The 144,179-nt window shown below is 36.9% G+C and overlaps 2 protein-coding genes across 2 annotated transcripts; both read right to left on the bottom strand.

Annotated features, from left to right (window-relative positions):
- Window positions 1-19,227: 19,227 nt before the first annotated feature.
- Window positions 19,228-21,463, bottom strand: LOC131078571 (uncharacterized). Its single transcript, XM_058016306.2, has 9 exons — window positions 21,444-21,463; window positions 21,238-21,307; window positions 20,817-21,089; window positions 20,637-20,733; window positions 20,397-20,527; window positions 20,198-20,292; window positions 20,017-20,090; window positions 19,852-19,927; window positions 19,228-19,755 (listed from the first exon to the last, which is right to left on the bottom strand). Exons 3-7 carry the CDS (start codon window positions 21,041-21,043, stop codon window positions 20,017-20,019), a joined length of 624 nt encoding a protein of 207 aa, XP_057872289.2. The 5' UTR covers window positions 21,044-21,089; window positions 21,238-21,307; window positions 21,444-21,463; the 3' UTR covers window positions 19,228-19,755; window positions 19,852-19,927.
- Window positions 21,464-52,648: 31,185 nt separating this feature from the next.
- LOC131078563 (ADP-ribosylation factor) lies at window positions 52,649-133,842 on the bottom strand. The gene is made up of 7 exons (XM_058016296.2): window positions 133,604-133,842; window positions 114,031-114,121; window positions 74,536-74,651; window positions 53,796-53,855; window positions 53,626-53,691; window positions 53,311-53,513; window positions 52,649-53,233 (listed from the first exon to the last, which is right to left on the bottom strand). The coding sequence occupies exons 1-6, from the start codon at window positions 133,658-133,660 to the stop codon at window positions 53,316-53,318; spliced, it is 588 nt and encodes a 195-aa protein (XP_057872279.2). The 5' UTR covers window positions 133,661-133,842; the 3' UTR covers window positions 52,649-53,233; window positions 53,311-53,315.
- Window positions 133,843-144,179: the final 10,337 nt, after the last annotated feature.

Here is a 144,179-nt window from a genome sequence, read left to right as displayed (position 1 = left end):
AGGAGTGGATGTACAAATAAGAATATTCTATAGTGTCATAATTATAGGGTATGCACTATTTTAACCTTACACCAAGTATTTTTCCCTATTGTGCTACTAATTCCAAACATTATTTCCTTTACTAGACCCAACCAATTGATGCAAGAAAATCTGGGCAAACAAGCAATCAACATCACCCAAAAAAATATTTATTGTTAGTTTTTTTGGTTTGTCTAGGTTTCACTTGTCATCTCTCGGCTTTGGAAAGGTCTGGCTCTTGCAAGATTTCAATCTTGATGAACGATAGGCTCCCATCATAAAAATGTTTTTTTTGAGAAATCTGTGAGGTTTGGTGACAAATCTTGTGACAAGAAGAATATTGAAGACATTTAGGAATTAATGGAAAAAACTTTGTGATCAAATTCATCACTATTTCGAAGAATTTAAAACTCTCTGATCATAGCTGGTGATTCATGAGAAATTTAAAATTAGAGTTTCACGAAAGTAATCGTCTGATAGGGGCGATCAAGACAACATTCCAAGCATGCTCACATTTTTTGTATAAATCATAGCACTTCGATTTTTCTCACCTGTCGGCACCCATTCCCCACGTTTGGCATTTTTTATGCCAGAATTTTCTTCTTCAATTTTTATTTGAACTTTGGCATAAGGCAATTTCGAGACCTATATTAAATCATTTGTTTCAAGTGATGTAAATTCTATCTTCCTCAAGTAGAAATTAACTATGTGGGGAAAGCTTCATATATTACAATGCCTCATAAAAGTTTTTTAATACAAAAAAACACCAAAGTAGGAGGGGGAAGGCGTAAAGGAAGAGTGACCTCAAAACAAAATGATTATTGTTGCATAGGAGAAGTTGAATAGGTGCATAGAAGGCATAATGAAGGTGGGTTGATATGTTGGAAGGGAGAGAGATGTGATGCATGAGTGGAAAGAGGAGGTGTGGAATGCATGAGTTGGGAGATAGACAAAAGAATGAAGAGAAAAGAAGATCAATCAAGAAATAAAATGTAGATTTCAAAGCACTTGAAACTTTTGGTGAATGAATTTATTAAGAAAATTACATCACAAAATTCAAAATATCATTTTGAATTAGCATGGAAGATGAATAGTCTAAGGGGTAGCATTAATAGAAGAGGGACCTCCAACAATGAATGGGGAGTAGAGGAGGTTGATAAAGTGTGGGAAGATATTGACCAACAGAGTGGGGGTTTTAGCCAAGAAAGAAAATAGAGTGTGGGTTGCGAGAGGGAAATGAGGTACTCAAGCCACACAAGAGGAAAGAAATTAAAATATTGCAAAATAAGAAAGATAAGAAAGGATAGCGGTGTGATAAAGAGCACAACAGGGAAGCCTAGACTTGCGTGGTGAAAGAGGGAAAGTAGGTGCATGAGGAAGAAAATAGTCTGCATAACGTACATATATTAGGGTGAGAAAGGGTATGCAAAGAGAGAAGAAGAAATGTGAAGAGAGGTAGAGGTCAATGAAATACATTAATTGTAAATTTGTTTGTAGAATTGGTGGGAATGAAATTTTATTTCTTTGTTGCGATCTAATTGTTCAATTGAAAATATAGATTCTCTATTATTTTATTTACATTATATTAGTTTTGAAATTGCAGGAAAGAGGGAGTCCCTCTTGCATCAATTGATATTAGAGCCAAAGGTCTTGAGCATGTGGAGTTTACACCAAAACCTATGGGTAAAGTTTGAAGTGATAGAGTTGTATGAGAGACTTGAGAGAATTGTTGTAGGTGTATGAGGAGTCTTGGGCAATTGAGAGTTGAGAGGGACAAGATGTGGAAAAGTGTTGAAGAGGAGGGACAAGATGTGGAAAAAGTGTTGAAGAGGATGTGTTCAAAGAGGAGGATGAAGTGGGTCATGAAAAGACCCATGAAAAGGATATTAGGAAGACGTAGAAAATAAGAAGCTTCGTGAGTTGGAAAGTGAGATTGAAGCAAGATTGGAAGGGAGTTATGGGACGAGGCAAATCTCATTGAAAAAGGGAAGTTGTAGACATAAGGAGAAAGATGTGAAAGAAGCCCACACAAATGAAAATAAGAAAATAAATGAGGTGAGAAAGAAGAGAGAGGAGAGGAGAAAATGGTCATGGTGAACCATCATTTGGTGAGGAAAAATAGAGAATGTGATGGGCGTGAAAGTACCTCACAGATTGAGGTAGTACTAGAGGAAGAAGTTTGGTTCAAGTAGAGGTTGTAGAAGAGGTTTATCAAGGACCTAATGAAGATGGTGCATTTCTTGGAGACAAGATAAAAAAGATTGAGAAGTTTACTTTGAATTAAAAAAAGATGTAGAAAGCTACCTGAAGAAGTTGTAGTTGCAACGAGTACTGATGAAGAAGATGTTGTATTAGTAGAGGTTGAAGAAGATGTTGCAGTTCAATTGAAATTACAGGGGTGATTATTAAAAATTTTGAGTTTTGTGAAGTAGAAATGAATAGAAATGAGTTAGTGCGAGTATATGCAAGGAATAAATTTTCAGTTGCAGATGGATGTCAAAAGATTGCATGTTTGCATGTGGAAGCAGTAGAGGATGGCATAAAAGGATTTTGGTGCAGGTGGTCCATTTCTGGTGGACTAAAATCCACAAAAGAGGAGAAGAGTAGAGGAGAAATATTTTGGTGGAGAGGGATGACAAATGGTGGATGCAAATCCTTGAGAGGAGAGAAGAGTAGTGAGAAGAATTGTGGGAGGAGGATAATAGTTGTTTTGGTAAGATGTTAGAATCATAGGAAAAACGATTAATTTTGTGTACCTAACACAGGGATGGAGATCACTTCAAGATGTTTACAACCTAAAAGAGTAATTCTATTACCTAACTCCATTTTGTGAGTTCTGCTCACAAAAGTTTTCTTGCTCAGTGTGTGTGATGCAGGAACATCCAAGCTAATAAGCAATCAACATCACCCAAAAAAAACTTTTCTTGTTGGTTTTCCTCAATTTTGAAGACAATCCATAATGGTGAAAGTTTCATGATCAAATTCATCACTATTCTAAAGAATTTTAAACTCTATGACCATGGCTGGCAATTCACGGGAAATTTAAAGTTGGGGATTTCATGAAATTTTGGCTCAAATCGTCTAGTAGGGATGATTAGGACAACACTCTAAGCGTTCTCGCAAATTTTTTTCACAAATTGAAACATTTTGATTTTTCTCACCAATTGGCACCCATTCCATACGTTTGACAGTTTTTTTATGTCAAAATTTTCTTCTTTGAATTTATTTGAAGCATGGGAGAAGGCAATTTCCAAACCTATATTATATCATTTGTTTCAAGTAGCGTAAATTCCTTCATTTGAAACATGGGAGAAGGCAATTTCCAAACCTATATTACATCATTTGTTTCAAGTAGCGTAAATTCCTTTATTTGAAACATGGGAGAAGGCAATTTCCAAACCTATATTATATCATTTGTTTCAAGTGGCGTAAATTCCTTTCTTCTTTAAATAGAAATTAATATGTGGTTAAGACGTGACAGATTAAATCGCCCCATAAGAGGCGTTTAACATTAGAATAAATAGCAAAATAAGAGGGGCGAAGGCGTAAAGGAAGAGTGGCACCGAAACAAAATAATTATCATTGCGTGAGAGAAGGTAAATAGATGTGTAGAAGGGACAGTGAAGGTGGAGATGAATGCGTGGTGGAAAGAGGAGGGATGGTGAGGAATGCATGAGCTGGGAGATAGAGAAAAGTGTGAAGAGGAAAGAAGATTGATCAACAAACAAAATGCAGATTTTAGAGCACTTGAAACTACATAAGGTACAAAGATTAGAGCGAGCATTAAACTACATAAGGTACAAAGATTAGAGCGAGCATGAATGCACATAGATTAAGAAATGCGAAGAGGAGGAGAGGTTGATGAGAGACCTTGATTCTAAATTGTTTGCAGAACTGGTGGGAATGAAATTTTGTTGCAATCTAATTGTTCAATTCAAAATAGAGTCTATTAATTTCTTTAGAGTATTAGTTTTGAAATCGCAAGAAAGAGGAAGTCCCTCTTGCCTCACCTATCAACCGCCATCTTTAGCTAGCAATGCGTCTTCTCATTATATTAGTAATCTATATCTAACAAATAATCCTGTAATCTTTATCTTGTTAGCACTATGCATCGAATTACTTCACACAATTTATCTTCTCTTTCCACTTCATTATCACAATGTTAAAAACACTTCCCACTTAACACTTCCCACTTTCTTGATGAGCCACCTCCCTAATGAATAACATATATTGTGACTAATACACAAAAATCTATGAATCGTCCCTATGAATGGATCACTTACAATGTGGCATGCATAAATTTTTTATCATGGGGTTATCGCTCACTCCAACAACCTTCCTTTTTAACAAAAATGAAGGGTCTAATAAAAGATTGTCAACATTGCATCCTAAATCCAAACCAAAATGACCAATACTAAGTAAGATCTAATGGAATAGTAGAAATTTTCATCCTAAATCTAAACCAAAATGACTAATACTAAGTAAGATCTAATGAAATAGTAGAAAATTTTATGAAGTATACAAAAATATGAATAGATAAAATTAATTATTTTATCCATCATAACTAAACCAAATCTTTAATAGATATAATAGAGTCAAGAATCTTTACAATAAATATAATTGAGCAAGTCCTACAAACAAATATAGCAAACTTTACTAGAAACTCTTCCAAATTTACAGTTGTAGATAATTTGACCTTAGAATTTCCATTCTACAATTATTTTTGAGTCTATTACATTTTTTATTTTCTTATTCAGTGTTGATGAGGAATTTTGTACTTTCTAACAACGCAAAATAAAATATACCAACTGTATCCTATCCTTTCTTGAATAAGAGAATCGTGTATGCCTTCAAACTATCCAAATAAGATAACTTGAAGGTTTCGAATGTAAGGTCTTAGTTGTGCTTGGATAACTCAATTAATGATGTGATTTTGTTGGTAAACACAAAAGGACTTAACGCATCTAACAAGTTGGCTAACATCTGATATGTCAATCTGAATGATGCTTTGCTTCATAAACTGATTAAAATAAAGTCAAAAGGATAGAGTTCAGAAAGACAAATCTAAGACCTATTGACAACGATAGTAATGGCTGATGCTACAAATAGACAGATTTGTCACAAACTAATTTATGTTTAACTAGAGGCAACTCACATCATTGCAAAAATAGTGCAATCTTCTAACGAATTAAATATTTTTAGATTGTAAACATGCATTCAAATACCCAATACTAGTGCAACTCAAATAAACATTCACAATTGAACTAAGATCATAATCAGGTTCAAACTAACCATACACCAAAATGTAAAATTAGTAAATTCCCAATTGTATGAAGCAAAAATCCATAGATATTATCACACTTCACCATTAAAATCACTAAACTTAACTAATATTGAAAAAAGGAACCATGAAAACAAGAGAAGACAACTGGTAAAACACCAAACTTCAATGCTTTATTCATTGCTTCAAATGTTGATACAACAATTCCTATCAACAACCTATTCTACTCCTATTAATTACTAACTTTACTAATTGAGAGAAGACTTGCTTTTATACATATTACATTTTGGATCAATGACCAAGATTCAATCCATTCAATGACCCAAATCCGCATTCTAGATACCCTAATAACTTTTATTATATGATTTTAACTAATTTCAAACCACTTTCTAACTACTCCCACTATGAGACATCCAAGCTAATAAGCAATCAACATCACCCAAAAAAAACTTTTCTTGTTGGTTTTCCTCAATTTTGGTTTGTCTAAGTTTTTCTTGGCATCTATCGTCTTTGGAAAGGTCTAGCTCAGTTAAATTTGCAACATTTTAGTCTTGGTGCACAATAGGCTCCTATCACAAAAATAATTGTTTGGATAACTCTGTGAGGTTTGATGACAAATCCTCTAACACGAAGAATTTTGAAGACATTCCATAATGGTGAAAGTTTCATGATCAAATTCATCACTATTTCGAAGAATTTAAAACTCTATGATCATGGCGGGCAATTCACGGGAAATTTAAAGTTGGGGATTTCATGAAATTTCGGCTCAAATCGTCTAGAAGAGATGATCAAGACAACACTCTAAGCGTTCTCGCAAATTTTTTTACAAATTGGAACACTTCGATTTTTCTCTGTCAAAATTTTCTTCTTTGAATTTATTTGTTTGAATTTATTTGAAGCATGGGAGAAGGCAATTTCCAAACCTATATTATATCATTTGTTTCAAGTGGCGTAAATTCCTTTCTTCTTTAAATAGAAATTAACCATGTGGGTAAGACGTGAGTGATTAAATCGCCTCATAAGAGGCGTTTAACATTAGAATAAATAGCAAAATAAGAGGGGCGATGGCGTAAAGGAAGAGTGGCACCAAAACAAAATAATTATCATTGCGTGAGAGAAGGTGAATAGATGTGTAGAAGGGACAGTGAAGGTGGAGATGAATGCGTGGTGGAAAGAGGAGGGATGGTGTGGAATGCATGAGCTGGGAGATAGAGAAAAGTGTGAAGAGGAAAACAAGATTGATCAAGAAACAAAATGCAGATTTTAGAGCACTTGAAACTACATAAGGTACAAAGATTAGAGCGAGTATGAATGCACATAGATTAAGAAATGCGAAGAGGAGGAGAGGTGGATGAGAGACCTTGATTCTAAATTTGTTTGCAGAACTGGTGGGATTGAAATTTTGTTGCAATCTAATTGTTCAATTGAAAATAGAGAGTCTATTATTTTCATTAGAGTATTAGTTTTGAAATTGCAGGAAAGAGGAAGTCCCTCTTGCCTCACCTATCAACCGCCATCTTTAGCTAGCTAAGCGTCTTCTCATGATATTATTATTTTATATCTAACAAATAATCCTGTAATCTTTATCTTGTTAGCACTATGCATCGAATTACTTCACAATTTATCTTCTCTTTCCACAAAGTCCACTTCATTATCACAATGTTAAAAACACTTCCCACTTGCTTGATGAGCCACCTCCCTAGTGAATAACATATATTGTGACTAATGCACAAAAATCTATGAATCGCTTCTTTGAATGGATCACTTACAATGTGGCATGCATAATTTTTTTATCATGAGGTTATCGCTCACTCCAACAACCTTCATTTTTTATACCACATGATGTGGTCATAAATGGAAGGTCTAATAAAAGATTGTCAACATTTCAGCCTAAATCGAAACCAAAGTGACCAATACTAAGTAAGATCTAATGAAATAGTAGAAAAATTTTGAATTATGCAAAAATATGAATAGATAAAATTTTCATAATTAAATCAAAACTTTAATAGATATAATAAAGTCAAGAATCCTTACACTAAATATAATCGAGCAAGTCATACAAACAAATATAGCTTTCCTTGTTGGTTGCGCTCATGCGGCAGTTATGGCCCTACACTATCGCTCATCCTCTGAGATTAGCGAACTCTTTGGCAATCCCGTGTGAAATTTGTGAGTGGGCGGTGAGGACCATCCTTGGGGAAGAATGGATTGCAGCTAACCCGATGGCTTCTCCAAACCTGGTGGCTTCCAAATTTGCGTCTATGGTGATGGACCTCACACAGTCTCAAGACTATACAAAGATGGTGGTGGGGGCTTTTGTACATCCAATGTTGTTTACTTGGGAGGAATTGGACCTACAGCTGGAGAAATATGATTTGTTTACACGAGAGGTGTGGTGGGGAGGTTTTTTAAATAGAGATCTCTTCGTATTTGACTCAGTGCCAAGATCAGTTTTCCTCTCCTTCATCTTTGGCTTGGGTTATGCATCTCCTTACACTTTTCTCCACTAGGTTCAACAATTTGCATCTCGAATAGGAGAGCCATTGGCTTCAATTGTAATGGCTAAATTCAAGGTTGTGTGGGAAATTTGTGAACATGCTCAGGTTGATCCTCACGAGTATCTTTCATCCTTTCCAACTCCAATGGAGGTTGCTTCATCTCAAGAATCAGGAATTGTAATATGAAAGTTTCTTTAGCTGGGGTGGTGGATTTATGTTGGTAGAATTAGGGTAGATACAAACATGGCATTTTCAACCTTGTAGTCTCTTTGTTTTTGATAATATTGCTTCATCATTTGTACGGGTTTAGTTTTGTTGTTGTCCATATTGGGAAAGGTTTTGTCTCATTCAGTCTCTATTCAGGACTTTTTTCAAAGACCCCATGATCCAATATATGGGGGTTGCTCTTTCAGAAATGTATCTGGCAGGGGGAAGGAGGTAGTGTCATTTTCTTTTAATTAAGTATATGTAAATCTTCAATTATTATTAATATATTATAGGCCATGGCCTTTTGCTCAAAAAAAATAAAAAAAATATAGCAAACTTTACTAGAAACTCTTTCCAAATTTACAGTTGTAGATAATTTGACCTTAGAATTTCCATTCTACAATTATTTTCAAATCTATTATATTTTTACTTTTCTTATTTAGTGTTGATGAGGAATTTTTTACTTTCTAACAACACAAAATAAAATATACCAAGCGTATCCTATCCTTTCTTAAATAAGGGAATCTTGTATGTCTTCAAACTATCCAAATAAGATAACCTCAAGGTTTCGAATGTAAGGTCTTAGTTGTACTTGGATAACTCAATTAATGATGTGATTTTGTTGGTAAACACAAAAAGACTTAATGCATCTAACAAGTTGGCTAACATCTGATATGGCAATCTGAATGATGCTTTGCTTTATAAACTGATTAAAATAAAATCAAAAGGATAGAGTTCAGAAAGACAAATCTAAGACCTATGGACAATGATAGTAATGGTTGATGCTACAAATAGGCAGATTTGTCACAAACTAAGTTATGTTTAACTAGAGGCAACTCACATCATTGCAAAAATAGTGCAACCTTCCAACGAATTAAATATTTGTAGATAGTAAATATGCATTCAAATACCCAATACTAGCGCAACTCAAATAAACATTTACAATTGAACTAAGATCATAATCAGGTTCAAACTAACCATACACAAAAATGTAAATTCAGTAAATTCCCAATTGTATGAAGCAAAAATCCATAGATATTATCACACTTCACCATTAAAATCACTGAACTTAACTAAAATTGAAAAAAGGAACCATAAAAAACAAGAGAAGACAATTGTTAAAACACCAAACTTCAATGCTTTATTCATTGCTTCAAATGTTGATACATCAATTCCTATCAACAACCTATTCTACTCCTATTAATTACTAACTTTACAAATTGAGAGAAGACCTCCTTTTATACATATTAAATTTTGGATCAATGACCAAGATTCAATCCATTCAATGGCCAAGATCCGCATTCTAGATACCCTAATAACTTTTATTATATGATTTTAACCACTTTCTAATTGCTCCCACTATGAGACAAAAGTTTACATGTCGAGTGACAGAAAAGGACGAAATAGCAGATTTGTTGAAGAACAAGTGTCACTAGTGGCCAATACTTGTCGTAATTTAGAAATAGAAATAGTCAAATATCATTTGAATTATAATTGAAATTTAAAAATATATGCATTGTAAATTAAAATTATATGTTTTGCAATTTGATTTTAATTTTAATTTTGAGAAATGAAATTGTATTAGAAATAGTAAGATATATTATAATATTATAAGAGCTTTGAAAAATTTAGATAAAATTTTTAATTTATTTAAAGAATTATTGTAATTAAATTTACAATTCATTTAGAGATAAGATTAGGGTTAAGTTAAGATTATGTTAGGTAAGTCTTAGGTTAAATTTTTAGTTATTTATATTATATCATTTAAATATTACTCAAATGAAAAATTATAAGACATAATATTGAACTGAAGAAAATAATCATTTTCATTTCACATACATATATTTTTCTAACATTATACCGGTAACTGGTTACGGGCAGAAGTAACTTGTTTCACTATTTAGATAGAACCTTGAACTGAAGAAAGTTCATTTATCTTTTCAGCATCATAGAAGTTTGACTCTCTGGTTACATGTTCCATCTCCTTTCTAGTTACCATTTCTGTTTTCTATCTGAAGCCTCAATGCATTTGCCGATGTAGGAGGAATTTGCAGTGAGGATTTCACCAAATGCATTATGTTCATATCCATTCTGACTTTTCTCGCTTCTTTAGATACTCTAAAATTGTGTCACCAATTGAAGTCGGTTCTTCCTGATCTTGTGTTCATCTATTGTTTATGCAGTCCTGAAGGTGTTGGAAGTCTTGACCTCTCTGAACGCCCCCTCGCCTTTAACTTTACTTAGAAAATTCGGTGCGTGGAAGAGGATTGGGATTTTCTGCCTTAATATTCAGATTTTGGAAGAAACTCAAGCTAAGGAAGAAAACGTAGAAACTCAGACCCAAGATAGCAAAATAGTATTTTGCTTCTAGGAAACTGATGGGAATTTTGTGTGAAATTCGGTTCTAGGAAACTCAAGTGGATTTTCCTAGAAACCTTCCTATTGTCGAGTTTGGCTTCAACCCTTTGGACTTGATTTTATTTTGCATGATGAAACTCAATCCTTGGAGCAAGTTTAGGATAAAGTCCTAATATCTATTTCTTAGAATCAACAAAATAAAGGAAGTTGGTATGAAAAGAGCAATTTGATGTAAATCGATGCAAGGTCCAAAAATAATAAGTGAGGTCCAACCACTAGCCAAACTGCATTGTGGAGCATTAATATGGATCAATGCCATGTAATAAAGACATAAATGAAAGGATTCATCGCCTTTGAATAAAGGAAGGTAAGTCCACGAGTTCATTGATTAAATATTAATCAAAACATTGGAAGGCACAGATAATGAAAAGTGTCTGATATAAATGAGTTGGTCGAGCTTTGTGTGATGTATTCAAGATTTATGTTCTACAAAATCAGAGACAATAGCACTCGATAAGATCCCTGAGGAAACAATGGAGTTCAACAAATAAGCAAAACATGACCTTTGGGGCTCAAACACAAACCTTGGAGCAAGTTTTGTATTCATGATCATCAACCTAGGTTCTTCAATTTTATGAGTTGATTCCCAACTCGTCAATCACTTCTCAAAATCTTGGCTTAATGATTTGGGATGAACTCCACGTTAAGAAGGGTTTTTGGAAACTTGACTTCTGGTGCAATTTTTGGAAAACTCTATTTAGAAAGAATTTGGAAAACTCCATGTCAAGAATTCGTCAAATATATTTATTGGGAAAATAATATGTAATATTTAATTTTCATCATTATTTGTAATACATTAATAAGGGGTGATGAGTTCCATATTGTTTTTCCCATCATGGATGTCTAGAGTAAGATATTTAATGTTTTAAGGAAGTGCAAAAAAAAGTGATCTATGGGCTTCTCCAAGTGGGAGCATGGAAGAGACTCTCTTGGTATTCAATCATTTATTATATTTAATGCATTGTTTATCTTGCAAGTATGAGCACCTAATTTGGAGGGAAAGTATTAGAAGCTAGACTGGTGTCTTTTTGAGTTCCATGGAGGTATTCCAAGGGTTGTGGTCATGAGGAATGAAGAAGCTCCTTTGGGAACCTTTATTGGTTGTTCTGGAGCTCTTGTCATTCTATAAATTCAACCTTTAGGTGTAGACTTTGTATGTAATAGTTGAATGTAGATTTCTCTACAGGAATAAAGGACGAACAGGAAGCATAAGGAGGTTGTTCACGTGTACATAGTTATTGATATGGTGGAGGCAAAGAGGAGAATTAAAATGATTGTATTGTAAGCACATTTATTGTTGATAATGAAAGGTCCTCTCTTCTCGGTGGAGTTTTTTCCCACAAAGGTTTTTCCACGTAAATTCTATGTTATGTGTTGATATTATGTTGCCAATTTATGTTTTATTGCTCGTATCTTATGTTGACATAAGATAGGTTTATTAAACACGGTTTACAGGTTATTTTTTGGCATCATTAAGAAAAAAGGATCTAACCTTTGTTTTCCACAATTAAGGCAACTTAATTTTCAAATTTGCATATGTTTTAAATTTTCATGTTGTAGATATCCAAGATTTGAATGTCATCATTTAATTAGTTTGTTGGATATATATTGAGGCAACTTAATTTTTGAATTTGCATATAAGTTTTAAATTTTCATGTTGTAGATATCCAAGATTAGAATATCATCCTTTAATTAGTTTGTTGGATATATATTGATCTTCACAATCTTTGGTATCGAACTTGTTTATTTCTTAGCATTTGGTATTAAAGTTGAAGGTTACTAATTCTAGGTATTCCTCTATTTTTTGGTTTCTTAGCATGGAAAGCTTGTGGGAATCTATTAAAAGGAATTAAAGGTTGTTGATAGGATTTTAGGGCTGCAATGAAGATTTTGTGAGTTAACTTTGTTTTGCAGATTTGTGAGATTCAAAACCATTGGTATTATCAATGCGATCTATGTTAGGCATTTGAACTTCATGTTTATGGATCTTCATGGAGTTGGTTATGGTCTAGTAACTTGAAGCTCTTATTTGATAATATGTGTATCTTCTCATTTGGTGGTTTTGTTCTTTTACCTTGTGGTCGTATGTTGCGAGAAGGTGTTCATGTTGAATAGGTATTGACATCCTTGTCACATGGAGATACATTAGTTGTTTGGACTACAAAATGAAGTGCTTATGTTGGGTTCATGGTTTTAGCCCATGAGTACATGAAAGTATTGGAAGATAAGCCACTAACCTCATTCTGAGTTGTGGAGCTAATATGTTTCATATAGTTTAAGCTCCTGTAAATTTTTTATTTCATGTTAAATAGTGGTGATCTTTTTTTTTTAGTTGTTGGGTTTTGTAGATCTATGATATTTCCATTTTTCAGATGATATGCATAATGTGTTTGTCTAGATGTTTAAATGAATTTTAGATTTACAAAGATGGTTTTGTAGGTTTTACATGTTAACTAAAATTTGTAGTATGCAAATTTGTGGTAAGACTTAATTTAGAGTGTTCTGGATTGACACAGTTACATGTTTTCATGGTTGTTTGGAATGTTCTTATTGATGTATGGTTACTCATTTGTGGGTTTGTTTGGAAAATCAGATTGTAGTGTTTGAGTCTTGGAAATCCACATTTTATGCCTAATTATCTCTATTATGCATGATACTGATGTGGGGTTGAATCTTTAAATTATTTGAGATTGGAGCTTTGATTATGTATTTCTTCCTTGAGATGTTCCATATGTGTTAATCTTGTAAATTGTTTGATGAGGATTTGGTTTGGTAGGCCTTGTTGTTGGTCACCATTATAGCATTAGTATGATTATTGCAGTGAAATGGGGAATTTTGGGAGTACCTGATAAAGTTGTTCATTCAAATCTTCACAAAAAATTATGGTGCATGAGAAACATTGTTCACTTTTAGTGGAGTTTTGGTAATGATATTTTCATGACGTCATGTATGTTAAAGTGGATCAGATTTATATATAGGTAATTTTCAAATTATAATATAATAATAATGAGCAAATATGTCAACTGCTATATGTGCAATGATAAAGACTATTGAATGTTATCGCGACAATATTAATTGCTCTTGCTTATTACATCAACTGCAGATTACAATGTAGAGAGTGAAGTAATTCATACACAAGTATTTTTCACTCCCACGACAGCCTCTCTTTTCCACCTGTGACTGAATATCAATCTTCTATCTATTGTTATCATTATATTTACATCCATCGACAACATTAAATTTATAACTGATGGTGGTCCACAAAGGAGTCACGACTCCTTGTGAAACTGGCATGATTCCTCAAGGAGTCATGACTCCTATGTGGAGTCATGTCGGCAATATAAACCAATGCATAATCCACGAACATATCATCGGTTTCTTAGCAATCTAATTGGTCAACCAGACTGATAAATACATGCTATCACTTACAACGAATCAATAAAGTAATTAATGAAATAATATAGTATAATCAATAATATGAATTATTAGTAACACAAGGTTGTTACTAATTAGTCATAATATTGATTATAATATTAACCATAAGATTACCGATAAATAATTGATTACATAGATAACTGTATATCTATATGTGATCAGAATAATAAGGATAGATTTACAAACAAGACAAATGTCTAAGGCCGTAAGGCTAATTAGTCATTTGGTTCATCCGACCAATGCTATCTATTTTAACACTCCCTCCTAGCAAGGGAGGATAATTTTCTATCCTTCAATAAGTAATAACACCTTACATTAGTTCCATTTATTGTGTGAGAGAAGGATATCACCTCATTGTGATATAAGAAGTTATGGCATATCCACGGATATCATGTCACATGATGTCCACCATAAATCTTGTAATATCCACCATTATGACTTGTCCACAGATATCACGTCTCATGATATCCACCATCATGGTATATCTAAAGATATTACTTCATGGCATGTCCACGAATTTCACGTCACATGAAATCCACCATGAGTATCCCTTTATGTAATATCCACCATTATGGCTTATCCATAGATATCACGTCTCATGATATCCACTTATGACATATCCATAGATATTACTACACAGATATAAACCATTATGACATGTCCATAGATATCATGTCCCATGATATCCATCATAATGGTATGATAAACCAATATCGTAATATCGTCACCTTACGATAATGATCAGATGTACAAGTGTTCACTCACTAGTACATTTGGGGCTCAATTTTGATGGCAGTTTGTCAGAATTCCGACTATAATTCATCGGACTGCCAACGAGCAACACCATCAAAAACTTGTAGTCGAACATTCCGACGATGCTCAAGACTATCAAAATTCTGAAGTCATCGAAGACTCTTCTGATGATGACCATGACTGTGCTTAGCCGTCGGTAAAACTCGATAAGTCGTCGAAATCCGACGGTTTCCAGGTAATGTTCCAATGATGAACATGACCGCCCATCTGGCGAGAATGTCATCAGATATACAGCATCCTCGTCGGATTTTTTGTGGGGGTCCATCGAACTTTCAACGACGTCCAATGACAACCAGGGCATCCGCACCGACCAAGATGTTGTATGGGGCGTCGGAATAAATTGGGTGGGCGTCAGAATTCTGACGACCCCCACACTGCTTATCCGATGAGGATGTTGTCAAATATACAACATCCTCGTCGGATGATCGGTGGATGGAAATATTTGCACTTGTTGACCAATACGATAATACTAAAGATTTATTATTTTGTATCAACCAACCAAACGACAATAAAAACAATTTGACAATCTAAGCATGTGACGGTTCAGGCGTCGGATGCTTGGTGGATGGAAAGATTTGAACTGATTGACCAATACTATAATACTAAAGATTCATAATTCTGTATCAACCAACCAAATGACAATAAAAACAATTTGACAATATAATCTTTCCACTCGAAGACCAACCTCAAAAAACCATGTATGATTGAAGAATTGTGTCCCACATTAAGTTCTTCAATCCCATCAATAGCCACCCATAGGTGGCATACCATACGCTGGCATGGGAGGCATTCCCATTCCACTCATACCTGGCTGAAAGCAACCTCCCATGCCCAATCCCATGCCAAGCATTGGAGGTGCTAGCAAAGCAAGGGGAAGAAGCAGAGCATACATATTATGTAAACAAAATAGGCACATATTTATTTCTGTAGAAAATTTAAAATGTTTATTAAAGAGAAACTTAAAATATTCACAGAATCATCATAGTATATCAAGAACTTGAAGTAGGTATGGAAACACAAAGTCAGTCATATTATTCATCCAGACAAGTTCCAAAGCCACATCTGGTCTGATCAATTCATAGCATATGAACAAGAATGAAGCAAAGCATTCTTTCTTGCCCTGCAGTTCCAAATGTAAAAGTAAGCCCCATTTCAATGCCCCAATCCAAAATGAAATTTCAAAATATACTTTAGCCTGTGAGAGAGAACAACCAACTATATGTTTTACCAATTGTATACCTGTTCCACAAAATACACCAACAATTCCTCTGCAAGTTCACGATCACTCGATTGAGAACTAGTTTACATTGCATCCTTGTAAAGATTATCCTTTTTAGACGGTGCAATATGTTAGCACATAATTTTTCTATAAATTCCTTAAAAATGCTATTTTTCTATAATTTCCTTAATTATGCTCTTAAAAATGCTATTTTTTTATTATTTCCTTAATTATGCTCGTAAAATGCTATTGGAGGTGCTGGCAAAGCAAGGGGAAGAAGCTGGGCATACATATTCTGTAAACAAAATAGGCACATATTTATTTAAATTTTTAAAAACCGTCAGTAGAGTAGAACAAGTGCTCCTTGAGGCTCAATTAAGCAAAATGCATACCTGTTGAGCAACAAGATCTTTCTCTTCTTTCTCCTTGGATTTATCTTCTTGGACAGCCTCTAACTTGTCCTTAACAAGCTCATCAACTTTTGTTGTGTATTCTCGAATGAACTTTGAAAAAGATTTTTTTTGAATATTAGTTATTTAATTCTGCAGAAGATTTAAAATGTTTATCAAAGAGAAACTTAAAATATTCACAAAATCATCAGAGTATATCAAGAGCCTGAAGTAGGTATGGAAACACAAAGTCAATCATAATATTCATCCAGACAAGTTCCAAAGCCACATCTGGTCTGATCAAGTCATAGCATATGAACAAGCATGAAGCAAAGCATTCTTTCTTGCCCTGTAGTTCCAAATGCAAAAGTAAGCCCCATTTCAATACCCCAATCCAAAATGAAAATTCAAAATATACTTTAGCTTGTGAGAGAGAACAACCAACTATATGTTTTACCAATTGTATACTTGTTCCACAAAATACACCAGCAATTCCTCTGCAAGTTCACAATCACTCGATTGAGAACTAGTTTCCATTGCATCCTTGTAAAGATTATCCTTTTTAGACAGTGCAATATGTTAGCACATAATTTTTCTATAATTTCTTTAGAAATGTTATTTTTCTATAATTTCCTTAATTATGCTCTTAAAAATGCTATTTTTCTATAATCTCCTTAATTATGCTCTTAAAATGCTATTGGAGGTGTTGGCAAAGCAAGAGGAAGAAGTTGAGCATACATATTCTGTAAACAAAATAGGCACATATTTATTGGAATTTTTACTAACTGTCAGTAGAGTAGAACAAGTGCTCCTTGAGGCTCAATTAAGCAAAATGCATACCTATTGAGCAACAAGTTATTTCTCTTCTTTCTCCTTGGATTTCTCTTCTTGGATAGCCTCTAACTTGTCCTTAACAAGCTCATCAACTTTTGTCTTGTATTCTTGAATGAAATTTGAAAAAGATTTTTTTGAATATTAGCTATTTAATTTTGCAGAAGATATAAAATGTTTATTAAAGAGAAACTTAAAGTATTCATTGAATCATCAGAGTATATCAAGAACCTGAAGTAGGTATGGAAACACAAAGTCAATCATATTATTCATCTAGGCAAGTTCCAAAGCCACATCTAGTCTGATCAAGTCATAGCATATGAACAAACATGAAGCAAAGCATTTTTTTTTGCCTTGCAGTTCCAAATGCAAAAGTAAGCCCTATTTCAATGCCCCAATCCAAAATGAAAATTCAAAATATACTTTATCCTGTGAGACAGAACAACCAACTATATGTTTTACCAATTGTATACTTGTTCCACAAAATACACCAGCAATTCCTCTACAAGTTCACGATCACCCAATTGAGAACTAGTTTCCATTGCATCCTTATAATGATTGTCCTTTTTAGACAGTGCAACATGTTAGCACACAATTTTTAAAATTAATTATGCTCTTAAAAGTGTTATTTTTCTGTAGTTTCCTTTTATATATTGAGCACTTTTTCCATAAAAATAGTTATTGTTGGGTTTTATGTGTAGGTGCAATCTTGTAGTGACAATCTCCATCCATTTGTGACTTCTCTCTAGAGATTCAACCATCAGGTGGACAAGATGAAGCACTTTGGGTTTCCTTTTGAGGTAAGGAGGCCTAGCAAACAAGTTCTTGGGATTGATCAAAGTGCACAAGTAATTATCAGAAAGGGTAAATCTCCCATGCAAAAAAGAGTTTTTGTTCAGATTGTATTAAATTCAATATCATTTTTTGTATCTTAAAGGAGTTGAAAATAATTAAAATTTCACATTATCGATATAAGTTATACCGATGAGGGCACTTAAACTAACAAAGACCAATTTTGCATCGGGATACCATATACCGATGAGAGAGTGTAGCAAGCCGGAGTTGTACTCATCGGCAGAAGTTATACCAATCAAGGAGAAAAGTTGACGAGAATTGATGCATCGACAAAAACTATACCGATATGACCCATCAACATAGTAAACACTAGTGGCAACAGTGGAGAATTGTCTTGCTGATAGCCGATGAGGGTATTGGTAAGACTTATACCGATAAGAGTGGGGAAAAGAAGAGTCCATCGGTATAACCAAAGCGATTGGTATGTGTTACTTTGAGCCACCCTAACACCCGAAGAAATCATCGATGAAACATATACCGATGAAACATACTCTATCGGGAAGACTTTGCTTATCGGTATATTTCATTTCGGATTACCCTGATACCTGATGGAGCGGACTAATTGAGCGGAGCGAAGACATTATCAGGAAGACTCATGGTGATGAAGCCCATTGCATCAGTATAACCAAAGCGATGGATATGTGTTACTTTGAGCCACCCCGACGCCCGAAGAAATCATCGGTGAAACATATACTGATGGAACATACTCTATCCAGAAGACTTTTCTTATCGGTATGTTTCATTTCAAATTACCCCGATACCCGATGAAGGAGCGGACTGATTGAGCGGAGCGAAGATACTGTCGGGAAGACTCGTGGTGATGAAGTTGGTTGCATTGGTATAACCAAAGCGATCGGTATGTGTTACTTTGAGCCACCCTGATGCCCGAAGAAATCATCGGTGAAACCTATACCGATGGAACATGCTCTATCGAGAAGACTTTAACTTAAATGAAAGAACCAATAGAGAATTTCCTCTCACCCTCTGAGCAAGCCCTATCTGATCAAAGTTATCGTGCATATCTATAGATTCTCTAAGCCTATCATAATCTTCCTCTTCTACATAAATTTTATTCAAATCCTCATTAATAGCAGCTACATTGTTGCTCTCTACTGCAACCATGTACGGCTTCACAAGACGGAGATGTCCAGTGTGGATAACAAATACAACAGAACAAAAGATACTCATGAAATTTTTCCAAACCAAATAGCTGCTAAAGAGAACATCTAGAAAAACTTAATACCCAAGTGAAAGACATCTCAGTAATCCTAAAAAACAATAACAGAATAACAGAGTTGAGAGCCATACCTTACTTATGATGTCAACCACTCATGTGTGGTCTACCCTAAGGGCAAGGACATTCAAGAGGTCATTAATAAGATCTGGGTGTTCTTGCAAATAAAAGTTTACAGCTTTGTAGTACAATTCAACATTGACCACTTTAACTACAACATCTTTGAATTGCATATGATCCCATGCCTCTGGAGAATGGTTCATGATAGTAGTGGCAGCATTATCATATTCATCATCTCGAATATATAAATATGTAAGTTCCTTCCAGTGTTGTTGCTCATCACAAACACAGATATGAGTTCATCAAAGCAACCCTTGTTTTGATAGATTACAATTATTTGTTTTTTTGTTTTTTATTTGAAGCTATGTAAAGAATAAGTGTATCATCGTTTTCTTCATCATTTCCCACCTCTTCAGTTGTTTTGCCCTCTGCTCGTGATCTCGATGTATGCCTAGTCCTATATTGAGGACGGGGACACTGAAGCGAAGGGTGGTCCTCTGCAATAACAAATAAATGGGTTAAATTTAAAATATTTTTTATTATTGTGACAAGTATTTCATTAATTTAAATAACATAACCGTGGCGCTCTTTACCTGATGGGGCCACGTCATCTTCGAAATCAACATGGTGGACAACCTCTACCTCAACATGTTGAACAACCTCTAGATCCTTTGGAGTTGAAATACTAAAGGTTACATTAATGTTGAACGCCAATTGCAATTAAATTTGTTTAAAGGAATAACAATGGTTGCCTTTACCTAATTGGGAACATCACATTCCTGATGTTGTGTATTCGGATCATGCTCCACTTGGTCACCACCGACTACATGCTCTAAAATATTAAAAAAAAATGTTACATTAATTACTACACTAATTACAATTTAAGATGTTTAATTGTATTAATAATAATATAGATAAATTTGAATAGCAAATGAATACCTCCACTATTGGGATGCACATCCGGACCTTCATGTGTAGGTTGTGTTTCATGATTAGCAGGTTGCATTCCAATTTCATGTGCATTGTTATCATTGCTTTCTTATTTAAAACAAATATAGTCACTTTATGTTGGAACTCAACATCAATTAGATTATTGGTAAAGATTCAATTTGAAACAATTTTCATTTAGCTTATTTACCTGCGTGACGGATGCACCAGAATCTTATGTTGCCCACTCAATTCTTGTAGTCGTTCATCCACGACTATATAGCCTTGCTGGTAGGCAATTCTCTTGTCATCTTCTGTGGACGCTGTATTAAATTCAGAGCCCTGCATTTTTGCTTGGTATCATGAATTTCGCTTGCATTGTTTGAACAAAAAAAAAATTGTTTGCAATTTATAAATATTTTGATGCGATATTTCATTTACTGATACTTACAATTTGTGTGGCAAGTTTCATATAACCACCAAAGTCGAGTTTGTGTTGCCCATGCTTTTCTTGTCTTGCCTTGGTTGCCTTTGACGTGTCACTCAGTCTATGAAAAGTCTGAAATATGTTAGATTATATAAATATAAAGAGTAATTAGTACATAATTACATTCTTAATAGTAACCCATACCTTCTTTTGGCATCTACTAGTGTATTTCCTTTTTTCCTTTCAATTCTCTCCTTGGCATCCAAAATCAGGTCCTTCCACTCCCTCTCTGGAATCATGGGGGGACGCTCATACTTTACATTCTTCTCTAAATGTGTTCTGTATTGGTCCTTCACATACTTTAAATATGTGTCAGCTTTTTCAAGGAGCTTGGTTTTGTCGAATGTGTCATTTCCGAACAACTCAACCATATGGTTTGTGAGTTCATCTTTTAATCTGTTTTCTCGGCCATTCCACCTTTTAAGCAAAAACAAACCTATTAGATTCAGAAATGAATTGAAGCTACCTTTAATATAGTTCAAGAAACGGATCAAAGGAAAACTATTCTAGAAATGATGTGAAATAAAAATAGTGGCTTAGGGTTAGTTCACATATGATGTTCCACCTTTTACGTATGGTGGACCCAAATGTCTGCAATGCAATGTCATTAAGATTTTTATAAAAATTATCATTTCCTGCAAAAAAATCATGGGATAATTAGTCCAAAACGAGTGATCAGTAAGTAAATTACAATTACACTATATATAATAATAATTTTAAAGTACTTGGAACTTTTTGTATTTTCAAGGGAATCAATTCTTCATTGCTCACCACCAATGTGATCTGCAACGTTCTCGTACTAGCATTATGGGAAGATCCAGGAAATGATGGTATGTTATCACTAGTATTCGCCTTTGGTGCATCCTCATGTGCATCTCTTGCTGCAAAAAATGAATCCACTATGAAATGCCCCCAAGAAAGAACACTTCAAGCGAAATAAACACATAACAAAAGAGAGAGAAAAAGAGGGATCTACCAACAGTGGGTGGATCAACATGATGAGCAATAGAGGACGTCTACATGTTGCCTGTTACCGACATTGCAGTCAGCAATACAGATGGGGATAACCTCGAATGAGGCGGCCTTTCCATGGGAACATTGGCAACACCTGAAGAATAATACATTAAATATATGAAAACTGCAAGAATTGTAAACAAGGATGAACCTTTATTAAGAGTTGTAAAGAAATATGAATCTTTATTAAGTGTTTGATGCTAATCTTAATGATACAACAGTATGAAGGAGAATAAGGAAGGTAGGTTTTGATGCAGGACAAAGGTATGGAAATTTGTGACAAGAGGGCAGTGTAAGTGATAAACTAGTATAGTCCTTACAAAAGATAGTTCATGGAATCTATTTATTTAGATTGCTTCAATGTGCTATCTCATGTTGTCAAACTTCGCGCTATCTTATTGGTCTTTGTAATGTCCCTACTTTGAAATATAATTTAATAATAGTAAATTAAAATACAAGTGATCATATCAGATCAAATGAGAACTTCTAATTGTGCAACTAAATACTTTATTAACAGTTTAATAAACTATTATTGCAATCATATATACACACAAAACTTATTATTATTCATTCTAAAGAGAGATCAATAGTATAGACAGGGAAAGGCCTGTGTAAATAACACTAGCATTAAAAAAGCAAGTTCACAACTCCAAAGAAGTGGTTTCAATTTATAGAACATGGTCATCACTTGCACTACCTACAATACCCTGATCATGTCCACCAGGTTGATGATGACACATGAAATTTTGTAAAAACAGCATGTACATATTTTAGTTAGTGACATAAAAGAGTATAAAATATAAACCATTATTGAACTTTTGTTATAATTAAAGATTTCATTACTGCTTACTCGCATGTTTTATGTTGCTTGCATCAATTGATTCAGCCTATCTTTTATCTCATCATTCTGAGGGGTCGTGTATACCAAAACAACAATCTCTTTATTAATTTTTGTCATAGACATTTTTATCACTTCTACAGGGTTTGTGGAAATTGTGTAGTCCTCATCGCTTAATATTGTGTTGAGGTGCTGATGTAAGGGAGGTTCCTTTCCCTTTCCCTGAACATCTGTCTATGACAAGAATATAATTAACACTATCAAAATTACTCCAAAACACTTAAGAAAATAACATAATAATGTAACAATTTGCTTCTATCTAATTTGTACAATTACAATGAGGTTTACCTGCTCGGTAGAAGTGTCGGGACCTACATCCCTATCTGTGCTATGTGATGGATCCAAGTCGCCCTGTGACAAAGAAAAAATATAAACATGTTAGAGAAATGAAACCAATAGACTTAGCAAAAAAATTAATAATAAGATGGTATATTGGATTCATTTATTGGAGGTTGGTTTAAATGGTATATAGTACGTACCACCCCCATGTTAGTAACTTTGTTTGTATCTATATGATTCAAATTGTAATCGATTAGAAGCTCTTCCTCTGCACTTATTGATTTTATCACACATACGAATACACAATTTCACTCACGCACCTCAAATATGCAATTGAGTTGCTTATTAGTTGACCTAGGTCGCGTACTATTTATAAAACCTGCAATATTCCCTGTTGCTTTTGGCCTTCCATCAATGTATACATCCACTCGTTTACTTTGATCATTATCTTTCTGTTGTATATAATTTGCTGACAGTGTATACCTATGCATACCTTTATATCGAACAATCTGCATCCAATTTTTGTAATTGTAACAAGGTCCGACATACTCCATCAATTCAGCAACTTTTTTGTAACAAACCTTTATGTCGTCCACGGAAAATAGGCCCAAACTATGTAATGACAAAGATGTTATGCGATATATCATCTCGTTAACACAAAAATCGGTGTTTATTGGAGGAAGTTCCTTGGGTACCCATTGTTTTTGTAGATGTTTGTACCTCAAGGGCACCTCGATGTCACCTTTGGTCTCATCATCATAAGAACATGACCCCCCTTGAGCAAGGAAAAATTTCATGTGTTTATTGACTTTTCTTCTAATCTTTTGACCTCTAGTTATTCTCCCTATTTTAGACCTACTACATGTCTCACTTTCGTCAACTATTCCTACATTTCCCTCACTCGAGGAAGACAAATCTGACAAATACCTATTTGGTGGTACCTACACTCCATCAAATGAGAGAGTTAGTTGGTAATGAGAGAGATATTTTGCAAATGACGGTAATGTTGATGAAGAAATCAGCCCTGAAGTTGACGTTGAGATTAAAAATTGAATAAGTCCAACTGAAGCATAGGGTGTATTGACTTATACCTGTCGATCCATGAGATTGTGCAGGATTCTTGTCAAAGGGATTCGGGTTCCTGCATATGTAATTCAATTATCTTATGTTAGCTAAAAATTACAATATATGTATACTAAAAATTACATAGTACACAACATGAACAATATGCAATCATCATAATCATTGTATATTTTTTTATTCTTTACCTTTACTTTATGTAGACTGTGTAGGATCCTCAACTAAAGCGTTGACGATGTTTGTAGTCAATTGCCTGTTTACACCGAGGGTGGCAGCATTACACAAAATATATACATGAAATCAACACCAACAATTGAGCATCATAAGAATTACATTTGTAATTCGATAAACAATAAGTACATATGTATCATGAGCATCATAAGCATCACATATGTATCATCATATATGTAATTGAGCATCATAGGCATCACATATGTATCATCGTAAACATGTAATCTATCACATATGTATCATAAATCACCATCAATCACATAGCTAATAGATTGTCGCCATTCCATAGATAACCACAAAGTTCAAAAAATGTCAAATGTATCATCATAAACATGTAATCCATCACATAGCTAATAAACAGTCCAAATTCCATAAATATACACAAAGTTCAAAGCATGTCATACATTTCATTCATGTCATTGATCTTCTTATTCAACCAACTCATCATCATGACAATCATCATCATCATCATCATCATCATCATCATCATCGTCGTCATCGTAATCGTCCTCGTCGTCCTCGTCGTCATCATCATCGTTGTCGTCGTCATCGTCATCATCGTCATCATCATCGTCGTCGTCATCACCATCATCACCATCATCACCATCACCATCATCATCATCATCATCATTATCATCATCATCAACATAATCTTCTACTTCTTCGGTATCTTCTTCTTTCATCTCATTATACTTTATCGACCTTCCTCTTGGATCATGTCTAACAACAAATGACCAACCCGGTTTATGTGGAACCTTTGATTAAAATACCTTCTCACATTGGCTTGGAAGAACATAGGGCTCATCCCCAACTAGATCAAAAGACCTTGTATTAACCATTGTAAATCCGTTATCATGTTCAATAACAGTTCTATCAGCATCATTTTTATTCAGTCATAGCCTATACCATTTGACGACGAACAAAACTAATTTGAAGGAATTAAAGTCACACTCAAGTATATCATCCAAAATGTCATAGTATCGATTCTGAGACTCTTGAGGATGTATGTCGTTTCTAGATGAAATATTGGTCACCTCAAAGACTGTAGTTATCCCTGAATCGCAAGTTTTCTTCATGTCATCTAGCTTTTTGATGCAAAATTTATAACCATTGCAACACATAGCCTTGTGGTGTTTGACCTACATTATGTCTAACATGTTAAAATTATTGCATCGTGAGTTGATAAACATACGGGTGATTAATAAAACTATACATGCATGTTTATCTCTTAAACCATATGCTAAATCAATTTCCCTTTACGTAACATTGGAATCTCTATTACGATGAGCTCCTTTAACCAATGAAGCCACACCTCATGTTAATGTGCGACCAAAATGTTGACATCGTTCAATCCACACTGTCATCCAATCAAGATTGTTTGCAATATACAAATGTAGTGCATCCCACTCCCAACCAACTGTACAAATAATTAATAGATGGCTTACAACCGATTTATTTAGAAGATTAAAAATTAATTAACTACAATAACATCTTATAATTATCTCTCACTTTCCTCAATCTACCTTTCCCCATCAAATACTCCCCTTCGAATTTGTTAATGGGGTTGGGATCCCAAATGCGATCTACGTGGATCTCTGCTGCAAACTTAGGAAGATATTCAACAATGTACACCATAGTTTGGTATACCGTATATCTCTCCACCATAGAATCCTCAGGATGTGCTCTTCGTCGAACCAAAGCCTTCAAAAATTTCAAGTGCCTCTCAACCATCCACATTGACCTAGTGTGTAAAGGTCCACACAATTCAATCTCCTCAACTTAGTGTATGAGGTAGTGTTCTTGTGCATTGAAAAATGTTTAAGGTAGACACTTTTGCATTTCACACATTAAATAAGGAATTTTTCTCTTCCAATATTTTATATCTTCTTTATGGATTTATGTAGATGACAACCACCTAGAAGAGATTCAAGACGCTAAAATATATAAACGAGACTTTACAAAATAATATACAATATATTACATAACAAGTAAAACAAATTGCAAATATGTTATCTATACAACAAATTGAACAAAGATCACTACTTACCTCATGTATTTTCCAAGATCATATATGACTTGCTTGACATTATTGTCAAAGTTGTCTGGGAGAGATAGAGGTAAAATGTACTACAACAATTATCAAATGATCTTTTCATTGTTTTCTAACATAATACAATGAAAACTACATGTATAGTATACAAATATTTAGTAAATACACAAGAACACGAATTACCTTAATGAAGGTATGCCAATCATGTGTTTTCATCCTTGGCCCAAATTTACTTTTTTTTGATATGAGATTGTTTATGTTCGCAGCAAATCCTGTGGGAAATCGAATTTTTGGTATGACTTATTTTATAGCATTTCTTTGTTGGTCCATTAATAACCAAGAAAGGGCACTTATATTAATTTGGTCTCCATTGCTATTTGATTGAATGACATTTTTCATTGCATGATTGGAGTCTTAAATGTCACTACAAATTTTGCCATTTTTTTCTTTGTCACGCCTTCCCTCCAATATTTTCAATAATGTCTCTGTTATATTCTTTCCAATATGCATAGTATCAAACAAATGCACAATTTTTAGCTACTCGTAGTAGGGCAACCTACTAAATTGTCTCGGATAACTTTTTAGTCCATTTGGAAGATGGTCATTAATGCCTTGATGACCTTCACGATCATCAATTACATCATCAATAAACAAAACACAATAGAAAAATACAAATTCCAAACATAAACCATTAGATGGAATGACATTACCTTGACGATTAATTCTATTATATTCCAACTTCCATAGGCAAGGTGTCATTCTTTGTGGCTTTGATGTAGTCTTTTCTTTCCCATTGAAAAGATGTTTTTTAGTATTTCAATATTTATGATTTTTGTGGAGGAAGTGCCTATACTCATCAAACACCTACTTTCCTAAACTTTTTGAATGACGGGTGTAGACACCTAAAAATGGTCAACGCTTGCGGGATCATACTTTAACATTTGCGCATTGCCTTATTTTAGGTTTTTGCGTCGCATTAACATTTCTCCTATGTCACACACTTGGTCTTTATCATTTGTGAACATTGAGTCCTTCTGCATTCTTCATTCGTCTCGCTTTCAAATTTGATCTTGTCGACAACACTCTCCAGTCATGATTTTAATCGATCTTATCTTATTGCATCAATGTGCATGCTCATTTGTCATTATTTTGGACATCGTCAATCCTAATTAGGGTTTTGTCCTCCTGTCAATCTTGCGATCGATTTGTTATCGATCGTTGTCCTCTTATCAATCTTGTCATCTGGCGATCGATTTATCATCAATCCTTATCATTTTCAATCTTGTCGTTTTAACGATCGATTTGTCATCGATCGTTGTCATGTTCGATCTTGTCATTTTGCGATTGATTTGTCATCGATCATGGTCATTTTCAATATTGTCGTTTGGCAATCTATTTTGTCATCAATCCTTGTCTTTTTGTCAATCTTGTCATTTCCCGATCGATTTGTCATCAATCGTCGTCCTTTTCAATCATGTCAATTTGGATCAATTAGTCATTGTTCCTCGTCAATTGGTGCATTTTATCAATTAAATCATTTATCACATTGGTCTTTTGTTAATCGGAATCATGATCGAGTCAATTATCTTTCATCAAGGCCTAATTCATCTTCTAAGGTTTCGTGATTTAATCATTTAACCTTGTTTGTCATTTCTTTCCTTAGGATTAATAAATTATTTATTTATCCTAAGTTTTCTTGTCACAATTAAATGTTTAATTGGCTAATTATTCCTCTTTGTGAATTAATTAATAAATGACAAATTATTAATTAATTTACCTAATTTCTAATTTTCATTAATTTCTTAATTCCTAAATTCTTAATTCTCTAATTTCCTAATTTCAATTTCCTCCTATTTCTCTCCTAAATTCATGGAAATGACATGTCGATTTGTCATAATTTGTCATAATTGACAATCAATCAATTTTTGACATAGAAGTTGTCATAAATCATCAATCAACAAATTTTGCATAGAAAGTGCATAATTTGTCATAATTTGTCATATTTGACATAATTGATTTGCAATTTCCATTTGAATTGAATCATGCTAATTTGATCCATCTCTCCAATTTGTCTATAAATTGGATGAATTTCTTCAATCAAATCCCTTGATTCTTGATCCCTAATCAGATTATCGAATTTCTAATCAATCACGCCTCGAGTACTTTTGAGCAGTTTTCTTATCTACTTGCTTTCAATCATGTATGTGCACTTGTAGGTGAGATCCACAACTAAACTATTTGAAGAGGAAAGAAGAACAATGGAGCCGCATGAAGGAAACATTTGGATTTACATCTAGTTTGCATAATCTTTTTGAATGTTTTATCTTTGTGTCTCTATTGAATGTGTTTAGGATAGATCGTTGCAATTGTGCTTTTGTGATTGAGCTAATGATTAGTATGTTTATATTTTTTGTGGAGGAAGCGCCTATACTCATCAAACACCAACTTTCCTAAACTTTTTGAATGACGGGATTTCATCTTTGGACCACAAACTGGACATCCAAATTTTCCATTTGTTTGAAGACCTACAAGACAATGTATAATTGAATTAAATATGTAAATTTTTATAATTATATTAATAATGCACAACTTGAAAACTGTAACATACCACAAAAATGTGTTAGCCCTGGGGCATCATGTATTGTCCATACAAGCATTGCATATAATTGAAATTGTCTTTGTCTTATTGGTCTAGAGACATCATACATAGTGACACCATTCCATAACTCCAACAACTCGTCGATAAGAGGCTCAATATATATATTCATATCTTTAACTTGGTACTTACCTAGTTGAATGAACAAAAACATTACATAATTATTATGACCATTTTATTGCAATATTTATAATTAAATGTAGATGACTATTAAATGATAAAATACTAGGAACAATCATCACCAACATTATGTGCTCCCTCTTTATTGACATCCATGAAGGAATGTTATTGTTGATAACAAAAATTGGCCACACCGAGTAAACAGATCTCATCTCTCCAAATGGATTGACACCGTCCGCTGCCAATGAAAGCTTGAGATTATGAGGTTTATTTTCTAAAGTGTGGCCATTTTTCCTCTATGTCCATAAATGTTGAACCATCCGCAGGCATTCGAATAATGTCATCTCAACTTTTATTGTGTGCATGGTAATCCATAAATTGTGCCAAGCTAGTGCACCTGAATAATCGCTACATACGTGAAATAATGGGAATATAACGAAGAACCTTGCGAGGCACCCTTTTTGTTATTTGATCTGTTTGATATCTACTGATATGACATTCAGGACATTCTGTTGCAAATTCATGTTGTTTATGATATATAATATGATCATTGGGAAAAGCATCTATTGCTTGATACTCCATTCCAATATCTTTCAGAATGGAAGATAATTCTCGGTATGAGCGAGGTAAAATATTTGATAGTGGTAACAAAAACTCACCTATCAATCTATAAAATATTAATTTGTTAATATAAAGAATATTAATGGTACATGATTCATCCTTTATTAACTATAATGACATATACGACATGCCTTAACATACATGAGATTGTTATGTTGGATAAACCATTCATAACCTTGAAGTGTTACTACTTATCAAGTTGCCATTAGTTTTATGTTCAAAGTTGTTCTATATACTCTAGTCGGTTATCTCTACCGAAATATTAAGTCGGTATGCACAGTCCAGTCGGTAATAGAAGAAAGTAGTCACAAGAGCCCAGTATGCACCGAGTTGTCTACCGAGTATCATTCCATGTCTACCGAGCAGCAAAGATGACACACCGAGTTGATATACACCGAGTGAAACGTATTACCAGATTCATTGAACCTGGACATACATATGAAAACGTGTTACAAGATCAAGGAACATAGAACCGTTATCACATTGAAAATTGCACTTAAAGATTGTGTATGATTTTGAGGTCATCTAACCAATGAAATATTTTGCATGGTTATTCATTCGATAAAACATGTTTGTAAGATCGAAGCAATGAATGGATCACCGACATAAGAGATCTATTTATACAACATGGATTAAGATTAGATATATACATGTAGCATGACAGAAAGGAAGATATAGAAATATATGAAGCAAGACATGTGAAAGCACTAAGTGTTATGACTGTTACAGAGACACAGAGGTCACCAAGAAGGATTTCAGAAAACAGTCAAAGAACAGAGTAAACAGAAGGGTTTACCGAGTTACTATATGGGTTACTGAGGTATGCTATAAGCAAGGTAATCTTATTCTGAGCACATAGAATCTGCTATAACATTCCAGATGTAAAGTTGCAGATATTTGTAATGATTTTATTGTAATATTTTGAAGTTGTAAGAGAAACCTTCAATAGGGTAAAAGACTCTAATCAAGTCTATAAATTGTAAAGCCTCTAACCAGGTCCAACATTTAGATAAAGAGTTGTAAAATCCTTTAGCAAGGTAGATCTAACAGATCTTGATACTCCTAACAGGGTAAGCTATCAGAAATAGCTAAACATGTAGCTCTAACCGAGCAACCTTTATTATTGTAGTAGTGAAGTTGTGGGTGCTATCCCCACCGTAGGTTTTCTCTCTAACCAAGAGTTTCTGCGTAACCAAAATATATGTGTTATGGAATGAATCATGTATGATTGTTATTTATTTGTTTTAGCATTATATTATGTTACTGCACTATTCAGTTTATGCTTAACAGTAAAAAATATTGTTAAGAAAAAGATTTGAAGTACTGATTCACCCCTCCCCTCTCAGTACATTAGCTTTCCATATTGGGCCTAACAATTGGTATCAGAGCTTCAATCTTGGAAAAGGGTTTAACTGCCTAAAGAGAAAGATCTTATCAATGGAAGGCTATAAACAATCTCGGAGGATTGTGTATCTGCAAAAAGAGTTGGATCATGCTAATCAAGTGATTGCAGACATGCAAAGGCAAATGCAAAAATCTCTGAAAGTGAGAAGAAGATTATCTGATGATTTGCAGGACTCTCAAGAGTTAGTGGAACAAATTGAGACATCATCTGAGAACAGTATATCTGAAGAGACTGAAGAAATGATTGGAGTATTGAAAGAAAAGAACAAAGCACTGGCTAATCAACTAAAAGCAATGAAAAGAGAACATGAACATTTCAGCACACAGATGACTGAAAATCTTGATGCATTGAGGACAACCGAGGATAAAGTAAGAGATCTAGAAAGAGAGAAACAACAACTTGAAGTCTTAGTATCTAATAAGAATGATGAAATCACAAGGTTGAGTGGAATTCAACAAAACCTGTCAGATCAACTAGGTTATGCACATCATGAAGCAAATTTGAAAGATGGTGAGAATCAAGCATTGAAACTTGAGGTATCAAGGTTGACCAATGAACTTGAAACAGAGAAGAAATCCAAAGAAACACTGAAGAAGAGTTATGAAGCATCAAAGATGTTGGATGAGCAACTGAATACAAGAAGACCCAACAAAGATGCAAGACTCGGTTACAAAGGAAAAGACTACCGAGAAGGGAATTTATACTACCGAGAGAGGAGAATTGTCAAAGCAAGTTGGAATCAAGAAGAACATCAAAAGAAAGAAGCCTATTTCCAACTACTGTGGAAATCAAGGTCATACTGCCAACATGTGCCAAATCAGAAAAGGTAAGCAACTGAATGTTACTAATTCCAATGGTTATTGTTACAATTGCAATAAATATGGTCACACATCTAATCAATGTAGGGCAAAGTCTGTTAACAATTATCAGAATGCAAAATTCAAAGGGTTTTGTAAAAACTGCAATAGATATGGATATAGTACTGAGAAGTGTTGGTTTAAGCAAAAAAACTATATATGGCATGCACACTGAGCAAATACTAGAAGCTACCGAACCCACAGAGATCTTAACCGACAATATGTTGCAGTACCATGGGATTACAATACAAGGATATGGCGTGAATGTTGTGGAAGATATGGACATATAAGTGCCAACTGCTTTATAAGGTTTGGGATGAACAACCGAAGATCATGGAGAAATCCTGGTATGGCATGTTTTCATTGTCACAAAGTGCGACACTTGGCTGGAAATTACAGAGATCAACGTGGAAAAGACACTGAAGAAATAAAAGAAAAATTAAAGATGATTTGGAAAAAGAAGGAAATTGTGTCAAATGAAGAAAGCACCTTACCTACCGAGTCAGGTGCTCCTATTCCAAATTAATCCGTAAAGGTATGAAGGGACTGCATTCTCTCAAGGTTAAATATTAACAGTTCCTATTTTATTATGTACTTAATTCAAAATCTATATAGTTAAGATGTAGTAGTAAGTTTGAAATTCTATCAAGTCTTTTGGAGCACTATACAGGAAACCTGTCAAGTTGGTGAATACAGGAAACCTGTCGAGTCAGTAAATGAAGGAAGTTTGGTTACTCGGTTAAAGCGCAAAAAAAAGGAAAGAAAGTTTAGTGGAACCGAGTGCATTTAATGTTTTTGACCTAACCTGCACGGAGCCCGATAAGGTATATTGTGTACTTAAAACATTTACGCAGTCATTTTTACTTACCAAGTTTTCGAGAGAGCAGAGCAAAGCGAATCCAAGGTGATCAAAAAGCAAAATTCAAGGTATTTACATTAATCTCAATGCATTGTTAAGTTGGTTTACTGATCTCATCAAGTTATTATTATCTGCTAAGTGTGAAGCGTCTGTCGTTTGAAAATCCTCAAACCCTAAGGATCTTTTGTTAGTTTTTATCTGAAATCTACAAATGGCACCTAAGATCCAAGATCCCATTGTTGTTAAGAATGTTGAAAAGACCTCACTAAAATACTCTTTAACTCCCAAAGTTGCATCTGAACTGGATGACAAAACCGCATTTTTACTCATCCCGGATAGAGTGTTATTAGTCGAGGATGTGAGACTTTTCACCAAATGTCATGTTGAAGAACTCGGTCACATTGAAATCAAAGACACATATGATGAATTGTGCACCGATGGTAAATTGGATAGCAAGTATGAGCACATTAAGATCAAGGGATTAACTGAAGCCCTAACCTATCCCCGCGTGTTGAAACCCCAGTGGGTCAAGTTTGTTCTGAGAAGAGTTCATGATGACTTCATGTGGCTAGAAGAGCAACTGTTTAAGATTACCAAGGAAATCATTCATCTGATTACCGGTTACCCTATATACGATCATGCTTGAGCTCAAAAGATGATATCACAGAAGGAATTGATTAGTTTAACCGGAGTGGAATCAGATTGCAGAGGACTGAAATTGAACAATGTCACTGATGCAGAACTAAAATTTGCCAATAGAGTAATAGGTTATTGTTTCTTCCAATCGGCAAGGGAAAACAGTGTACCCTGTGCAGTAGTAGACTTAGCATACAAAATTGTGAAGAAAGGCATGAAAATTGATCTATGTGAGGTGTTCCTGAAAAACCTATTTGAGAATATGAACACCATCAGGAAGCCGAAGAAAAACAACTCGGCTAATACACTAAAGTTTGGATCACTACTTGTATGCATGTTTTTCTATTTTGAAAAATTCTTTCCATCAGTCGGTAAAGTTGTTTGGGAACTACACCGACCAATCACCCATCAAATCAATGACTTCATTAAGAAGCTAGGTGATAATTTTAATGATATTATGGATGATTACTTCAGTAAATTTCAAGAGAAAATGCATAATAGGTACCGGATTCCACCCAAGCTAGTGGAGAAATACAAAGATGAAATATGTTTTGAAGTAGACACTGATTACTGTTATGTGAATGTTGTGGAACCAAGAACTCAATCTTTGTCACCTATGGGTTACAAGATTGATTTTGACATCACACAACAACAAATTGATGCATTTCTCACATTACCAAGGCATGCTACCGAGCTGAGGTATGGAACCTATGAAGAAGTGAAGGAAAAAGTAAAAATGAGCATTATAGTACCCAAAGCTACAAGAAAGGCAACAAAGATGATAAAGGCATTATCGGAGAAATTCGAAGAAGATTCTTCCTCCACACCTGTCAAAGGCACTATAGCCATTACTGAAGAGGAATCTGAAGCCCAAAAGGCAGCTATAACACTGAGCACCGAATTGCCTAAGGGAAAAGTGTTGAAAAGAAAGAAACAGGACACATCAAAGGCCTCACCGACTCCTCTAGCAAAGCGACCTAACACAAGAGCATCTGTAGCTTCACCGAGTAAGAAAACAAAGAGTGTTACTGTTCCCAAGGTAACAAAAACTTACAAGAAATCTACTAGGAGACTCATTTTGGCAAAAGAGTCTAGTGACACCGAATCTGAGGATGCAAGCAAAGTTCAGATTGTCAAGAGCAAGAAGGTAAATGTACATAGTGTTGAAATTTTTTGTACTAATCTGAAGGAATATGGTGGATTTGGAGGATTCAAATATGTTAAGTATGAATCCAGAAATGAAGATGAAAAGAGACAAATTGAAGAAGTTGTCATCTGCACACTTCTAAAATTTTGATTGGTCCCATTGGAAGTCTCTAATTCTCTTCCAAAAGAATTATATGCACATATTGATAACAGGTGGCAATATGCCCTGGACTCTGAGAAATAGATTAGAGAAAGAAGTCTGGTACATCTCTTTCCAGACATGTCAGTAGTTGAAATAAAAGAACATCTGACAACCTACCACACAAAGTTCCTCGTCAAACAAAAAGCCTTGAAACTGACAAATGGGTTGTATATTGAAGTGGAAAATGAGACAAGAAAAGTGGCAGGAAATCTTTAGAAACAAGGATGTCGGTAAGTAAGCTGAAGTTGAAATAGTTGATGTCACCGAGCAAGATCCTGATGTTACCGAGCAAGACCCTGCTGACACCATTCAAATAGATGAAGATATCATGGATACAGAGGCACCAAAACAGGAAATGATAGAAGGCAATGCATATGCAAAACTTGTATCCAGTGAATCAGTCTTGGAACAAGTTCAGCCTTATCCACCGGTCAATCAACTTGTCTCAACCGAAGCCCCTCAGGATACGGATCAAGGCACCGAAGGTCACAAGTCTACAACAGGAGAAGGTACTACTCAAGAACAGACTTCTCAAGCACCTTTTAGCACTGAAAATGTTGCAACTGAGACACCGAGTACCGAGACACCAAAGGACACTACAGAAGCTAAAGAAACCAACCAAAGTGTTGCCTCTACCGAGCAACCTACCGAGGGTCATCAAGCCTCACAAGCCATTGTCTTAGTTCAATCGGTGAAAGGTAAAGAAAAGAAGATGAAAAAGCATAGTTTCAAAGTAGATTTGTCAAAACCAATAGTGTTGCCCAATGTTGATATATCCAAATTAAAGGGGCAAGCACTCATTGATTTCAGTGAACTATGCAAAGCAAAGGCCGAACAAGAGAAGCAAATGGCTATTCAAAAGAAAAATAAAGTACTTCAGAAGGTGAAAGAACTCTTAACAGATATGCTACCTGAAGCTACAATAACCAAAGATGCAGCCATCCACATTCAGCTGGATGAACTTCTTTGAGCAAGCTCAAAGGCAAGGAGCTCACTGTAAAAATGATAGAAGAGGTATAGAAAGCTATAGCTATTGGCAAAGTTAAACTTGCCAAATTTCTTGCTGAGTTGTCCCCTCAACTCAAGCACATTCATTATTTATTTCAGAAACTCTGTACATTTTCTTTATTCATTAAAGACATCAAAAATAAAACAGAAGCAATTGAGAAAGAGATCACCGATCTCTAAAATAAGTTGACCATAGAGCCCAATTCAGTTCAGAATTTCTATACAAAGTTACAACAACTCATGGCTCAACAATTGGACCTAAGAAATGAAGAACACAAGATCAGGATGGACATCATGACAATTCAGACGTTATTCCTTCCTCATCTTTCATCCGTCGAAGAACAGATCAACCGAGCCACATACTTATCTACTACACAAGAGGGAAGCACTCTCGATGGCTTAATATCATTATTAGCTGATATTCAAGCACAAAATTCTTTAATGGACAGTGTAAAGGATGCCCTCTCTGTCATTCTCACCGAAGCACGGACAAAGTACAAATCCATTTTTGACCAGTTGCTACCACCGAATGGTAACTAAATTTTGATGTTTGTCAAAAAGGGGGAGTGATATAGTATTCAAAGCATCAAAGTATAGTATCAAACAAAAGGAGTGTAGTATACAGGGGGAGTATACCGAGCAGAGTAAGCAGAGTATCCAAGAGCAGTGAACAGAACAGTAAGCAAAGAACAAGAGCAGATCACCGAGAATAAAAAAATCAGAGTTTTGTACAGTATATTGATAAGGGGAGTATATCTAGATTTACTATTTCATTGACTATTGTATATACTGTCAGTATAGTCAAATTTTACAAAGTATATAGATTATTGAGTTATAACTTTGAAAGTAGTTTTTGTCAAACATCTCAACTAATGTCAAAAGGCGAGATTGTTACTACTTATCAAGTTGCCATTAATTTTATGTTCAAAGTTGTTCTATATACTCTAGTCGGTTATCTCTACCGAAATATTCAGTCGGTATGCACAGTCCAGTCGATAATAGAAGAAAGTAGTCACAAGAGCCCAGTATGTACCGAGCTGTCTACCGAGTATCATTCCATGTCTACCAAGCAGCAAAGATGACACACCGAGTTGATATACACCGAGTGAAACGTGTTACTAGACTCATTGAACTGGACATACATATGAAAACGTGTTACAAGATCAAGGAACATAGAACCGTTATCACATTGGAAATTGCACTTAAAGATTGTGTGTGATTTTGAGGTCATCTAACCAATGAAATATTTTGCATGGTTATTCATTCGATAAAACATGTTTGTAAGATCGAAGCAATGAATGGATCACCGACATAAGAGATCTATTTATACAACATGGATTAAGATCAGATATATACATGTAGCATGATAGAAAGGAAGATATAGAAATATATGAAGCAAGACATGTGAAAGCACTAAGTGTTATGACTGTTACAGAGACACAGAGGTCACCAAGAAGGATTTCAGAGAACAGTCAAAAAACAGAGTAAACATAAGGGTTTACCGAGTTACTATATGGGTTACCGAGGTATGCTATAAGCAAGGTAATCTTATTTTGAGCACATAGAATCTGCTATAACATTCCAGATGTAAAGTTGCAGATATTTGTAATGAATTTATTGTAATATTTTGAAGTTGTAAGAGAAACCTTTAACAGGGTAAAAGACTCTAATCAAGTCTATAAATTGTAAAGCCTCTAACCAGGTGCAACATTTAGATGAAGTGTTGTAAAATCCTTTAGCAAGGTAGATCTAACAGATCTTGATACTCCTAACAGGGTAAGCTATCAGAAATAGCTAAACATGTAGCTCTAACCAAGCAACCTTTATTATTGTAGTAGTGAAGTTGTGGGTGCCATCCCCACCGCAGTTTTTCTCTCTAACCACAAGTTTCTGTGTAACCAAAATAAGTTTTATGGAGTGAATCATGTATGATTGTTATTTATTTGTTTTAGCATTATATTATGTTATTGCACTATTCAGTTTACGCTTAACAGTAAAAATATTGTTAAGAAAAGGATTTAAAGTACTGGTTCACCCCTCCCCTCTCAGTACATTAGCTTTCCATATTGGGCCTAACATGAAGTTCACCAACAACAATACAGTGGAGAGAAGGGTTGTTTGGGAGCCTTCATAAAGGCTCTCATATGCCTTCTCAAGTACAGGTAAATCATGAACAACATCAAAGTCATCTTGATCATCATGATCGGTTGTGCCAGTATTAAATGTGTCATGGATCAATGTATTTGTACCATCATCTTCAATTGTGTTTTTTGGCGCATGATCGTCACCTCCCATGGGATCATTATCTTCAACTTCGATATTCACACCTCCATGTTCCTCCACTTCGAAAAACATATTCTTCGAGTTGTGTTGGTCCATATCAGGTGCCCTAGGGAGCTTGGGCTATATAAAAATGATCAACATAAATAAATCATGATCACGATCTCATCATGAAGTAATTTCTTATGTATATAAATTGTTAAAACGATATAATGATCAACTTACCAATGGATGATAACCATATCCCCCTTCAATGTGACCATGTTGCCTACAATGTTTCATAGTTGTTTTGATTAATTCTTCTAGTCTTTAAGCCCTTACAAATATAAATTTTGCAGGGACGGTAACATTTTCCATCACCTTTTCTTTTCAAGTTAGACCACAATCTAGCAATTGTCTCCTTATTTTGTTCTTCACTGATATTTTCTGACATGGTCTTTCTTCACACGCAAAAAAATCGGGCTATCGAAACTTCAGTGAGTAACCTTCACAAACTACGCAAAAGGATATCGCAAGTACGGAAGTCTTCTTAGAAATAGTTATATAGAAGTTGAAATGTTACTTAAACTTAGACTCTCTTCGATTATGAAGACTATTTTATTTAGATAGTTTTCTTGGCTAAAAAAGATGCTTGATTTTGGCAAGTTGATGAAAAATATTTGAGTTTTAAAAAAAGAGAAACCTTTTTATTGTGTCATCTAATAGAATCAACTTAGGAATGATGAATTTACGAAGAAGTAGACATGAAACAGACTTCATATGAAATAGAATTAAATTGACTATTATAATCCAAAATATGAAGAAACTTGAGCAGTTACATTAAGAGTTATAATCAATTCTTTTGTTGCAACCCTGTCAACAAGGGTTTTATGACAGTTTTGACAAAAACCATTAGAACTTTCTTTATAATCCATGGATGACCTTCAAACATGTCTTGAATTAAAGATAACTCTTCATTCTACAACCTCAAATAGGTTATTAGGGGTCGGATTCAATCCAAGTATTATTAGGAAAAACAGCTAAAGCAGCAAATAATCATGACTGTCAAAAACAACAATTAAAAGTATTGAACAAAATATCAATTTTCTCATTGAATCTTCATCAAAAACATTTTCAAATACATACTTTATAGCAATACACTTCCTTCCTATTTATCCAACAAACAATTACATAGAATTTTTACTTTCAAACTAATATACAACCTTGTAACTGTCACAACCTTGCAAAATTAAGTGATAGTCAGAGGCTTTATTTGATCTAGCCTTACAAGACTTTCCTCCAACTCTATCACACACACTTAATCCAAATAAATGATGGATTTTATAGCCTCTCATGGTTCTATAACTGTTCCAAATGCCCCTAAAACCGAAATGTACAATTTGACAATATTTTATGCATTGTTGCAATACAACTTTTTAGTGATACCTTGACAACTTTTGCCTTTTGACATGAATGACCACTAAACATTACTTAGATACTTTCAACAACTTAGAATGGACTCAAAACAACATATTAAACCTTTATTACCCTTACATGGGTACATTTACATCATTTGAACAATTAGGACCGGAATAGGACTATTTGACAACTTTTGACAAAATGGTTCTTAGCCTTACACATTGATTTCAAGCTTGACAAGCTTGTTTATTTCTCATTACTCATGATGAGTATGTAGCTTCTTAATCTTAGTACCATTTAGCTCTCCATTTTCTTTAAGCAACAAGAGAGTATGGATGTCTAGAAGTGGAAGAGAAATGGAAGAAGCCCATTAGAACTCCACAAGTCTACAAAGTAGAAGTTATCGAAGATTGTAGGACTGCAGAGAAGGATGGGAGGTCGCAAGATAAACAAGGATGGGAAGAAGTTTGGATGACCTCCGAAAGTCCACAAAAGGAAAATGGAAGAGGAGCAAAGGCTTGCAAAAATTGGGAGCAAAGAAAGACCAAAGGTTGGGATGAGAAAGGGAAGGATGAACCCCGAAAGTCTGGAACTATGCAAAATGGATGAAATGGTAACAGAAGCAAGTAAAGTTAGAGAATGCAAGAAAAGTTTGGAGTACATGACAATGAAATGATGCAGAAGAGAATGGAATATTGGGACAAAGAGACTAAAGTCCAGTTGTTCGTTAAAAACCCACAAAAGGAGGAAATACAAGCAGATGAAGAGAAGAAAAACCCAATATACTTAGCATAGCTTCTGTTAGCACATAATTTTTCAGTTTATTTATGCTATTGAGATACTATTTGCTTGTTGTTTTAAACAAGTATTTTTATCATGAGAATAGTTACTGCTAAAATTTTGTGTGAAGGAGTAATCCTACAACATCAATTCCCATCCATATGTGATATGTCTCTAGTGAGTCAACCATCAGCCGGGCAATTGGGGGGTGGCACTGAGTAAAGATAAGGATTTCACTTTGACAAATTTAGCCAAAGAGGCAAGATCTATGTGATATCTCAAAGGTTGAGCTTGTGTGAGGTTTTATTCAGTTTATATGTAAAAAATCATAAACATGTGTATTTCATTAAGGGGAGCATATTTTATAAGCAAATCAAACCATTGGTCTAGCCCGCCCTGAAGAAAGCACCCTAGCAAAGCCAAAGGTCATCAGGAAGTGATTAACTATCACTAAAAGGGGATAGGAGTTATCTCGATACTTGATAGACACATCGGGAGGATATACACCGACCGAGTCATTACTAAAGTATCATCGGCGTGACTTTCACTATCAGAACATGTGAATTGTTGTCTTGTCGATAGCCAACAAGGCTATCGGTAAGACTTACACCGATAAGAAGAGAAGCCTTAGTCATCGGTACAACTTAAAGAGATCAAGGTGTAACATTTCAAGCTATCCTGACGTCCGATGGAAACAATAGAGCAGGAGATTCATCGGGGGAAAAGTAACTATCGGTAGAGGTTGTTCAAGGTTATGTCGATACCCGATGGAGGGCTCAGGAAGACACACACCAATAAAAAACAAAGCGACTTAAGGAATGAAATATTGTCGATGGCGCCAAGGGAGTAATTCATCGGGAAAGCATATACCAATGAGCCATTACATATACAATTCAAAACTAAAACCAAAGCAGCCTGCATTTAATGCATGCAATTGAGTAGATTGATAGCTCACACGAGGCAAATTAAGAACAAAATGCAGGTTGTGTCTTAATAAAAAACACACAAGGTGAGAATTATTTCTCACAATTCATCACACATCATGGAGGCTGCAAGTTCATCAAGAAGAAAGAGGAGTGCTAAGGGCTCTGAATCCACGTCTTAAAAATCCAAAATAACGCACGGAAACTGAATCAAGATATCATTGATCAATTGCAGTCCCCAGGCCCAAAATCAAGGAGCTCGAAACAGCATTTGCCCAGAAAAGACTAGCTTGAGGACACGTTTAAAGGGGTTGGAGATGTGTGGACAAAGGTGAGAGGTTATGAACTCTTCCTGTTTCATTTTTTGAGAAAGGACAGAGAAGTGCCAATTTGTAACCTGTGGATAACCAACTTAGGTAAACTAGTTGTTCCAAATATTTTCGTTAATATTAGATTGATGGAAGTCTTGGTCAAAAATTACAATTATGTGAAGAGATGCATTGAGTTTCCAAATGGCGAAGTGTTTATCAGATTTAGCCGTGACACCATAGATGAAGTTTTTGGCTTAGACCCTAACCCTGATGTACCCTTGTCATTTGAAGAACTAGAAGAGGAATTTGTTAAAATAGATACTACTTATAAAGGGTGGAACTTATCTTTCCACAAGGTTGAGAAGGGCATTCTAACCGAAGAGGATGGTCCCCCATTCAACATAGACATTTTCAGACACTACTTACAGTACACCTATATGTCATGCGGACAGGTTGGAGGTATGGAGGTTCGTAATGTAGCTAATATTGGGTTGCTGGTTTTAGCAACAAATGTATAGATGTATGAGCCAAGACCCATTGATTATGCTACTTGTAGAAAAATTACATGAAGGTTTCTTGAACCTCAGAGATAATGGGGAGCCCACTTTCAAGTGTTACTCGTTGTTAATGCATTTGATTTTATTTTATGGAAGATTTAGGGGTATGTGGCCAATGAATTTAAAATTGAACATAGTGGACAGAGCAGGTAAAGAACAACCAGTACAGATGTGGACATCAGTTTGGGATTCACGATATGTGAAATCAAACTACATCAAGTTTGAAGAGCTAATATTAAAGCCATTATATCATATGTATGGTGTCCCGTGTGAAGGATCTATTTCCACTGAAGTTAAAAGATTTCTTAGACCTGTTGTTTTTTATGAAAGATGTATTGCCAATCACAAGTGGGGCGATTGGTTTGTTCACAAGGATTTTACTCGCTTCAGGATTTATGGTTTTGAAGGAACCCCATATCTGTTGCCAAAACTTGTACCAAACAGAATTGCTTATCTGGAGATTGTGAGATAGTTAAGTGTTTCGAATGCCAAACATTTTGGAGGTATGCATAAGCAGACTTTCCTGCCTAGGACTCTTAGTTTTGCAGATTTTACCATTGTATCAACAAAGGCTTATGAAGCCATTGATAGGAAACTGATTGAAGAATACAATTTGTTCAAATATGTTGCTAGGGTCAATTATGACCCTAAGGGATATATTCACAATTGCAAGAAAAGTCAAAATCTAGGAGATTATATTCATGTTTAGTTGGAAGCAAAGGACATGTTTAGAAACATGGAGGAAGAAGAGGCCCAGACGGCCATTGATGAATTAAACAATAAATTGGAAGAAAAGAAAAAGAGATTGCAAGAAATGGAAACTAAAGAAGAAGAGAGTGAAGGCAAGTCCGAAGAAGTTGAGGTGGTATCTAGGCATCAGGCACCAGACACAGCAGAAGAGCCAAACTTGCAAGAGCAAATTGTTGCCAAGCTGAACATCCATAGTGATGCAAGATACGATGAGTATTTTCCCTTTGCGTCTGATGATGTTTTTATTAAATCAAAAGAATTTTAACCCTTTTTATATAATTTCAAAGGGAAAAAAATGAGAGACTCTATCCCAAATGTAACCTCTGAAAAAGAATTAGAATTGTTGGGGAAACTAAAGGAAGAAATTGGTTTAGAATTGACCACTATAACCCCTCAAAGGGGAAGACAACTTCTTAGTGAACCGAGCATCATCATCTTTCCAAGATGGGACATGAGTGCATCATTTTTTTTTGATAGCATGTTACATTATGAGAATAAGGATTTTAAATTGGATATTCAGGGGGTAAATGATGTGTATGTTGGCTCTATATTTGACCAAAATGAAGAGGCTTTTCTTTTATGGGTTCTTTACCCTCCAAATGAGAGGCCAAAAATCATTGATGTGGATAAAGCCTTTGGTCACATGATGAAATTGAAAGTTGGTGAAGTAGATCCCATTGTTACTGCTGATATGGGTATTGATATTTCAAAATTTAATAAAGTACAATTGGTCAAAGTGATCAAAGAAAGAGATTAGTACAAGGGATTATATGAAGAATTGCTAAAAAGAGGAGGACAGTCTGTGCCACAAATCCATGATGGGTCTCAGTGGAAAAAGAAATGTGAGCAACTTCAACTAGAAAATAAAAAGTTGAAAAGGAAAATGCAGAGTGTGAGGGCTGACACGGCCTTTGTTTTATTGACTAAGAGATTTGAAAAATTCCAAGGTTTCCTTGAACATTTTTGGGTTGTTTATCAAAAGAATATGGATAATGCAATATCTCACAACCGGATTTATAACAGACTAGGAACTTTGTGCATGATAAGACAATGGCCAATACAGATGCTGAAGTCATTAAAGGAATACAAAAGTTGTTGAAAAAGTATGAAGACTTTGACACAGAATTGCAAAATGAATTTAATGAATGTAAGGAAATGGTACAACATGGTTTTCCAGAAATTGAAGATCAGAATGGACAAATTAAGGATAAGGATAAATGGATTGTGGAGTGACAAAGTCTTCTCGGTGCTTCCCTTAACATTGCCTGGTCTGATGTACTTGGCATGACAGAGACAATCGAGAAGATGGAAAACTTCATCACTTTGGAGATTGTGGTCAGAGATATTATCTACGATGCAGATACCTACAAATCAGAGGGATATTTGAAGCATATTTAGAAGTGCGATTATATTCTTGGAGACCAGCCATAGATATCGAAAGATGTTTAAAGATGTGACTTTGTATTTTATAGTTTTAGTTTGTTAGGGCAGTTTTTAGGTAGTTAGTTTCTAGTTAGTTTTTTGTTAATTTTAGTTTAATGAAAGGGTATGCCCTTTCATTTTTTAAACCGAATCCTCATATATATGAGGAGGATCTTTTAGGAGAGACAGATATCACAAGTTTATAGTTTTTTTAATCAAGACAATCTCTATGCATTTTCTTATGAACTCGTTGTCTGGAAGTACCAAGTTGATGGAGGATATGCACTGAAATCAACTGGTTTAAGTATTTTATTTTCAATATAAAGATTCAAGTGTTTCTCATTCATGATGGTATCTATATTTTCAATGAATTGATCAGTTCCTTGGATATATTTGCATAGGTTGTTTCATTGTGCAATCTTATGTTGTTGTAATCAAGATTGATTTTTAGTTTGAACGATTGGTTGGCAAACTTCAAATTGTCTTATTGGTCTTTCAAAGTAAAGTTAAATTCAGTAAGACTAATTGAATGTCACGTTTTAATTGCAATTCATATAGAAGCCTTTGAGATGATGGTCATGTTTCATTAACAAGTTATTAAAACTGTCTCTAAGGTTAAACGTAGGATTTTTCATTTGAAATGATATGAAACCAGTAAGAAATCAAGGCACTGGTCTTTTATTGATTTTATATATTTGAATCAAGTATTTCCAAAGCAAGTTTCATTAAGGAATCATATTTATAATTCATACAATCACTACTTTATAAACATTCATTTGCAAGCAAGCAGTTACAGTTTTCAAATAATAAGATTGGGTTCAGGAACAATTGTCATCTTGAAGTCACCTAATTTCTTAAATTCGCTATAGAAAAGTCTTTAACCTACAGTTTTAGGTTTTAGATATAGGTTCACCCGCCTTGGTTTAGAGAAGCCTGAAGTGCAGGGGAATTTGATCTATTGATCATTCTCGTTTGTTGGCCAAGACTGATTCGGAATTCATCAAGAGAAGTGGCAAAACACTTTGATTTCCAATCTGTGGTTTTGGGAACCAACAACTTCCATGTGGGACTGACAGTTGGAACTGGATATTAGACAATTAGAATAAGTCCAGTTGTCAACAAAAAATCTGCAACTCCACAAAAAGTGAGAAAAATGACCAAAACCTTCCTAGACAGAGAAATTTTTTGGGCTTTTGCAACTTTCAACATATATTAATAGCAGATAGAATGAAGAGCAACGACACCAAGACAAATTTGACCGAGGGAGATCCATTTAAAGATTTCTCAAATCTGTTATATATGATGGGAAAAATAAGGCTATATGCACAAGGGGGCATTCAAGCAAAATTTCCAACTGTTAGATTGAATCCCAACACACTCTACAACTGGTGCCAAATTGAACTATGGAAGATTCAAATGCTTATCACCTTATTTGATTTTAAAATATTTTTCTGTGGATTTGACAAAACTTGGAAGTTGAAATCTATTTTGTAACACCACTTAGATAAATATGTGGACATCACTGATGCTTATGTCCTAATTCTGGTATAGTAAATAGGGTTTAATTATTTTTTAATTTTTATACAATACTTTTAGCCTTTATCTAACATAATCAATAATGGGAAGACATTTCAATAACTAGGAACTGCAGCATTAGGAAAGTAAAGAAAAATAGATAAATGAGAACATACCGATAAGATGACAAGCTCAAATTTATGAGACACACACTCCGAAATGAACTTGTTTGCAACCAACTTTACATGATTCAAACACACAACCTGCAAGTCCACAGGAATTTACAGGCATGCAAAAATCTACAGGAATTTCGTCATCTCCAATAGTTCAATACCCTCCAAAATAGCTACTCAATCCTTTGATATCACCTGCTAGACAACCCAATTTTAAACCAGGAAAAGATAACCAGACCAAGAAAATATAATTCATATAGATGCCCTTGAAGTGATAGTCTTGTTCAAGAGCAAGTTAAAACCGAATCCTTCGATATCCCTGCCAGGCTTTAAAGATAACAAAACACTTAGAGATAAATTTGTTGTTGTTAATTAGGAAGTCGAGAGTTAAAGGGAGAAGGACATGCCAAACCCGATTTGCAGAGGCAGAGGCAGAGGAAGTCGAGAGTTAATTCAATCTGTGGCGCATGGTTTTCCAATGACCCCGCTTTTTTATTTTTAATAATTCTTGTGGTCGTTGGAAGTCCGACTAACACGGGCTTCGTCGAAAAATGTCATCGGCATTTCAACGTTATCAAGCATTTTTTTAAAAAATCAAATTTGATCATGCAATGCCTTGTCTGTCGGAAACCTCCGTCGAAATTTGAGGCCAAATGTATTAGTGACTATTGAGAGATCGTCACCTCACAATAATGTTCATAGGGGCTCATCAAGTATTGAACCAAAATTGTCATGGAGTCACACACATGACATCCACAATGAAGCATATCAGAGGGTGTAGATAAGGGCTTTCTCCTTAAGTCTCACTCAAAGAGAAATGCAATCACAAGAGTTTACACTTTAAAACATTTTTTGAAAAGAAGAATACATTGGTGAATAGCATACCTTTCCACCATGTCTCTAACATAGTGATCCTTGATCTCCACATGCTTTGACCTTTCATGAAATACAAGGTTCTGCATCACTCTTGGTATATTCTAAGCTCATCAAGTATTCATCCATCTAGGAATAGCATGACCTAGAAGTCAACATAAAGGCCTTCCAGCATACATAAATGGGACTCCATCTCATGAATCATAGTCCTTTGACTGATCACTAGAGAAACCATCTTGACATGATCCACTCCCTCTGAACCAATATAACCAAGATCCTTAGATATCAATAGAAGCACATCCTCTTAGCTACTTTGTCTATCACGGAAGCATCCCCTGCTCACATGGTCCCAATCGTGGAAGATCTTTCTTTAGGAGACTCTGATCATCTGGTATGATCCTCATACAGTTGGAAGTGCTAGATCCAAAACCACCATGAATCTATTGTCATAAGATCAAGCCCTAGGCAGGGATATGATCATCTTGAGATTTAGAACAAAATCCCCCTTCAGTATGCTCCCTCTCACTGAGAGAGCCCTCTTGTCTCAATCTTGGCTTTGAACCCTAGATGCTATCATTACCAACACAAGTGCCTCTATGACTTTCACAAGTGAATTGTTGCACCTCTGCAGGTAGATATTTGTTTTATAAAAAATGGAAATGCAAAATCTCGGAATCTTCACTAAAGTCCTCTGCATATTCCTCCTAGATTTTAATCTCATCATCACAAATAGAACTTCAAAACTCTATAGCCTGAAAAACAACAGACTGTGATTCTAAAGATGTCCTAAAAGTAAGGGACAATTTTCTCATAGTAAATTCAATAAATTTAAAACACAAAATATCCAAATGCAGGTGTCGTAAGCGAACATCTACTAATAGAGTTGTTTCACAAATAACATGCATAATGTAATTACATGAATTAACAAAAACTACATATTAAATTCATGAACATTATTCAACCAAAAAGGAAAACTTATCTCTTTCAAATCAGAATATGAATCCATCTGAATCCTTTTGTGGAGGAGGTTCACCAGCATCTGCAATGGAAGCTTGAGGCATAGTCCTAGTTGGACATTGCATTGCATAGTGACGACATTTGTCACATCCAAAGCATTGGATTTCTGAAATATCCTTCCTTCTTTTGAATGTAGGAGCACCATTAGATTCCTTATCTTTCTTCGTTTTCAAATGTCCTTTCTTACTTTTCATCTTTGTGGAGTGGGAGGCAAGAACATGAATATCTTCATTTAAGGAACTTTGGCCAATGCCTCTGATAGCCAATATAGAATCTTCTTGAATGCAATATTGCTTTAATCAATCAAACTTAGGAAGTTTTGATCTTGCACTTATCCCTTGAATAAATGCCTCCCATGAGGAGGGGAGACAATTTAGTGCCAGCATGGTTAACTCTTTGCTCTCTGTTGTGTGACCTATAGTAGAGAGTTGATCTTTTAATTCAATAATCCTCATGCAGTATGAGGTGATGAATTCGACTTTTGTCATTTTGACATGATGGAATTGTTGCTTTAGAGCAAGAGCTCGGCTTGTGTTGTTTATCTCATACATGTTTTCTAATGATTTGAACATGCCATAGGCAGTCTCCATCTTGGAGATAATTGGCACAATATGATATTTCACTGAGTCAACTAACATCTTCATGGTTTTATTGTTCTTTCTCATCCATTGAGGCTTTTCATCTTCTTCTTCTAGTTCCGATGTAGCTTTCTTTAAGAACTCATCTAATTCGTTTTCTCTTAATGCAAGCATGATCTTGAACTTCCAAGATACAAAGTTGGAAGCTCCTTCAAGTCGATCCTCAAATCTAACATCATTCACCATTTTGACGGATAGAAGGAAGTTGAAGAATATAGAGAATAGTTTTGACTATATAAATCTGATCTTGATCTATCTTATGTTGGCTTTGATACCATGTTAAAGTGGATCAGATTTATATATAGGTAATTTTTAAATAATAATGAACAAATATGTCCACTGTTGTATGTGCAATGATAAAGACTGTTGAATGATATCGCCACAATATTAATTGCTCGTGCTTATTACATCAACTGCAGATTACAATGTATAGAGTGAAGTAATTCATACACAAATATTTGTCACTCCCACAGCACCCTCTCTTTTCCACTTGTGACTGAATATCAATCTTCTATCTATAATCGTTATATTTACATCCATTGACAACATTGAATTTATAACTGATGGTGGTCCACAAAGGAGTCACGACTCCTTGTGGAACCGACATGATTCCTCAAGGAGTCACGTCGGCAATATAAACCAACGCATAACCCACAAACATATCGTCGATTTCTTAGCAATCTAATCGTTCAACCAAACCGATAAATACATACTATCACTAACAACGAATCGATAAAGTAATTAATGAAATAATATGATATAATTAATATTATGAATGATTAGTAACACAAGGTTGATACTAATTATTCATAATATTGATTATAATATTAACCAATAAATAATTGATTACATAGATAAATGTATATCTATATGTGATCAGAATAATAAGGATAGATTTACAGACAAGACAAATGTCTAAGGCCGTAAGGTCAATTAGTCATTTGGTTCATCTGATTGATGTTATCTATTTTAACAATGTATGCAATCACATAATGCGTTCTATTTTCTTTGTTTCAATATTTTGGTTCTAAGTTGTGGTTGTAGTGTATTGTGAGTCATGAACAACCTTTGATCAGAAGATGGATGATCTTTTGCAATAGATGTTGGTGTCATGTAGAGCTTTTGGATTCTATCTTTAGATTGCAATGAGATTTTGACATCATTGGTTCTAATGACAATGGATGTGTGTTTGTATCTTCTTTTGGGAGCTCTTGATTGAGATTTTTTTATTGTGTTGAGGCCATGAAGGATATTTGGTTAAGAAATGGTTGGCATGATGTGTAGAGAGCTTAGTTACATAGTTCACTGGGAGCTTTGGCAATAATGTGGATTCATCATTTGATGATGGATAGTAATCTTCATGTGGTTTAGAGATGGTGACATATTGGTGTCATGGAGGACTCTTGAGTCTTTGGTGAGGTGTTGTTTCTCTTTGGTTTTGAGTATCAATCATTTTCTTGGAGCTTCATGGTTTTGTAGGGTTGCATTTTAAGTTAGCATGGATTGATTGGTGGATGCTCATAGAGACTGGACAGGCTTGGGTGAGGCTATGAGATCTCTTATTCTTTGAGATCATGTGTTGAGATGGTTACTCTTTGATGAAGATTTCAACAGAAATACTGAGGAGCCTAAACCTTTTTATGAATGTGAATCCATTATGGATTTGAAGAAAAGATTGTCATTTATTGTAAGCTTTCATTGCTTGGTTTTGTGAGCACATTACAATCTTGTTTCCCACTCTTGGTCTATTTGGCAAGTGAATGATTTGAGAGGTATTGCTTGCCTAGTTATCAGATGCATTCTTTATTTTGTATCATGTTTTCTCATTAAAGTCTTGAATATAAAAGTCAGAAAATGATGCATGATTTTATGGATTTGCATTTTTCTCCTTGTTGTTTGTCTTAAGCTATGGATATATTTTTGAGGAGTTACTTGGAGAGGTACGGGAAATTGTTTGTGGCTTTAGGCTTATTCCCTTTGTTGTGGGAATGGATTGGTTCGTTTGATCTACCTTTGGTATGAGAGATTTATATCTATTGCTTTCATGTTTCAATTGATTTGAATGTTAAATGTTGATATCTTTTCAATTTGAGAGTGATGAAGGAGATCTTACATTGCACAACTTGGTACATGTTAGTGTGGAACAAGGATATAATTTGATTTGCAAGTTGTCTTTTTGGTCTTGTTCTTCATGGATGTTGTATTCACATGATTGAGTGTGAAGAACTTGGAAGAGCTATGAAGATTGATGGTGAGAGAGGTATTGCAGCGTATTTAGTTGTGGGATTTGCATATCAATGTATGTTTCCTTGACACTGTGTAATAGAGGAGTTAGCTACATCCTCTATGTGAAGTACTATAGATAGAATTGATATTCTTTGATCTTTTCTAGATTTGACATTACTCGTCCTGTGGGAGTTTATGGATATATGTCTAATTATCCTCAGTGATATCTTGGTTTGTTAATTACTTATGTGATGATGAGTTTGCATGTTTCATTTGATTTAAATTATGAGATATGCAATTGTGTGGGTTGATCACCTATCCAATTGATGGGATGACTTGGATGTGGATTGTCTTTATCCATGAAATTGTTACAGTAGTGATGTAGACTTTGTTAGTTGGCCTTGTCTATGGTCATTTGTGAATTGGTATGTTGCTTTGAGATAAGTGGTTGGATATACACAAACTTGATTGCAGATTTAGAGTTAATATGTTGATGGCATGAAGTTTTTCTATATTGGTATACCTTGGTTTGAAGTATGGTTAGTAGCTTGGATGAGTTCCAATTTACTGGGATTGTTATTCTAGGTGGTATGAGTACAGCAATTACTCAGAGCCTCTACTATCATTTGAATTTGATGCTTATGTTCATGTAGAGATTGGTGCAAATGTCAATGACTAGTAGGATCCATGGGGCCTGAGGAGGCCACACCAGTAGCAAATTGCTCAACATCATCCTAAGAGGAGTCATCATTAGTCTATGAAAAGTCATCAAAAGAAGAACTAGAACCCTGGCCAGTCAAATGATCACCATTGACATCCTTCCACCAAGTAATTGTGCCTTTACAACAAGAGAGAACAATCAGTAGCTAAGTGACTAGTTGAGAAGCATCTATGACATTGAAAGAAGAGGCCCTCATAATCCAACAATTTAGTCCATGGCTTATCCCTAACCATAAGAACCGCATCGCCGAGGAGAGGCATTGAAAGGTCAGTGCTGATCAAAATGCAAGCAAACGTAAAATGACCCATGAAGAAAGTGATATCATCAACCTTCAAAAATCAGCCAATAAAGTCAATTGCCTTGTAATAAGAATTCTCCCAAAAATGATGGGGAAGATTAAGAAAACAAACCCACACCAAGCACACATTGAGTGGTTCGATAAAAGGGTTAAAAGTTGTCCAAAGTTTGACCGAGGGAGAGTTAACTCATCAAGCCCACAACTTGATCAACACCAAGTCATGATCATTAGAAGAAACAAAGGAAGCAATAAAAAACCCCTTAATATTATATTTTAATTAACAATTATTTTCATCAAAAATGGGTCGAGAAAGTGGAATAAATGTTGGCAAAAAGGCAAGGGAATGTTATTTAATTGATTTTTTTTCTACTAAGCTAATGTGAAGTTTGAATTCCTTTGTCAGATATGATAAACTAAAAGTCACGCCCCTTAATAGGCAACAATTAGTGGGAAACATTATACACAAATAATGTCCTAATATATTTGTGAGAATGTGAATGAACGGCTTTAGTTTTTGGGGATGATAAGTTGATCTGTATCCGAAGTGATAGTGTTCAATATTTATTTCCAGTAGGTTAAGGTTCACAGGGGCTACATTTCAAGATATTGCACCTACAGTGATGATTATGATGTCAAATACTAGACCTTCAGAATTCTTGCATATAATTTGGATTCCGTACCTAGAAAAAGTCTCAAAAGTACGATGCAGATGCAATCGGATTAAATTTTGGTTGTAATCTTTGTATCCTTCCATTTCTACCCAGCTAAATGAATGGAAAAACCATTATGTGTGAGATAAATCTAATATTTGCCATATTGCTAATTTTTCAGAGAAGATTCCAAATTGATCGATCAAATAACACGTCTGGAGCAACATTTGTGAAGTTTTCATATAAATGCAAATGAAGTTATTTTATTGGAATCTCCATGATATACATTAGTAGTAAATCCTCTACTTTTCCTCAAATGTAGCCTACAATGCATATGTTTCTTATTTTCTTTAGTGTTCGTGGGAATTAGATGCAACAAATATCTTAAAATTACACATCCTCTTTAAAAACTGTCATTCAAATGTCAAGGATTACAACATCATGATGTCACATGTATTTGAAATTAATGAAATGTCGTATATCTATATACGGCTATTTATTCATAGATTTTGCACGCTGAATAAAATTTTAGTAGATATTGCAGGTTTCAAATCATTCAGATAGTCAGCATAATTAATTCTATGCTCACAAACTTTCAGACTTAGATCTTAAGACTAGATAACATGGCAGAAATCAGTCGCAGTCCTAAGGATTTTGAACCTCTCCGAGAAATCCACATGATGAGGCTTAAAAATTGTCAACTGGATGTCCTTGTGCAATTGCACATTGACTTGAATAATTAGCTTATAAGTAATAACTAAAATACACACCGACGAACTTGGACCTGGGATTTGAACATACAAAGGCTTGAGCAGAGCCCAAAAAAGACTTTTATATCACCAAAGGATAGGGGAAGCAAATGGACTTTCACAGTTGGTATGCAAAAGTTTGGCCATGGCTCGTCCTCATAAATATTTATCTTGAAAGAGATCCAGTACAGATGCATGAGAAACAAATAGAAATAGACCTGATAATTGAAAAAGGTATCCCATGTCAGTGACTATAGAAAAGGGAGATCCATATGGGGGATTAAAAAATTCTTACCTGTTCTATCCAATGGTCGAACCAGCAAATGATGTAGACATTCCACTAGCTTGCATTTCTTTCAGAGTCGTAGCCAACCAGTCCAGTCCTTCATATAAACCCTCTCCTTTTGTGGCGCAAGTACCTTGAATTTGCCACCTTCTGTTGCGTAAGTTGAAAAGTCCAAAACCTTCACATATTTCCATTGGAGTCATGGCCCCCTTCTGTTCAAGTCCACCAGAAGTTTGCTCCCATGGTTACAACCAAAGCCTTTTTAAATGGAAACATTGTCAAAATTTCCAATGGAAAGTAAAGAGAGCAACAATAAGCACCAACCATATCTTGTTTGTTTGCAAACACTAAGATAGCACTATTCCTCATGAAAGGATCATTAACGATGGCCTGAGCAAAACAATGAAAAAATTAGGTCCATCGTAGTAAAGGGGGCCCACAATGATTGTTGAAAGGAAATAATATCTAGATGAAAATTTTACTGCCAACCAAACCTCAAATTCGGCCTTTGCTCTCCCAATCCTTTCCCTGTCTACAGAATCCACAACATAAATCTGCAAACATACACCAAATCAATATAAGCTTTACAAAATCTGTTTTTTCTCCTGCTATGTTTTAGGCGAAGGAGTCAATTGGGCTCAGAGTCAAAGATTGTTGATCAGAACCCACAGAAAGCGCTTTCCTTGAAAATTCATTGAATGTATTTTGATGACTTTATACAGTATTTGGTACAAGCTTTTATCCCATGCACAGAAATAAATATTCCCAGAGCTATCACAAATATTTTAGTTCTCTAGCTTTATAAATTTATTGTGAATGTGAATAACAAACATGCCAACCAACCTTGACAATCTTTGAAATTAATATCATTTACATAACACAAATTGTTAGGAAAGGTGTCTCAAGTTCAACCTTGCACCCTGATGTTAAGAACATAAAAAGGCAATCTTCAAGGCTCTGGAGATATAATTTACCCCAGAAAATGTCAAAAGAGGTCTTAACCGAAGCAAGCTGGTTTAAGTAACATGGACCTTTTCAAGATCTTTAATTTAAAAAAATTCGAAGGGCTCAATCAGCTTCCTGGATCAAAAGTTATGTGCTCCAAAAGTTGGACCTCCCATATCCAAAATACAAGAACATCTTTGATTGGAGATAATGGAGCAACCATTTCAGTGAGTAAATTATGATGAGGTTAAGATGGGGAAGGAATATGTTATTTTACCGTGGACTCATCTTGGGATATGGGTGATGGATTGAGTGGTTTTAGCTCATGGTTTCCTAATTACCATTTGATGGTTTTATGTATTGCTTCTCCTATTAATTAGATGCTCAAGATGAAAGTTTTATAGTGAGTTTTGAGGGTATTGTTATGCTTCCAAAATTGCCCAGATCTTATATTGGTGATATTCTTGTAAAGGCTTAGACTCTGCAGGTGTATTGTAACAACAATTATTGAATAATACATTAAGTTGGTTTAGAGTTCAGGGCTTTTATTCCAAAAGGGTTTTCCCCATGTAAATCATTGTGTTATGGTAATATTGCATTTATGTTTATTTCCTTGTAACCATATGATTTATTTAACTTTTTTCGCATACCTCCTCCCATAGATCAATGTAGAAAGAGTATTCCACCCCTTTGTTTTCTTTCATTTGGTATTAGAGCTTTATCACCTCAAGTCCTAGGTGTCATGGAGAAGGTTTTCAATTGTAGTCTTGGTTTGAGTAGAAGCTTGCACAAAAGGAAATTTTGGTTTAGGAAAATGGCATGCACATCAAGAATAGAGATGGAGAGATTCACCAGCACTAACTCTGAGCTATGAAAGCTCAAAATTGAGGACATGCTTGTAGAAAGATATCTATGAGCTTCCGTATTCAAATCCAAACAAACCTTACATCAACAATTCAATTGGAATCTATTGAACAAAACGGTGAAGGGATTCATTAAGCTCTGCTTGGCAGGCTCTATTTTGTCAAATGTATACAAAGAAGCCACATTATAAGCTCTTTGGAAGAAGTCGGGAGATATGTACCAAACTAAATCCCTAGTTAACAAACTTTTCGTGACAAAGAAGCTACACACCTTGAGAATTGACAAAGGTAGTTTTGTGGTTGAGCACTTTAATATGTTTAAACTTTAATATGATTGACCTAGTTTCACTCTATTGGAGTGAAAATGGAGGATCGTTGCATGACACTTCTTTGTTCTTTGCCAAACTTGTGAGATCGCTATGCAATTGCAATTGAGACACCTAACTCGAAACTCAAAGCAAATGAGATAGCAGTTCCTTTACTCTCAAAGGAGATGTAGGAGAAAGCTCCTAAATATACTAAGGAGGCCCTAGTTGTTCATGGAAAACCAAAGGAGAAAGGCAAAAAGATCCAAATCCTATGGGAGATCCAAAAATAAGTGTTGGAAGTACAACAACACCAAACAGTTCCGGACTACAAAGAGGAGAAAAAGAAAAAGAAAAAGAAAAATGGTTCAAATGATGAGTCTAAAAAGTCTTCTCAAGATGATGCAAATACCTTTGTTGCAACTTTGACAACTCATCTATCAAAAGGTGTGTAGTTGACAAACTGGGTAGATCTTTCTTCAATACAACCTCCCATTCAAGGTGGCTTTCCAAGTATGAAGAATATGATGGTGGGAAAGTGTACCTCAATGATGATTCTTATTTGAGCATAGATAGCGAAGTCCGGATTCAATTCCCTAATGGACAAGTGAAGGGAATCAATGGTGTCTTGCACATCTTTGGTTTGGCACAAAACTTGTTATCAATTAGCAACCTCAATGATGTGAATGTGCAAATTGTTTCCTCTAGTATAAAGTATTAAATGGTGTAAGCAGCTATGGTACTCGCTAAAGATGTTCATGTGGACACTTTATTTCAGCTAGATGCATGCACTGCATGGTTCAATATATCTTCTACTCCTATAGTCAAAGGAAAACCTACACCTTCACCATCAAAACCGACAACGAAGAGGAGTGTCGTGTTTACTTCTGATTGTCATGTTTTTTTAGATACCTCAACAAGCTCTTTCTTTAGAGAGAAAGATATTTGTGAAGAAAACAATGTTGTGGTATTGAAGAATGGGCCATATAGGTGACATGTCTAAGGACCCTAAATAATAAGAGTCTTATTGAGGCAATGAATGATTGTACTCTTGAATTTGATTTTCTTAACATTTTGTTTATAGAAAACAAATTTAGTTTTATAGTTCTCACAAGATTTTTGCACGTTGGATTTAATCCATTCAAAGATGTATTTAGTCCTATTAATGCTCTTTCAATTTCTAACCCTTGTATTATGTATCTTTTATAGATGATTATTCTAGGACATGGATGTATTTCTTCAAGAGTAAATCTTAAGTCTTTAGTCAATTTAAGAAATTCAAATATTGGTAGGAAGATGAAGATTTTGCAAATTAACATTGGTGGTGAATTCCTGTTCTACGGGATTTAATAGATTCCATAAATAGCACTAGATTGGTAAAAATAAGAAAATTCCATATACTCCTTAGCAGAATAGAGTTGCAGAAAAAATGAATAAGATGTTAATAGACAAAGCTAGGAATATACTTTGTAGAGTTCGTTTGGAGCAAAAGATCTAAGCAAAAGCAATTGCAACAATTTGTTACTTAATAAATAATTCTCTACATTAACTCTTGTTTTTTTTATTGGTAAGCGGCCGAAGCCGAATCGCTTTTGACTAGAGCTATGAACTAGTGAGACCACATTGTCAAGGGGTCTCATCCTCGGATATGTTCGGCATTAACACCCTTATATCTCCTTGTGCCATCCTATCTATTCTTCTCCTCATCCCTCTGAAGATGTTTGACCGTCTATTCGAAATACTTATCTCTCCATACTCCTTATGTCTCCTTGCTCTCCTTATCTCTCCATACTCCTTATATCTCCCGCCTCTCCTTATTTCTCCAAACTCCTTATCACTCCACCTCTCCATGTCAACACATCCTCCTTACGCTCCGTTGTGCTAGGCATGTTTCGCTCAAATGATCTTCGGGTAACCCTGATGCTAGGCATGGTCTCTCTGTGCAATGGGCTCTTTGTACTCCTTCGTGTCACTACAGACTACAGTGTTATGTCACTGCCCGTCCAACTCTTGTCGTTGCATCCTATGTGCAACAATGACATCGTGACCTGGGCCAAGCAAAGCATGTCCGAGACAGCATATCTTATGCTGCAATTCGAATTGTTGCCCTCCCCTCAGGCAGGCACACAACTTTACCGTTGACCTTTATGGAGGCATGGATGGGCAAAAAACCCTCATTACATCATCTTTGTATTTTTGGTTGCAAATCACATGCATATGTGCCTAGGAGGAAGCAATCAAAGTTGGTGAACAAAGTTGGTGAACAAGGCAATGAGATGCATCTTCATCAGCTATGGTGTCAACGTAAAAGTGTACAAGCTTTGGAACCCTATGGCCACGATATTTTTATACAACAAAAGTCTTATTTTCATAGATTAAACCTTCTTTCGTGATGTTGCAGCCAAACTAGGACAGGAAGAAAGATGTGGTTCAACTAACCCTAACCATCGAGAAGGTTGAACCAAAAGCTCATCAAGGCCCTAAAAAGGAGGAGAGCTTAGATAGTTCCAATAGTTCAAATAAGGAGGTAGAACCTCCATCTCAACTCTTGAGGAGGTCCACTCAAAGACAATAACTAAACAATTGTCAAAATATTCAATGTTGTATTAAATAATGGAGACGAAGTCTCCTTAAATAGAAAAGTACAAGACGATGTTTCTAAATAAAACAATCGTGAACTAAAGCTGAAAATAGAAACTAACCAAAGACGACTAAGATGACAAAGATGACCATTAAAGAAACATTACAATATTCTAATACCCTCCCTTAACAGTCATCATTCTAACTACCCACAGAAAAACAAAGATGGCTGCCCCCTTCTTTTCAAAACGTTTTGCGACATGAGCCTGCCATTGACCCTCCCAAAATCTAAAGAACTTCTAGAGAACACAAATAGTCCACAAACTTTTGCAAATGAGCATGACACCCCAAAACAGACTGCAAGAAGCCAAGGGTTTTTAAGAAAAAATCGCCAAACTCAGAAACTGAAACTTACAAAGCATCATTTTTTCAAAAAAACGGTAAAAACCCTAAGATAGGAACATCTGTACCCATGATTTTTGAGGAAAAAAACAGGCAAAACCCAAAATCCCACGCAAACATCGCGAATTACAAATGACCAGACACAATTTTTTAGGAGAAAAATCGATTAAAACCTGACACAATTTTTGAGGTGAAAAATCGATCAAAACCCAACAAAATTATTATTTTTGGATAAAATTATAAAAAACCCTCCTATAATTTTTTAAGGGAAAAAAATTATTAAAACCCATTAGAAATTCTTAAGTGAAAAATTTATTAAAACCCATCAGAATTTTTTTAAGGGAAAAAAATTTATGAAAACCCATCCGAACATCTCCAAATGACCAAACAAAGAGGCAGATTGCATGCCCTAGTTGCATTGTTGCAAGGAGATGAAGACATCGAACAAGGCCCGACTCCATGGGGCCCTAAACCATAGGTACAGAGGATCTAAAACACTAGGTCGCAGGATGCATAATACAAATGCGGGTTGCAAATCTGAAACACCACAGTCATGAACAGAAACTGATGGATGAACTCTTCGCAGCCATTGCATGCTTCTAAGACTCTTTGGTATCAACCAGCCAAAACAATCCATGCTCTTTGAGGCCAATACCAATTGTCTTCTTGGACTCCTTGTCAACAATGTGGCACTTATGTGCACTTAAGAAAACGTCCAACTTTGGACAATGTCACATAATCTGACACAGAGAATAGATTGAGCTCCATGCCTAAAACATAGTATACATTGAGAAATATGAGATTTCTCCCACTAGATGTAATCTGAACGTTGCCCTTGCCGACATCTGTATACTCTTCACCACCGCCAAAGATCACTGAATCAAAGCAAGACTTGAACTCCATGAACCAATCTCTCGTGTGTGAAATGGCAAAAAGCTCCAAAATCAATGTACCATGTAAAAAATTTGGCATGATTTTGTTGGTCTTTTGGCCATAAATGCATAAAAGGCAAACTCCTTCTCGGTGTGCTTTGCAACATGGGCCTTCTACTAAGACCCTCCCTGGTTGGATTTCTGATCAGCCAACCTCTTCATGCATTGTTTCTTCATGTGACCAAGCTTAACACAATAATGACATGTGATATTCTTCTTGGAACTCTCCTCAAATTTGCCTTGCCCTTTCTACTGAGTGGACTTGCCTTTGCCTTTGTCTTTGGTAGTAAAAGCCTATCCTACAGTGGTTGTCTCACTATTGCCCCCATAATACTTCTTCCACCTGTCCTACTACAAGAGCTTGTTGCACAGCTCATCAAACTTTAAGTCAACATTGGTGGATGTAATGTTAAGAGTTTTGATGAAGTGCTCATAGGATCGTGGTAAACTTTTTAGTGTGATAACCACCATATCCTCTTCTTCCATGTTGAGACCAATGGCCTCCAATTGATCGCAAATGTCTTTAATCTTCGTGAGATGATCCTACAAAAACAACTTGTTGTCCATCATGATCGAGTACAATATACTCTTAAGGAAGACTGTTATGCCCTTGTTAGATGTCTCGTGCAAACTCTTTAGGTGTGTCCAAATCTATGTAGTAGTCTTGCCAGATGGCACTTCAAGAAGCATCTCGTCAGTGACTGATAACTTGATGACTATGATAGCCTCTCGATTCGCTCATCGAACTTGTCCTAGCCTTTACCCACAACAATTGGATGAGTATATACACCAAGGACAATCTAATCAAGGTACTCGAAAATGGCGAGCATCCGTTGTTTCCCCGTGTTGTAGCTCTTGCCATTAAACCATTGATTCCCTTCCAACATGATGTTGGTCAACAACACCATCCCTCCTATTTTCCAATGACATAAAAAATGAGGTCAAAATCAATTGCGGCAACAAACTTTGATTTTTGAAAAAAATCTGCTTTTTCTAGTCAAAATTTAACCAAAACCCTTCAGTGAGCAGATGTAACAAATCTTGAGGTGGTGCTATGAAGATGAATATCCCCAATTTTATTTCAAGATGAATACCCACAATTTTATTTAAAAACTGTCGAAAACCAGCTCCGAAAATTGTCGAAAACCCCTTGCTCTTTTGAAAACCCACGATTTTATTAAAAAATTGCCAAAATTTTATAAAAACCCTAGGTGCACACTGATTACACCAGCAGATTGTTAGAAAACATGATTTTTTTTAAAAATTGTTCAAAGAAAAAAAGATTTGCCCAAACCATGAAAAAAAAAATGGGATGCGCAAGTCACCAGCAAAGAACAACACCAGTTGTGGCAATTGCAGACAGAGGAAAACTCCAAGTGTGACAAAAAAACTAGGTGACTCAACGCGAGCTGAAACATATAGAAAAAGCCCACAAATTTTCCAAAAAATCATTCAAAAAACTATGAAAAACTTTCACGCAGCCCTATAGAGAAAAGTTGTCACAGATGATAAACCCTCACATGTGGAAAAGGAGCCAGAAACCCTTGATAGCAAGCACACAATTTCCAGGAGATTAAATCCGACGTGTTTCACCAAACCCTACACGATTTGAAACCAAGCATGCCATGATTTCGTAGAAAAAACCAAGGGCACGATTTCTAGACAAAAACCCCTGTTTTGTATCTTAGAGGAAACCTACAATTTGCATACACAAACCCACAATTTCCAGAGGTAAAAACAAATCCAAAAAAATTTCAAAAACTTTCTGTGATTTCTCCAAAGAAAAATCCTTCGATTTTTATTAAAAAATTGAATAAAAACTTTTAACAATATTTCAGGAAAAAACCACAAACTTTTTTAATAAAACTCCTGAGCTCTAATACCATGAAATGGTAATTTGTTATTTCCCAAGGAGCAAGAGACTCCTTAAATAAGGATTGCAAATGATGTTTCTAAAAAAGAAACAATCGTGAACAAATGACAGAAAGGAAAGTTTCTCAAACTAACTAGATAACCATTACATGCTAAAAATGACAATGTTACTTTAATACACTAACCCATATATTTGTTCATTAATTCTTAAGTTTGTTAATGATTAGGTGAAGTTACTTTAAGTATATTACTGTTAAAGATAAATTATATTGTTGGAATTGTCAATTTGGGCACAATAGTTTAATCCCAATTTGGGGACATTACACAGGCACGGGGAGACGAAAATGTGGGTTATACAGCTAGAGCATACTAACTTGGATGCTTCCACTTCTCAGCATGTTGCATTTGAAAACTCAGAAAGCGAGAACACTATTAGTGCAAGTGGCATTAGCATCGGCATTGCTTGTGGTCCATCTAATGTCAATGATGATGATGATGTTGATGATTTAGAGAATCCGCTTGATGATTAAAACTTAAAAGTTAAAAGTTCCAATTGTTGAAACAGTGAAACTTGAACTCGATATTATTATTTTGAAATTGAACTTGAAGCATATGATGGTATGATGGTATGATCATGATGCTATGATTACAACTTTATGGTGGTTTTGTTGTTTATATGATGCTATGTGATACTCTAAGCTTAATTCGTGCTTTTACATTGTCGAACCCAAAACCCATTTCAAGATTTTGCTGAACCAGTGAACCAGAATCTTGAACACGAATTTGAACCCAAACCTGGACCAGCAACATAGGTTTTTAAAACGTGTGGAAGGTTTGAGTCTTCAAGACCAGTGCATTGTTGGGTTACAGAGTCATATCCAACTATTAAAACAGGAAACAAGAAGTTACAGCAGAGGTATGATATATAGTAACCATATCTACTTGATGACCCTTCTCCAAACTTGTAAATATTTACATGTGACAAAGAAGAGACATATAAAAATAACGATTTGCATTGATTTAAAGTGTTGTGACACTCTGTCAATCTCTATAACACTCCCACCAGCAAATGTGGTGAAGGAAATTTTTCAAATTGCACGGAACCTGTCATACCTTACTATTTAAAACCTTCCAAAATGAAGACAATTGGGCAACAAGACACATGGTTACAAAAAGTATGCTTCAGTAGCTACCTCTATGCAAGTTCTAAGAGTAGCTTTAACAGCAGACACACTATCAGAATTGCAACCCTAGACTATTCTGCACACTACACAACAAAAACCCAAAGAACCTGCCCTTACAATGAATGAAGAAGTCGCATATATAGATTGTAAAAAGAAAGTTCAACTCTAGGGAACACGTGGCCATGTGGTATTGCAAGGATTAGCCATATCCTACCTGCCTTCATAATAAATACTCTGCATAGAAATCGCCCCTTTGGGATCTATAAATCCACCCAGAAATGTGATAAAACAAACTCCTTACCATTCAACATTATTTTGGGCATTAATGGCCTTAAAATCTGCACACAAAAAGCACCAAAACAATTAGCGCATTGAAATGGCATGAAGCTTGGGCTTTGCACTTTCTGTCACTCTAGTAAATCAGGGCATGATGTTGAGCAATTACAGCCCATTTGAACCTGCCTTCTTTCAATTAAACAATGCTCTACAGGTACCTGTGAATCAAATCTGGTGGTTGCAGCGGCTCATTGAATTATTTATGACATTCCCTAAGCATTTTCATCTTTACTGCAACAACCGCCTACAAATCTGGCACCTGTAATGATTTTGCCATGGTTATGGTGTTCAAATGAATCAAATTAGACATCCATGGGTAGGTGTAGGGCCAAATCCAGCAATAAATGGAACTCTAACCATATCCAATGAACCGTCATGGAAACATCTTGAATTGAGTGCAAAACTATGCATTAATACTCCTCAGACAACAAAAAGTCATCTCTAAGAACTATCAATACCTTTCTGACGTACCTGGACCTTTTTCAACAGCCACGTGACCTTTCCAAACCATTCCGATGAGTTGGCGAGAGGTCGATGAAAAACAAGGAGTTTTGAATTGTCGGGGGTTAAGGAAAAGCCATACCTTGTGCTCCTAGTCAAGCTATTCAAGGTCGGAGATGGAGGGATGGAAAACTCTGAAAGTCTAGCACAAATAAGGGACTTAAGACAAACCATCAAACATTGGAGTTTCAAGGAAATAGGAAAATGGTAGATGTTTAATGGATGCTAGAAGGCAAATCTTCGACAAGCCAATATAACACTGAAAACACCCAGCAAACACCCCAAACAAAGAAAAGTCTCAAACAAATAATTGAGGTCATGCCATTTCATCACTTGCACAAAATTTTCAATGTGTTCTACTAAACCCTAGTGGAAGGCCTGGAAGTGGTACGTGGATACTGCTCTCCGCAATTATAATCCTGGAAAAGGATATAGATGGTTGTTGTCACATTTTCCTATGATTCAAGTCCCTGCCATCTCCTTCCATGTGGTCCAAGCAATTTCAGCCAATCTAGAAAGAGATCGTGTAGCCCAAAATAAACTCATTTTGTTTGGTGTTTGTTATACTAGGGCCTTCCTATTGGTAACCGCATGTTGCATCTTGCAATTTCAAATCCAAGATGCTCATTTTCTGGGCCAGAAGAAACTCTGTCGGATCTTTTTCAGTTCTATGCTCATGGGCAATAAGCTTGCCAATGAATTCATGGCTTCTAGAAATTTTGGCCTAAGCCTTGTACTTGGCATACTGTTTTGTTGGGGATGAGGCCAAATTTCCATCTGCATTCTCCCAACTATGGTATGTTTTCAGATTGGAATTCCTTTTTGCATACGGAAAGATAGAAATTCTGTTATATTTACTGATATTAATGTTGATTCTAGTTTTGCCACACACCAAATTATTGTTGATTTCTAATATGCTAGTGCAGATACAAGTTCAAGCCAACAAAGTAGCCCTAGAACTACAACATCTTCATACCATGCTGGACGACTCAGGGAATGCCCCCTGCCACAGTTGCCAGGATTTTTCCCTCTTCACCTTCTCATGATAGATCCTCCCATCAGGGGCAGATTTGTAGTCACTCAATCTCCTCTTAGCACTGTTCTCACAGCCTCCAAAGAGGGTTTCCTCTGCCACTGGATGGGCAACCTGCGGGATGGACTCCTCCAAACAGCAACAATGGCAAATGATCATGGCTTGCTTACCATTATTCATCATCCCCTCCGAGGCTTGGATGGGCCTTGCTAGGGGTCAATACAAATTTCCTTGCCTAGTGCTTGTCATCTCCCTCAAAAGGAGTGTTCAGTTACAGTTGAGTGGATGAGATTCTTTGCCACAGGAAGACCTTGAAGAGAAAGAGACGCCACTTTTATCAGTTGGGAGCCAGTGAATAAGGCAAAGAACTCCTGATCAGGAAACCCCTCCCACAACTGGCTTTTTGCACTTGCTGATTAATTCGTTTTCTGTTTATGTTTTATATTGAACATACGATTTAGATGACTGTTTCCTTTTGGGGGTCATAGCTCCATGGTTGTTTCCTTTTTGAGGCTACTTGATACTTCATTTCTCAGCTTTGCAGGTTTGGTTTTGGGGCATGATTCCATGCTGCCTACTTTTTTAGGATTAACTGTATTGCTTTAACCTTGGTTTTAATATATGGTCTAATTCATCCAAAAAAAGGATTCATTGTTTTCTTTTGAAAGTGCTTTTCCTTTCTTGTGATTATTGGTAATGTTTGTAATGTAAAGTAGTGTTGTTTTGTCTGCGAGTTTGATTTTGGGGTTTGATTCCATGACGCTCAAATTTTAGTATTAGCTGTATTGCTTTAACCTTGGTTTTAATGTATTATCTAACTCATCAGAAATAACAGATTCATTGTCTTCTTTTGCAATTGGTTTTCCTTTCTCAAGGTTATTGGTAATGTTTGTAATGCATTGTATTGCTGTTTTGACATATTTAGGGTTTACCCACTCCAGGTTGAACACCCTGTTTAGCTAAAGATTTTATTGTTCTACATTTAGTTTAGTAATAGCCAAAGTTGCATGGGCATGCATATGGTTAGGTATCCAATATGGATATGGCTATTATTTAGGGCTAAAACTAGATAAACTCTATGATCTATTGACATGCCTTTCTCACAATATCAAGCAACTTTAAATACATCAAATTTCCCCATCATGGAACGAATCTCGTCAACAATAACCTCAATTCAAAAACATGAAAAGTGCAAACTCGATGCAAAGAGCTTGGAATGCATTCCATAGAGCTCGGAGTGAATGCACATGTGCTTATAAATCCACATTTTAAAAACGGCCTGTTAATGGGCCTACTTGGGTTAATCCAAAATCCGAGAAAGTGAAGGTGGTGGAGTGGTCGAAACCGAGGGAAAAATGGTATAAAATTAATTTTGATGGGGCCTCAAAGAGCAACCCAAGACCATCAGGAGCTAGATGTGTGTTATGAGACTGGGAGGGCAATATTGTAGCAATTGGAGCTTCAAAACTTGCAGAGGGAAAAAACAATGAAGTAGAGGCTCAAGCGGCTATCAAAGCATTGAAAATGGGGAAAAAATTGGGCTTCTCGACAATACAGCTTGAAGGAGATTCATTGTTTATTATGTAATGCACTTAAAAACGATGAAATACATATGGAATTTGAATAAATATATAACCGTTGCCAAGCATTTATTAGAAACTTTTGAGGAATTTGAAATTGGGCATGTAATTAGATTAGGGAACGACATGGAGAACAGACTATCCAAATGGGCAATGACACTTGACGATGGGCCGAAGAGTACAGTGGAAGATTTTCATAATCTCGAGCTCGATTTCTGAGTTGGTATAGTATGCTGCCATGGTGGAGGGGTAAGGTGACATGAGTCACCAAAGTGGTTAATAAAAGCTACGGAGATAGCACTTGGTGCTCACAATTAAGAACGAGTGGCGACTGCATTTCAATATGGAGGCCACCTTTTCCTTGATTACGCCAAAGCAACAATTAGCGTTTATAGGCAAAGTAACAAAGAAAAGAATGAAGAATCTCTTCATATTTGACGAAGAAATTTTCATTCAAATCATGGAAATCCTTTTTGGTGAAGAGTTTTTGATGACAAAACACAGGACAAAAATAGACATCGTGTCAATGGCAGCGGCATGGAGGTTGGACGTTGGACAAAAAGATGTTGAATGGGTGTTGAAGGGTTGTGTGGGAAATGATTGGTTGTATGGTCTGCAATCAATGTTGGAAAGGGCAATTTCAGGGGCAGGGGCAATTTCAAGGGCAGGGTTTATGCCTGCGGAGGTGCCCAAGGGCACACATGAGGAAACTCCTCAAAAGCTGATGTCATTTATTCGTTGGGTGCAGGGGACTAACAAGGATGAGCGTCGGGCAAAAGCGTATATCAATTGGGATTTGTTGATTCATTACTTGCAAGCAAAGGAACGAGAGTGAGCCAAAGGAAAGAGGAAGGAGGTGTTGATTTTAGGATACGACTGATAACAAAGAACTAAAAAACAATAAATGCAATACACATAACACAGCAGTACCCTGGGAAAACCTCCCTCGTGGAGGTGAAAAACCCAACAAAGAATATCTCAGATTGTATTAGATCAAGCACAGTAGCAGATTTACAATGTTCCTTGTTAGGGCATAATCCAAAATAGAACACAACTTATCTGAGATACACAAATCTGCCTTGAAGTTCTGATCACCATCACTGTGAATCACTTTGACAGCCCACAATGGAGTTCGCTGTCTTTGAATGATGTTTGTGTAGTCATATATTCTTCGCCCACCCTGGAAGATGGATCGCCAGCCTTAGACAAAATTTGCTTGACTGGAGATATCAATTCACTTGCAATGTTTGTTGATTAGAAAGTAGAGGGCAGACCGCTAGCCTGAATAGCAGATATAACTCGCTGAAGATGATTCGCCAATAGGAGATAGCTCGTTGGTTGATGTGCAGAGGTAAGTCGCACATTAGAGAGATAGATGATTCGCTGATCTGATGTGATTTGACCTCAAATCACCTTGCATATATAGGTGTCAATGCCTTCTATAGGTCTCTAGTCGGCCTTGCATATTTTTGGCACCAAGAATCACAAGTTACATTATTAATTACAAGTTATGGGTCTTGCCCAATTTACATATTTGCAAGTTACATACACCGCCCAAATAGGGCCAGACCTAAACAAGAATTTATGTAACAAAATGTGATAGCAAACATGGCTAAGGCCGACTGGCCAATTGGCCATTAGGTGTACTAGGTCGGCCCTAAAAGGGATCCCACCTAGCTACACATCAACACTCCCTCTTAGCTAGGGAGGATTCCTTCTGAATAACCATGTCACGTAGTGACAACCATCATGGCTACTCCCAGAGGGTGGGTTCATCACGGCTACTCCCATGGATGGAAAAGATACATGTATTCATCACAGAATAGTGATGACATTCACCATAGCTAATCCCAAAGTGTGAATAAGCACAAATGCTACCTCATGGAATTTCTTCCATGACATCCATCATACCTACTCACAGAGGGTGGAACAAGGGCTCTCACCTCAAAATTCTCCCAGAGAAGAATGCATCTCCACCATGCCATCTCGCAGATGGTAGATCCACCATACCTACTCGCAGAGGGTGGAACGAGGGCTTTCACCTCAAACTTCTCCTAGAGAAGAATGCATTTCCACCATGCCTACTCGCAAAGGGTGGATCCACCATACCTACTCACAGAGGGTGGAACGAGGGCTTTCACCTCAAACTTCTCTCGCAGAGAAATATGCATGAACAAGGGATTGCACCTCCAACTTCTCCTCACAGAGAAGAACTCATTAACAAGGGATTGCACCTCGAACTTCTCTCTCTCAAAGAAGAACTCATTAACAAGGGCTTTCACCTCAAAATTCTCCATCACAGAGAAAAATGCATTAAACAGATCTTCATGATGACGTGGCTCCCTCTGAAGCTGAAATGTTAGGCTCCCTCTAAAGCTGAAAAATGACATTTCCTCCTTTTAGAACAAGAACCCTTTTGAGTTGACATTTGACCTTGGCTCCTCCTGAGGTGTCCCTATGTCAACTTCTGCAGAAGAAGCTAGTGGAGTAGACCTAGATTTGCACTCTAGAACAATGTGACCATACTTGTCACACCTAAAACATTGAATGTGAGATAAGTCCTTTTTTGGAATAGGATCTAGAGCTTTGTCTCTATCCCTCTTTCTTCTTTTGCCTTTTTCCATAGAAGTGAGTGTAGCAAGGACTTGATTTTCCACATTATAATGATTATGCTCAATTCCTCTTGATATCAACCTTGACTCCTCTTGAATACAATCAGCACGAAGGCAATCAAATTTGGGAAATTTGGATCTCCCACTTATGCCTTGGATAAATGGCTCCCAAGAGTTTGGAAGGCCATCCAACGCTAGCATGACAAGATCCTTGTCCACAAGTTCATCTCCAATGGAGCTAAGCTAATCTCTCAATTCTGCAATCTTCATGAAGAAGGATATGACTGATTCTCCCTTTGCTATCTTGACTTGGTGAAGTTACTGTCTCAATGCAAGTGCTCTACTTGTGTTGTTGATTTCATACATCCCTTCCAATGTCTTCAAGATATCTCTAGCTAAAGACATCTTGGAGATGATGGGAACAAGATGATCTTTCACGGAGTCAATAAGGATCTTCTTGGTTTTGACAGCATTCTTCTTGAATTGGAGTTTCTCCTCTTGATCTTCAGGCTTAGGCTAATCTTTTCCTTCTACAAACCGAAGTAGATCATTCTCTTCAAGTGCAATAAGGACTCTAACCTTCCACGAGGTGAAGTTCAAAGCTCTGTCAAGTCTATCTTCGACATTTAAACCAGTCACCATCTTCAATGTTGGAAATGGCATGAAGAATGTGAAGTAGAAGCGTTGCTATCACGAAGTCTGATCACAACTGAACTAACCTGGCTCTGATACCATGTTGATTTTAAGATCAGACTGATAACAAAGAACAGAAAACAATAAATGCAATACACATAACACAGCAGTACCCTGGGAAAACCTCCCTCATGGAGGTGAAAAACAAAGCAAAGAATATCTCAGATTGTATTAGATCAAACACAGTAGCAGATTTACAATGTTCCTTGTTAGGGCACAATCCAAAATAGAACACAACTTATCTGAGATACACAAATCTGCCTTGAAGTTCTGATCACTATCACTGTGAATCACTTTGACAGCCCAGAATGGAGCTCCATGTCTTTGAATGATGTTTCTATAGTCATATATGATCTTTGTCCAGCCTAGAAGATGGATCGCCAACCTTAGACAGAATTCGCTTGACTGGAGATATCAATTTGCTTGCAATGTTTGCTGATTAGAAAGCAGAGGGTAGATCGCTAGCCTGAATAGCAGATATAACTCACTGAAGATGATTCGCCAATAGCAGATAGCTTGCTAGTTGATGTGTAGAGGTAAGTCACACATTAGAGAGATAGATGATTCGCTGATGCAAGGTGATTTGACCTCAAATCACCTTGCATATATAGGTGTCAATGCCTTCTATAGGTCTCTAGTCAGCCTTGCATAATTTTGCCGCCAAGAATCACAAGTTACATTATGATTTACAAGTTACACATATAGGTCTTGACCTATTACAAGTTACATTATGGGTCTAGCCCAATTTACATATTTGCAAGTTACATACACCGCCCAAATAGGGCCAGACCTAAACAAGAATTTATGTAACAAAATGTGATAGAAAACATGGCTAAGGCTGACAGGCCAATTAGCCATTAGGTGTACTAGGTCGGCCCTAGAAGGGATCCGACCGAGCTACACATCAACAGGAGGGGCCGGAGGAAGAACCAAAAGCAAGGTTCGAGCTGAAAAACTAGTGGGTCAATGGACCTTTGAGAGTAGACAGGAAGAAATGAAATGAAAAACACTGTGTTTTTTTATTTAAAGCTTGTTTATGTAGTTACATTATCAATCGTTACAAGGTTTGAGCTGAAAAACTAGTGGGTCAATGGGCCTTTGAAAGTAGTGAGGAAGAAATGAAATGAAAAACACTGTGTTTTTTTGTTTAAAGCTTGTTTATGTAGTTACATTATCGATCGTTACATGTTTTAAACTATTAAATTATATAAATGGATGTATAGGGCAGAATGTACTAGTAGGCAGGGGTAGGGTTTTGGTTGATGGTTTGTCAGACTATGGACATTGATTTGAAGCAAATTTTGGCACTATTTCTCTGTAATGTGGGATAGATGATACTACAACTTATGTACTTTGTTTTGACTATTAATAAAATACATATAATTACTAACCAAAAAAAATCAACATTTTAAAAACATCAAATGAAAGAAGGTTTGTTTTTTTAAACATTTCACCTGAAAATGGCACAATTTTTCGAAATGCTGAATCTAAATGTATCTAATGCAACTCTAAAATCACCCATATTCTAGGTGTGGGAAAGAATAATTTCTAGGTTGCATCTAAGTATATGCTATACCTATATCTGTAAGCGGAAGGCATGAAAATCTAGAGGAACATTGCATAGATGAAATCAATTAAGATTTAACCTAATTTGTTAAGAATAATCTCACGGTTTTCTTACCCCAAAAGAAAATTGGTTTAGGGGGATTACGGTTGAAAAACAAGCTAAGACCAAAGCTGAATATATATATATATATATATATATATCAACATGCCTATCTCACATTATTGAGAAACTCTAAATACATCAAAGTTCCCCATCATAGAGCAATTCCCGTCAACAATAACCTCAATTTCCAAACATGAAAAGTGCAGACTCAATGCAAAGAGCTTGGAATGCATTCCATAGAGCTCAAAGTGAATGTACATGTGCTTATAAATCAACATTTTAAAAACATCAAATGAAAAAAGGTTTGCTTTTCTAAACATTTACCTAGAAATGGTACGATTTTGCAAAATGCTGAATCTAAATGTATCTAATGCAACTCTAAAATTACCCTAATTCTGGGTATAGGAAAGAATAATTTCTAGGTTGCATCTACGTCGTACTATACCTATATCTATACCAAGTACATCAATATGAATAACAAGGGAGGGGGAGTCATATACCTACGAGCTTGTTTTAGTCCCACTGACCTATAAATTAATGTGGACCTCAATTAAAAAATAAATAAAAATAAAAAATCCACTGGCTTATTTTGAATTCTATAAAACTCATCTTTGCTGTAATATAAATATCATAATAACTATGGAAATGGGACAGTAGAAAGGCTAAGAATTTCAGAACACAAACTAGTTATGTAAAAGGGAAAGGCATGCAAATCTAGAGAAACATTGAATAGATGAAATCAGCTAAGATTCTAACCTAATTTGTTAAGAATAATCTCATGGTTCCCTTACCCCAAAAGAAAATTGGTTTACATAGAATATGGTACAAAAACAAGCTAAGAACAAAGCTGATAAGCTCAATAGCAATTCTTTGATCATCAACATCTCTAACTGTAATCAACTTGGTCCCATATTAGCATATTTAAAATGAAAATAGGCATGGTTTTACAAAATATGGATTTTATACACAAACTGCTTACTCAATTTAGAAAATGATAATACCCAAATAGGATGAAGATTTCCGACAAGATGCATGGATTACATTTTTTATGTTGGATATGTGTTGTAAGCTTTGTGTGTTTTACACCCCACCATACCTAGTGGTGTTGACGTGTTTTTTATGACAGCGCCTAATACAGAATAAAGTTGCCTAAATGGTCACTTTACTCTCTCTTGATCAAAGTGCGATTGCATGCTAAGATTGCAAGAAGTTTAAACAATCGACTCCAAGGTTCCTTTATGCTATGGACATGACTCAGTTGGCTGATGTGATTGTTGGTAATCCAAGGGGCCTTACGTTTGGATCATTCTTTCACTTCTTTGCTATGGCTGGAACTCCATCATCGGATATGGCAATTTTGCGATGCTTCTGCTTCGAACGAACTAAATGAACTAAAAATAAAGGGGATAGGGCTAGAGAATCTAAATCTCCTAATGGCAATGATATCAACAGTTAATGCTTTGGTGGACAAATTCCAAATAAACCAAGCTCTGGTTCGCCAAGTTTAACTACAACTCCCTAAAATTTAGGACCCGAGTCCAGTAGAGAAAGAAATCTCTCACGATTCCAAATTTGCAAAAATTTTCAGATTCTAAAATTATTTGGTGTCTAAAAATAGATTCTTCAAAAAATTTCCCAAGTGGATTTCTGCTTTTCATTCCTCCTTGACCCTTGGATTTTCATGCCTTAAACAAATTTTTTAATTTTCCAACTTAGGCGTGGAATTCACTTTGTGAAGGAATTCATCATTTCATCCTTGGCCATTTGATTCTTGGAATCCTGCTTCTAGCATGGATGGAATTTTGACTCAGAGGAGGAATTCATCAAATTTCTTCACCTTCCCTAACTCCCTCTATTTGGCGCCCTCTTGAGGAGTAGGGCAGAATTTTGCGCTTGTCAAGGATTCAATGCATTTCAATGAATTCCAAGGTCACCTCATTCTGGCGCCCTATGACCTTCTTGAGCGGATTTTTGACCTTGTCATGGAATTCACAATATTTTCCATTTTCCACGTTGACCTTACTTTGGCGCCATGCAAATGTCTTTGGCGGATTTTTGCTAGGAATAAAGAATTTTAACCATGGAGGAATCTTCCTTTATCAAAATATATATATGAAATATAACATTTAAGTATAAGTGGCATTTCAATAGTTATATTTCATATATATTGGTAGGATGCTTGAGAGTGGTTTCAGATCTCTAGGAATTATAATGCAAATTCTATGTTTTAGAAGATCTTTTAAATTTTCAGACTTGGTCAAATTTCAAGCCATTTCCGGATCAAGATGACATTTGTTGATTGATGTGAATTTCCAGACTAAGATGATTTTGCATGCTTTCCACTTCTAGTATAGGAGTTCCATAAACCATTTTTTTGATCCAACTTGTCTGCCTTCTGACTCTTCTGAATTTAGAAATGATCTTCAAGAACGTTCAGTCTTCAACATCTTTAGAAATGAACCTACCAAAATAGATTTTCCCAAATAGTAAGTGTTTCAAAATGTTAGGGTTTGGACAAAACAGGTCAGGAAAGCACTTACTAAAAATAGAAACTTACTAAAAATAGAAATTACTAAAAATAGTAAGTTTGATTTTTGGCAAAATGATACATTCCGGGACTCGGTAAAATCCCTAAAAAATAGGAACTTTCTACAAATAAAAGTTGCTCTGTTTTGACTCAAATTTTACTGGGAGGTTACTTGAAGGGTTTTTTGCTAAAACAATTTCCCAAAGTAAAATCTCTTGTTATACCATGAGTGTGTCATTATTTCTTTTTGATGTGTTTATGATTTTGTTAACATTTTTCTCTTTCCATATTGGTTTATCAATATTTTTATCACTTAATTTCTTCTGGATATAATTGTGTGCACACTTTTTTTGCATCAACGTTTTGGATCACACTCTGTGATCCATCATCAAGATGTAAGAGTGCTAGGAAATGCAGAAATGTAAAATTTATAAATATTGCTTCTCTTCCTTTTGGCCCTAAATTCAATCTCTACATTTGTTTAATAGAGTTAGGTCCTCTTCAATGCTCCACTAGCAATTGCACTATTAGTTAATACAGGTACGCTATAAGAAGATTTAAAAGTAAGGTTACATTTTTTATAATTAATAAATGATTGTAATCTTCTATTCTATTCTAAACAATAATTCAATTCTTCCTGACTTCTTGTAAACCTAATTTATAATATACTAATAATATTTGAGGCTACTAACTCATCAAGGTGCATTAAAAGAGATATTTGCCGAATATCCTGATATACATATCGGTTTAAGAGAGGTCTGAAGTTGAGGTGACATTGCCAATGATGACACTTCCAAGTTTTATTAGTGTCTGGGCACGCTATTGATTGTCAAATGCTGCAAATAATAGAAACAATTCAGTATATCTTTTGCAACGCATTATAGTCCTTATATTTTCAGATTTCACACATGTAAGACAAAACATACCTGCCACCATGTATGTTAGAAAAACAAGGTACCTTTTAGCAGATAAAATCAGCCTTAGCTAAAAAAAAATACCCATACATGGTTGAATGGAATAATCCTTTGCTAATTATAAGTCTCAATTCTTGAGGCTTTATCCCATTCAGACAAATATGTAATCAACGCCACAATTATTCATTTTATCACACTTTATTTCATTGTATAGGACTGATAATGAAGATTCTGCATCTTTAACCTCTTAATCAAATATACTAGCTCATAAAGATGAAATTGTTACCAGGCCATCAGTGTTATTAAAGTAATGCCTCCAAAGAGGCCTAAGTTTCTCCTGACCACCCACATCCCAAACCTTGAACTGCACATTCTTGTACTGCACTTTTTCAACATTGAAACCTGCTTCCACATAAGAAGATGTAACTACATCTGTATTAGTTCCAGGATATTATTTGTAAACAGAGTAGTTTATAAGGAATGCAACCACACCATGCAAGATGGACACCAAAATATTCAAGCTTAAGATTTTATCATAGTTTGGTCAAAAAAAAATCTTTGATAAAATCGGCATAAGAGGATGGACAATCGACATTGGTAAGTCTCATGGCCATGATAAGGCCTATAAATACTTACAAAAGAATGGCAGCATACAGAACTTCAAAGAGTTTATAATAGATAGATCTCAAATAAAATTGATTTTACAGAATATGTCTTTACCAAAGCTCAAGCGGAAGAAACTAACATTGTATCAAAAAGAGAAAAATATTGTTTTACCAAAGCTCAAGCGGAAGAAACTAACATTATATCAAAAAGAGAAAAATATTGTTTTACCAAAGCTCAAGCAGAAGAAGCCTTGATTATATCCAGATGATAAACATACAAGAAACAAGACATTCTCAATGCTCAGGTTTTACTATTAAAGCAGACTTTTTATAATGTGCTAAAGTGTTTGGAACATCTTGAAAGTTTAAATCCCTCATCGTAGCTCACTTTATGTCCTCTAAAATCCAATACTGAAGCAGAGTGATTGTGTCTAGATCAAATAAGCATTAATCTTTTGGGGAAAAAATCGGCAAACCAAAAGTATAAGATTTGTTTTTAATCAGAAAAAATCAGGAAAAAAACAGATTTATAAAAAAAGGTAAAAAATTAAAGAAAACCAGTCAAAAACTATTTTTTTTTAAATTAAAGGGTATTTCCATAGCATAGAGATATTGAGAGAGAACAAAATAGAGAGTTCAACCCATGAATTGTAGAAAATATATCTTCATTGTTTATATTCATATCTAAAAACCAAATGGTGATAGTTGTCAAAATGTCAACAATATAGTTTGTGATTTTGTTCAAGGTCAACCTATGAACTAAGTACGAGTACCGAAAAATCAAATGTAGCCAATGAAATGCTAGAGGGCAAGAGGTCGTGAGTATGAAGCCGCTGGGTGAGAGTCTGTCCTACTCGTCCAATAACATGCAGATCAGATATAATAATTGGATATGATAAAAGTCTGTTTTATAAATTGGTGGTAGTTTTGCGAATTATAGCATTTTATGAAAGCTTAAAATCAGAGCGCAACTTAAACAATCATATTTAAAAAGACAATAAACAATTACTATATTAAAAAATATCATGTTGAATAAGTATCAGTTTAAATTGTTTACTGTTTTTTTGAATTGTAAATAAAAATTATATTACATTTTAAATCTTCATTAATAAATATGATAAATACATATTCAAAATATTAAATAATAGGAACAATCTATTTACCATATGTATAAATAATATTATGATTAAATTAAGTATTATTTTAAATTATTGACTGTATTTTTTTATTGTAAATAAAAACTATATTATATTTTGAATCTTAATTAATAAATATGATTAAATACATATTTAATATGCATACTGTAGATAATATCTATGCTTTTGGGGGTTTATGATCAAGGCATTGATGGAAACATGTCAAAATCAGCCCGAAGGAGATCCGGACCAATCAGAGGTGAGAAAAAACGAAAATTCCAATTTTCAGTATTTTGTCTATGTTTCAGTATTTTGCATTTTCGGAGGCCTTCGGAGCAAGATTTGGGGTCGAAACTATTCCCAGCCCCTTAACTCGATAGCCGAAGGCATAGTGTTAAGGGACTGAAACTAGATCTTTTGAAAACCTTTCCAACGGTGTAAGCGGCTTGAGATTTCGAGCGTCGAGCGGAAAGTTATGATACCGCCAGGTCAAGACCAATTTGCTGTTGTTCGCAGAGAGTAGGTACGAGCGCGCCACATGTCAGCATGGCATAGTTTCTCGCAGGCTCGCGGCTTCGCACTCACCTGAAGGCACATGGGAGTGCCACATGTCGGCACCGCAAGGTGTTCAAGGGCGAAGGAAAAAAAGGGGCTCTAAAAGCTCTGCCAGCATGCCGCATGTCGGCAAAGCATGAGCCAAGAGATGTTTTCAGCCCGGGGAGATTTCAAAAGCGCGTCATTGTTTCTTTCGAGGGTAGAAGGCCGCAGGAGGCATCACATGGCAAAACCAGGAAGCGCGAATGCAAACAAAGAAGAAACCCGCGTGATCAAGCGGTTGCAACAGAAAAAGGGAATTTCCAAGTGGAGGAAAATAATGATGCAAAGATCAAGCTCGCGACAGCTGCAACAACCTCCATGATGGCAGTGGACACGAGGCGAGCATGCAGAAGCTGTTTAGTTACAATCACCGTTTCAGATCAAAGAGGTTTTCTCTATATACGCCCGGGGGTGCATTGTAAAAAGGGTTCAAAACCTATTTTAAAGATAGACTGATATTCTATAGGATTTTAGCCTTTAATATGTTGTTTTGTATTTTTGAAGACAAGATAATCAAACTATGCCTGCGGCCTTTATGATTGCTGATATTCAGTGTGCATTGGATAGTTTTTTGTGCATCTGTGAAATTCTGATATAACTTCAGAAATATGTATAATACTCTGTCGATTAAACTATGTTTTAGCACTTGTTATCTGGTGGATGAATGGTATATATTGCTTGATGTTAAAAGGATTTTTGGTTATATCTTAATCGTGGTTTTGGGCATGCAGATTGTTGAATAGGCCTCAGGATGGCACGTATGTGAAGTTCTATGTGCCCCTTATTGCATCAAAATCAGTTTGGCGCATCGCTTTAGAATAGTTTTACTTTCAATGTTCCTTTTCTTCCCTTTTCTTCCCCCAAATGAATGAAGAGTCGGCTTCTAAAATCTCGGAGGTCACTCAGTGAAAACACGCAGGTCCCCCATCATTGAGTTTCCCATAAGGTTGTAGTCCTCAAAGCAATTTTGGTGGTCAACAATTCTTTTTTGGCATGCCTAGTGGGAACAAATTTCGTGAGTTTTACATTGTCCGTTGGAGATTTGGTGCATTCTTCAGCGTTTCCAACCTTAAGGAGGTATTCTGCAAGCACTTGCGGACTCTACAGGTTTGAATCATTTGTGTGATTCTAATAGGCATGTACCCGGTTCTTTGTTTTGAGCAGACCTTTTTCTCTTGTTTTAAATATTATCTGTGGATCTTTTGTTTTCCTTATGCTTTAGTATGGAAAGATATTATGAACAGTGCATGTTTCCCCCTCCTTTCTATGACAATGCAAGCATTTCACCTCCCTATCAACAATATCAAGTTGGCCATGCTTCCAGTTTCGCTTCATATTCCCCTACTACATCAAGTTATGAGCAACTTCCTTACGCTTGCCTCCTGCCCACCCCTACACAGCCTTTTTGGCAGCCCGCATATGTTTCCCAGCAGCCGGAGGCTTATTATGTCTCCCATCAGCATGTCAACCCCTTCCCCAACATCAAAATGTAAGAAACTTGGAAAATGTTAGTGTTGGAGAAATAATTATGAGTTTCCAAGAATGACTGAAGGCTATTGAGGAGCAAGAATACTATCTACAGCAAGATCAACTTGCTTACCAGGCCTAGCTTCAACAACACCGGGCAGAGGCTCAAAGAAAACAGCAACAGCAAGAGCAGTTTCTTGCAACGCAAGCTTTTGCTAGGGAAGAAGAGATCAGAAGGCTAGCAGCCATCGAAAAGAAGTTCATGCTAGAGGAGAAATCAGCCACTGGAGCTCCTAAACTAGAAATCCCAAGCATCAAACAGGGGATGCCTTCTAATGAGCCCCTTGAATCTTTTTTGCGAAAAATCTTTCCCCCTCCGCTCTCTGTTCCTGATACCATTTTACTTTTCAAGGGTGGACCTGTTGTTTGGAAGGCTGATTGGTCTCGTGAGCAAAAGAAAGAAGAAGAGCAGTTTGTTGGTTGTGAGCTTTCGTGTGCTTGCAAGGTAGAAGAACCACCCTTAGCACCAGAGGAAAATGAAGATGGATATTTGCAGCAAGGCATCAACCAAATAAGGGAGCAAAAGGAAGAAGAGGATTTATTCCTCTCATTTGATGAACTTCCTTGCTTTATTGACCACGAGGAAGAGGACTCTTCCATTTCTACAATGGCAGAAGTCTTAAAGAAGCAGATAGATGTTGAAGAGCATGAAAAAGTTCAGGAGGATGACCAAGAAGAGAGGATTGATGCTTCCATCGATCATCATGAAGACCGTCGTGAAGTAAGGGTGATCTCTGTTGTGGAAGGAAGCAAAGAGGAGACTGATGAAGACCTATTTTGAGACAAGTTAGAAACGTTTTGCTCATCTATTGACATCAAGCCATCATCCCCTGAGCTAGAGGATCATTGTGAGCGTGCGCAACAAGAGGGGGTTCCCATACCAGCAAATGAGCCATCAAAACCAGCCCTTGTTGGTCAACAAGAAATCGTGGCAGAGCATAGTGTTGTGACCTAATCACAACATCTCCCCATCCCAGATAGGGACCCTCTAGCTTTTGCCCCTTTTGGTCGTTTGGTCTTGTTTTTTTGTGTGTTTTGCTGGCAATCTCTTCAATCTCTCCATTGTGCGCATGTTCGGGGGTCAGTTAGAGTCTATTTGCTTCTCTGTCGAGCGAGTTCTATGAAGTCTAGTGCATGTTTTGTTCTTTTTTAGGGTTTCTGCCTTCTATCCTAGATTTTAGGGGATACTGTTAGAGTTTTGGGAAAACTGAACATACAACTGGAATCAAGACCCTTCAAGGAACCTCCAAGTAAAATTTGAGCCCAAACGGAGCGACTTTCTATTTTTTGAAAGTCCCTATTTTTTAGGGATTTTTTCGGGTCCCGGAATGTCGTCATTTTGCCAAAAATAAAACTTACTATTTTTAGTAATTTCTACTTTTAATAAGTTTCTATTTATAGTAAGTCATTCCTGCACCCTGTCTAGGGATCTAACGCTGACACTTTGAAGGTTTCTATTTTTGGAAAGTCAGTACTGGCAGGGTCGATCAGACAAGGCGACAAGGATTAGACGTTCGCAGACATTTCTAATTTCGGTAAGTCAAACAACAAACAGAGAAAGCCAAAAATTGATCAAGTGCTGGAAGCCTATGCCTGTTGGTTATAATTAGGGCCTGGCGGATTCCTATTGCCTTGGGCAACATTGGAATCCACCAAAGGGGGCCAGCTACTTCTCCTATATATAGGGCCAGGCCCCATACCTCTCGACTCCACCAAAAGTCTTCACGCCACATCCAAACTCACCACGCCTCCTTGATAGGGCCAACCCTATCCATTTCGGTTAAAAGGAATTAAATGAATTAAATGTTAATTGCAAGAAGGCCGACATGATTAAGAAGTTAGCTACTCCTATAAATAAAGCCTACACTTCACACAACATCAATCCAATTCAATCTTTTGCAATAAGGTGCGAAATATTCTAAGGAAGCAAAATTGATATGTGCGAAATATTCTAAGGAAGCGAAATTGATATTCAAGTCAATTAACTTACAGCGAACTATACTAAGAGGTGTGCAGATCAGCAACAGAAGACAGCGAACTTAAGCAAGGCAGTAGATCATCTTCAAGAGATAAAGAACTCCATAGAAGGGTTGTTGCTACCATTTTGTTACATACAGCCAATCAGATTAGAAGAACTGCAATTCATGACCTCCATTAGCAAACTAATTGTGAAGGCTCTATGTCATCTCCCTTTGTGACTACAACATCTATACTCCAGATAAGTGTGTAATCATCAGTTGAATTCAAACCCATAATCAGATCTGTGGATCTTTTCAGGCTGGGTTTTTCCTCCTAGGAGGTTTTCCCAGGGTATCTTTGTCTTGTCTTTATGCATTCATTTTCTGTTTCTATGCTTAAATCTGAAAACAATAAATCTAATTAAACCTAGTTATCAACAATTCTAATTTTCTAAGTGTTATCTAATCTGAAAGTACTAAAACTAACATGGTATCAGAGCTTTAGGTTAGATCAAACTTCAGATTTAGAATTCAGTACTCTTTTATTTCCAGATTGTTGTCGCATTTGCAGGTCAGGTCAATGGGGCTGAAAGTTGAAGATAGGCTTGATGGGAATCTAAATTTTACTGCATGGAAAGTTCCAATCAAGTTGGCTCTTGAGGAAGAAGATCTTCTCCAATTCATAGAAGCGAAAGAGCTAACTGAGCCTACAGATGCAGCTGAGTTAAAACAATTCAAAAAGGATGTTGTCAAGGCCAGGAAGATTCTCATTGATTCGGTCAAAGACCACCTCGTCACCTCTATTGCCTCATTTACCACTGCAAGGGAAATGTTCAGTCATCTACAAGGTACATATGAAGTTAACAATCTCAGTAGGGCAATTACTTTAAGACAACAACTACTTAATATCAAAATGGCTAAAAAAGATTTTGTTATTTCCTACTTTATGAGAATTTCAGAACTAAAGAATCAGCTAGGTTTAATTGGCCATAACATGGAAGACAAAGACCTTGTCATGATTGCGCTTAATGGTCTACCTCACTCATAGGAGTCATTTATCCAAACCATAAGTGGCAGGTTTGAGTTACCTACCCTTGATCGCCTTAAGAATGATTGCATCCAAGAAGAGTCTCGCCTCATCACAAGAGGTCAAACCAAAAGCCCCCATGTAGATGATCATCACATGCTTGCAGCTCAATGCAAGAAAGGGGGAAATTGGAAGGAACCTTATCATAAAAGAAATAGGGAATTCAGACCATTTAGTTCCCAACACCCTTGGAAGAAACCAAGAGATACTTCGCGTGTGCGATGTTTTAGATGTGACAAATTTAGTCACTATGCTAAGGAATGTCAAAATAACCCTAACCAAAGTGAAGCAAACCTAAATGAAGTCTCAGAACAAAATGATGACTTCTTATTCATCTCCGCTCTATCTAGCAGTGTTCCCTCAGATAGCAATACATGGTTGATTGACAGTGGTGCCTCCAGATACATCATAGGTTACTGTGATCACCTTTCAGGCCTAGTAGAAAAGGATACCAGCCTTCACGTGGTAATTGGTGATGACGCTCGTTATTCAGTAAGAGGTTCTGGCTCTACTTCTCTAAATTTAGATTCTGGTATTTCCTTGCATCTCAGTGATATATTGTTTGTTCCTGGAATTAAAAGAAACCTAATTTCCATTTCTGCTCTAGAAGATAAAGGTTATCAAATTGCATTTTCTGAGGGAAAAGTTCTTGCTTGGTCTAAGAAAGCTAGTTTTAAATCTGCTCATATAATTGGTCATAGATATGATAGTCTTTATAAGCTCTCTACTAACCCTATTCAAACCCTCATTAATGAGGCTCCGAAATCCTGTGAGTTATGGCATAGAAGACTTGGACATCTACATTATCAAGCTCTTCCTTCCCTTGAAAGGTTAGTCAAAGGTATGCCTAAACTCAGTCAAGTTCATGATAACACTTGTAAAGGTTGTGCTATTGGCAAGAATGTTAAAAGTCCATTTCATAAAAGTGAAAATAGAGCTAAAGACAAACTAGAACTTGTTCACTCTGATTTATGTAGTCCTATGTCTATAGCATCTCCTAGTGGATTTCTTTATTATGTAATCTTCATAGATGATTTCTCTAGGAAAACTTGGATCTACTTCTTGAAATCTAAAGAATCTGATGAAGTCTTAAGTAAATTTAAGGAGTTTAAAGCATTAACTGAAAACTCCTCTGGTAAAAGAATTAAATGTTTAAGATCTGACAATGGAGGTGAGTACACCTCCGGTAGCTTTTATGATTTTTGTGTTGAGTCAGGAATTAAGAGGGAGTTTTGTGTTCCATACAATCCTCAACAAAATGGCGTTGTTGAAAGGAAGAATAGGACCATTGTAGAGGCTACAAAGGCTATGATCCACGATCAAGACTTGCAGACCTTTCTATGGGCTGAGGCTTCTAGAACAGCAGTGTATATCCAGAATAAATGTCCTCATCGTGCTCTAAAGAACATGACCCCGGGAGAAGCCTTCACGGGATCCAAACCAGACATTAGTCACCTCAGAATCTTTGGAAGTCCTGTCTATGTTCATGTGCCCAAGGAAAAGCGATCAAAGTTGGAACCCTCCGGAAAGAAAGGCATGCTAGTCGGATACAGTGAATCCTCCAAGGCATTCAAGATTTACATCCCAGGTCAAAGGTATGTTGAGGTAAGTAGGGATGTTACATTTGAAGAAGACATTGCTTTTAAGAAATCGAAAGGTTCTTGTGTTATTGATGAATCTAATGATAATCAAAATATAAATGTTGATACTAACCCTGAGATTCTAAGGGAGCAAGTTGAACCTCCACCTCAAGATGATCATGATGATCCTCCAGAACCCATGAATCCCACTGATATTCCTAGTGACATTGTCGTTACCATAAAGAGGCCACTTTGGGTAAGAAACACCATTCAAGAAGCTGAAAGATTTGCTACTCCAAGTGGCACCTCCCGTGAAACTAAGAGACCTCAGGTATTTTCCAACTACGTTTCTTTAATGTGTAATCTCATTGAAACTGAACCTTGCAATGTTGAAGAAGCCTTAAGTCATCATGCCTGGAAGCTTGCTATGGATGAAGAATATCAATCAATCATCAAGAACGATGTATGGGACATTGTGCCCAGACCCAAAGGTAAATCTGTTGTTTCCTCTAAATGGTTATTTAAAATTAAACATAATGCCGATGGTAGTATTGAAAAATATAAGGCTAGATTTGTAGCGTGTGGCTTTTCCCAAAAGGAAGGCATAGACTATGAAGAAACATTTGCTGCTGTTGCTAGATATACTTCCATTAGAACGATAATTACTATTGCTGCTGCTAAGGGTTGGAAACTACATCAGATGGATGTTAAGACTGCCTTCCTCAATGGTGTCATTGAGGAAGAAGTCTATATTGAGCAACCTGAGGGATATGAGATTCAGGATAGATTAACCCATGTGTGCAAGTTAAGGAAAGCTCTGTATGGTCTTAAACAAGCTCCTCGTGCTTGGTATGAAAGAATTGATAAATATTTGCTAAGTCTAGGCTTTTGTAAAAATGATGCTGACTCTAACATTTACTTTAAAGTAGCCAATGATGAAATGCTAATTCTAGTTCTTTATGTGGATGACTTATTTCTTACTGGTAAAGATGAACTTATTATTAGATCCAAGAAAGAACTAGCTTCAGAATTTGAAATGAAAGATTTAGGTCTAATGCATTATTTCATAGGTCTAGAAGTATGGCAAAGATCTAACGAAATTTTTCTAAGTCAAGGAAAGTATACTATTGACATTTTGAAAAGATTTAGAATGATGGATTATAAACCAATGTCTACTCCTATGGAATCTAACTTAAAGAAGTTAAGTGTTTCTGCAGCTAACTCTGAATTTGCAGATCCATCTGAGTACCGACAGTTGATTGGATCATTAATGTATCTAGTTAACATTAGACCAGACATATGTTTTGCTGTGAATGCTCTCAGCCAGTTCATGAGCTTACCCAAGCATGTTCCCTTTGTTGCAGCCAAGCATATCCTAAGATACTTGCGAGGCACAATTGGTTTTGGGCTGAAGTATCCACTTAACACTCCAATAACCTTGGAAGGTTATTCTGATGCAGACTGGGCTGGAAGCATCAAAGACAAGAAAAGCACCTCCGGTATTTGTTTTAGCTTGGATTCTGCAGTGATCTCTTGGGTTTGCAGAAAACAATCCTCAGTGGCATTGAGTACTACTGAAGCTGAGTATATTGCAGCAAGTGTAGCCTCCAGAGAAGCAGTGTGGCTTCGTAAGCTTCTTGCTGGGCTGTTTGGTCAGCCATGGGATCCTACAGTTATTCACTGTGATAACCAGAGTTGTATTAAAATGTCTATCAATCCAGTGTTTCATGACAGGTCAAAACATGTGGAAACCCATTATCATTTCATTCAGGATATGGTGCAAAGAAGTGCTATTCAGCTGAAGTATGTCAGCACTGATGAGCAGGTTGCAGATATTCTTACCAAGCCTCTATCCAAAGTGAAGTTTGTGTACTTCAGGGATAGACTTGGTATTGTGGAAAATGAAACTCCAATTGAGAGGGAGTCTCAATTTCAGTGATACTTTGTATTGTATAAAACCACCCTCTGCGGGCAATGTAAGGTGGTATTGTAAACTTCTCAGGGAGAAGTATAATCATTAACCATCCTCTGCGGGCAATGTCAGATGGTATTGTAAATGTTAACCACCCTCTACGGGCAATGTAAGGTGGTATTGTAAACTTCTCAGGGAGAAGTATAATTATTAACCATCCTCTGCGGGCAATGTAAGATGGTATTGTAAATGTTAAACACCCTCTGCGGGCAATGCAAGGTGGTATTGTAAACTTCTCAGGGAGAAGTGTAATTGTTAAACCATCCTCTGCGGGCAATGTAAGATGGTATAAAAAGATCCTCTCCACTCTCTGCGGGCAATGCAAGGTGGATCCAGTCTATGCTTGTGTGCAAGACGAAATATTATGGTTATGATTCTCTGCCCTAATTAAGAGGGAGTGTTGGTTATAATTAGGGCCTGGCGGATTCCTATTGCCTTGGGCAACATTGGAATCCACCAAAGGGGGCCAGCTCCTTCTCCTATATATAGGGCCAGGCCCCATAACTCTCGGCTCCACCAAAAGTCTTCACGCCACATCCAAACTCACCACGCCTCCTTGATAGGGCCGACCCTATCCATTTCAATTAAAAGGAATTAAATGAATTAAATGTTAATTGCAAGAAGGCCGACATGATTAAGAAGTTAGCTACTCCTATAAATAAAGCCTACACTTCACACAACATCAATCCAATTCAGTCTTTTGCAATAAGGTGCGAAATATTCTAAGGAAGCGAAATTGATATGTGCGAAATATTCTAAGGAAGCGAAATTGATATGTGCGAAATTAACTTACAGCGAACTATACTAAGAGGTGTGCAAATCAGCAACAGAAGACAGCGAACTTGAGCAAGGCAGCAGATCATCTTCAAGAGATAAAGAACTCCATAGAAGGGTTGCTGCTACCATTGTTACATACAGCCAGTCAGATTAGAAGAAATGCAATTCATGACCTCCATTAGCAAACTAATTGTGAAGGCTCTATGTCATCTCCCTTTGTGACTACAACATCTATACTCCAGATAAGTGTGTAATCATCAGTTGAATTCAAAACCATAATCAGATCTGTGGATCTTTTCAGGTTGGGTTTTTCCTCCTAGGAGGTTTTCCCAGGGTATCTTTGTCTTGTCTTTATGCATTCATTTTCTGTTTCTATGATTAAATCTGAAAACAATAAATCTAATTAAACCTAGTTATCAACAATTCTAATTTTCTAAGTGTTATCTAATCTGAAAGTACTAAAACTAACAATGCCTAAAATGGAAAGCTCAGAAATTCACCAAGGTTCAGGAAGTCATTCCAAAATTGCAAAGCGGAAAAAATTCCATGAATCCATGGCATAGTGAAAATTCCACCCAAGTATGCAGTTGGGCAACAAAATGGGTCAGGCAAGGATGGATGGATAAATTCCATGAATCCATGGCATAGTGAAAATTCCGCCCAAGTATGTAGTTGGGCGCCAAAATGGGTCAAGCAAGGACAGATGGACAAATTCCATGAATCAATGGCATAGTGAAAATTCCACCCAAGGATGCAGTTGGGCACCAAAATGGGTCAAGCAAGGATGGATGGATAAATTCCATGAATCCTCCACATAGTGAAAATTCCGCCCAAGGGAGTGCTTGGGCGTTGTTGATGTGTTTTTCATGCACATGCGAACACAGAATAAAATACCAAGGTATCTTATCCTCTCTTGAACAAAGTTTCCCAATTGTTGAAGATCTCGCCGAAGGATCAGTCGGAGTAACTCCAAGGTTCTGATATGTAGGTTCTCTACGTGTGGATAAGCTCTTTGTGGTACGATGTGATTTTGCTGGAATCACAAGGGGACTTACTTTCGACGACCTGAACGTCTGATTTGTTTTGGATATTACTGGAACGTGGAATTTCACCGGCCCTTGATTTTGAAAAAAAGGAAAAAGGATAAGGGTTGGAACGGGATCTATTTCTAACACTAAGAACGTAAGAGCAATGAATGACCTTTGATGAAATTCTAACTAAGTCTTGCTTTGACATCCTAGGACCATCTCCACAAGGTTAGTGCGATCTTCTAAGGAAAGCTTTATGATGTTCAGATCACCACTACAAGCATGGACACCATCAGGCTGATGCATATCAATGAAGAAGTGACAATCGAAGTTAAGCTTAAGCTGAATGATTCCAGTTGACTACACAAGGCAAGTCTGCAATCAACAAACTGCTAGTAGTATGGATATACATATTTCACCATTGATCATACACATTTCTTCCACTCATCTAATAACATGAAATCAAATTTGAGAAGTATAGAGACCATGCAAATTGTTGAATCGACCCATAGAATTCACCATTTCTTCAATGAAGTTTACAAGTCCTTTACAACAACATCTTGGCAACAATCTTTGCCTTCTCTTTCTACTCTACTCTAACTATTTCCTATTCTCTAACTATTCACTATTATCTATTCTCTATCAACCAACTATTAACTATTAGCTAGCTATTAACCTTTACAAATGAGGAGCCAGGGCTTATATAGAGAAACCCTTTACAAATAGACGGCTCTGATTGATTTAGAATCAATGGCTAGGATTACAAGATAGAAACCCTAATTAGGGTTTGTTACAACAAACTTCCTTAGCCAATTAGAAAATTACATTCCAAGGGTGAGGACCAATAGGAAGCAAGGGTAGGTGCCTCGAAGTTTGTGTCATCCCCGATGAGTCAGGTACCTTGAATCTGGACACGCTGAGGTGGACCAATCCAACTAGAGGAATGATGACTGGGATGCCACCTTGTCTGACACTTGAAACTTGGTTGATGTTGAATTTGATGATGCTGAGAAGCTAACTTTGATTAACTCTTCTGAGACTATCTGCTTCTTCAACAGACCCTTGCACTGACCTTATTTGATTCTCCTTTGTCTTTGACGTGATGGATGGGTGGTGTACCTTTCCTTGAAATGCTGGCAACGCCTTTCATTGTCATCTTGTGGTTCCTTAGTGTGGCAAAGTGAAGGTTCTGGAGGTAGCTAGCAATTCCTTGAACACCTTTAGTCTTCCCTTTTGCCTGTGGAACGTCCTTGACAATGATGCTGGACTGGAAGTGGTCGTCCTTGCCCTGGCTTGGTTTTCTCCATCTACAAAATAAACCAAAAGGTGATTAAGTACATATGACATGTTCATTTCAACAAAGCATTTTCCGCCTTAAATCATCAACAAGAAGACTTTAAAATAAAGTTCGCTCAAAATCCTTCCCAGGGGCAAGCCCTATAAAACTTTCGCCCTGGACCCTTTGGAAGGGTTAGGAGCGAAATTTGCTATTTTGCCCAATTTAGACCTCTTTTCAATGTTATCTCACAACTAGCTCTTCGCCTAGCTCAAACAAGGTGAAAAAAAGGAGTTTTAAAAGATTTTGCCCTTTGGAAGGGTCAGGAGCGAATTTTGCATTCCAGGATAATTTTATCACTTGTTTACTCCAAAATTCCTCCCAAGGCAAACATATGATAGCTTTCCTTCCTTCAAAGCCTAGGGATCCATGCTTTGACTTTTATCATGAGCAAGTTAGGTGAAATTGAGGATTTTGCCCTGGACCCTTTGGAAGGGTCAGGAGCGAATTTCTTGATCATGGACAAAACACTCGCTTCTTTCACTCACAACCCCTTCTAAGACATGCTTGTGGCAATCTTTAAGCCCAATCTAACTTGATCACTATCTTGGTCTAGCACAAATTTGGAAGAAAAAGGACATTTGGTGAATTTCGCCTTGGACCCTTTCGAAGGGTCAGGAGCGAAATTCATGATTTGCTTGTTTTCCTTCACCAAGGTCTATCTTTTTCACTTTCTATACTTGGAATCTCATCCTTGGACCCCTCTCCCATGCTTGCAACATTTTGTTTGACCTCAAAATGACTAGAAAAGAGAAATTCGCTAGAAATCATAGCCAAGGACAGGACCTATAATGGGTTTCGCCCTGGACCCTTTGGAAGGGTCAGGAGCGAATTTCTTCCTCTAGCCCAAAATCATCATTTTTGGAGACAACAATCCATTCAAGGGCAATCTCAAGGGCTTCCATCATCTTTGTCTAGGCCTGGCTTGGCACAAATATGAAAGGAATAGGTGGATTTTAGGAATTTCGCTATGGACCCTTTGGAAGGGTTAGGAGCGAAATTCATGTTTTGAGCTTATTTTCTCATTCTCTCAACTCCAATCTACCTCAAGACCAAGGATACATCGTCTCACTCCTATCTAGGCCATAAAAACCAAAAACTCAACTTGTCTTGCAAAGAAGGTGATCCTAGGAATTTCGCTCTAGACCCTTTGGAAGGGTTAGGAGCGACACTCTTGATTTGGCTCAATTCCTTCATGTTCAGGAATCACTAGCAACTCAAATTTTTGCTCAAGGACTTCTCCAATCTTAACCCATCCTAACCCACACTTGACTTAGCATAAAATTGAGAAAAAAAGGGTGGTTTTGGGGAATTTCGCTCTGGACCCTCTAGAAGGGTCAGGAGCGAAATTCAAGATTAGGACACAATTCCACCTCCTTCTTCCCTTGCTATGCCATGATTCTCACCTTTGGACTCCTTCCTCATGAAGACAACACTTGTTTGACCCCCAAGAAGGCCTGGAAGGAGAAATTCGCTCAAGACCATGGCCAAGGACAGGACCCATTTGGATTTCGCTCTAGACCCTTTGGAAGGGTCAGGAGCGAAATTCATGTCCTAGCTCAAAATCATTATTGTTGATGGCAAAACATCAACTCTAAGGCATGTCTAGGGATCCTTCTAAGCTCTATTCATCTTTATCCATGCTTAGCTTGACACAAAATGAAAGGAAAAGGTGGATTTTAGGAATTTCGCTCTGGACCCTCTGGAAGGGTCAGGAGCGAAATTCTTGTTTTTAGCATATTCCTTCATTCTTTCAACTCCAATTCACCTCCAAGAACAAGGAACAAGGTTTTACGCCCAAACAAGGTAAAAAAATAAGGTTAATAAAGAATTTCGCTTTGGACCCTTTGGAAGGGTCGGGAGCGAAATTTCATTCTTGGAAAAAAAACCCTCACATTTCAATGCTTTCAATCACTTCCTTAGGCAAGAACATGTCCAAACATTCACAATATGCCTTAGAAACTAATATCCTGGTCTAAACAAGGAAGAAATGGGTGCCATCTAGGAATTTCGCTCTGGACTTTGGAAGGGTCTGGAGCGAAATTTCCAATTTAGGTTGATTTCACATTCCATTGTCTCAATTCTCCTTCAAACTGGATTTATCCAACCTCCTTTCACCATGATCAAGGCAATCCACCACCAAATAAGCTCAAAACAAGGTCCTTCTAGTGCTCAAGGCAAAATAGAGGGTCATAAAATAAAGATTTTCGCTCTGGACCCTTTGGAAGGGTCAGGAACGAAATTCATCCTTTAGGTCAAAAAATCTTCATTTTTTCATGCGTCCAACCACCTCCAAGGCAAGAACACCAAAAGTTAACCAAACCAAGGAAGAAAATGAGGTTTACAAGGATTTTCGCTTTGGACCCTTTGGAAGGGTCAGGAGCGAAAATCATGTTCTAGGCCAAAATCCTTCACATTTTCACATTCCATCACTTCAAAACTAGAATGTTGGTCTAAACAAGGGAGAAAATGAGGTTTATAAGGATTTTCGCTCTGGACCCTTTGGAAGGGTCTGGAGCGAAAATAATCCTTGGGCTCAAATCCTGGCTTCATTTTCACATTTCTTCACTCCAAATAAGTGTTTTGCCTTCACAAATGCTTGGGAATGAGCTAGTTATATTCCACAAATGCCTGGGAATGAGCTAGTGACATTTCCTTATATCTTTCTTCTTTCTTATACTTTAAGTTATATTCCATATATACTGTCAGGATGTTTGAGAGTGGTTTCGGACCTCCAAGAGTTATAATGCAAAATCTAGGTTTTGGAGGATTCTTCAATTTTCCAGACTTAGTCAAATTTCAGGATCAGGAAGACATTCCAGACTTAGCCAAATTTCAGGGCATTTGAAGATCAGGATGACATTCCAGACTTCATCACTCACCAACTTGACCTAGCTCAGACCTTCAAGGATGATACTCACTCACCGAGCAAGACACAATTAGCAATAAGAGCAAAACCAGGCCCTAAGGAAGACTCTCAACGAAACCCTAATTTTGGGGCCCCGTGGACTCACCCTAGCTCAAGCAAAGCCTGCCATCCTAGTGATCCCTCTAGCAACACTCAGCATGCAAAGGCTAACAGACAAACCCTAAAAACCTAGAAAGCAAACCCCAGAAAGCAAAAAAGTAGGGTCCCCATTTGCAATGGGGCGATGTGTGAATACGTCACAATAGGCGCCAAAATGGTATACCCACAAAAGGTGTAAAAAATGAAAAAAATTCCAAGGCACAGTGAATTCAACGCCCAAGCTAAAAGTTGAAATTTTACCTAAGGCATGGAATCCAAGGAGTCAAGGAGGAATAAAAAGCAAAATTCCCCTCGGGCAAATTTTTGAATTTTCTATTTTTAGACACTGAATCTCGACGGAGTGCAAAATTTTATAGATTCGGAATAGGGGTGAAATTCTCCATCCAATGAACGTGACTCCTAATTTTAGGAGGATCCCTAAAAAATGGGGATGTTGAAAAGAGACATGGAAATTCCTTCGAAAGCAAGAGACAACAAGTTAGAATAGAATCAAACAAATCCTGAGAGGATCCTTCGAATTCCCTCCAAAATTAGAAAGAATGAAAATCAACGAGTTGGCGAAGAGAATCTTCCAAGTATGACACATGACTTGGACCATTTAAGGAAAATTCTAAATTTGAACTCATTTGCATGGGAAGTTGCCTTTGCATGGCGTAGTCATTGGGGAAAGTATGACGCATCATGAATGCAATTGCTAAATTAATGCCTCCTAAGAATTCTATATAAGTTTGGAAAAGCATTTCATTTCTCGCATGCAAGATTCAGGAAAGAAGAAGTGGAGAAGTGAAGAATAGTCATACTTAGTCTCTGTTTTTATCATTTCCAAGGTGCTTCCAGGATGGCGGAATCAAGCAAGGCAGCCACTATCTCTAGGCAAGCATTGATCAAGGCAGAAATGAAAAGTTTTCTCCCCTATTCTCGGTTGAATTCAAGATGGGATGAAATCAGCAATACTAATCTAGGCACATTCAACCTGGCTGCATTCAAGATCCGAATGTTTGGAACAGCAGGGCACAATCCATCCCCGACAGCTATCAGATTTGTGAAAAATGGAATTGTTGCAACAGCTTGTTTTCCTCCTGCTATTCAATGCCCAGACCTAGCCTTGGAATGTGCAACACATTACAATCTAGAGCGAAAAACAATCTCAACGCCAGATGGCAAGTTGCTGGCAACATTGATTCCGGAGTCAATTGGTGAGGCTTTCGGAATTTCTTCACATTATTCCATGTCGTACAGGACCAGCAATGGAGCTCAGGCAGTATATGAAGCAGGTCCTGCCAAGTGTGCTGATTTGATTAATAAACAGTGGTTGATGAAGCCTAGGGTGCACATTTCCAAGATACCCAAAACTCTCACCATCTTCGAGTTCAAGCAGGAGTATGTAGAGTTGATAAAAATACTAAGCAGAGTAATGGGATGCCCACATTCGGTGAACTTTGAGGCCTGGATGTTCTTCTACATAGGCGAGATCATGAATTCAAATACGATAATCGACTGGGCTAGATTGATCAGTCACTACTTGCATGAGCAGTTGAAGAGCTTAAAAGAGAAAAGATCCCAGTCCTTTTTTATGAGCTCCTACCTGTTCTATATGCTTGCGCGAAGAGGAGGATTTGATGGGCTGCCAGCAAGAGGAATCATGGGTTGCGGACCAGCTCAGTTAAAAGTACATGAATGTTATCCACAGCTGCATCTCCACAATATTAATTCTTACACGTTGGCAAATGACACCTTCACCATGTACTTGACGCGGCTCATGCAGAAGTTGCATATAAGGATGTCACCGCAAGCAAGCGCCTTGGTCAGGAGGTATGGAGCTGCGTTCTTACAATTCCCTAAATTCACCTACATCAGGACGCAAGGATTCTCCTTCCAGTCATACAAGTTGCCCAGATATCCATCAGACAAGCTTCTATTGTTGGAGCTCATGAGACAGTTAACTGCCTATGATCAGCTGCAGAAGAAGAAGCAATCAATTGAATTTCCAGTTTTCTTGGGTGACTTCATGGAAATATGCCCAGGCTTGGAAGCCGCTGAAAGCGCAGCAGGGGAATTGGCATTCTATCGCCTGCCATTTTATCCGTCCAGGACCCAATATGATCCTTACAGCCAAGTTAGGAAGGTTGTTGGCGTCAAATTCATACACAAGTTTCAATTGGAGGATTACTAGGCAAGTGTTGAGGATGAGGTCCAGAAGAGAATGCATTCCAGATTGCCCCTCGACACCATCAAGATAAGTGAAATTTATCAGGCGCCAGATCAAGTGGAGGAAGATGCAGATTTGATACAACCTAAATTCGAGAAAGTAGAGGATCAACCTATTCAGTTGCCAGATTGGTCAGAGCCCGAGATGGATGATTTGAATATCTTGGCTAGACCAATGCTGAAATTCATTAAGCACTAGATTGACAGGCAGATAAGGAAGTTGGTGGAAGAAAATGTCCATCTAACATACCAACTAATGGGAAGTCTGGATTCCCACAGTGAGGCAATTGAAAGCTCTTTGCAGGTTCAGGTAGGAAGGGAAGCCCGGATGGACAACGGGAAAAATGCCCCAAAAAGACCAAGGACAACAAAGAAGAAAAATACACAACAGGAAATCCCACAGGAAGTTCAACAGGAAGCCCAGCAAGAGGAACCTCCACAAAAGAGAGCAAGGACAGAAAGGGAACATTCACCAGTTAGTTCCTCAAGCGTGTGGGAAGTAGAGATGTTCCCACATTCCACAGGTCCACTTCCAGGGAGCGTTCCAGCACCCGATATACTCAGCATCAATGCTTCACAAGGACACTGTCGACCGAGAAGTCAGAGGCAAGAAAGTCCCCCACACCAGGAAGAAGCTCGCCAGGATAGCTTCATGGAGGCTCTCCGTGGTGAAATGGAGGAAGAATCTCAAGAACAAGAGCATGTAGAAGATCATAGCCACTCCATCCCCGCTCCAGACTGGTTGATAGGCAGGCTGGGGAATGAAGCAGAAGGAGGAACCAATCCTGCTCAAGAGTTGGAAGAATTATTGAAGAGGATGGATCGGCCAGCGGAAAGAAAGGCTCCCCGGAAGTTTTCCAAGGTGGTCAGGGAAGAATCTAGATCCCAGACCTTGCACATTGCTGAACCTGCAATGGATAAAGATAGGAGTGAGATTAGGCAGGAAGATTACGTCATCAGGGAAGTTGATCTTGGCCATGCTTCCACAGGTCAAGTAGTGGGAGACTTTGAAGAATCTTCCTTAGCCATGAAGGAGAAGTTGCTGAAATCAAAGGCAAAATGTAAGCGGCTGAGGGAAGAAAATAGAGTCTTATGCGAATACGTCAAGAGTTTCAAAAGACCCCTCAGGGAGGCAGGTCCTTCATTCACTCCTCCTTTCTCCCTTCCCAATGAAGTGATTGATGATGTAGAGCTCATTAGAGCAATGGCGCAAAATTCTCGGGAATGGGTAGAGGACGTTTATGCTAAGGCGGGAAAATTCATTGAGGATCTAGCTCAGCTTCATTCGAAGCTCGTGGCCCTCCTAAACAGATTGGAGACAGCAAAAGGATTATGGGAGGATGTCGATATTTACCAAGACTTAACCATTCCGCAACTCAGGGCTCTGACGAAGACTCCAAGGCAAACTCTGGTGGACGGGAAAATGATCCAAGAAAATGAAGCTTATGACTTTCCCCCATTGTTCTACGCCATCTGCTCAGGAAAAAACACCTTTGACAAATTCAGCGTTGACTCTATCACCTTGAAGGAGTCTATCAAAGGGGTACAAGAGGAAATCCTTAGTGCGATAGAAGCATTATTTGCAAAGAAACTCAATAATGAAGGAATAACGGTGAACTCCCTGAAATCTCAGTTGCACGAATTCTTCTTCGTAGGTTCATTCCCTAAGGAACATTTTGCAAATGTTTCTTCATTCTCCGATATAATGAAGAAGACGCAGGAAGTCATGGTGGAGTGGGAAAGCTTCTTTTCCAAGAGCGAGGACGAAATTGCCTTGATGGAGTTTAACATTGAAAATGTGCCAAGTGTCTCCATCGGAGAACTGGAGGCTGTCGTTGGCAGATTCATTGCGTACACCATAAATGAACGGGATAATGGTCGTCCATTTTTGGACGAAAGTCTTTTGGCTGAATAGTAGTGGTGTACTTATTGCTGAAGGAATTTTGACTAGGCGTGGGTCCAGTCAATGCATGTCACCATCTGATAAGGAATCTTCTTGCATGTCACCTTCTCATTATGGTTTTATGACAAATTCTCTGTGCATGTCGTTGTCACTAGGAGAATGATGGGCATTTATGATGGTGTCGGTTATATTCTGAGCATAATCAACATCATGGGGCACATTTAATGTGCTAGTGGGCGCTATTTTAGGCTCTTTAAATTAATTGTGCATGGGCATAATGAGTTATTAATTATCAATTCCCACCTTGTTGCACCTTGAGTGGGGAATCTTTAGGGCAAACCCTAATTAGGGTTTTGCATGTAATCATGGCCTGAGGCCTATATAAGGGGGTGACCCCCTCATTTGTAAGGGGAGAGAGATTATTGTCTGAGATTGTTGCATCAGGATTCTGAAGTAGTCAACTTAATGCATTGTTCAATTTGATGGTGTATTCTTGTTCTACTTTGGCAATCTGCATGGTCTTGCACTCTTCGATTAGATTAGATTTGCTTATATGTTGTTAGAAGAACTAGATTTGATAGGAGAACTTGTTGCAGAATCCGAGCTCATACTTTTGGTGTGCAGTTGATTATTGTACGCCGTGCAAAGTTAACCTAAGCCTGTTGATGTGTATGCGTTTAACTTCGGTTGTCAGTAGAGATTGTTCGATCTGATGGTCTGTATTGATGATCTGAAAAGCCTCCACGCACCCTTTGAAGATTGCACCGCCTTTGTGTAGTTGTGCTCCGCTGACGAAACGAAGATTGGTTTGATTATGTTTAAGTGATCCCGTCTCCTGTTCTTAGGATTAAATTGGACTTAGCTTAGTTTTCCTTCCTCCACCCTATTCCTATTTACTTTCTGCATAATTGAAAATCTAAAAGATCCAAAACTAGAGCTTTCATTGAAAATCATCCGCACAAAAATCCTTGAGCTTACATAAGTCTTCTCCAATTGAACACGCGTAAGGCCCCTTGGGTTATCAACAAACCCATCAAACATCTGAGTCACGTCCACGCACTGAAGGAACCTTGGAATTAGTCGTTTGAACTTTAAGAAATCCTAGCATACAGACTGTTGGTTGAAAATTTTGTACACTTGGGGAAATATACAAAATTGTGGTTTCAACTACAGCACACGAGTAAAAACTCTCCTAATTAAGGGAAGGCTCCCCCTATCTAACTACAACTTGGAAAATAAAATTGGATGGGACAGCAATCTTTCTTCTTTTTTCAAGAAAGACAATATCCTTTTTCTCTTCACAGAAAAGGATAGCGATTGAATAACAGCAGTAACCACTTTCAAGTAAAATGAGAGAAAGGAAGTGAAGTTTCCTGAAAGCTCAAAGACTCCCGTCACTTCCTTCGGGACGGGACAGCAATATCAAGCTCAAAGACTTGACTATTGGAAGTCCTATCTACCCTTTGCTATACTAAATTTTACAACGAATAAAAGATAACAGCTCAAAGACTGGAATAATCTATTCTTTTAACACAAAGACAAGAACTAATGCAAGCTCAAAGACTTGCTGCTATTTCTTATCAAACAGTAATTTTCCTCAAGAATAGACGCAAGCTCAAAGACTTGCTGCTCCTTCTAGAGATTTTCCTATTTTAATTAATCTTCTCTACTTGCAGCTCAAAGACTTCAAATCAGATTGGACTAAGCTCTTTTAGAAACACTTGGCATAGAAGAAATAAAAGATTCAAACTCAAACATGTAGCTCAAAGACTCAAAACTTGAGTAGTCCTTCTTTATTATTTCTTCAAAAACTTTCAATCCACATACATAAGCTCAAAGACTTCTTGCTGTAAATTTGGCAAAGTTTTTGCTTGCTTTCCAAAAGATATATTTACAATGGACCTCTCAAGTATTTATAGAAGAGGAGCCTTGAGAAAAAGGTGGGAGGATCCTAACTAACTTGAGAGATTCTCTCAACCACCAAGACTCCTTCAATAAATAACTGAGACTTCATTAATTAACTAAGAGTTACTCTAACTAACTAAGACTTATTCCAACTACAGTCCTAATCGGACATAACTTGTAGTTGCCTTACATGTAATTACAAAAGTACAAGTAATGTGTAACTTGTATTTTACAAAAATTACTTTTACATGTAACTTGTCAAAACGAAATTACAACTAAAGATTACGAAAGAGAGAAAATTCAACTAAGTGTTGAAAAACACTTAGGTTGCCTTTTGTGAAGACATGAATCCTTGAAATTTCCGGATGCTCGCTTGTAGTTCCTCGGGATTCGGTTCATGAGTGTTCTTAGCAACTACCATAGTCTTCACAATAGTGTCGTGACAGCGGAGGAGCGCGGAATTGTCTCTATCTAGGATGGACTGGATCTCATGCAAAAAGGCTTGATGTTTCATCAATGCTTGAATTGAAACTGCCGAGAATTGTTCACTCCTCCATTCACCATGAATCCTCATCTGTAAGTCCGCAAGAACTTCTTCTTCTGGAATTAGCTCTCCATCCTGACTTACTATATTGCAAGAGGCCCTTTCACAATGTGAGACAATACCTTGATAGACTTCATTCCGGAATCTCCTTGCATCACTGATCTCTTCGATGAGGGACTTAAGAACAAGGGTTTTGTTTTCCATGAGTTCCTCAAATTCCAAGTACATGACCCTGGAAGAGATGATGGTGTGCTCCTGCAAAATACTCAGCTGTTGTTGGGGCATGGTACGCCAGATTGCCAGACTTTTCTCAACACTTTCCAGATTCTTTTTGAAAGTGTTAGAAGTCTGATCCAATTTCTCCTCAATGGTTTCCAGCTTAGACATTATTTGAAAAATGTCTTTTATCACTTGCACGCATTGATCATGAAGGTGATCAATCCAGGAATCCAGTGCTTGTACTTTTTGAGCAGCCCTTTCTACTCCACGAATCGATTCTTGGGAACCGGAAGAACCTATGGAGTTACTCCCTTCAGCAGCAGGTTTTGTGATTTTATTGATGGCTGCCATGAGCTGTCGGTTTTCTTCTTCTAGCTTGTCTTTCTTTGCAAGAAGATCGTCACACCTTTGCACTAGTGAAGCAACAGAAAACTGAGCATCATGTTTAATGACTTCATGTGTTTGCTTGCCCAATTCTACCCTTGTAACCTTATAATCAGCAGCTGACATTTCATCAAGTGGTTTATCTGCAATAGGTTCCACAATTTCAGCTACTTTCATCTTGTTGCTATCAACAGTTACCCTGGAAATAGTCTTCGCCTTCTTAGCAACTTTGGATCTGGACTGTTTGAGTTGCTGGTAGTCGAAGGCATCAGGTGAGATCTCTTGCTTCTTTCTTTTCGGGGTGAAAGAACTAAGCCATGGAGGCAAAGTCATCAACTCACTTCCTGTAACAGCTGTAGGCAAAGGAGAAGCAGTTTCTGTTTGAATCACTGTGGTCACCCTGGGAGGAATATCTGTTTGAATAGCGACTATGTTTTGCTCAGTTACCAACGGACATGAAGATTGCCTCATGAATTCTTCAAAACCAGAAGTGGAAGTATCAATTTCTGATAACTGAATGCAAGTGGGATTATCTTCAGGAACTTCCAACACACTTTCTCGTTGTTGCTCAGGAGAAGGCCCGTATGCTGAAATGGGAACTGCGTTCTGAGGAGACTCATCAATGAGCAAATCAGGAGGAGAAAGAGGCGTCTCAATAGAAACTGGAGGAATGACCTCATGAGGCGTGTCTGAAACTGGAGACTTAGGCGCATCATCAGATTGCTGCCCCTCTTCTGGATTATCCAGATCGATCACCCGAACATGGAACCGTGATTTCTCCTTCCTACGAGTAGTTGTCTCCTCAGGAGGAAGCACTACTGCACGACTAACTCGTAACTTGATCCTTGTGCTTGAAGATGAAGCACCCTCCTTATTATCAATCTGAATCTCAGACTTTCGTCCAAGAGGCCCTGTAGAATCATCTTCTTTACCAACCTTGATTTTGATAAGTCTAACAGCATTGCTTTTCAACCATGCGTTAGTGTTGGCCAAGATAGGCTGAAATCTGTCAAGAATGGAGACGCACTCTTTATGTGACCATTGGATCAAAGTAAGTGGAGCTTCCTCAACCCTCCGTGAAGTGTATTCAGGATCAAGTATACGCCCATCATCAATCATCCCTTGTGGGATATCTGCCAAGTTCAAGTCAACAATTTGCTCAACAGTGAGCCTGCAGTAATCCATCTTCAGGACTTCAGCTTCTGTGCGGAGATCTGCCCAGATGTCTTCAATGCGATGAACATGTACAAAGGATTTTTTGATCTTTTCCTTCATACCTCTATAATCAAAATCAGCTCTAGGTTTGAACCTCTTAAGCTTGATTTCCTGCAATTCAACCTCCATGGCCTTAGCCTTCACAGATGTGACAAGGGAGTATCGACCAATTTTCAACGGATTTGTGCTGGAGATCCCCATTCCAACCTTGTGTCTAGCAGACTGAAGAGTATGAACAGCCATAATCTGTCTACCCAACTCCATAAGAATTATCCTATCGGTCGGGTATCTTGGTAGCATGTATGGTTGTCCATCATAGCACCCAATCCTCATGTAGGTGAAGGTGGGAAATTGCAGGAATAAGCACCCATACTCAGATACCTTGACCCATGCCTCATCTGATACTCGCTTATTTCTGAGATCCATGTCAAACTGACACATAAAATATCCAAAGAATGCGTCTTGGACTCTTCTAAAATGTAGTCTGCTAGGTTTCAAAGGCAGCTGGTCATAATATTCCCAAACTGGTATGAGAGAGCGATCACCCTTGGTAGAAAGACCTGGAAAGTGTCTAAGTGATGCTGCTAAATATACCAAATAAGAATTCATAAAGAAGGTCATAGTGGTAGGAACCGCTGCAAGTTGTTCGCACAAAGCATCGCTGATGATTTCACCCCATGAAATGTGATGCGACTGTCGTATGAACATGATGAATTGATACATCCATGGCTCAAAGACATTAGAGTGCTCAAGGCCTAACATTCTGCTGAGAAGAGTGATGGTGTCTCCTATCTCCCACTTGAAATCACAACGGTACAACTTTGCCCATCTTGAGAAGGAAGGACGTGGCTCATGAATCCACCTATTGATGTGGCGCTTGCAATCTTTTTCTCTTTTCACATAATACTCTGCTGCACTTTCTTTGGTGATTTCCATGTAAACAGGTGCAGGAGGTATTTTGAAGACCTTCTCGATTGTATCCGCATCAAGACAAATTATGGCTTCACCATCATCATTTTTTATGACTCTTGACTCTTTGTCAAAATGATGGGCGCATGCAAGAACAAATTCAGGTTCTAGGGCAGCCACTGGGAAAGAAGACGCATGATGGATATGGCTGTCCAACAGCCGCTGCAAGTTGTTATCCTGTGGATCTTCTACCCTGTGAATGAATTCTGCCATATCAACATGCCCTATTTCTGTGTCCCTGATGCGATCCAATGGCGAGGAGACCTGGGAAGGTGTAACCTCATTCTGGTATTTATCATATTTGTATTTCATTTTCTTTGGAGTTGGCGATGCCGGCAAATCTGACATTGATTGCGAACCTGGAATGCTTGATTGGAAAATCAAAATGCTTCTCCAACAATGCAATACTTCTTGAGATGAAGAAGCAAAACTGAACTTTTAAACCCTTATCACGTTTTTGTGAAAATGCCCCCAAAAATGGTAGCAATCTTAAACTTGCAAGAGTAAAATGCCAATGAAAGTGTTCATTTCAAGTTTGTTGCAGCAAAACGATCAAGGTATTTGCTAAAGCAATAATACCAAAGGTGTTTGAAGAGGTATCAATGCCAAAGGATTTAAAACGCAGCCAAGAGAGTCACGTTTTTGTGAAAAACGTGGCATTCATTACACATTACACATTCAATGCACCATTAAATGGTGCGAACCTTCTCTTACCCTCCACGCCTTAGGAAGAAAGATCAAAACGATCTAGGAGTGTGCGAAATTTTAAAGATTCAACCCCTCAAAACGTGGCATTAATGATTCACGTTAGGAAAAAACGTGGTTGCTGTTTTTAGGGTAAAAACCAGCGAATTTGTCCTTGGAATGGCATGATAGATTTCCAAAAATGCAAGAAGATAGGATACAAACCCAAAACGCCTCATTCATCCAACGATTCATCCATGAATTTCGCTTTGAAAAAGTCCAAAATCGCTTCCCTCTTGCATTTCGGGTTTTGAAAAACAAATGACAAGTTCGATTTCTTCAAAAGGAAGCAAATCGGGTTTTAGATATGAAATGACAAGTTCGATTTGCACTTTTTCCTCTTTCATGCTTAAAATCGGGTTTTGGATATAAAACAACAAGTTTAAAATTTCACCTTTTCACTCATTAAGCCAAAATCGGGTTTTTTTGGACAAATGACAAGTTTAAAAATTGTCAAAAATGAACTTTATGTTAAAATCGGGTTTTAAAAGACAAACTGCAAGTTTAAAAATACTTGTAAGGGGGAAATAAAATCCCTACAACAAGTATTAAACACTTGCACACATGTAATGGGGATTTAAAACCCCTATTACATGTAAAACCCATTAAAGTAGGGGTTTTTTGGACAAACTGCAAGTTTACTTGCAGTTGAGCTAAAAAACCCCTATTTTAACTAAAAATGACCAAAAAACAACAAAAAGATAAAAACATTAAATGGGAAACTTAAAATAAATTACAAGTGACATATTTGAAATAAAAAATGCACATGTAAGTGATCAAAAATTCCCCTACAAAGACCACAACAATGAATATCATTAAAACTTGCAGTTTGAAGAAAATTCTCCACCTGCAGTCTGGGTTTTAAAACCCGAAATTGAAGGAAAGGCATGGCAAACGAACCCAGAATTGGACGAAATTTGAAACGTAGTTCGAGAATGGACTGAGGATTAAGCCAGTCCAAGGATTAGTCAAAATTTCGCCTCGGGAAGCGTGCCATAGAGTAATAATTTTCATTTTTCATAAAAATTCCATCGTAGTGGTCCCTCATTTTTGGAAACAAAAATGAGGACAACACAGACTAATCTTGATCAAGAGAGGATAAGGTGACCGTTGGTGACTTTATTCTGTGTTGAACGCTGTCATAAAAAACACGTAGCAGTAAATCCAATATTGGTCGCTTGAACTGGACACTTTCAAGAGGATGCCCCATCCAACATCTAGCCTAGCTGGAATACTGCAAGTCGCCCCTGGTCATGCTCACCTCTGAGCATGGAGATGAGCATCAAAGACAGAAGGTTTCAGCCCACTCATTTACTGTAGGAAGATATCAGCCAAGAATGGGTGAGACTTTTTGTTCCTGACCCGTGGGAGGCATTCCAACATTTTGTTGGATGCTTATTATTTTTTCCATTCTGCCTAATTGTCCAAGAACTTGTGAAGCATCAGAAGTTGGTCAAAAGGGGAAGCTACTTTGATAAGCCAGCTAATGGCTTTGTTCGATTTCCTTACAGAGTTCGGAGATCATGTAAATAATAGTTAGATGTTTTTCCTTTCCAAGAAGTGCGGTTGCACATGCTGCATTCTCCTTAAGAGAATGCATGTTTAAGTTTCCAGTTTTCCTCCAAGTGCAGTAGTGCACATGTTTTGTGGACCCTTTTTGTGACTTCGTTCCCAATGGATAGTTAAGGCTTCCGATTTTCTAATGTTGACATTTGTGTGCCCTTATGATTCGTCATTGAGAGTCGATCTAAGATGTCTGGAACGAATCAACAAGGTGGAAGCTCCCTTTTGGCATGAATAAGGCATTCTGGTCTACGAAACCAAAGATTTTGGGTTCAACCTCTGCAGGCAAAGGTCCCCAGTGAGTTGCCAAGAACTGTAGATAATATCTACGCTTTTGGGGGTTTATGATCAACGCATTGATGGAAACATGTCAAAATCAGCCCGAAGGAGATCCGGACCGATCAGAGTTGAGAAAAACCGAAAATCCAATTTTCGGTATTTTGTCTATGTTTCAGTATTTTGCATTTTCGGAGGCCTTCGGAGCAAGATTTGGGGTCGAAACTATTCCCAGTCCCTTTTTTCAATAGTCGAAGGCATAGTGTTAAGGGATTGAAACTAGATCTTTTGAAGACCTTTTCAGCGGTGTAAGCGGCTTGAGATTTCGAGCGTCGAGTGGAAAGTTATGATCCAGCCGACTCAAGACCAATTTGTCATTGTTCGTGGGGAGTAGGTACGAGCATGCCACATGTCAGCCTGGCGTAGTATCTCGCAGGCCCACGGCTTCGCACTCTCCCGAAGGCACGCAGGAGTGCCACGTGTCGGCACCACGGGGTGTTCAAGGGCGAAGGAAAAAAAGGAGCTCTAAAAGCTCCACTAGCATGCCGCGTGTCGACAAAGCACGAGCCCAGAGATGTTTTGAGCCTAGGAGATTTCAAAAGCGCGCCATTGTTTCTTTTGAGGGCGGAAGACCGCAGGAGGCATCGCGTGGCAAAACCAGGAAGCGCGAATAGAAACAAAGAAGAAACCCGCGTGATCAAGCGGTTGCAACAAAAAAAGGGAATTTCCAAGTGGCAACCATGTCACGCACATGGATGAAAATAATGATGCAAAGATCAAGTTCGCGACAGCTGTAACAACCTCCATGATGGCGGTGGACACGAGGCAAGCATGCAGAAGTTGTTCAATTACAATCACCGTTTTAGATCAAAGAGGTTTTCTCTATATAAGCCCGGGGGTGCATTGTAAAAAGGGTTCAGAACCTATTTTAAAGATAGACTGATATTCTATAGGATTTTAGCCTTTAATCTGTTGTTTTGTATTTCTGAAGACAAGATAATCAAACTGTACCTGCGGCCTTTATGATTGCTGATATTCAGTGTGCATTGGATAGTTTTCCGTGCATTTGTGAAATTCTGATATAACTTTAGAAATATATGTCTAATACTCTGTCGATTAAACTATGTTTTAGCACTTGTTATCTGGTGGATGCATGGTATATATTGCTTTATGTTAAAAGGATTTTTGGTTATATCTTAATCGTGGTTCTGGGCATGTAGATTGTTGAATGGGCCTCAGGATGGCACGTATGTGAAGTTCTATGTGCCCCTTATTGCATCAAAACCAGTTCGGCGCATCGCTTTAGAATAGTTTTGCTTTCAATGTTCCTTTCCTTCCCTTTTCTCCCCCCAAATGAATGAAGAGTCGGCTTCTAAAATCTCGGAGGTCACTCAGTGAAAGCGCGGAGGTCCCCCATCAATGAGTTTCCCATAATACTGTAGTTCTCAAAGCAATTTTAGTGGTCGACACATACCATATGAAAAACTTATTAATTAAAATTGAAATTGAAATTAATAATAAGTCATAAGTGCATCCATAGATGGTGCCTTCGTGTAGGTAGCTTGTTATGTGACAGCAGTGCACGGAGAATGTTTTCTTCTTTTCCACTAGAGAGAATGCTCGTTTCCTTCTTTTCCGCAACAGAGAGGGAAGTCCACACATCACATGCTAGAGTTTATGTCATTGTCAGGTGTTTTTTTTACAGTTTTGGTAGGTTATTTTTAGGTTTTTTGCGCCGTTTTTAGGGTTACCGATTTTTTGTGTGAATATTTCCGATTTTTTAATGATTTAGTCGCGATTTAAATGCGAAAAAATCGTAGCCGGCACCAACTCCCAACTAATCGCGACTACTCGCGATTTTTTCCAGATCTTTGCTTCTATGGTCTAGATTACCATCAAAGAGAAACGTAGTTCTTCCAGATGAGTTCCGAATTTACAGCAATGCAGACTTCCAGATCTAGAAACAGTCTTAGAAAAGAGGAATCAGTTGCCTTGTCGTAACAGCTAACTGATCATTACATACTGCTAAATTCCAATAACAGTTATTGTAGCAAGTGATAAGTGACCTGTATATTATTCTCTCAATATTCTCTATCTAATGAAATGCTGTCACTGAACAAAAAATAATAAAGGTGCAATTTCACAGCTAGATAACTATGCAACAAACAGCACAGACAAAAACCAACAAGCTTACACTAAGATTAGACCTATACAATAAACTTACTTTCCTCTCCCGTACTCATTTCAAGTCTGCAGTTTACAAGAAGATTGTGGTTTGGAAAGGCAGGTCATGCCAACAACATGGTGCATAATCTGGTAAACTGAAAGATTTTCTCTTCATACAAAAAATTAAGGAAATTGTAACATTTTATGCATTACAACATTTAAGATAGAACTTTATGTTTCCAACAAAAACAACTGTCAATGCCTCATTGTCCAAGCATGGGCTTGCCTTAGACCAAGTCCAAAAGAAACAAAAAACTGTGCCTAAATATCTGTATATGTTTGACTTAAGAAAAGAGTTAAACTTTAAAATCCAGATCATATTCTAACAAGCATCCAGAATAAAGGCACTGAACTTCTCAATTAAGTGATGAAAGGTCTTTCTCCAATATTATAATAATAGTTCTTCATAAGAAGACAATGCATACAAACTGAAGACAACAGATTTTTATTATGAAAAGTAAAAACAAAAAATAATTACCCAGATATTCAATATACTGAGGAGAAAAAGTCTTCTTAACTAAGAGTTACAAAAGAGGTATCTGCAAATGATAAGATTGACAACTAAGAAAGCAGAGGATAAGAACAACAACTAAAAGAATAAAGAATATTCATAAAGTCTATTCTGGCCACTTAATTGACCATTATAAACTAACATTGCAATATTGCTTTAATACCCTCTCTTAATAGTCAAACTACTAACTACTAAGTACACCAAGTTTATCCCGAAATTTTACAAATTTGTCAAGACCCAAGGACTTGGTAAGAATGTATGCAGTCTGGTCCTCAAATGGACAATGCAACATCTCTGATCCATCTTCTACAAATTGTCATATGAAATGACAATGAAGCTCCACATGTTTGGTACACTTGTGGAAGATTGGATTCTTGGCAAGATTTAGTGCTCCTTGATTGTCACAAAACAAGGGTAAAGGCCCTGCATGAGACATTTGCATGTTTGAAAGCATCCTTTGAAGCCATACTACCTTACATGATGCTTTGATTGTTCCCCGGTACTTTGCTTCTACCAAGATAAGAGCTACTGCATGTTGCTTCTTACTGTCCATGTAATTGCACCCATACCGAGGCTGAAAACATATCCAAAAGTGACTTTTTTGTCATCAATAGAAACTGCCCAATTTGAACCTGCAAACCCTATCAGCCTAGGATCTTTGCTTCTATTGTACAGAATGCCAAGGTCAAGTGTCCCCTTCACATATCTTAGCACCCACTTCACTGCAACCCAACATTCTACCTCCGATGATGTCATAAAACAGGAATGTAACTCATAGCTCAAATCAGGTCTAATGGCTGTAAGGCTGCCCACTAGTTGCCTGAATGTTGCCTCATTGATTACCTTTCAGTCTATTTTAGCTGAAAGCTCAAGTCCTTTCTCCATAGGTGTAGACTCCTAAATTTGTCGAGTAAACTCCTAGCATATTTAGATTGTGAAATAAAAATACCACCATTTGTTTGCTAAACTTCTACACCTAGACAATAATATAGGAGGCCTAAGTCATTCAAACCAAAAGCCTTACTCAAATTACATTTGATTTGTTCAATCAAACACACCCTGCTACATGTGATGATGATATCATATATGTAAATGACCAATAGAATGATCTCTGGAATCCCTGTTGAACCAAATACCTATCAATATTTATGTGCCATGCCTTCAGTGCCTACTTCAAGCTATAAAGAACTTTGAATAGTTTGCATACTTAATGCTCATTTCCTACACCCTAAAAACCCTAAGGCTGAGTCATGTACACATGTACACTTCTTCCTCCAAGTCACCATTGAGGAAGGCATTTTTTATGTCCATTTGATAGACTTTCCGACCAAACTATGTTGCCATGGCCAGAACTAGACGGATGGTGCTTATCTTTGTTGTAGGAGCATATATCTCCTCATAATCAATACCTTCTCTCTACAAGAATCCATTAGCCACCAACTGTTCTTTGTACTTGTCAAGTGTTCCTTCAACTTTGTACTTGACTTTGTACACCCATTTGCATACAATGGGTTTCTTTCCCTAGTGGAAGATTTAAAAGAACCCAAGTCTTATTATTCATAAGTCTTTGATGTTCGATCTCCATGGCCTTTTCCCATTCAAGTTTACCTTTAGCTTCCTCAAAAAACCCATGGCTTGTAAATTTCTTGAATGTTAGCCATAAGAGAAAAGTTAGTTGTGTCCTTGCTCTTGCCTCTAGATGGTCTCCCCTCAATCATTTCATCATCCCAAACATCACCAATGAAACTTTCCCACCACTTAGGTCTCTTTTTAGAACCCTCTCCATTCAAATCGACATGGCCATCATGACTTGGGCAGCCTATTTCTATGACATCTAGATGTTGATCTAGATGTTCATCAAAAAATTGGTCAGGTATTGGTACCTGCTTGGGAGACTCCACTTGTTCAAAATCATTAGAATCCCCCTTCAATTGGAGCTAATGGAAGCTAGATATCTAAATTTTTAGCCTTCACGGCCTAATCTTCAATACTCTTGATGTCAAAAGAGAGCTAAAAAGGCCCAACTTCTTCATTGATCACAACATCCCTAATGAATGTCAAGCAATTAGTGTCAACAGGTAATCAACTTGTAGGCTTTATGATTGTCATTAACCCTATAAGCATCAACTTCTAACTCTAATTCCCACTAGGTTCTCTTTGCATCCGGAATCCAAACATATGCAATAGAGCCAAAAACCTTAATATGGCTCACTCTCAGTTTCCTCCCAAACCATGCTTCCTCTAGGGTCCTCTCCTCCATTGCCTTTGTCGGAGAACTATTGAAAAGATAAAATATAGTGTAAATTGCTTCAGCCCAAACTTCTTGGGAACACTCCTATTCTTCAACATACACCAGGCCATCTCCACAATTTACAATTCCTTCTCTCAACTACTCCATTTTGTTGTCAAGTATAGGGTGTTGTGAATTGATGTTTGATACTGTATTTAGCACAAAAGTTCGTGAATTCATTTGAATAGAGTTCCTACATTATCAAACCTAAGAGTTATGATATCACATCCTGACTCTTCCCACTACTAATTTGAACGTTTCAAATTCCTTAAACACATCTAATCAAGAAAAACACAGCCAATTTCCCACTAAAATCATCAACAAACAAGAGAAAATACTTGGCACCAATGATTGATGTTGTATTCATTGGTCCACAAACATTTGCATGAACTAATTGTAGAACTCTTGAGGCTTTCCAAGCCTATCCAACTAAAAATGGAATTTGTGTTGCTTCCCTGCTTGACAAGCTCTACAAACACCCTATATCTATTGTTGGATTTTAGGTAAACCCTCTACCATATTCTCTCAAGCCAGCTAAGAGAGATAAGATAGATTGAGATGCCCATAACACTAATGCCATTAGAAATATTGATATTTGATGCACTCCTGGCTATCAACCAACCAATACAACCCATGATCTTCTATGCCAACTTTGTCGGTTTTCTTGGACTCCTTATCAACAATATAGCATGTGTCTGCTAAAACTGATGTTCAACTTGGGATAGTGGTACATAATCTAACTCACTGAGAGCAAATTAAGCTCCATGCCTAGCAAATAGTATACATTAAGAAAAATAAGATATTTCCCTCTATAGGTTATTTGAACATTGCTTCTCCCAACAACCATTACTCCCCACCACCACCAAAGATCATTGAATATGAGTAAGTTGTGTACTTAGTGAGCCAATCCTTCTTGTGAGTGAAATGTCTAGATGCTCCAGAATCGATGTACCACGTACGTAGGACACTTTGCCTAATCTACTAGTCAATTGGCCATGAAAGAATAGAAGGTTGACTCCTACACATAATGCTCTACCACATGAGCCTTTTGTGGAGGCCCTCCCTAGTTGGATTTCCAATCAGCCAATCTCTTTTGCAATGCTTCTCAATATGACCAAATTTCCCACAATATTCCCTTGACCTTTTTTGAGGCCACTTGCCTTTGCCCTTATCCTTGGCTACAAAGGCCTGTTCTAAACTCGGCACATCACTATTGCCACCATATTGCTTCTTCCATTTATCCTGTTGCAAGAGTCTGTTGCAAAAATCATCAAACTTTAAGTCAACACTAGTAGATGTGATGTTGAGTGTTTCTATGAAATGCTCATATGACCATGGTAAGCTATTCAATGTTATAACCACCATAGCTTCTTCCATCACAAATTTCTTTGATCTTCATCAAGTGATCCTGCAAAGACATATTCTCATCCATCATGATCGAGAATAGCATATTCTTCGGGAAGAAGGCCCTACCTTTATCTAATGTCTTGTGTAGATCTTGCGAGTGCTTCCAAATCTCCGCAAAGGTTTTCCCCGATGGAACCTCTAGAAGCATTTCATCTATTACTGATGATGACTTCAAGATTACACTCATCAAACTTATCCTAGTCTTTACCCGCAATTGTTGGTTGAGTGCCTATACCAAGAACAATATGCTCAAGGCATTTGTACTCGAAGTTCACCAGCACACATTTTCAAGTGTTATAATTTTTGGCAATGAACCCATGATTGCCTTCCAACATGATGTTTGGTAATGAACCCAACACTTCTACAATCCAAAATTACGAAAAAATAAAGAAACTCTTTTGTTGTTGTGGTAACAGTGTAAAAATACAATGAAACCCCCTAGCCAGCAAAATAAAACCCACAATTCTTTTAAATCATCCAAACATTTGCAAAAAAATTCTAGAATTTTTGGCTAAACCATAGTTGTCCTATTATAGCCACAATTTTGTTAAAAACTATTAAAAAACCTACATAAAAATTTTGTTTAAAAACTAAAAAACTCAAGATAACCCTAGTTGTTGCTGGAAAAAGATAGAAAAACCCACGATTTTGGTAAAAATCAGAAAAAATACAGGTGTAAAACCCTTGAATAGGTCTACAACAACAAAAGGGACCCCACAATTTTTGCTACAAAATGCCAAAATTTAGTGAAACATCTCGTCACCTTTATGCCTTGGCTGTTCCATGACTGGAAATCACCAAAAAATAGACATCATGTGACCAAAAATGGCACAATTTTGCAAAAAACCTTGGCACTTGAACTGCAAAAAAACTTTGGTACCCACAATTTCTTCCAAAAAGAGAGCAAAAATTTCAGCAAAATAACACACAAACTTTAAAACAAAAAAACCACCAAAAAATGAAAAAAAAAAAAACCCACAAAATTTCACTAATAAAAAACCATGAAGATGTTGAAAAAATTCACCAAAAACCCTTGCACAACTTCCTTTGGCACATTCTTTTGTGTCACATGCGTGCAATTCATCACTACAACAAACCTTAGAATTCACACACTCATTGATCTCAAGATTTCACTTAGGTGTTGATACCATATTACAAAAAAGTAAAAACACTACCAAGATATTCTATATTTACTAAGGAGCAAAAGTCTCCTTGAATAAGAGTTACAAAGGATCTATCTAGTAAAGGATAAGATCAACAACTAAGAAAGCAAAGAATAAGAATGAAAACTAAAAGAATAAAGAATATTTCTAAAGTCTATCAACAATTATAAACTAATATTACAATATTATAACATTTTTTTCTGATTAGCTTGATTCAGAAATCACAACAGCTCACCAATTAGGGATGGATAACCCCAAGATTCTATTCTAGATGGGTAACACATAAAAGATTTACAAGGCGGGATGTCAATTGGTTCTAATGTAGAGATATAATGATATTCTAAATTTTTTACTTTGGAACTTCTTCAACTACGTTCTCCTTGAGGTTATAAACAAAGATGAATGGACGAGACATGGTGATTTGGCTTGGGCTGTGGGTTTTCTCCCCATTGGTCTCGGATTCTACTCTGAGGCCTAGAATACACCCGATGCATCTGGCAAGCAGGCTGCATAGTACATCTCCAGAGGATTGGTCTCACCTTAGCTCGCCCCAAATGGGCATTGGGCTGGGTTGTGAGGATACCTCTGGGTTCACAAAACAAAATATATTTAAATTTTGATATTTTTTATATTACAAATTATAATTAGTTTATATTATTTAAATATTTTTCAAATATTGAAAATTTTAAAAGAATTAATATTAAAATCAACTTAAATATATTAGATATTAATAATAGTTTATAAAATTATAAATATTAATTCCACCTATAAAGTGCCTCATAGCTGGTATTTTTGAAAGCTGGTGCAGCATGGAACAAGAATAGGTGACAGCAAAAGCGTTGTGTTTGTTTCGGGAAGGAATGGACATAAAGAATATGGAGTCCTTCCTAGACTTTGTAAGAAGAAATGGAGATCTTCTCTCCCCCACGTAAATTATGTGGGCAATATAGTTAGCGGAAGGAGTGTATTCATTGTTGTACTAGAAACCATGGCCATACCAAACTTGAGTTCGGAAGAACATATGTAATTTTCTTTGTTTACCAATGAAAGGGACCTACCCCCTCTAGTAGTACTTGTCTACCAAAAAAAATTATTAATATTAATTAAAAAATTAAAAGCTAAACTTTATAAATGCATATTAAACTAAAGGTAAAACTCTATGATCTATCAACATGTTTTTCTCACAATATTGAGCAACTCTAAATACATCAAGGTTTCCCAGCATGGAACAATTCCCATCGCAGATAACCTCAATTTCCAAACATGAAAGGTATAGACTCAATGCAAGGAGCTTGGAATGCATTCCATAGAGCTTGGAGTGAATGTACATTGTCACAGTAAATGAATCAACATTTTAAAAACATCAAACAAAAAATATCAAACAAAAAGGGTTTTCTTTTTCTGAACATCGTACTTGCAAATAACACATTTTTTCAGAATGCTGACTCCAAATGTATCCAACACAGCTCTAATATTACCCTAATTCTAGGTACAAGCAAGCATGGCCTCCAAGCAATATTTGGGTTGAGCCATACTCACTTTCATACCAGGTACGTTGGCACACATACCAAGGGAGGAGATCACATTCCCTACAACCTTGGTTATAAATTTCAAGTCACATCTCGAGCCCAACAACCCATCCTAGACATCCGAGATGGTATATGTGGGGATGCAAATAAGACACCCCCCCCCCCCCCACGACACTGAAAGACATTGGCAATATCAAGTGGATTAAGAAGGTCGTGGTAGATGCAAGGGAGGTCCAAATCTCTGTGGCATTGTTTCCATCATTTTCAAGAAAGGGATTCCTAAAGCTAGTTGAGACTTGATTTGCTTCACAGTTCCCTCTATTAAGGAAGATGTTTGAGTTGCAAGAACCTTTGCAGCTTATGATCATCACATAGGAGTGGACTAGGTGGGGGGAATCCAAGATGAAGCAAGGAAAGAGGATAAAGGAGGTGGTAATCAGTGATATGTTCTAGTCAATGTGAGATACATCACATCTTTTGTATTGCTAGTTTTCACATCATCTATAGGAAGTGATAGTCCCAAACTTGGAGAGATCTAAAAGTCCATTGATAGCACTCTTAGACAAATGAAAGTTGCCATGGGCTAGAGTGACCCCACATTAGAGTTCTTAAGCCCATTATTCAATGGAGGTGGAAGAAGCTAAACACACATTTACACATGGCCCCACATGCAGTGAAGCCAAATGGTACATGAAAAATGTAGAGTTTTCCCCATCAATGATTTCTCCTGAAGGCCTTCACAAAAAAGTACAGTCCCAATGAAGCATTAAAAATTATAAAAGAGTAGATGAAACTTACAGTTTTCTTGAATTGGATGGCTATAAGAGTTCAGAGTGGATAAGCAAAGCAACTTTAGAACAGGAGAACCCAAACAATTGGGGGCAACTCTATGGGCCTCCATGATTTTTGTGTCCACTTGCTATTTACCTCCTTTCGTGGGTTTTTAGTTCCTTTGCTGCTTAGAGGAATTGGTCAACATATTACCTTCATCTATTTTGTTAAAAAACAGAGAAGCTTGTCATAGACATTGCCTTGCACCTAACTGAATTCAAGACACCTGAGTATAGAGAGAGCTTAGCATCACAATGGATTGTAAGGCTCAAGGGCCTAACACAAATTGATAAGGATCAAGATGTGCAGTCAGTTGGGGTCTCATGAGGCAGTTGAGTCCAACAATTCTAGTGATGGCAAGCAGTATCTAACATTTTCATCAGATAATGATTTTGATTTCTAAGCTTCTTATTCAATGTACCAATTACCTATGTACTATACATTGTGCAACTTTTTTTTATGGCATCAGTCACAATAAAATTATATAATTATAAACCATTCTTCATATTTATTATCAAATCTAAAAATCATCACAATCAAGATTATGGAATCAATGGATTGTTATTATATTTACTCTTATAAATTTGAATTTTCAGCTTCTTTTGGTTTGAATAGAAGCGTACATTTTTACAACCCATATTAATCAATTTATAGTGCTTTTGGTGAATATCGTGCAACATATAGGTATTTTAACATATTAATAATTTGGTTTGTTCAAGCTATTTCTGGGTATTTTTAGTGTTCCCATATTTTAAGAATTTTAGGATTATTTTTATTAAATCATCTCTTCATTGTCCGCTAAATCCAGAAAAGAATTTGTTGTCCTAAAACTCATTTCCCCATCCTAAGGTGCCCTAAACACAGAGAAAAACTGCAAATTTCATGTCAATCATTGGGAAGGGTTCTTATCAGAGCTTGCACAGAAATCTAATATGATGAGTTTTCCCTCCTTAACTTGAGCAAGAGAGTTTCATATTTATAGGGACCCAATTACATGTCAGCACTATAGCATACTTAAATCAAAAACCTATGTAGTGCACACCCCTAATAAAAAGAAAGAAATAAAGCTTTTGCTATACTTCAAAGACCAGACAACAAAAATGCAAAAATATGCTGCTGCAACAAGTTCACCATATGTAAAGAAAGAGAAGAACCAATGATATCTACAGAATGCCAATCAATGACACAGCAGACAAATTAATTGTGGAGAGATTATTTTGTAATTAAGATTTGAAGAACATATATTGGCTTGAATTAACTTACCAATAGTTGGAACTGTAGACAAAACTTCTCCAATATGTAGCTTGTACAAGATAGTTGTCTTACCAGCTGCATCCAAGCCAAGCATAACAACCTGCATGGAACCAAATTGAGTCACAAACACAAGCAAACAGCTCCTTCATATAAGAAAGAAATAGTGACAAGTAAATGACATAAGTTAACAAGTTGAGATTTAAAAAATAATAATCCAAGTGTTAACAATTTAATGAAGATACATCTTCCACCAACAATTTGCACATTTTTGAAATAGAGAATGAACTCTTCTAGGTTTTCTGACTCTCCTGATTTGGGTACCTATCTTCTTTAGCTCTTTGATCTCTTCTACCCCCTTGCTTTGGTCTCTTCTCAATGATTCCAAGTAGAGGGGAATCTACCCCTCCTTGTTCCTTTAGAAATATGGTCATGGGTTCTTACTCCTCACTCTTGGAGAAGGAAATTGATGCAGTTTTAGCAGAAGGAGGGATATACAAGACCACTAAGCCAAGAAAAGGTTTTAAAGCATGCCAGCCCTCAAAGAACCCTAATCATCAATATTGATATTCTGGAATTCAGGAAAGATGTCTCCACTTTGCATGGAAGGAGTCTAATCTATAGATTCCTTTGCATTAAGCTATCCATAAAGGATCTGTACTCTTGGCTCGAAAGAACTGGAACCTGAGGAACCCATTAAGAAATCCTGAGGAACCCATTAAAGATTCCAAAGGTCTTATCAAACACATGGAAAAGCATATGGCTAGGAACAAAAATTCACAAAATAAAGTGGAAAATTGAGGGGAAGAAGAGACCAAAACTCTGAAAGGGCCAGGGGTTGTCAAGGAAACTCAATTACAAATGACAGATACAAAATCTAGATAGAAAACAACGATATGATGGAGGATTATAACTTCAATGGAGATCTGGAGAAGTTGGAGGACCTTGGAATGGGTAAAAAAATTAAGGTTTTAAAGAAGGAAGGAATCAAGCTTAGTCCTACAAGTGACACCTGCTTCAACGGGATGGATCAAGGAAAAAATAGAAGCCTTTATCAGCATCAAGGAGGATCTAGCTCTAAACAAGAAGGCCATGACAAACCCACTCTCTGAGACATTCAGAGAAAAGGAAAGAAAACTTTGGAAGCTATGAGGTTGGCAGACCTGATAGGTGTGCCACCTTACAGTCAACAACCTTGGCAAATATGGCTATTGGAAGCCAACCCAACTAGAGGATGTCTTATCAAGCACCAAAAGATCAAAGATTACCCATTGATGATCATATGGTTATCAAGAGATTAAACCTCCCCTCCAAAAAAGGGATCCTTCACAATTTCTTAGACACATTTAATCCAAATGTTTTTTTGATCCAAAGACTAAGATTGACTTGAAGAAGGAGCTTCAAAATTTCTCCATTTTCCATGGGAAATGGAGGATGATTAGGAAATTGACTAGAGGTTCTCCAAGCTTGGCTATAATTTGGAGCCACCAAAAGATTATACTATGGAATGTTGTGTTCGTGCATTTCTAGATAGTTCGTTAGGCTCAAGATATTACTTCTAATCTCAATGTTCCCATCTAGTAAATATTTATGGTCCCTAAACCAACTAGAAGGATCAATGATGAACCCAAGGATATATTATTATAATGTATATAGGTGGATGGATATGCCAACATATGGCACAGATCCCTTAATTTAGCTATACTAGGTCGTGAATTATATTTGGTAATTATAAGGCCTATGTGGGCTTAGTGGTTTATCCTCAATTATGGTATTACAAGGAGGTCTATATAAAGAAGGTGGATATCATTGTAAGGATGTGTATTGACTATGATATCGTGTTTGGTATCCCTTGAAGATATAGCATGGAGCGGCTTCATGCATAAGAAGTATAGTACAATGTTACACTACCTCAAGGGTTTATTCTTGTAATGTCGTAAATTGCACCCCATGCAATTCCATGCTACATAAGCACCTTCGCTTTATGTTGATTAGAGAATTCCTTCACCTCCTTGTCAATTTGTCCACTTGGCTTGCCCAATCACCCTTCCTTTTGTCCTTATCCCGAATCTGCCTATCGTTTGACTCATGGACGCCTGCGCATCGCAGAGACGTCCACGTGTCGCGCCAACATCTAGCGAATATGCAGTCTGAAGGTGGTCGTTGGAGCGTTACACCTGTGACTGGCAAAGTTTGTAATGCCTCCCGTTGCGTCCACTAACGTCGATTTCCCTTCTGCGCTTCATCTCTTGCCTTTCTAGCTTCATTTCTCTAGATTCACTCTATTTGATCGATCCTAGCTCTCTAGCAATTTGACTCACTCTTTGCTCTCTTGGCTCTCAACTTTCTAGTTCATACTTAGTGCTTGAGACTCTATTATTGTTGTTAATGCTTCGTGCTTGAGAGGGTATTGTGCTTCTTCTTTGCTCCAACAAGCTCTCTGTTTATGGGTGTGGAAGGGGAGTCTCTCTCTCTCTTTACTTCATCATTTTTATCTATCTCCATAGCATTATTATTACCTTGTTTATCATTTTATCTATCATGGTTGTCCATGAAAGTGGAAACACCAAAACAGTGGCCTGACTCTAGCAAACCTCTAAAATATAGCCCCAACATTTTCCTTTTTGTTTTGTGTGCAGGTTGCTAAGAAGAGTTTCATTCGTGGACTTTTGTATAACTTTCTCTCCTTCCCTTTATCTTTTTACTTCATAGTTATTATCCTTTTACTTCATGTTGCATGTTCATCTTATTTAAACATATCAGAAACATATAAACTGTTGCTCTACACTTTTGTGCAACATTCTATACTCTGCCCATACAAGGCACAAATGCATCACATTGTCGTCCACGACCCGTGCGTGCGTCTTTGGATAGAGAGCTAGCAAAAGTCCTTAGAAAGCCTTTACGATGTCCTCTTTCAGAATCTATACTCAGACTGTAAAATCTATGACATCCTCGTTCAGAATTTGTACTCTGACTATAAAATCTATGAGGTACTTAATAGTTTTAGGCTTTGTACTCAACTTGAGTGGAGAGGCTGATTAGTGAGTCCCTGAGAGGTTGTTACCCACCTATCAAAGCAGTTAACTTTTCCCCCTCTACAATACTATTTCCCCATATATTGGATACTAGGAAAATATTGGCCCACATACATCTCTAGTGCGGTGTATGATCTATCTTCTACATTGTCTTATTGCAATCTCTTATCAAGTAGTATCAAAGCTACAACTTAGGCAAAGGTAAGAACAAAACACTATTTTTTAAAGATTCACCTACATCTTCCAAATAGCAACAATTTTCTCTATCATCCTCCATTCAGGATATGTCGACATGTGGAACACATCCCTTAAGTTAGTTATATCAGATCATAAATTATATTAGGTAATTAGAAGGCTTACAAGGGTTTAGTGGTTTACCCCTCCTTATGTTATTACAAGGAGATCTATATTAAGAAGGTGATATTATTGTAAGATGTGCATTGAGTGTAATATTGTGTTTGGTACCTTTTGCAGACATAGCGAGGAGTAGCTTCTACCATAAGGAGAATTCCACAATAGTACCCTACCTCACGGGTTTTATTCTATTTCTACATATACTGGATATTAGAGCATTTTGGTCCACGAACATCTCATGTGTGGTGTGTTATATATCTTCTAACTTGTCGTATTGCAATTATTATAGGGGTGGATCTTATCAATGTTGGGAGTAGATCAAGAAATTCATGAGATAGGAGAAGAGGCAGAGTGGATTGTACTAGGGTTTCAATACCAAATTTTATTCTTCTAAAAGGCAAGGAGGTTTCCAAACTTTGAATGGCAATGTGGCTTCCTATCTTTTCTTAGGGATTTCAATCTTTGGGACATCAATCCACATAAAGGTTGTTTTACCTAGACTAATGGAAGAAAAGGTACTAATCAAATCTTGGCTAGGATTTACAGATTCATAGCTTCTACTTCTTGATTAGTAACAAAATAGTTTTCAAGTCTAAAGTCCTAACTAAGGCTACATTTGATCATTGGCCTATATCCCTTATCATGCAAAAGATAATTTCCCTATAAGAGTGCCCTTCAAATTCAAAAGATGTATCTACAAAACCTTCACTTTGATCATGTTGTTACTACTTTTTGGAAAGATCAACATGCATACTTTGGTATTAAGATGTAAAGCTTCAATACGCAACTAAAAGCTCTTAAACTCAAACTTAAGGAGTGGAATTGTCACAACTTCAAAACAAAAATTCCAAAAAAGACTAGCTTGGAGAATAAAACTGGTGAAATTCAAAATCTCCTCCTTGAGAATGCAAACCTAGACTCTCTCTTATGGAAGAAGAAAAAGTGGTTGCTATCAAATTGGATGAAATTTATAAATGTGAGATCATTTAGAACAGAAATATAGGATCAAATGGTCAAATGAGAGGAACATGAATACAAAATTCTTCCATGTTGTTAAACAAAAAACCTTGACCGTGTTGTTATTACTTTGTGGAAAGATTAACATGCATACTTTGGTACTGACATGTATGGCTTCAGTAGGGAACTAAGAGCTCTTAAACCCAAACAAAAGAAGTGGAATCCTTATGACTTCAAAAAAAAAAATCCAGAAAAAGCCTAAGCAGGGAGAACAGAATTGCTGAAATTCAAACTCTCCTTCTTGACAACGAAGTGTTGATTTTAGGCAATCAGATGTTAATCTAGTTACTTAGATTATAATCAGACTGAGAATAAGCAGAAATAACAAATAAAGTACACAACACAAGATGCAAGTACCCTGGGGAAACCTCCCTCTTGGAGGAAAAACCCAGCAACAAAGATTCAGATTAGTTCCTTTATTTATAAGCAGATTACATGAATCAGATTACTTATCTGATTGTAGTGTCAATCTAGGGAAGACTAAACCAAGTATATGCAGCTGTAGTATATCTTCAGAGAGAGCAGAATATCAACACCACTTGGAGAAGGAGATCGTTGAAGGATAGAACACAACCTTGCTCAGCAAGCTGTCCAATGGATTCGCTCAAGGATCGGATAGACTTGCAGCAGCATGAAGATTTATATCGCTTTCTTCCTCTAAGTTCGCTGACTGAATTTGCATAAAGCTAACGGCACTTGATGAAGATAATTCATTGTCTTTGAAGTGTAGAATGAATCTTATTTATATACAAGATTCACGTTCAAGTTTTCCAAGTCGGGTTTAACCAAATTGCCAATATTTTACATATTTTAGTTTGTACTTTTGGCGCCCAATTTGGGGCCTACATAACTTGCAAGTTGTAACACGTTTCCTTTTTGAGCCCAGCCCTATTAGACATGAATCGCTTAACCACACGTTTCATTTTGGGCCCAGCCCTATTAGACATGAATCGCTTAACCTTATTACAATATGATAATATTTTAATTGCCACCAGGCAACATTAAAATATGATCCGAACTAGCTATCCATTTCAACACTCCCTCTTAGCTAGAGAGGATTCTATGAATAATCAAGTCTCAAAGTGGCTACCACCATGGCTACTCCCATGGATGAAACAAATGATACGTTCGCCATAGCTACTCCCAGAGGGTGAATGAACTCATCATGGAATTTCTTCCATGATACCCACCATGCCTACTCGCAGAGGGTGGGACCACCATGCCTACTCGCAGAGGGTGGAATTTCTTCAATGATGCCCACCATACCTACTCGCAGAGGGTGGGTCCACCATGCCTACTCAAAAAGGGTGGAATGAGGGCTTTCACCTCAAACTTCTCCCAAAGAAGAATGCATCACCACCATGCCTACTCGCAGAGGGTGGAAAGAAAACTATTACACAAAAGATGAGGCTTCCTCTAAAGCTGAAAGAAGCTGGCTCCCTCTGAGCTTGACAAGCTCCCTCTGAAGCTAAAGATGTCAAGCTCCCTCTAACATTTCCTCCTTTTAGAAAAGGAAGTCTTCATTTGACCTTTGCTCCTCCTAAGATGTCCCTATGCCAACTTCTGCAGAGAAAGCAAGAGGAGTGGACCTGAATTTGCAATCCCGAGCAAAATGACCATACTTGTCACACTTAAAGCACTGGATGTGAGATAAGTCCTTCTTCCTTTTTGACTTAGGGGCAAGATTTGAATCTCTGTCTCTATCCCACTTCCTTCCTTTGCCTGCAACCATATGCGAAGCAAGGACTTGATTGTCTACATCATAATGATCACGCTCAATTCCTCTTGCTATCAATCATGACTCTTCTTGTATGCAATCTGCTCTCAAATGATCGAACTTGGGAAGATCTGGTCTTGCACTAATTCCTTGAATGTAAGACTCCCAAGATGTCGGAGTCACTGTCATCAACAACCTTACCAATGGATGAGAGTTGATCTCTCCAATCAGAAATCCTCATGAAGTATGCTATGACGGATTCACCTTTCATCACCTTGATGTGATGAAGTTGCTGCTTCAAAGTTAGGGCACGGCTGGAGTTGTTGATTTTGTACATCTCTTCCAATGTCTTGAACATTTCGCTAGCAGTCTTCAGCTTAGAGATGATACGTACAATATGATCCTTCACGGAGTCAACCAGCATTCTCTGAGCTTGAAAATCTTTCTTCCTCCATGAAGTCTTTTCCTCTTCTGCCTCAGGTTCAATGGAAGATCTCTCCACAAAGTCTACAAGATCACTTCCACTTAATGCAAGCATGATTCGGAATCTCCATGACGTGAAGTTGGATGCACCATCCAATCTATCTTCAACCCTGAGACAGTTCAACATTTCGAATGAAATAATAAGAGCAAATGGAAAGAGGAGGAACAACTACAATCAATCTGATTACCCCTAATTCGAACTTGGCTCTGATGATTTTACACAATCAGATGTTAATCTAGTTACTTAAATTATAATCAGACTGAGAATAAACAGAAATAACAAATAAAGTACACAACACAAGACACAAGTACCCTGGGAAAACCTCCCTCTTGGAGGAAAAACCCAGCATCAAAGATTCAGATCAGTTCCTTTATTTATAAGCAGATTACATGAATCAGATTACTTATCTGATTGTAGTGCCAATCTAGGGCAGACTAAACCAAGTATATGCAGCTGTAGTATATCTTCAGAGAGAGCAGAATATCGACACCACTTGGAGAAGGAGATCGCTGAAGGATAGAACACAATCTTGCTCAGTTGCTCAGCAAGCTGTCCAATGGATTCGCTCAAGGATCGGATAGACTTGCAGCAGCATGAAGATTTATATCGCTTTCTTCCTCTAAGTTCGCTGACTAAATTTGCATAAAGCTAACGGCACTTGATGAAGATAATTCATTGTCTTTGAAGTGTAGAATGAATCTTGTTTATATACAAGATTCACGTTCAAGTTTTCTAGGTCGGCTTGAAACAAATTGCCAATATTTTACATATTTTAGTTTGTACTTTTGGTACTCAATTTGGGGCCTAAATAACTTGCAAGTTGTAACACGTTTCCTTTTTGGGCCCAGCCCTATTAGACATGAATCGCTTAACCTTATTACAATATGATAATATTTTAATTGCCACAAGGCAACATTAAAATATGATCCAAACTAGCTATCCATTTCAACACGAAGGACCTAGACTCTTTTATGGAATAAGAAAAGGAGGTTGCCAATGAAATTTACAAATATGAGATCTTTTTAAAACAGAAATCTAGGATCCAATGGTTAATAAAGGGCAAATATGAATATGAAATTCTTCCACCTCTCTTGTAAAATGTAGAGGCAACAAAAGCACATCTCAAAGATTGAGACAAAAGATGATAATATCATTCAGGACCTTAGGATTCTCATGGCCTCCCATATCTCATTCTAGGAATACATGTTAACTAGGGCGAATGAAGAGAGGGAAGGAAAATAGGCTATCTTCCTTGGTCTAATACTTCTCTTGTTTGAGCCAATGAGAATGAAAAGCTCATGCAAGGCATCTCAAAAGTAAAAGTAAAAGTTGCTGTTTTTAAATGGTTGGAGATTGCTAAAAGTCCAAATGGCTTTCTACCTCTGTTTCCAAAAAATTTGGGATATCTTAGGAGATAATCTTTTGGGGAACCATTACAGAATCCAAGGTTTCTAAATCAGTTTTAAAATCTCTTAATGCTGATGAGCACACAATTTATACTGGGGGAGGTTAATCAGTATAATAATATTATTTTTACCTTTTAAATTTATTTAAATTACTTCAATATTTTATCTAAATTGGCACATAAGAGAAATCAAACAATGAGCAACACAACAATAACACAATTTACATGGAAACTAATACGAAAGTATTTGGTAAATTATAATGTTCTTTACTAATGATCAAACCGATCATTAAATAGAATTACAAGAAACGATGTTTCTAATAAGAAGCGATCGTCGGAATTAGAAAGAATCTAATTATAAAAGATTTACAATTTATTAACCATTAAACATAATAGAAACAAATATAACGAAGATATTATTCTAATACCCTCCCTTAATGGTCAATCTATCTATGACACCAAGCAGCCTCCTGAACTTAGCAAACTTATCCGGAAGTAGGGACTTGGTGAGGATATCTGCAGTATGGTCCTCTGTAGGAACATACTACAAATCCATGGATCCATCTTCAACCAGCTTGCGGATGAAGTGACAATGAATCTCAACATGCTTGGTCCACTCATGGAAGACTAGATTCTTAGCGAGTTTCAACACCCCTTAATTGTCATAGAAGAGGGGTGTAGGACCGGCTAGAGACAGTTGAATGTCTGAAAGCATCCGTCAAAGCCAAACTGCCTCAGAAGCTGCTTTGATTGTTCCTCGATATTCAGCTTCAGTCGAGGAAAGAGCTACGGCCTATTGCTTCTTATTGGTCCAAGTGATAGCACTTGTGCCCAAACTGAAGACATTTGGATGTAGACTTTATGTCATCAACAGAGCCTGCCCAATCCGAATCTGTGAAACCGATGAGTCTGGGATCTTTGGTCCATCCATAAAGGATACCAAAGTCTGAAGTGCCCTTGACATAGCGCAGGATTCACCTTGCTGCAACCCAATGTTCTGATGTAGGGGCTATCATGAAGCGAGATATGTAGCTCACTGCATAGCTCAAATCAGGTCTAGTGGAGGTGAGATAGATTAAACTGCCCACTAGTTGCCTGAAATCGGATTCATTCTCAACTGGAGAACCGGATTTGACCGACAACTTCAAGCCTCGCTCCATAGGTGTAGATGCAAGTTTGCAGTCCTGCATTCAGAACTTGTCTAGCAGATCCCTGGCATATTAAGACTAAGAAATGAAGATGCCATGAGACTACTGCCAAACCTCAACACCTAGGCAATAGTGCAGAAGCCCAAGGTTGGTGATGTCAAAAGACTGGCATAAATTCTACTTGATTCCCTGAACCAAAGATGTCAAGCTGCCAGTGATGATCAGATCATCAACATAAATAACAAAAATGATGATATCACTGCCAGTAGTCTTGACATACAAATTTAAGTCAGAAGGACTTCTCTGGAAACCCTGATCTGTGAGGTACTTATCAATCTTCATGTATCATACCCGAGGAGCCTGTTTCAAGCCATAGAGTGCTTTCACCAGTTTGAGCACCTGGTGTTCTTTTCCAGCAACCTTGAATCCAGGAAGTTGCGTCATGTAGACCTCTTCTTGTAACTCACCATTCAGGAAGGAACTCTTGACATCCATTTGATGAACCTTCCAGCCACACTGAGCTACCATGGCTAGGACTAATCTGATGGTGCTCATCTTTGCAGTTGGAGCAAAGGTTTCCTCGTAATCAATGCCTTCATGCTAAGAGAAGCCTTTGGCAACAAGACGAGCCTTGTAATTATCTAAAGTACCATCAGCCTTATATTTTACCTTATAGACCCATTTGCACCCAATGGGTTTCTTGCCTGGAGGAAGATTTGACAGAACCCGTGTGTTATTTTTCGGCAAGCTCTCATGCTCAATTGCCATAGCTTGTTCCCACTCAGGTATCCCTTTCACCTTTGTGTATGTTTGAGCTTCATACACACTATGAATGTTGGCCATGAGAGCAAAATTGACATAATGAGGCTGCTTGCTCTTTTTCCGAGCAGTTCTACCCTTGATGAGCTCATCATCTTGAAGATCAGCAAACGTCTTAGCCCACCATTTAGGCCGGAGAGTAGAAGTGCCAACATCAGATGCAGGAGGTGCAACAGGATCAAGTTCATCTAACAGAAGATCAGATTTACTCTTGTGGAAAATCAGGTGGTGCAGTTGCATGTCTAGGTGATCCTGCAGGAGAAGGAGTTGGTGAAGGTGTAGGAGTTGGAAAAGCTAGAACCCTCCCATCAGGTGGACCTAATGGAAGATGAACACCCAAGTCTAAAGCCTTCAAAGGCTGATCCTCTAAATCCACAACTAGAGGAGAGAGCTGAAATGGCCCTCGATCCTCATCAAAAACCACATCCCGACTGAAGATGACACAAACTGTCTCAATATCAACCAGTCAGTAGGCTTTGTGATTATCACTGTAGTCGGTGTGCATGAGTTTCTGACTCTTGGCATCCAACTTGGTGCGTTTCGCATCAGAAATCCAAACAAAGGCAATGGAGCCAAAAACCTTCAGGTGACTAATTCTAGGCTTGTGGCCTGACCAAGCCTCTTCCAGAGTTTTCTTCTCCACAGCCATAGTAGGAGACCGATTCAGAAGATAGACTAAAGTATTAACTGCTTCAGCTGTGTTCAAGCATAGACCGAGCCATTTTGATAATTGTGCAGTTTCTCCACTCAACGACACCGTTTTAATGAGCGGTGTAAGGTGTAGTGAGTTGGCACTTGATGCCATGTTGTTCATAGAAATGGGAGAAAGCAGAAGAACAGAATTCTCCCCCATTATCAGACCGAAGAGTTATAATATGCTTACCAAACTCTTTTTCTACTAATGCTTTAAATTTTTGAAACACAGCAAAAACCTCTTATTTCTGATGAAGAAAATACACCCACATATTTCTACTAAAATCATCAACAAAAAGTAGAAAATACCTGGACCTAGTGACAAAAGGAGTAGCCATAGGTCCACAAATATCAACATGGACCAGTTGTAGTACCTTAGAGGCTCTCCAGGAGTCGCCATCCAAAAAGAGAGTCTGATGTTGTTTGCCAGCCTGACATGCTCCGAAAACTCCGAGGTTCTGGGTCTGGATTTCTGGCAATCCGATCACAAGATCTTCCCGAACAAACAGAGAAAGATAGTGCACATTTAAGTGCCCATACTGCTGATGCCAGAGTGTACTAACAGAGGAGCGCTTGGGTGCCATGGCAAGCTCCTTAGAATCACCAGAATCAACTAGTCTGAAAAGACCATGATCCTCAAGACCCACAGCAACAGTTGTCTGAGTCTCCCGATCAATGATGCTGCACTGATGTGAACTGAAGGTCACGTCGAGCCGAGGAGAATGTCTCAAAATTTGACTGACTGAGAGAAGGTTGAGTTCCATTCCTGGAACATAGTACACATCGAGGAAAATTAATTTCCTGCCTCCGGACTGAATCTATGCATTGCTCTTTCCGACAACGGTGTACTCTTCCCCTCCAAAAATAACTGAATCTGAGTAAGGCTGAAAATCAGTGAACCAATCTCGATGATGAGTGAAGTGAGGAGAAACACCTGAATCGATATACCAGGCAGAGGATTTGACATGGTCTGCAGGTCTTTTAGCCATGAAAGCGTAAAAAACAGACCCGCTCTGCTCAGTGTGCTCTGCTACATTTGTTTTCAGCTGCGAACCACTTTGCTTAGCCTGTGCAGCAAAGCGTTTACGATACTCAAGCTTCATATGACCAAACTTATGGCAATAATTGCACTGAACATTTTTCTTCTTCGAGCCTTCTGATGACGAAGTAGAGTTCTTCTGCTAAGAGGGCTGAGAAGATTGAGATTCGCCTTCATCCTTCTGAAAGGATTTAGCTGCGAATGCTTGTTCTAAAGAAGATGAACTAGTGTCGCTGCCAAACTGCTGCTTCCACCGATCCTGCTGCAGAAGTTTAGTGCAAAGATTAGCAAACTTCAGATCAACACCAATTGAGGTGATGTTGAGAGTTTCAACAAAATGCTCGTAGGACTTTGGTAAGCTCTTCAGAGTTATCACGACCATGTCCTCCTCCATTTTTCGGTCGATGGCTTCCAACTAGTCATGGATTTCTTTGATCCGATTAGGGTGATCCTAAAGAGATTTTCTCTCATTCATGACAATAGAGAAGAGTATATTTTTCAAAAAGAAGGCTTTGCTCTTATCAGATGTCTCATGCAATGTCTTGAGATGCTCCCATACCTTGGCAGTTGTTTTCCCAGAAGGTATCTGAGGGAGCTAATCATCGGTCACTGAAAGCTTGAAGAGCATGACAACTTCACGTTTGGTCTTCCCAAGGACAATCTGGTCAATAACACGATACTCGAAAATGGCGAGCATTCGCTGTTTCCAGGTATTGTAGTTTCTGTCGTTGAATTTTTTATTACCCTCTAGCAAAACATTCGTCAAAGATGCCATTGCTGAAAACTGAGGTCAAAGCTGGTTGACCAAATGATGGCACGAATATCAAGGTAGAAAATGCATAAAATCGTGTAAATGCGATGCGTGCAAGAAAACGGAGGCAGAAGACTAGCATTGATTTTGAGGCAGATTTCAATCAATTTTCTGACACGGATCCCAATGTACAGATTTCTGGAGGACCAAAAAAAATCTGACATGTACCCAGAAAAGCTGACGAAAAACCCAGGTCTCTAATTTTTTAGAATTATTTTTTGAAAAATCTTTCGCCGCAGAAACAGAACAAAGGGTTCAAAATAAACCCTAGACACAGAAGCACCATAAAACGCGTGAAGAACGCACATCTTGCTACGGAAGCTCTGCAGAAACCAAAAGTCGCGAAATTCTTCAAAGGTACTGAAAAATACAAAGGGCAAAAACCCTAGCTACCGCTGAAGAAAAATCAGATAAATGGGCGCCAAAAATCATTGTTGCACCAGCAAAAACACATAACACAAAATATGAATTCGCATTGAGGGCAACACAGAATGCGAAATCAAAAATCACGAGTTTCAGGTTGTGAAGAAAGACCACAACCACGAACAGAAGGCGCCATGAGGAAAGATCACGCAGCACAAAATCTCATGCAGGGAAATCGCGAGTTGCAGAAACCAGGTCGCGAAATATGAAACCCTGCAGATCCGACACACAAACAGAGAATCTCGTTCATGGACAGAGAACAAAGGTCGTGAGCAAGGAAAAAACGCAATGCAAGCCACCAACACAGACGAACCAGAAAAACCCTCGACCAATCCTCCAGACACGAAACAAGAGCAATTTCGAAAAAGAAACAAAATTTTTCAAAGAAACTGTAAAAAAATTCGTGATGAATTTTTTTTAATTTAAAAATTATTTCGAAAATAACCAACGCTCTGATACCATAATACGAAAGTATTTGGTAAATTATAATGTCATTTACTAATGATCAAACCGATCATTAAATAGAATTACAAGAAACAATGTTTCTAATAAGAAACAATCGTCGGATTTAGAAAGAATCTAATTAAACAAGATTTACAATATATTGACCATTAAACATAATAGAAACAAATATAACGAAGATATTATTCTAATAGAAACCCTTGCAAGAGAAAACTACGGCAAAAAATTTGCTAATATTAATCTTCTTTTTACAAATTCTAGAGGCACCAATCCCTCATTCAATATGTGAGCACCAACCCCTCATTCACTTTGTGAGCACTAACTCACTAGAGGCACCAACCCCTCGTTCAAATTGTCTTCATAACTTTTACTATAATTCTCTTCTTCAATTTGTTATAATTCCCTTCTTAAATCTGCCATAAACTGATCATAAATCTGCCACACAAAATGATCACAATCTCTACATGAAAGTCTACTATAAACTTCTCACGATCTCTTCTTAAATCTACAAGTGATCTTCTTATAATCTCCTCATAAATTTGCAAATGATCTTCACAATTTGCTCTTCATGAAGCTGGTGTATATGCTTGATCTATTATCTTTTTCACTCACAACACACACTCCTTAACTCTCAAACTTCTCCCTTTTTATATCTCCATATTCATTAAAGGAACATACCCTTTTGAAATAGACATCTCTAAATGAGACATGTCTTCTAATAAACATACAAATTATATTTAATATCCTCCTTAAAAATCATACCTCTTTTAGATGTTTCTAATCGCACCTCTTGGCTTAAATATTTTCTTATAAAAAACAAAACAATTTTCTTATAAATTGCACCCTTTGGTTTATAAATTATTAATTGCCTTTTATGAACCGCTGCTTGTCCTAAGAAGATCATCCATTAATTGTTGTTTGTTGTTAACAACAAACTGCTGCTTTTGTCTTAGTAAAGTTGCTGTCATACAGTTAAGGAACTCAGTAATACTGTAAGAAATTTGCCCAGCATATGAAGTCGGCCACATTACATTGCTAATAACCATTAGATGTGATTATGGAAAATGGAATACACATTATGGAATATTAAATCGCTGCATTATGGAATACCCCTTTGCTGCATATTAAATCACTTCATATTGGAGATCAAATTAATGGACATCCTTGCATTCCCTTGATCACTGACTTTGAGAAGTAATTCATTAGATCTTGAATCGGCTAGCATAAATATAATAATGAGGTCCCAAACAATCTGTCATGTAGAAAGGAAATCCATCATTAATAGATATGAGTGTTATTTATATCAAACTTGGACAATAATTTCATTCAGCATCATGATCCTTAGGCATCAATGACAACAATTCAACAAATGCCACCTTTCTTAGACTCATAACAAAGAAGGAAGATGTGAAGCTGGATGATTTTAGACCTATTGTTTTGTGTATTAATGTGTACAAACTCCTATCAAAGTGATTAACAATAGACTAAAAATTATTTTTCCTATCCCCATCTTAGAGGAACAAGGAAGATTTGTGAAAGGGAAACAAATTATATAGGTGGAATTGGTTTTGTCCATGGGTTGATGTGTTCTTTACATGTGAGTAAGAGAAAAGGTCTGTTCATCAAACTTGACATTTCCAAAGCTTATGAGAGAGTCAAGTGGAGTTTTTCAGGTAGTGTTTTGGAGAAATTTGACTCCAGTTCAAATTAAAGAAGTTGGCTTTACCTATCTTCCAGTTTCTGTGTCGATCGATGATTCCTCTAAATGCTTCTCCACCTACTGTGGGCAAGGGCAAGGTGATTTGCTTTCTCCCTATCTCTTTACTATAATGATGAAATCTCTATATAAATGTATTGGTCTTCTCAAGAACAAAGGCTCCTGGAAAGGTTTACAAGCTTCCTCCATGGATAAGGATTTTACCCATCAACAATTTGGGGATGATACTATGGTCTTTGCTGTCCATTCTATTAAAGAAGGCAGAACCATCGAGGGACCTCCTTGGAGATTATGAACAAGTTTCATGTCAAAGAGTGAACAAAGAAAAATTAAAATCTTCTTTCTCAATATTTAAAGCCAAGAACAAGATTTCATATGTAGGTGTCTTTTCTTCAAAAAAACGTTTTCTACCTAACTCTTATTTGGGCTTTCCTCTTTTTATTGGGGGAAACAAAAAACACTTCTAGTTCTCTAATTTAGAAAGATTTATTAAAATCTTGGATGGCTGAAAAGGTAGATGGCTTTGGTTGAATGTGCTTTTGAAGGCAGCCTTTCAAGCTATCCCTATCAACAAATTTCCCTCATGGTTGCCCCAAGGAGCATCACTTCCAAAATCATTGTTGTCGTGTGGAAATTTATGTGGAGATGTACTAGCAAGCATTTTATGTGCCCTCTTGTCTCATAGAATAAGAATTTTACCAATATTAGTAAAGGAGGTCTTCGTCTCAAGGGTACTAGACTCTTCAACTAGGACCTAGTGTCAAATTATTTGGAGATCCATAACTAGCAATTCCATCTCCTGGGCTACCATTCTCAAAGATAAGTCTCTCCATGGGAACAATTTAATAAGTATTCTCTCACACAATCTACCCAAAGGCTAAGTTATCTAGGAAGTAATTAAAGAGGTTAAACATCTTTCAACTCTATATGGTTTCTAGAATATCTAAAATGGTAGAAAGACAACCTTCTAAGACAATTGTTGGATCTATAATCAGCCCCTTAAAATAAAACTTTGAGCTCAATAGGTTGGTTATCCATCTCAAGAACAAATGGGAGGAAAAAGAGGGAGTGTATGGAATCTCCACAAAATAGAAATCTCTTCCAAAGATTCCCAACATTACAACTAATGTTTGGTTGCACATCTTGTCTCTTCTCCAAAGTTTCAAACCAATCTGGAGCCAAAAAGATGACTTCTTTGGTTAGATCTAGAACAACAATTACGCACTCTATTGGTGAAGGGTACCAAAAGTGACTTAGAGAGATCACCCACCTATTCCTTTCTCCTAGGGAAAGATTTGGGCCTCCAAGGCTTGGCTCGAGGCTAAGTACTTTCTTTAGATGTGTCATTCTAAGATCCTCACCTAGGATCAACTTCAAAAGCAAGTTTTCTAGAGACCTAGTCAATGTCTTTTTTGCCAAATTGGGCAAGGGAATTCTTATCATTTAATCTTCCATTGTAACTTTGCCAAAGGTATATGGGACCCATTTTTGACAATTTTAACCTCTAACGGGTGATTGGAAGATCTTTCTAAGATTTCTTCAGCTCATGGTCATGTCCTATTGCTCTAAACACTCTTCAAAAATTATAGGACTTGGCCCCAAGTCTCGTAGTTTGGAAATTAAGACATGAAAAGGATTGTAGAATATTCTATAGCAAAGAAAAAAAAAATAGGACAACAATAAAAAGAAATGTATGTCACCAACTCACAAAGTATTACTGTTCTAAAAAAGGCTATATCCAAGGAGGCAAATCCAAGGAAAATTGCTATTGTGAGAACATGATCAAAAGTTTGGAAATATTATGATAGATTCTAACTAAAACTTCCAATCAAGAAGGATTGTGGAAAATGGTGTCCCCTCCAAATGGATGAATTTTAACTGAATTTTGATGGAAGTTCCAAGGAGACTCCTAGATTCTCTAGTGCAGAAGCTCTTCTAAGGAATCACAAGGGAGGTGCCCTTGCTTTTAGGACTTATTTTACTAGAATCAATTCGAGCAACATAGCAAAGGCCATAGGTTTAATCTTAGGCTCAAATTAAGAGAGCATATAGGGGCCTATAATATCAGGGTGACTTGAATGTCATCATCAATGGATGCATAAAGAGATTCCAACCTAGGGTATAAGATGTGCCACTTATACCTCCTGCTGCCAACTATATAAATATTCCAGGGGCAAACTACAAATGTATCCACTCTTACTATATGATAATATAATCCATGAGCAATAGCTGCATATCTGCTGTCCCCATTTAGCCCAATCTGCCCCAATCAAGCTGCAATTGCTCAAATTTCTAAGGATGCAGTTCCATTGAGGGAGCTTCCACTTCGCAAATTTTGCAGGACAGGTCACATGATATGAGGAAAAAATTGCAACAGGATTAATTGAAATCTTGTCCTGGAAAATTGAAGCCCCTATTCTTTTGCCCTCAGACTTTCAGTGGCTGCATGTTGTGTGCGGATGAAAATTTCCCCCAAAATTTTAGAGGTTTTTCAATCCATGTGACCCCAGTGCAAGGCATCTGCATTTTGATTTTTAGGATTCTCATCAATGAATTCTGGATAAATTCTAAAGGAATGTATAGCACTGCAGTTAGCTTCTCCTATAAAATTGATTGGGCCACCTGATTGTATAAGGCTCCTAAATTTATCCTGTGGCAGCTTTTCCCTCATCTCATGGGACTTTCCCTTCCATTAAAATCAACCACAAAAAAATGATACAAGATAAATTCGAATCTTATCCTATGCACCAGAGCCCTTACTTTTTAGTTCTCAGACTTCCAGTGGTTCCCTTTGAGGTGAGGCTGGAAATTTTCCCCACCAATTTAGGAGTTTTTGGCACATGGAATCATTAGAAGGCATGTACAATTTTTTAGTATACCTGCTGCTAAAAATTTCCATGGGGTCACCAGCTTCCTAAAAAATTTCAACTAAAATTACAGATCAAAAAAAAGTTCTCAGCTAAGACTTTAAACAGTGACTGCTTGACCACCTGTTTGACAAAATCTCCTAAAAATTCTCAGCAGCACCCACTGAAAAATTTTAAGTAACTCTCCTCCATCAGACCATAGACTAAGACCCAAACTAGGAAAATTGTGGAAAATGGATCATATTGTTCCCAATTTGAATGGTTGGGGTAGAAAAGTTAAGCATGACCTACTCTCAATTTTTTCCTGGTTATAACCTTTTGTTGCATTTTTTGAATGGACGGTTTCCATCAATTGTGGCTCAAATAATGTAGTAGTAGCCCCACTCCCCCTCCCCAACTCGATGGCTTTTTACACAGTTAATATAGTGACCCAGGCCCAAATCTCCCCACTGCAACAAGTAGCCCATAATTCCACCGGATATTATTTAAGATTGTGGTAGAATGATTATAAATTTATAAGGTGCATTTTAGCAATATTTATGACTACAAATCTTTAAAATAGGAAACATTCCAGCATGGCCCTTCTTTAAAAATCTTCGGCATGAGTTGAATTCATGACCGAACCATACAAATCCTACGAATAGGTACATACATACAAGCGTGACCCATGTTTGTTAATATTCAAAACGTGGTCCAGAGCACATCCTAGATCAAGTTAAAATGCAACCCATATCCTTGCCCAATTTTTTTTTGGTATGAGTATTCCCAAAGAGAAGCCATATTTTAAAGACAATCCAGAGCCTTGCCCAAAATATTTCTTTTAGTAATGGGCACTTAAGAAGAGACACCATCTTGCGGAGTCATACTGTAACTCAATCCTGTTTCCACTAATATAAACTTCCACATATTTGGCACTGTCCCACAGCCCTAATGCAAAAGTTGCACTGGTTTACTAAGTAAAACAAATGCACGTCGATCTTGATTGTTATTATGTACCTTGGTGAAGGGAAACTTTAATCTCCATGTGACATTTTACACAAATTTATACCAAATTTGCACTGATCTGTAAAAATCTTGTCATTAATAATTTAATAAATAAAAAGAGTATGCTGCATTACAGCCACATAACAACGTAAAGTCAAACTTGTCAATTGGGATGAGCTCAGGCAAAAGGTCTTTCTGAATAGAAACCAAGGCCAAATATCCCAGAGGCATCTTAATGTAGAATATTAAGTAACATACTGCATTTAATTCTGTATAGTCTGTCCAATAGATAAGATCAAGTTAAAGACAAATTTGAACCAATAATTGTACTTCCACTCCCAACAACCAAACATGATTTGGGGTAAAAAAAAGAGAGAGAAGGAGAAAAAAAAGAAAGAAAAAAACTCTACTTCAGATCTAATCAGGTCAAACAAATAATTGAACTACGTATGGGATCACAAAGGTTTTACAATAGAAAACATTATACTGATTTTATGAATTGGGGTTTCTCCTTTTGTTTTCAGAATATATAACATGCCATTTTATATGTATAACAGTTTTCTCAGCATGGGGTTTTGAGGAATGCCAAGAAATAGGAGGAGCTTACCCTCATTTCCTTGTTGCCGAAAATATTGTCGAATAATTTGCGAAATGCTTGCCCCATTGCTCTCTCTTTGTGCACTGTAAATCTGTGAAGGACAAATATAAATTGATTTTTTTCAATTCAAAAGTGGTTGTAGAGGCACTGTCTTCTATGGGATTTTTTGAAGGATTAAAAATACGCGTAATTGACCTTCTCTTTTTGGAAGGGGAGAACACGCAACCTTAAAAAGACCCGTTAAAGCTTATCGGTGTATATAAAAATATATCCCCGTCTGATGTCATTGAAAAGAAAATAATTTTTCCCTGGGCTTTAACTAAGGTAATCAAATGAAATACACTTTCGTGGAGGACAAATAAGCACTAAAATTTTGGATGTTTTAGATGAGAGATGGAAGATGATAATTTATGTTTTTAGTCTTCACACTATAGAATTTTGTTTGTATTGTCTGGAGTCAATTTTGTGAAGGGTTAAATTTGTATTTATAGATATGTCTCATTGTTTTAGAAATGCTATGGTGGATTATAGAGATCTCGTATTTATCTTTTTGAATTTTGTGGTATTTAGAATTCATAATATCTAAAATAATTTTAAGGGATTGTTATTATGTTGTTATGGGATGTCTTATTGTAGATCAACCTTTTAACTAAAAGTCTAGGTGAATGATTGATGAGTGGTCTTAGTCATGTAAATGTTGTTAAGATGAATGTGAAAATTTAGAGTTCTTTGAGAGTACCAAACTAAAGTGTTGTATTTCTTGAGTACAAATAAAAATGAAGAGATGCATAATGAATGTAGTTTTTTTTTTATTGAAAGAATGCAATAAGAGTTATAAAAAGACAGTCAAAAGAAGTATACATCAAACTGTTCAGCTAGAACTAAAGGAAAGATAACAACAGCATATACAATTTTTGAGATACATGGGCAAAGAAAAGATAGAGTACAGACTCAAAACTACAATATAACAAAGAGCATGCATAGAATCAAAAGATAGACTCAAAATTGCAGCAACTAAATGCATAAACAAAAGACCAATCGAGCATAAAGCAATAGCCATTTCATAATAAAGGCCTAAGACCCTGAGCTAGAAAGATCTTCTTATTTCTAAGCAACTGGTCAACTTGACACTTGATGCATTGAATTTGAAGGTCCATCTTCAAGCTCCTCTTGGAATCCACTTGCAAATGAGAGAAGATAGATGAAAGACAGTAAAGTATGTCTTGAGTAAAGTTTTAGAACTACAAAATTTGGGTGATCGTTATGGTTATTAAAGACTGCCTTACAACGAACTCTCCATAAATGCAATAAAATAGTCTGACAAACCCCTTCACCAATAACATTATTATGCAACCCAATACCAAGTAATGCTTCTTTCCAATTACGATTCTGACCAAATATAACTGGCAAATAGAGAAAAACAAAGTTCCATATTTTTTTAACAAACTGGCATCTCCAAAAAGCGTGCCTCATATCTTCATATTTTTTATAAAAAGGACAATAAATGGGTTGAACCATAATACACCTCAACCTACCACCAATAGGCAACTTACAATGTAATATCTTTGAAGCCATTAATTGTGCTTCAACATTAATTTTTCATTTCCAAATTTCACCAGAGAGTTTTGCCCAAAAAAAATCACTAAATTTACAATTTTATTTGATATTCAAATGAGATTTCATGGGTAGAGTAGGAAGCAACTACAAATATATCTTGTTGCACATACGGATGTCTTTGTTGTCATTGATGTCAAACCATTGTCAATCCTATGTGACTTGGTTGTTGTTGGTGAGTCGGATATGTATATATTCAATTGATGTATGGTGTATATGGTTGATGGTCTAGATGTCTATTTCTATGATACTATGCTACAGAATTGATTGCAGATTCATGTTATGTTGATTCTAAGATGATATGAGGTAATGATTTAATGTGTGTTTTGAAAGTTTGGTGCTCCTTACCTAGTTCAAAAGTGATTCTATTACCCTCGGTGTTTGCTACGGTGACACTTATTATGGTCTCGAATGAATGTTTGTACCGAATATGTCTCAAATGATCATGTTGACTATTGCAAAACTATTTGGGTGGTTTGTCTTTATATTTCTAGTTTCCCTAGATAGTTGTTTGTTGACAAAGTTGTGGAGGATTACTTTGCTATTCTCGTCATGACAATATCGTAAATCAATTTCTAAGATGTTGTGGTTCTTTTGGGGTGAACCACTTGAACTTAGGTTTTAGGTTTAGGATAAGAAAGTGTGATTTTAGCATATTAAGTTTTGTATCGGTTTATGCATATTGGTTCGAGCGGTTATGTGTAAAGGTTTTTTAATGTTGATTGGAAGGTATGTCAACTTGGTGTGAACCCTCACGCATCATTTATGCCTTCCAAATGATATATTTTTGGGTTGATGCTATGTATATGTTGCATATTCTTTTGGCTAACCTAATGAAATTTATTTTGGATTCGATCAATATATATTGAGAAAATTGGTTGTGTTAGAGAGAGAGAGAGAGAGAGAGAGAGAGATGTGAGATTGATGGATGCAAAAATAGTGTCATGAAGGAAGTGCAAAGTTTTGAAGATGTACATAACAGACAAATGATTATACATTGTGAACTGTTATCTACATTTGAACAAATGCTTTTTTGTATAGAGTTCGATCTACTATTGCTATTATTTTGTAAAGCAACTTGTACCTTGCCCTAAAGAAGTGATCTTCAATTGAACAAGTCCTCTTTGTATCTTGTTTGAGGTTGTGTGCCTTAGTCAACAGGTATGGAGCAGTGAGCTCTTTGATGGAAAGCCTTTTTCATTTTAAATAGTTAAATATATATATATATATACCTTCGGTAGTGTTCAACATATCTTTCTTAAGGGAAAAAACAAGAAAGGATGAGAAGATAGCCATAGCCAGTGTTTGAAAAAGCTACATTGAATTGGAGTACATAGTTTCGTAGATAAATCTAGTGCCACTGGAGCTTCCACAAGGATGATAAAATATTTGTATATGTTATTCAAATTAAATTGTGCTTTAACAAGATGCCATGGTAACCAATTAAATGTATTAAAATCCTAGAGATCTTCGACTTTAATGATGCCTTTTTTGTAAAGAAAATATTCCTGTTTTGGAAAGCATAAGGCCAAAGGTTGCCCATGATACAAAATATGTTTGTTCCACCAAATGGAAGAGGTGGATAAGTTGGAGGACATGAATTTCATTTGTTATAAGGAGAAGGCAGATGAGGAGAGGAGACATAAGGAATTTGAAGTTGGTAATGACGTGATGGTATATTTGAGAAAAGAAATATTCCTGGTTGGAACTTATAATAAATTACAGATGAAAAAGTTTGGACCTTGGAGAATTTTGAGGAAATTAAGTTGTGGAAATGCATATGAAGTGGAGTTACCGGATAGTCTGAGTATTTCACCTATGTTTAACATTGCAGATCTTCATGAGTATCATGAACCAAAATTCAATGAGGACACTATTGCAGACTTGGAGAAACAGTTGCCCTAAAAGGAACCAGATTAGATTGAAGAAATTTTGGGTAGTAGGATTGGGCGTAGTACCCGGAGCAGTCAGTATAAAGAGTATCTTATGTAGTGGAAGAATAGACCAGTTGAAGATTCATCTTGGATTTTTCAGGCAGAGGTAGACCGCCTTGGTTTTCCTCTGACCCCAGCAAAGTGAGAGGCTCACTTTTTCAACAACCCCAGATATCTAATGCAGGAGCATCCTCGGTTCATAGCAATCTTGCATCTATGTGTACCGGTTTTGGCTCACCGGATCCTGTGGAGTTGGATTCTACTTAAAGACTTGATCATCTTTCTTATTTCCAGACCGCATCGCATTTGGATCATTTTTTGGCAAGTTATCGCTATCATTTTCCTTTACAATTTCCTGTTACCGGTTGCCTAAACCTATTTTGGTGATCTACCATAACCCCTTTTGAAACTTGCGGAGCCTTGGGCATTGATTCCAATGTTACTTGGTGTGTGGTCAACCTTTTCCCGTGATCTACACTTCATCCTTTGGATTATCTGGAGTAATCTCTTGGCAGAGGCCGACCTTGTTGATTTTACACGTTAGGTCTTGTTCTTCGGGTTTCGATCCCTTTTTGGCCGATTGGATCCATTTGGATCGTATATATAATTGTAATTGAGCATTAGAATGTAACAATCGAACAACAAGATAGCTAAATTAAGCGTAGAAGATAGATCTTAAGATTGAAGGTCCCGGTTGTGACCTATTTTGTACTTTGAGCATGTTTTAGCAAGCATGTGAGCCGGTTTATATAACCTGGTTGTTACCAGTTGGTTGTAATCAATTTTCATGTTATAATACAATCTATTATGCATTGCCTCCATCATATCTTTGTGTTTCTGTTGTGTTTACTCTTGCTGACCGGTTCGAATTGATCTCTTTGAGGTCCCTCTTAACCGGTGACTACTTCATATTGTGCAATTCGTTAATATGTATACGTACCTAGCACATTCTCTCAAAAAAAAGATAAAAATTTAGAAAATGGCATGGGCATACAAAAACTACAATTAATATTTTTCCCACTTTGAAGTGCATGTGAATATTATAATGATCATGTATCTTAAAGTACACAATACTCATAAACTTGCATACTAAGTAATATTCAAACATAAAAAGATATTGCAAGGTTCCATGTAAAGAAGTCGACCCTGGTAAATGTTAGTGTGTAGGTTTATTCTTTGGTATGTATTCTCCATACAAACATGTAAAATAGAGGGAAAATATGGTATGGGTATCTTATATAAGGCAAGTAGAAATAAGAACATTATAATTTGAATTTTATTGTCAACAATCATAAGGCAGAGGTTGAAATAGGGTTAGAGAGATTTTACCTATATAAAAATGTGGTAATATCCTACCTCACTTGTTAGTTAATGGGTGACAAGGCATTTGGCATGACACGTATTATAGATGAGTCTCTATAGGAACCTTCAACTATTTATAAAACTTTGCATGAGAATATTAAAAACAAAATGTGTCCCTACTAATTGGTTGCATGTGTAAGATACAATGAATTGTAGGAGAGGTAAAAACAATATGTGAAATGTAAATGTAAGTCAAGCATGTGTGTACATCAATGATGTAAAGTAATAGTTTAAATGAATGCATTGTATGATAAACATGTACAACATCTCAAATGATAATTGTGGTAAGCATATTATTATAGATAATATCAAGTAATAAGGTTTAACATGGGCAAGTGAAAGTAGCATTATGACCTTATATGGATAAGAACACATATATATTTGTGTATGGCACATACTCCAATGGTGCAAAATGAACACAATGGTATGGGTGAGGTAATATATAAAAAATGTCAATGCATGTTTTGATATATAAAGAATACCAGCTTCACCCTACCATCCTCAACCATATCTCTAACAAAATAATATTGAACATTATTGTGCTTGGTACTGGCATGAAATGTTGAGTTTTTAGCTAGGTAGATTACACTCTGACTACCATAATAAATTGTTCCTACAACTTGTTTTATTCTAATTTTTTAACACGACTCTTAGGCCAAATTGCTTCCTTACAAGCATGAGTAGCTACCATATACTCAAATTCAATAGTGGACAAAGCAACCATATGATGTTGCTTACTCATCCAACTAATTGCACCACCAAATAAAGTAAACACATAAGTACTAGTGGATCTCATTCTATCAACAACACTTGCCCAGTCTGAATCCACATAACCATAAATATCAAGAAGAATGTTCTCTTGTTAAATTACCATAATAACATAAATAATACTTCGAGGTATATTTCAACACTATTTTAATTGCATCCTAATGAACTCTACCAGGATGAGACATATATCTGGAAATAACTCTGGTAAGGCATTATGCTCATGTATTTCATCTCTAATGGTGATGTAGGACGACCTAAATTAGATAATTTCATTCCAACTATAAAGGGAACACACAATGGTCTACAATTTTGTATGTTAAACCCTTGTAAAATTGAATTCACATACTTACTTTGGCCTAGCTCTATAAATTTATATTCACTCTATCTCTTCTAATTTCCATCCCATGAATGTGTTTAGTTGCACCAAAAATATTTCATTTCAAATTTAGTTACAAGTTGAGGCTTTAGTTTTGGAATTATACCTTTCCCCTTACTAATGAATAGCATGTCATCAAAATATAATACCGTGTATAAGAAATGAACACCATTAGATTAATAATAAATACGGCGATCTTATTTAGAATGTGCAAGTCCTAAAACTCAACACATGTGCATATCAAAATTTTGGTACCACATCCCAGGACTCATTTTGAGGCCATACAAATATTCTTCAATTTACAAACCAAATTACTTTTATCTTTTACCATGTAGTGTTATTGTTGTCATATAAATATCCTCCTCTAAATCACAATGAAGGAAAGCAATTTTCACATCCATTTGCTCAACCTCTAAATCATAAATAATACCAAATATCCTCCTCTAAATCATAATGAAGAACATGGTTAGGTCATGCAAGTACACAATGTGATACATAAAATGTAACTTATGATGTCCCCAACATGATAGAATTGTTATTAGAACATAGTTGGAGATAATATCAAGGAATAAGGTTGCTACTAGCATGAGCAAGTAAAATTGGTGATATGGCCTTGTATGGTTGGGAATGCCTATATAATCATGTAAGACACTAAAAAAGGCATATGCCTAAATTTTTCAATGTAAGAACACAATAGTAAAGGTGATTTGATATATCCCTATTGGTGATGAATATTTTGATACATAACACAACATGCAGTCAAGAAAGGCTCATAATATACCTAATGTAACTCTTAGAACATGGTCAAGTATGTGATATATATTGCATAAATCATGATTCCCCCAAATTGGTAAAATGTCCACTGGGACATGGTTAAGTCATGTGAATGGAATAGTGAAAAGTGCATGTGCAAGTGAAGTTAAGATTTTTGCCTCCGCATATGCAAGACAATATGAAATTTTTTTAAATATGTGCAATAGGGGGAAAGAATGATGTCCCCAATGTAATTTGGGACAATAAGAGCATGACGCATGAGGGGAAGGACCAACACCTCTAGATATTAGGATCTATTAATAAAATTATGGGGTGTAAGGGGAAAACATTAGAAGAAAATACACATATACTACCTGTAGACACCTAAAATTGTCATGTCTAATTAAATAAATATTTTATTTATTTAATTATCTAAGCTTAATTCTTCTATTAATTTAATAAATCTTTATTTATTTAATTAATTCATTTATCCTCTTCTAGCCTTATTTCTCATTTAAATAAATACATTTATTTATTTAAATTATCATTTTCCTAAATTAAATAAATATCTTATTTATTTAATTGATCCCACTTCTTCTATTAATTAAATAAATCTTTATTTATTTAATTAATTCATTAACCTTTTCTACCCATGACACATGTCATTCATCTCTTAATTCATACACTACCTACCCCTTTCATTATTTTATTATTTCCTCTACCTACCCTCTTATCATAGCTGACCTCCTTTTACACCTCTCAATCTTATCCCTCCATTTCATATAGTGCCTTCTATATAGGAGGATACTTCCTTCATTATCAACCCTGGCTAATGAATTTTATGCACTTGACTACACTACAATCCTACTTGCAACCACATTTTGTTCTTTATTGAGCTCTTGTGCACATAAAATCTGAGAACAAATATATCAAACAAGATCAATGGAGATAGGAAGAATGGAGATCCAAACCCTATTGGACATGTGATGGTATAATCTTTGTAATTTCATTTGACTTGCATTGTCTTAGGTAATCTTCATATGTTATGGTGGATCTTTGTTGTTGTTAGGTTAGGGTTTTGTGGTTGATTTCATTTAGCCTTTCAATATCGTTATTATTGTTATCCATTTTCACCATATACATTTTGACATGCCCGGTGGGACTCTTGTCCCTTTTTGCATTTAACATCCTTGTTGTAGATTTTGTATTTTGAAGTTGCAGATCTGACGTTTTCGACAGCATTTTGATATTTTGCGTCTGCATACTTGCGGATCGCGTTTTTGATTTTCTGGTGCGTTTGCGATATCTGGAATCGCATCTGTGTTATTGGCAGTATTTTATTTTTGCAGGTTTCGAAAATCGTGTTTGAGTTCCTCAGTCGCGTCTGCGATGTTTTTATTCGCATCTGTGTCCAGAGGTCGCATCTGCGTTTTGGAGCCACGTCTGTGTCTCATAGAACTGCGTCTGCATCACGAAGTCGCGTCTGTGTCAAGGGTAATCACGTCTGTGTGTACCGATTTCAAATTTTGAGTTATTGATTTAGTTTTGGGTTTTTGCATTTAGGGTTTCAGATCTGGTTTATTTCGAGCTAACATTTTTAGATCTAACGAAATTGATGCAGCTTGTCTTGAAAGCAAAATCATTTGGTTGAAGGCCCCTATTTTCACAAAGTCTTTTGGATCTAAAATTTACCTAACTTGTGTCCTTGCAGGAAGGGGAGATTATTTAAAACAATCCAAACTACTAACAACTCTTTGTTGCAGGTCCTTGGCAAGGGTTTTTGGATTTTTATTGTGTGCCTTGTTTTCATAGACTAGCAAACACTTCAATTGGTGCACTAAAATTGAATCATTGTCTTTTGTGTCTTGAGCAATAGGCTCTTTTTTGTTTAATCTTTAGAGGGCCTATCTTCCCATGTGGTCATTAGGACTACTAGTGAGAAGAGAACGACCCAAGTGGTAGCGAGGAAAACCCACCTCTTTCGAACCACTATAAACAACTGTATTCATGGTGAAAACTATGGATAACGTGTGCTGATTAGTTCATACCGACACTATGTCTCCCCATAAACTCGTTTGATCAAATTTATTTGATCATTTGTAGGGCGTAACCCCTACCAGCTGGGAGCCTTCTGTATTTACAGAGCTGAAAGTGTCGCATGTATGGCCACACGAGCGGATGCCCTTACTAGCACCTTTTTGTTTTAGAGGCCCAAATCCTTCTAGTTGTTGGGGTAGGAGGTCGGACCTCTGGTAGCGGCCCACACACATACGGTTCTTAGTAGAGATACAAAGTTCACCACGGAGAGTTTTCTTGGGGACTAATTCTTGGCTGACCCGAGAAGTGAGTGCCGAGGGTGGAGCCAGTGAGGTCAAGCATCTAAGTATCCGCTCTAAATAGCATAGCCTCGGGGGTAAAACCCCATGTGGGATCAACAACTATTGTCTTGGCCAGCCATAAGAATTGTGCTTGACTTATTTTAAACATTCAAAACATTCAAGACCAAACAACAAAACATTGTGTCTTTTGTGTCTTCAAGTGTATGCAAAACAATTTTACATCAAACAACACACTTTTCTTGGAGTCATTTTGAGTCTAGACACTTGCAAACATTAGGTCTTCATCAACACTGTGTCCTCTTGTCACGAAAAAAAGTCAAACAGTCAGATTTGGTCACAACAAAAAAAACTTCACAGATTGGAAAAAATTGCACAAATTTTGCAGAATGCGTCTGTGTCGAACATAATAGCGTCTGTGTTGTATAACCGCATCTGTGAAGGGCAAAAACGCGTCTGTGTTTCCAGAATCAACAGTGTATTTTACAAAAATATCAGAAGCATGTCTGTGTTAAACAAAACCACGTCTGTGTCAAGAAATCGCATCTGTGAAGTATACAGGCGTGTCTGTGTTCAGAATTGAAAAAACTTTTACAGTCCAGCAAACAAACACAGTCAGTTTCAGAATTCTTGAGCTTCCTAGGTCATTTCTCCAGGGTTCATCTAGCATTCAACCTGTCTTTGGGTCTCACACAGTCCATCATTGCTTTACACCTTACATTACATTCACATTTGTCTAAACTTGAGTCAAAAGGTCACTTGCTTGTCCTCATCATACTTTGTCAACATACTACATACAACAACACTTAAGTGGTCCCTCATCAAGGTCTCTCACCTTTGGGTCTCATTTGGTTTTACTTAGAGTCAAGGTCAACTTACCTCATCAAGAGAAACTATCCTCTCTTTGGAAGTCACACCTACTCTACTACATACATACTTGGTCTTACACTTTGGACATTGCACGTACACTTTAGATTCATTTACATTCCATCCAACTCTTGGTCTTCCATACTTTTTCCATTTTCATCTAGTCTCACACATCTCGATCAATACCTATTTCATGGTTGAAACTCGTCTTCAAAAATCTAGGAGAGAAACTAAAGAGGCTCAAGAGTCCGCAAACATGAGTTCTTATGAGTATGACAATGATATCTTTTTCAATTCCGATCATACTACATCACCTGACATGGATACCTATAGAAACATTCCAAATGTTGAGAACATAGACACTACAAACAACAACGCTACCCATAATGACAATATGGACAACTTTTCCATACATTCAGCAGATGTGGAAGAATCCATTATGAATCCCCATTTCAATCGATTGGTTGAGGAAATAATGAGGAGGGATAGACAATACTTCTTACAAATGATGGCACAAAGTGGAGCCAAGATACCTCATGATTTTGACATGTCTCAAATAATGGAAAATTGACCTT

Source organism: Cryptomeria japonica, chromosome 8, assembly GCF_030272615.1.
Source record: "Cryptomeria japonica chromosome 8, Sugi_1.0, whole genome shotgun sequence".
Lineage (NCBI taxonomy): Eukaryota > Viridiplantae > Streptophyta > Pinopsida > Cupressales > Cupressaceae > Cryptomeria > Cryptomeria japonica.
The sequence above is the reverse complement of the archived record's forward strand: the minus strand, read 5'-3'. Positions and strand labels throughout refer to the sequence as shown.

What these genes read in the sequence shown, in the direction of transcription:
- LOC131078563 (XM_058016296.2), bottom strand. Translation starts at nt 133,660, where the DNA reads ATGGGGCAAGCATTTCGCAAATTATTCGACAATATTTTCGGCAACAAG. An exon ending in TCGGCAACAAGGAAATGAGG is followed by an intron (nt 114,122 to 133,603) that starts GTAAGCTCCTCC and finishes GGTTCCATGCAG; the next exon opens with GTTGTTATGCTTGGCTTGGA. An exon ending in TTAATAACACTGATGGCCTG is followed by an intron (nt 53,856 to 74,535) that starts GTAACAATTTCA and finishes GTATGTTTGCAG; the next exon opens with ATTTATGTTGTGGATTCTGT.
- LOC131078571 (XM_058016306.2), bottom strand. Translation starts at nt 21,043, where the DNA reads ATGGTTGAGTTGTTCGGAAATGACACATTCGACAAAACCAAGCTCCTT. An exon ending in CTAGTAGATGCCAAAAGAAG is followed by an intron (nt 20,734 to 20,816) that starts GTATGGGTTACT and finishes GACTTTTCATAG; the next exon opens with ACTGAGTGACACGTCAAAGG. An exon ending in TGAAACTTGCCACACAAATT is followed by an intron (nt 20,528 to 20,636) that starts GTAAGTATCAGT and finishes GCAAAAATGCAG; the next exon opens with GGCTCTGAATTTAATACAGC.